General features: G+C 40.4%; 5 protein-coding genes across 17 annotated transcripts in view; 3 read left to right on the top strand and 2 right to left on the bottom strand.

Annotated features, from left to right (window-relative positions):
- The window catches only part of CAP2 (cyclase associated actin cytoskeleton regulatory protein 2), a 76,372-nt gene extending 23,089 nt beyond the window's left edge, over window positions 1-53,283 (top strand). For 2 of the 3 annotated variants that reach the window (XM_072853295.1, XM_072853296.1), the window contains exons 4-13: window positions 9,829-9,906; window positions 22,495-22,638; window positions 22,872-22,957; window positions 24,696-24,801; window positions 37,628-37,820; window positions 38,673-38,848; window positions 40,089-40,212; window positions 40,437-40,519; window positions 44,906-45,046; window positions 46,597-48,695. In XM_072853295.1, coding sequence (XP_072709396.1) covers window positions 9,829-9,906; window positions 22,495-22,638; window positions 22,872-22,957; window positions 24,696-24,801; window positions 37,628-37,820; window positions 38,673-38,848; window positions 40,089-40,212; window positions 40,437-40,519; window positions 44,906-45,046; window positions 46,597-46,680 — 1,215 coding nt within the window. In that variant the 3' untranslated portion in view covers window positions 46,681-48,695. Of the gene's footprint in view, window positions 1-9,828; window positions 9,907-22,494; window positions 22,639-22,871; window positions 22,958-24,695; window positions 24,802-37,627; window positions 37,821-38,672; window positions 38,849-40,088; window positions 40,213-40,436; window positions 40,520-44,905; window positions 45,047-46,596; window positions 48,696-53,252 lie in introns of those variants that run through there. The other variant, XR_012041050.1, reaches the window with a different exon arrangement.
- Window positions 53,284-62,956: 9,673 nt separating this feature from the next.
- FAM8A1 (family with sequence similarity 8 member A1) lies at window positions 62,957-73,236 on the top strand. Its single transcript, XM_072853298.1, has 5 exons — window positions 62,957-63,550; window positions 67,176-67,296; window positions 69,576-69,699; window positions 69,919-70,058; window positions 70,393-73,236. Exons 1-5 carry the CDS (start codon window positions 62,977-62,979, stop codon window positions 70,535-70,537), a joined length of 1,104 nt encoding a protein of 367 aa, XP_072709399.1. The 5' UTR covers window positions 62,957-62,976; the 3' UTR covers window positions 70,538-73,236.
- A 134-nt stretch (window positions 73,237-73,370) lies between these two features.
- On the bottom strand, window positions 73,371-119,986 carry NUP153 (nucleoporin 153). 6 transcript variants are annotated; one of them, XM_072853290.1, is made up of 23 exons: window positions 119,839-119,985; window positions 103,980-104,196; window positions 101,510-101,758; window positions 100,087-100,226; window positions 99,876-100,004; window positions 97,950-98,066; window positions 97,778-97,822; window positions 97,630-97,683; window positions 93,002-93,148; window positions 92,643-92,687; window positions 92,200-92,252; window positions 89,620-89,752; window positions 87,893-88,030; window positions 87,013-87,105; window positions 86,684-86,771; window positions 86,264-86,383; window positions 84,043-84,657; window positions 81,933-82,127; window positions 80,560-81,402; window positions 78,476-78,844; window positions 76,438-76,710; window positions 74,946-75,105; window positions 73,371-74,479 (listed from the first exon to the last, which is right to left on the bottom strand). In XM_072853290.1, exons 1-23 carry the CDS (start codon window positions 119,938-119,940, stop codon window positions 74,395-74,397), a joined length of 4,410 nt encoding a protein of 1,469 aa, XP_072709391.1. In that variant the 5' UTR covers window positions 119,941-119,985; the 3' UTR covers window positions 73,371-74,394. The 6 variants fall into 6 exon arrangements, with proteins under 6 accessions (XP_072709391.1, XP_072709392.1, XP_072709390.1 ...); XM_072853291.1 differs by having other exon boundaries at window positions 86,684-86,774; window positions 99,876-99,977; XM_072853289.1 differs by having other exon boundaries at window positions 73,372-74,479; window positions 86,684-86,774; window positions 103,980-104,193; window positions 119,839-119,986.
- A 1,557-nt stretch (window positions 119,987-121,543) lies between these two features.
- On the bottom strand, window positions 121,544-136,349 carry LOC140648004 (tRNA selenocysteine 1-associated protein 1-like). Of its 6 annotated transcripts, none has more exons than XM_072853301.1 (11): window positions 136,154-136,349; window positions 134,552-134,730; window positions 133,055-133,135; window positions 131,979-132,055; window positions 131,750-131,880; window positions 130,984-131,115; window positions 129,966-130,085; window positions 127,616-127,811; window positions 126,959-127,004; window positions 125,979-126,147; window positions 121,544-122,706 (listed from the first exon to the last, which is right to left on the bottom strand). In XM_072853301.1, the coding sequence occupies exons 4-10, from the start codon at window positions 132,006-132,008 to the stop codon at window positions 126,011-126,013; spliced, it is 792 nt and encodes a 263-aa protein (XP_072709402.1). In that variant the 5' UTR covers window positions 132,009-132,055; window positions 133,055-133,135; window positions 134,552-134,730; window positions 136,154-136,349; the 3' UTR covers window positions 121,544-122,706; window positions 125,979-126,010. The 6 variants fall into 6 exon arrangements, with proteins under 6 accessions (XP_072709402.1, XP_072709400.1, XP_072709403.1 ...); XM_072853299.1 differs by lacking the exon at window positions 136,154-136,349 and adding an exon at window positions 135,650-135,790; XM_072853302.1 differs by lacking the exon at window positions 136,154-136,349 and adding an exon at window positions 135,002-135,213.
- On the top strand, window positions 135,889-143,472 carry PAK1IP1 (PAK1 interacting protein 1). The gene is made up of 10 exons (XM_072853297.1): window positions 135,889-136,020; window positions 136,835-136,997; window positions 138,046-138,166; window positions 138,262-138,336; window positions 138,989-139,041; window positions 139,513-139,658; window positions 139,749-139,846; window positions 140,653-140,752; window positions 142,344-142,470; window positions 143,091-143,472. Exons 1-10 carry the CDS (start codon window positions 135,958-135,960, stop codon window positions 143,249-143,251), a joined length of 1,107 nt encoding a protein of 368 aa, XP_072709398.1. The 5' UTR covers window positions 135,889-135,957; the 3' UTR covers window positions 143,252-143,472.
- Window positions 143,473-144,179: the final 707 nt, after the last annotated feature.

Genomic DNA, 144,179 nt, shown 5'->3' with positions numbered 1-144,179 from the left:
GAAGTTACAAGGGGACAGATTCTGGCACTTCTAGCCTTGGAGTTGCTTTCAGGGAGCTCAGTGTGACTACTTGCAGAATGAGGTGGGCAATGTCAACAGTTGTCCTGAAGTGCGTGAGAGACAGAACATACACAAAGCCATTTCAATATAAGAACCTATTTATCCAAGCTTTCTCTCTAAAAACTGCAATTTCTTAGAAATGGATGGTTCTCCAATCTTTTTATCGGGGAATTTGGTATTTGTCAGACACAGAAAGTGAAGAAATCAGCTCCTCAGTAGGGTGCCCAGTGAACAGTGCCAAAAGAGTATTTATGAAGTGATACCTCAACAAGTGCTGCAACCTTTTTAATTTACAGAGATAAGCATCTGAAGTTCCTAGAACTTCTATTTGTTAAATCGGGGACACATGAATGACATCCTAGACCTGTGAAATCATAAAGCCTTTTCTGAAATTTCCTCAGCATGGATTGGGACCTTCACTGAGAAGGGCTTCTGAGAGAATAGCTGGGGATAGAGAGTGGGACTGCTTAGCAGCAGACCTCAGGGGCAAAACAGCCCATCAGAGAAATAACCAGAGTGCCTGCAGCCAGTGCAGGCAAAAGCGCATTTGTACAGATGAAAATGACACCTGCAGATCCCCAAGATCTCTGTGGTTGTCTGATGTGCTGGTTTACAGCGTCTGTCCATGTAGGAAATGTAGGTTTGCCTTTCCTCAGGGAAATGAGGTCTCTCCACAAATAATTCCTCAACACAGGCAACTGCACCCTCCAAAGAATTCTGAACTCAGACGTCCATGGGGAAAAAAAAGGAACTTGAATTTTAAAAATGGTTGACCTTGATAATAACCAAAGTTTGCACTTCATCTATTCAGTACATTGTATGTGGTTCCTATTTATTTAAGGAACTAATGCACACTTTCAGAGATACACAATGTAGCTCCAAGTAATAGCAGAAACTAGAAGCTTTGGAAGTCTGTGAAACTTTAATGTACCGCAGTTTCTGTTCCTTAATGAAATCCTGAAGTGGGCTGGTTTTCCTTTCCCATCTCTCTTGGAGAAACCTGCTTGCTTTTGCAGGCTAGTCAGGATAAAGAGCTGTAAGAGCTCTCTCAGGAAGATTGTGGCTAACTTCCATAAATGCCTGTGCAGGTTGGGGTGCGTTCTATCTACTCTCCCCAATACTAATTCCAAAAAAATTACAACTTTGTCATGGAATAACCTTTGACATGTGATACAAAGGATATTCTCGTAATATCATTAGTTAAATTAATCCCCTGGGAAAATTGCATACTTTTCTGAGTTGTCATTCTTTTACAGTGTTAGCCTTTCACCTCAGGAGTCCTGGGGACAAACTGGAGGCTGGTCAAAACCAACTGATCAATATTAGCTGTTACTCATACTCTAAAGCTCATAAAATATAGTATGACAGTCTTTGGTTATTAGAAGCTCCAACCAACAATGGTGGCCTAGTATAGATTTTAGTGGTGTATCCTCTGCACTGTAGAGAAGCCATTTGTTCTCATGATGTTTTTATGTTTGTTCTTAAAATGTTTGGCTGTTTTTATCAGCTGTTTGTTTCTATGATTATCACTAATTACATAGTATAAAGGCAGAACACGACAGCACAAATTCCAGACAGCTGACAATCAGTTTTGGAGATGTCCAGTCTATAGATAAGCACCAGGGACTGGAAGATCAGGTGTTGCAATGTGCCAATAGCATCTTTGCCTTCTACTGATGTGGAATCCTTTAAATGTAGATCCATGACTATATGCTGTGCAGTGAGGCGGCTGTGAAATCTCCAGCAGGTGACTGACTCTTGCAGAAGACAGCAGTCTGCAATGTAAATGGCAAACTTGAATTCTTGAACATCTTCAAAACTGTTCAGAAAAGAAAAGTATTGAAAACAAAAAAACCCCTTAGTCTGTAAATAGACCATGTCTTCAGTAATGTGTGGACTATTTATTTTTGCACATAATTCTCAGTATTTTTCTATGGTGAATCTTCTGGAATCCCTAATTATCAATACACTACATCTGTTTTTGGAACTTCCGTGTAGAAGTTGAAATGAACAGAGGTCAGGAGAGTTGCAGTTTTTTGGCTGTTGTAAAACAGATTCGTGAAGAATTTGTGAATCTGGAAGACACAAAAGCAGCCTGAGCTTTAGGAGAGCATCAGCTAGTCAGGAGCTTTAGTCTGGACTTGCTCTTCTTCTCTGGTGGGCTGAGGTTATTGGAGATCTTTTCGGAGAATATGATCTCCTACTGCTTCACTTGGCAGCAGTCAGTAGCCGCAATGGCCCTGCAGCCAAATATTTATATCTGTTTGAAACAGTGACAGACAAACAAGATAACTGACTGCTTCTGCTACCAAGATTAATAATTAATTATTTAACAAAGCTGACATATAAATAGCATTCATTAGGTTTTAAAGTTAGCAATCCCTTGAGGTCAATCAGAACAGTTCATGTCACTCAAAACTGGGAGATCTTAGAGGAAATTCTGGAACACTGGGGCAAATTTTATTGGTGCAAAAGATGCAGAACCTGTATATTCTTTATCCAAGGCAATAATTTTGCAATTAATGTAAAAGCAACTGTCGTGGCTTTGAATACCCCTTTACTCCAGTACATGTGTACAGTTCGTGTTTCATACGGAGAAATGAAATGGCAGATAGATGAGCAATGATTTACCCCAAACAATTCTATCCATCTGTCTTATGTCATTAGCACTGAAAGATCTTTAAGACCAATATTGTTTGAGCTCTTCCAGAGGTAAGAGCTGTAAGAGCTCTGAGTGGTTTAAGTCACAGTCAAGCTTACTAAAAGGTAAAGTTAATGAACCTAGTTACAGATGCTACTCTGAAACAACAAATAAGTAATATTGGCTAGCATTGTGCAGTTACATGACCCAGTGTTTAATACACTGGCAGATATAAACAGCTAGAGAGACTAGCACTGATATAACCTTAGATTGGTACTGGACAGGCAGTAGCAATGCTGAGAAACTTTAGCTAAAATTCCCTAATATAGACATAGCCATGAAGGCTGAAAAACACTAAAAAAACCCACTAATAGAGGACAGCTGATTGGTGGTAGTCAAATGTATCTATCTGAAAATAGAACAGAAAATATCTGGGGTGGTGTCTGGCTCCATCAAAATCAATGGCAAATCTCCCATTGACTTCAATTTTGACTAGAATTTCAACCCTGTTTGCTGCATGGACCAGTAAGAGAAAGGTGACAGTTTCTTTCTCTCTTTCCTTTTCCTTTTCCAGTATAAATTGCTCTCTTTGGAGAACTGCCATTGACTCTTCAGCATTTGGCCCAGTTTTAAAAAATCTCTATCAGCCAATTAGCTGTACAAAATAAATACTGTCTCTTCAGCTGGCCTGGACAGTTTCTATGGCAGCCCCATACTTAATCTAAACTTCATTCTTTTTCCATTTCTTAGTTCTCCCTTCAAGCCACCAGCCACTTCACCACTTCACTTTGAAGAGGCTCTTGAAAGCAGAATGTAAAAGACAAACTGTTTCTCTTCCTCTGGCAGTACTGTCCCTTTTAGAGAAAGACTGGGGTCTTCGCTCATAACAGTGAAGCTCCAGCTGTAGTTGTCATTTGCTGTCAGTCATTGTATCTTTTGCTAAATCCAAAGGACCCAAAATTGTTTCTGCAGAAACTACGTTAGAACTTTGGACCACTAAATCCCAATTCTTTTCCCTCACGTCTTCTTTACTATTTTGTTTCAGAATAAAGTCATTAAGTATATTTTAGAAATCCAAAATGTACATAGATCTGTATTTTGATTTGCAAATTATCACTGTTAAAGTTTGCATATATATATATGCAGATGTGTAGTATTCTCTAACAACAGAAGTCCAGTGGATTCTGATATTTACATTATGCTTTTCAGTGCTATGACTCTGAGGAAATACATTATTAAATATAATAACATTTGACAAATTTAATATTATCAGGTCAATAGAGTAATTTTCTTGACTAAATTTCATTAGGAAATCCTTTGTTTGTTTCTCTTACTTCTATTTAGTTTTATTATTTTTTTCAAAGACTAAATTTACTTGTAACTTGAGATCTGAATGCATGTGCCTGTTTCTTCTTGTCATTTGCCAAACTGTGGTCACATAAATATTTATATTTATTAGTGCTTGGATACCAGAGTGATGGGCAACTTAGACTGAATAAAACATTTAAAATGAGAAAGAGATAGATCCTAAAATCACATCTGCTCTGGAGAACTGAACTTTGCTAAAGCAAACTGGTAGTTTAAGCTTCACGTTCAGTGCATCCATGTCTACTCAGTCTGAAACAGTGCAAGTTTGGGTGGAATCCATACTCACTCTACTTCAGACAGGTCAGAAGCATTGTCACCATTAGACATCTCTCACAGAGCCTCTGGCAATTTTTCAAGCAGTGGCTTCTGGGAAATATCAACAGTTGGCATTGTATTGTGACAGAGAAGGTTAAACCAGTTGCTATTAAAAAGATTACTTCTAAATATGTATGATTCCTCCATTAACTTCTGCAGGCTTAATTGTGAAGAGGCCCGTCTATGCTGTTACTGCTATGGTGACAGAGAGGTCACTCACTGTAGTCAGCCACCAGTTTCAACAGACATGGAACTGGGCTGACATTGCATACATGTCAGACTTTGGCTCTTCCAACCATATCTATCACCTCAGTCAGCTATCAAATACACCTGGGGTAAAGGACTAAGACACCTTATTCCACGCTTTACTGATGGGGAAGCTGAAGTGGTGAATGGAACGCCACATGGTCCTGGCATTCAAGTCCACAGTCACAGCCGTCTCCTCCAGCCTCTAGAACAAACTGCTAAAAGCAAAGTAGGAAATGCTTTGAGGAACTTGCTTCCTTCAAAATACTCACCTCAGCTGAGGAATCTGTCTGATGATTGCTGTCTCCATGCATAATCCCAAGAATGCCAAAAGGATTACCCAAAGTTTTTAGATGTCAATTATCTGTTGCTCCAAAATATGCCCATTTCTATCTGCAGATAGATGTGTGCAAGTTTGTGTTCTAGTCTACTCTGATAAATTTACTCATGATTCCCGTGCATTTTCGACACTCAGGCTCCGTTACTATCGTTCATTATAACTGAAGGAGTTTCAGACGATTTGTTCTGTGGCAATCTTTCAGCTGAGCCACACAAGTTGTTCAGAAAAATCCCCCCGGTTCCATTTTCACTCATTAGTCTTCACTGGATATGGGGGTCTAATGAAAGAGTCATCTCCCTATAAAAAATAGTGCTGTCTGCTTAGTTAACGCAGCCTGCCTGCTAAATAGAAGGAGGTAGCAATGAAGTGTCACATTTCAAAGACTACAAGAAAGAACTGGAGTGGTGATAGACTGAACTAATGCATTCTTAATGAGAAGAAGCTCTTCTATTACTTTGATGGGATGCGTGGAAAGAAGTACCGCATGCTCGGCAATAGTAAAACTCAGAAAGCCATTTTTTAATGCTGTTGGAGAAAGAAGGAAGTAACTGTGGCAGAAGTCTTATAAAATTCTGCTTGCAAAATGCAAAAACTGTGTTAGCACGATCCTTTGATTAAGATTTAAATTCAAAGGTGAGAGATCTGAGTGCTCTGATCCCTACACAACTAAAAGCTTTTGGGGCTGGATAAATTTTGGGCATACAGCACAAGCCTTGCAATCAATATCTAGTCCACTGACCACTGAGCATTTCCAACATTGTATAATAAATTTAGGATAATAAGAAAATGCAAAAAGCCACACTTCTAATGCACCAGAGGTAACTCAAAGGGTGTTAGCAATGGCTTGGGTGCCCTCAATAGCAGAAGATTTGTTAAAGACGGCTCCCAGACATTTTGAGAAAGTGGCCTTGGCCACATTCTGCAGTAGAGGAGGAGTAGTAATAAACATGAAAGAGTAATATATGTCTGGAGGAGAAGTACATCCTGATTCCACATCCAACGATAGTTTCAACATTGGTCAGATGAGCAAGACACAGGTATGAGCCATACTCAAGGAATGTCAGTCTTTTAGGAACATCAGTGTACGTCATCTTACAGTCTGTCTCCAGCTCTGACCAAATTCCAGTGCTTCAGCAGAAGGAGGTGAAAAATCAGACAAGAAACCATTTGTTACTTTGAGTGGAGAAAAAAGTCCTCCTCAGCCTCCATAAGTGACCAGTGGGAACCCAAAAGCATGGATTTAATGCAGTGTAAACAAAGTGCCAAACAGACACATTTTTCAAACCTCATTGATGTTATCAGCTCAGTGTATGTTCAAGAACTCACAAAACAATCTTAATTTTCTGTATCTAAGAACACTTTGCTCATGTTTTATGATCCATTTGATCAGCATTTAAAGCTCTACCTTAAAATAATGCTGGTTCTTTGTAGGAATTTGGAAGATCCATTCTGAACTTCACTTTTTGGATAGTTGGAAATCTTTTAAATTTGAGATTATGATTACTCATGACCCAGTTGACAGACCTGTGATCATGTGCTGACACTACCATTTTCTTCCTTCTCTGTTATTTACATTCTGTATGAGAAAGAATCATCATATTCCTCAGCCACTGTGTTGCTGAGCAAAACAAGTCAAACTTAAAATTTATCTGTGTATGACAGATACTGCTCTAGACATCCAAATAGGTTTTCTCTGCATCAATTCTGATTTAAGCTCATCTTTATTTAACACAGATGACTAGTGCTTTACACAGAATTCCAGAGGAGGTCCTCTTCAATGGTACTAACACTTTTATAGCTCTACTAAAAATATTTTGCCACATCCACTGTAGAACTGCATAAGCTCTTTTCACAAAGCCACCTTCCTGGCTTTTATACTTGCATTTTCCAGTCTTCAGGATTTCCAATTAATCACTTCCGTGTTTACACTCAAAATCATGCATTGTTTTAAAGGGGCGGAGGGGAGGACTGCTAAATTTTATCCTATTCATATGACCTGTGTCAAAAAATTGTCTTACTCTTCTCAAGTGATGAGTGAGTCCTTGACAATATTAAAACCTCCTAACTTTGTGTTGCCCACAAATTTTATGAGTGCACACCTAATTCTTGCTCTTAGGACACTAATAAACATATTGATGGTTCCTAAAACTAATCCCTGAGAAACACAACTAGCAACTTTCCTCCACCCAAATAAAACCACCTGTAATATACCCTATTGTTGTCTCCGTTTATCCAGCTTCTTATCCAATTTAAGAGTTTTTATACTAATTTCCATCATTGCTGCTTAAAGTATGAGTTTCCTATGGGGACCCTCAATAAGCATTTTATATAATATCTAAATATACGAGATCTGACACATTATCCTTGTCTAAGAAACTGAAAACTCCAAACCATCCCCAAAAGTAATTATTTTAATCACAGATAATCTAATTGTAATTTCTCCCATTTTTAATTTTCATATGTGTTTTTAATCACTCGTTTCAAATCCGTTACAAATGTGCATGGTGCTGAAGTCAAACTAATAGCCATGAAATCACTTGACATGCTTTTTCCCCCTCTTCTTGGGCATATTTTCCCAATCCATCATTGCATACTTCTGTCATCTGGTACTATCTCCAAATGATATATATTTAAAATCTTTTCTACTTGTTCTTCCATCTGCCAGTGTCTTCAGTACGCTAGAATGAATATAATATGGACCCAATGATTTTGTCACACTAAGCTACATGTATTTGACTTCCCCTTCAAATGATGTAATTCCCATTGATTTATCATCATTCTCCTTAGCTATCCTTTCAATATATTAATGTACATCAACTTCCTTGAAACTGGGGAAGAGCATTTATTCAACAACAGGTAAGCTATACATCAAGAATAATGTAGGCATGCCCATCTTACCCTTCAGGTCACTGCCATGGCCTCACTTCATCGCTTTATTTCTTTATTGTTCCAGTAGCTAAAAAAATATGGCTTTGTTTTACTTTTCTGTGCAAGGTACAGTTCAACAAGGCCTTTATTGATCATTCCTTTGCTTCTATATTTTATGATGCCTGAAAAAAAGTTCTCCTTGATAATCAAGGCTTATTCTCACCCTTTGGGGGTTTTGTACCTATTCTTAGTATCTTGCTTTAGTTAGTTACTCATTCAGAGACTCTAGCCTTTTCTATAATTTCTTCCTCCTGCCCAGCACGCATAGATTATTTCCATTCTTAATGTAAATCCATCCTTTCCTGCACTCAAATCACTAAGTTCCTCAGGCCAGTCATCTTCACTCACTGGTTTTTCTATTTTCTAAAAGTTTGCCATTCTAAAATACCAAGCCTTAGCTATAGATTTATTTTTGTCCATCTTGCAATTTAAGAAGAACCAAATCCATTCATAATCACTTCCTCGTAGAACATTAGTTTTTGGTCAGCTGTTTTGCAAGATCCTCCTCACACAAAAAAACTAAGCTTAAAATAGCACACACTTTGTTGTTTTATGAATTTCTGTACCAAAAAGTCAGTCTTCTGAAATGTCTAAGAATATCTAAACCTTGCTATTATTGATGGTATTTATGTCTATGTCTGGAAAATTTAAGTCTCCTATGCTCATACAATTTCCCTTATTTATTTCTTTATCTACTTATAGAGATGATTACCCTCTTCCAAATCTCAGCCTGTCAGACCATAATATCCCCTTCTTCCCAAATACTGTCCAGGTTGGGCCGCTTTTGCCGTCTTCCTTGCAGTGATCTTCATCCTAACAGATTATGTTTTATTCATGTCATCACATTTTAAGATGAATAAGCACAATTTGGCTGTTTTACTTTGCTACAGCTTCAAATTTCCTGACTTCTGTGTATTTTAAGTTGCATTCACATAGGCCTGTATATAAAATTTCCTTGTTTTCTTTTTAGATTGAAGAAACCCCAGGGAAAAACAGCATGAGCTTCCCCACCCTTTCACAAAGTGATTATAAATGTACCTATTCATATTAGATTAACTTAACAGCATTTGGTTTGGTTTGGGTTTTATTTAGCAATATACACTAGTTATGAATAGTTCTTTTCTATATCAATAATGCTTTCTCCTAGTCACTACTCATCCACTTGAATGAGGTATAGGTGATACTGAAATAGCGATTAGATTCTAACTGATGTACATCATTCATAATGTACAGAAAATGTGTAGTGTTCAAAAAAACCAAAAAGACCAGAAAATTGAACAATAGGGAACACTGGGGAGTGTAGAGATTTACCTCCCATTCACACTGTTAGCATGTAAACATGCTGTCAGATGCAGCTTTAAGCCAAATTCTAAAGTTCTGTGGGGGAAAATTGCCCCAAAATCTTCAGCCACCATCTCTCATAGCCACTGACCTTAGGGTCTGCTCACATAGAACAGGCAAGGAATGAACTCCAGCACAGTCCCTCAGCAAATATGCCAAGCTCAACTCTTCTTAAACATCACTACAGCCTAAGTTACAGTTCAACAGAAAGTTTGCAGGTTGCCGTTTTCAGTGGTAATAAGCTGTTATCATGCACTCAAGTACAAACATTACCATGAAAATGCCTAGACATTGTCTGAAGTGTTAAAATTAAGTCCTCCTGTGACTAATCTTATAAATGATAACCAAAAGACTGCATATCAACTCGTTTTATTTCCTATCTGAAGAAGACAGGGAACTTAACCTTAGATTTCAACAAAAGTTATAGCTAAGCCAGTACTGTAATACATTTCTTCCAGTCAGTGTTGCTGTGATTTAGATGAGAAGCAGCAAGAAAGATTTGAGCTGTCACACTTGGCTTTGAGCTGCCAAGAAGAGGTATTGGAAGTTACAGGCTAAGGTTTAATTTATATTCCTCCTTTTGTTACAGGCAGAGATGGTACGTGCTGCTTTCCAAGCGCAGAGATCTTTCCTGGTGTTAGCATCTCAATGTCAAGAGCCTCAAGAGGTAAGAAAAGTGACCTAGCGTTTCAAGAGGCAGTGTATTAAAAAGGCTGTGTTCCCGTATGTTTAATATCAATCCCTGCATTTGCTTTTATTTGTTACTTTATTTATACAGTGCGCTTAGAGGCTTGCTTTCAGTGTTATTAGCATGGCACTGTAATAATCAGAAAGTCATGGTTCAGAGTTAAGAACCTTTTCTGCACCAATACGTATTGGATCATTGAAGAAGCCAAAGGAGATTTCCACTTTACGGCTGTGAGTGGGATCAGTGTTTCTCTGGAAGCTGGAAATGCCATGGAATAGAATGGCTTTTTGATAGCCCCCCAGGGATGCTGTAAGACAGACTTTGAAGTCAGGGGATAAGCTAGTGAGAGAAAAATCAATACTGGCCTGTAGACTCAGTATTCTCCAAGCTGAGGTCCAGGTTAGGCCAATTCTGGAAGGAAGGCAAAGCATTTTGTCAGAAAATGAAAAAACAATTTATATCAAGTTGATTTATATCCTTATTTTGGTGGCAACTGTTTAAATCCTCCCCTCACAACTAGAAAGCTCAGGGAAGCTGTGGAGTTGTTATGAAATCTCATTTGTAGTTTCTAGAGGGCACAAGGTTTTGGCCAATAGCACTGTATCATTCCTGGGAATAGCGATCATGTAGCCCTTCTGTGGAACCACCCTCGAACCTTCCTTCTTGGAGTGTGCAGAGAATGAAGACTTCACTTGCACAGTCTCTCCACGGCCTTCAGTTCTGTCTTTTTCCACTAGCTCCCCGCTCCATAGTTCATTAAACTCCATATTTTCAAATCAGAACTCTCTGCAACTGGTGTAAATTACTGAAATTTTGCTGTCACTATTGTTCTCAGAGACACAAATTAAAGGTTTTCTAATCGGTATGTTTTAATGGCAAGGGTACTCAAGGAAAAAAAAAAGCACAGATATTCCAGGCGAGACTTCAGATTTATAGAGTTCCAAGCAAGAAGGGATCAGTTGTTTTTCCAGCTGTCCCTGATCTCAGAGAGTAAAAGTGGGTCATGACTCACAGAGAACAGGCAAAATTCCCATTGGTACAGGCCTCAAGCAGTCATTTATATTGGCTGTGAATACAATTGCACCCAGTGGCCCACAAAACTCCTCATGCTCATAGGTAAAATATTCCCCAATGAACAGTTTCCGATGGCCTATAATGTAATGCATTGTTCTGAAGTGTTGGTATTGTCGCAGCTCTGCTGAGAGTAAAAGCTATGGCTCACTGCTTGGCCTCCTGTGCTGATGTGCTATCGGTATGATTTTCTCTGCTTTTCAAGTGAGAATGGCAATAGCTTCTCCCCACTTTTACCCTTACAACTTTCTGACATCAAGTCAAGGCTTTGAGATTTTTTCAACTGTAAAGTTTAGAAACTTTCATTTAAAAAATAGCAACAAAACAAGCAAAAGAAAAAAAATATGTGTAAAAAGAGATTCTCCAGCAATCCAGAATGACAGTTACAGAAGCATTAAGAAAAGCAACAAATAAGAAAAACCTTGTCATAAACATCACCAGAGCTGGCCACGTGTATCCATATGTCTTAATTGCATGTTACCAGGCTTGCATAGATTTCTGCAACTTGTTGAAAGCAAGAAAGTATACTTTTATCATTTAACTATCTTTTAGCACTGAGGAAATGCCACATGATATGTGTGTACACATCATTCCAAAGTTAAAATACCAGGAATATTACAGACTAAAGTTTTTTTCTCAGTGACAACAAACGCAGTCCAGTTACTTAAGTTTTTTTAACATAAAGACTGTTAGGTACACATTTTTCATAGGAATCCAAACACATGTTGTTGTTCATTCTTTTTCTCTTTTTTGCACATATTTTTTGCACAGATACATTCAGCTATACTATGACAGACCTGAAGATAATTGAAGGCTGCCTATTCTGTGCAACTTGAACAGTATTTTCCATTGCAGAGAGTGGTGGTTCCAGGCACTAGGCTTTTTATATCTCCATCTTAATGGAGAAAAAAAATCCTATTGTAAAGCCACATTGCTTAACCATTTTGAAAAAGCTGGTTATCACCAGCTAACCCAGGAGAAGGAAAGAAGCAGGGGTCCTCCCCCCCTGCCCCCCAGGACCTTATTGATGTGATGTCATCTGGGCTCTGGTTGTATTTATAGCCTAGAGCCATGGAGTCAGTGTGGAATCCAAACAGGAAAGCTAATCATTAGTGTATCAGAATGCACAGAGTAGAGAAAAGCAAATGAAGATGACAGCATATCTATAAATGCAACAGAAAAGAGAGTAATTCTGTCATTCAGCTGTCTAGACTGTTTGCTTTATAATGTAAAGCTGTGAATGAGCCAGCGAGTTGCGATTATGGCATAGTAGCTTTGTAGACATTCAGAGACAGCGGTGTGGAGACTGAGGGGATTTACTGAGTTCCTGTCATGTTGGGATGTCATAGGTGGTGCCTTTAAAAAAAAAAGAGGGAGGGGAAAATGCCCTGGAAAAATAAATTAGCTCAGCTCTTGCAGCTTACAAACGAATGAATAAAGAATTCAAACAAAAAGAAAGCTCCTATATGTATAATAATCCTTAGATATTTTTGTGCTCAGCAAAGAGAGAAAAGTATATCGTACAAAAAGTAGTATTTTTTCCCCTGTCTGAAAATGTTGAAGCCCTAGTATTCATTTAGCTCTTTAACTCCTGCTATGAGTCACTAGCAAAGATTTTCAAACAGTTAAGCTTGCTGAAGTTGCTTTTGCAGAGTTTTGCTTCTTGTTAATAATGTTGGTATTTTTTCATTTGGAATCTGTTGCAGTGCACAGCCTTTATTATCTGTATATGTGAAAATAGTAGGAGCCGAGAAGGTAATTCCAGCTGGCATACCAATCTCACATCAACTGCAATAAATTACTTCGCAGAGAGCATGTTCTGTTACTTTTTATGGTCATGTTCTATATTTGTATGTGCAGTGGAAGAGATCACATGACAAAACCACCGGTTGATATTCCTGTTTGTGTATGTCCCAGCTAATGGCTGCTGGAAACAGGCTCATTCAGCACGATAGGATTCTTCAGTTCATCCACTTACTAGAAATTATCTTCTGATGCCAAACTTCAAACATTAAAGCACAAAAAGTCTATTATAAATTGTTTACTATATACAAGATAGTAAAGAGAGACAATGGAGAAGGGAAAATAAATTAGAATATTGCTATATTCTGTGAGAAGTTGTTTAAAAAAGTGTTTTGAGACTCTACGTTTACATGTTGCTTGGGCAATTCAGAAGATAGATTTTAACATAAACCTTCACAAAACATTATGAAATAGTTTGGATCCGAATTTTCTATTCCCCATATTCTAAGCCAAGTACAATTCTGATTGAAACATTATTATTTTATTGTATAATAATTTTAAAAGTTATTAGTGTTCCTGAGCAAGTTTATCTGTTTAACTTTTTTTTTTTGTTTATGATAATGAATACTAACATACGAGATCACTGCTCAAAGTCACTGCGCTGAATTCTTTGTGAATGGTAACGTACATACTGTCTTCTCTTTATGAGTTGTTTCATTTCACTTTAAGACTTCAAACAATTTTAAGAGTTGCTTTGAGGGCATGAATGATCCATTGTTCCCATACTGGGAACTAGTTAATGAGATAAGTTTTTCTGTGAATCAATATAAACATACCCAGGCTGAGCATGCTCATGGTAAGAAGTACTACAAACAGATTTAAATGACAGATGCAGTTCAGAATATAAATTATTACATAATTTCTCATTAAAAAAAAATGCAGAGTTCATATCACTGCCAGAGCTCATGGATTTAATTACTAACATTGTGCAGACAAACATTCCAATTAAATACGTAGCTTAAATATCCAGATTCTGCACACAGGTGGGAGGAGAGAGGTGAAAGAAAGTGAGAGGTAAAGGACAGCTTTTCGTTTTTTTCCTAGAAAAGGGAATAAAAGCCCTGAAACCCAAGAAACTGTATTTGAAATTAGACTTAGAGCCATGAGAACAAATCCTGAGGTTTTTAATTTTTTATAGTTAAGCAAAAAATTTATTGTAGGAGTAGAAGAGTTGTGGCAATTTCTTTGAATAAAGGACTCATTCTCAGAATTTTTATATAGAAATCAAAGATGAAGATTTACAGTTCCCTACTCTTTGTCAGTGTAGGATTGCTCATTTTTTTCTCTCTTCTATTTTTAACGTACTTCAGTAACAGGACTCCTGGGACGACTTCTTCTGCATCCTAGCAGGATTTGTTTTCTAATTACCTTGACTTGCTTATGTCATTCCATTTCCCACTACTTTTCCTCATACTTACTGGGATCACCCTTACTGTTTTCCAAAAATATGAAGAGCAGGATACTCCTCACCTCATTAATTTATTACTTTCTTATGCAAAAGAGTTTGAGACAAGTTTTGCTGCCATTCTGCTCGGTTGACTGCTGCAAACTTGTTCCTCTCTTTCTAGAAATAGCTTAAGGAAGAATTTGGTTCAGTCCTTTTAAGGTCCTCAGGTCCCAAACTTACAGAAGGTGCCAAGAGTGACATGGACACAGCCTGAGAGTTCTGAGCTCCAAAGGGAACCCCTTCCCCCCTCTGTTCTCTGAAATCTTGCCAAACTGTTGACATATTTCTGTTATCAGCAAGCCTACAACTGCATGTGACATGTGGTCACAGCCAGAGTGATGAACCAACTGACAGTTTTCAGTCTCTAGCCTGCTGCCTTACAGTGTTCACAGGCTCATTTTTGGGTATTGTTGCAAACTCTTACTCAGCTTAGGTCCAGATAGCCCCCTGACACCTGTTATCTCATAATTTTGTCTCAAAGGCGCTCGACTGCATTTAACCAGCCTCCGGCTCATTATATTTTCTGATCATAGAATCATAAAATCATTTAGGTTGGAAAAGACCCTTAAGATCATCAAGTCCAACTGTTAACCTAGCACTGCCAAGTCCACCACTAAACCATGTCCCTAAGCACCACATCTACACATCTTTTAAATACCTCCAGGGATGGTGACTCAACCACTTCCCTGGGCAGCCTCTTCCAATGCTTGACCACCCTTTCAGTAAATAAATTTTTCCTAATATCCAATCTAAACCTCCCCTGGTGCAACTTGAGGCAGTTTCTTCTTGTCCTTTCAGTTGTTACCTGGGAGAAGAGACCAACACCCCCTCGCTACAACCTCCTTTGAGGTAGTTGTAGAGAGCAATAAGGTCTCCCCTCAGCCTCCTTTTCTCCAGGCTAAACAACGCCAGTTCCCTCAGCCGCTCCTCATAAGACTTGTGCTCTAGACCCTTCACCAGCTTCATTGCTCTTCTTTGGATGCGCTCCAGCACCTCAATGTCTTTCTTGTAGTTAACTTCTGTAGGTGTCCTTGTACCGTTTCTCTTCCCTCACTTGTGTTTGCCGAAACTCCCAGGTCAGTAGCCCCTGCAATGAAAAGATGGATGCATTCGAGATTCAGTTCTGCCCCAGGGGCAGTGCACTCAGCTGTAAGAAGGCCCAGAGACACCTAGGGATCCAGGGAATACAGAAGGGCCATGATCAGTGCTACATCTCCCAGCCTGTACCGAAGAGAAATAGAACCAGAGATGCACATTATTGCACACCTCTAGACTGGCTCACATCAACACCACCAGGCACAGACTCTCCAGCAGTTCACATTCTGTGCAAGAACCAGGCTCCAGTAAGCCAAGGCTCCTTGCACTTGTTTATTCCAGTACGTCTATACTTGGACTAAGAACAGCTTCACCCCATAAGGAAGACATTATTGAAGATGATACTCTGTATCTTGTCTAGCTCCTCATCTGACATACCTGCTAAGCAATTCTGGGGATCCTACAGACTCTTATGGGAATTCTGCTGTGTCCTAAAATAATGTCCTAAAATCACCAGGCAATGGTGATTTCAATCCCTGTAGCAATGCTCATATTCAAGCTGCGCCATGTGAGATCCCACTGAGCTATACTGATGGGACACTCCCTTTCCCATTAAGTACGTTATTCTTTATTTCTGCTAAACACAAATCCAAACAAGTACACTTCTTTCTCTGTGCTACCCAATTGTTTCCCTGGATTTCTGGACTGTGCATGATCTTCTAAAAGGGAAAGCACTGGGGATACAGCTGACTGCAAAGCAGGGCTTTTCAGTTCACAGGTTATTTAAATTTTTTTCTACTTTTACTTTGGTCTAAATCAGACCACAGCCAATGATTTTTGAATTCTGAAAGTTATGCAGACTCCAGGACTGCTCATTGAACTTGGCAGTCTTACAGTTTGTCTCTGGAAAGATCTCAGGTGAAACACATGAATGTCCAAGGCTGGAAGTCTGCACCATCTAACATCCCTGTCCTGGGACATACCCCATGTGAAACCTAATTGGCCTTAGCAAAGGCTTGTCAGATCTCAGATGTTGTGAACAAAGCAATTGTGGCTCAACAGAACACCATTTTCTGACAGAATGTTGCTACCTGGAATGTCCTAGGCACCACTGACATGGACTACGATCACAACAGCAAAGATTGAGGAGTAGTAAATCAAAAGGTTGAAAACAGTTAATTTGTGTAATTGTTCTTGTTGATTAGGTGTGAGATGTTGCCTGTGTGCCTAAAGCAGAAGGACCCTTCCTTGTTGAATATACTGCCCACGGAGAGTGGTAGTGGACAGGAAAACAATATCTAGCGCGTTCAAGTCCATTTAAAAAACAGCCAGGGTCCTGGCCAAAAGCGTTGGGTGTGATTCCACACTGCTGTAAACTGATGCATGCAGTTTGTATCAGGCCCTGGATTTCTCCACTGGTTAGAAGCTATTTGTCTTTCATGTTCCTCTCCATTTGCCCTCCCTCAGAGTTCACCTTTCAAAACAAATCCAGAAATGACCAAACTAGTAATTTGTCATGTGGGGTTATGGTTTGGTCTTCCCTTTTTTTTCCCACAAAGCACAAAATTGCTACAGCTAATATTGGCTGTTAGATTGAGAATTTATGTGCTATCTAAGAGGAATAAAAGCCAAATACCAATTAAGTCACTTTGGAAGCACACAAATGTGTCTAAGCTTCTGTGCTGATGAAGCTGACCAAACATTTCTGCAGATTTGTCTCTCTGTGTCATGGTCCTACTGTTGCACAGCAGTGAGTGGAAGTGGCAAAACCTGTACTATTGACAAACAAACGAAACACTTGTTACACCACTATGTTGAAGATTTACAGTCTAAGAAAACAAGACCAGAATAAATTAATGTCTCTCTGTAGTTAGTTAGGAGGAGACCTTTGAACCCTGAAAATATCAGAATACTAAATCTGATATTTCTCACTGATAGTCTCTACTGCCAATCAGAAAATGCTTGCACAGAAAGTATTGGATTAAGGTGCAGTAGGTTATGCTACAATTTTAAGAGCAAAACTGTGGTACCAAATGTGAAACACCGTCTGCAAGGAGAGATGGAGATCAGCAGTGCTAAAAAAACAGTTTGCCAGCCACCAACAAAAGCTGTTAATATTCACTATGGAAGTAGTAATGAAAATAAAAAAAAAAAAGTAAGCATTTGAGGAATCTGGATGCAGCACTGGGAGGCTCAAAGTTACCAACTAGCTTAGATTCACCTCTGGGAAAAAAAAAAATTTCTGTATACTTAAAGAAAGAGGTTATTCCTCAGCCTAATCTGAACACTGATTCCATTCAGACTGTTGATATCCAGCTACAACAAAAAAGACAGGCCTTTCTTAAACCACATACATACAAAAAAGGGACTAATTTAAATTTTAAAGTCTCCTTTACAGATTGCCTTTACAAAATACAAAATATGGGAAATTACAGTTAATCTAAAACTATTTTAGTTCTAGAAACATAGCCACTCATAGCAGAAATGCATCTCACTGGTGATCACTGAAGCTACCAGAATCTCATTCCTATAGACACTGGATGGGATTCTGCTCATCAGCTTTAACTGTCAAGGTAGGCATGTTGTGTAAGGTGTCTTTCTAGGCTCTCTTTACAGTAAATGGCAGCACCTCCAGAGCGCAGTCTTCACATCTATTTATGTCTTCTAATATATAGTCTTCAAACATCTATTATTAGGTGGAAATAACTCCTCAGGGACATCTCTTTCTTCATTTACAATAGAGGGAATCAAGTCTCAGCTGAGAGCAGATGCTCACTTTTTAAATTGTTAGCACTGAGTGTGGCAGACGCTATCCATGACATCTTTCATCCCTTGAAAGGATGAAAGGTGGGATGGGACCATACTAGGCTGTTTGCAGAGATAATGGCTGTGTCTACATTAGTGCTTTAGTTCACAGTGGGACTATATTTTTCCTTCAAATCAGCCCTATTTACTATGCTGTGATTCACGCTGTAGAGCAGTCTTAGGGTGTACAAAATGGTTATCTTTCTGATGATGGAAGATACACTCCCAGGCAGCACCTAAACCACAATTTACAGCTAGTCCAAAATAGCCCCCCACCCCAACACATATAGTGTGAATGTCAGGTCCTCAGCACCAACTGTTTTGCTCTACAGAACCATTCCTATTAGGCTGCACTACTTGCCAACATATACAAAGACAGCTGATTCAAATCAACTCTGTGTTTCAAACTTGCCTGTGAAAAATACAATGTAAGTATGATGGAGATTTTGAACTGACGGAAGAAAATAACAGAACTGTAGACCATGGAATAAAGGTTGTAGTCATGCTGTTCTGGTTGCAGCTGAGTAAAATGAAGGGGCTGCTGATCCCAAATGCTCTCAGCTTTCTTTTACTGCTCCTACGCCAAATGTTGCCACCCCCTCAGTTAGCATAACTTAAAAGGGTATTTGTTCCCTCACCATGTTTTTTTCATAATAGGTCAGGTTGATTTATACACTATAATAGTGAGGTCTGAATTGTGTTGCCACCCATCAACATAAAAATTCTTCAGTAAACAATCTCAGCCCTCAAAACCATGTAAGATTAGCTTAAAAATACATAAGATCTTTAAAAACTCTATTTTTATTTACCTGCTGGGTTTTGCGCCTTTGTGATTCATGCTGGCAGGTTTCTGGACAACAATGGTCCTGAGAAAATACCAGTTTTCTCAAATGAAAGCTGAGATTTTCAAGTAATCACTGGCTCAAGCAGCCAAAGTTTAAGCAAGCCACTCAGTTTAGTGTGACTTCACAGGCAAATCACAAAACCCAAAAGTTTGGCTATTCCTCTGAACTGAATCCATGTACCCAAGTCCTGTTAAACCTGTCATCTGGGGGACTCCTCGTGTGAGTATTACAAAAATGTGAAGGAGAGGGAAGTCTGTTTGGTGTGGTCTGTTGGAATACTGGTATGCCAGGCCATTTTATGAGATTGGGCTGAGACTGTTAAGTCTCTGAAGCCAAAGCCTAAGGCAGTTCTTGTTGCATGCTCAGACTTTTTGGAGTGTTTTGGCTAATCACTGCAGTAGTCTTACTACTCTTGATTTTCTAGTAAGAATTATAAGACATGGATCAAAGCTGGCTGGTTGTTTAGGTATTAATATTTAAAAAGACTGGTTGGTTTTAATAATTATTCAAAAAGGACAAAGGCATACTGGGAATTACTTTCGATATTTCTAAGTTGTGCCACTTGCATTTTTAAACATTTCAGCAAAACTGATATTGTAATAGGAATGGTGTTTATACAAAGACTCTTAAATTTCTGTTAAACAACTGTGCTGTGTCTTAAATGACAAGAAATTTTATCTAGCACATGTCAAAGGCATGCTGAAGATTTTTCCAACAGCTCTGATTCATCTCCTTGAATTCATTTTTTCTTAGAGATACAGTATAGACAATCATTTTATTAACAACCAGCTGTTTTAATATTCATTGCAATAAAGAGATTATTCTTCTAGAACCCTCAGCACAACTGGTTCTGCATTGTAGAGCCAAACAAGACTGATTACTGCCAGAATTAATGAGCCTTTCTGTACCCGTATGCCACATACACTATAATTCATCTGCAGTTTAATCACTAACTAAAAATTTAGAACTGACTGCGGGGAGACAGGACTCAATTAAGTGATTCCTTGCAGGCTTGTATTCCTTTGTGTCCAACCCTTACACAGAAATTTGGATCGCGACAAGCTTGCACAAACACACACACACATTTTGTGCAGCCAGCCAGCAGCCATTGCAGAACAGGACAAGTGCAGAGTGAAGGGAAGGCAGGCTGTACTGTTCTCCCAGCACATCTCACACAGGACACAGCTGAGCAAAGCCTCAAGCCCTTTGTGGCTCTTCCTGGTGTCAATGCAGTGCCAAGTGAATGATTACTTGGAGCTACCTTCCGTGGCAATATATATTTCACCTTTAAAACTCCCACAGGGCACTTTTTCTGTGAAATTACATAAATCCACTACATTTTTATAAACAGTTGATTCACTGGACAGGTTAAGTTCTGTGTACTGAGGGACAGGAATTCTGTCTGTACCACTGGCAGAAAACCCTCACAAAAGTGGTTGGGAGTTTTCCTAGTACGAGTAGGAGGAGGTGTGGGCCTTATGGTACCATTCAGGAAAATGTTTGGCCCTGATTTTGCCTTCTTATCTGTAGATATCGAAGTGTTCTACAAAACAGAACAGCTATATTAGCATCATTTCATATATAGGAAGTTGAAGCACAGAAAGGTAACACAGCTTTCCTGAAACCCGATGATAATTTGGTGGGAGAGCTGCAAAGAGAATCCCCATTTACGGACTCCCACTTCTGTGCCCTATCCACAGAAACGTGCTGCCTCCCAGTGCTGTCTAGATACACCAGGCATCAGTGGAGCTGTATTTTTAGCCCTGATATTCTCTTTGGCTGGAACTGGGCCATGAAGATTCACAGTAAGCTAAGGACTGTAAATATCCCTTAGACTTTATGGGAGGAAAACTGGCATAATATCAAAGCAGAACAAGCACTTTCTTAAATTTCAGTTTTGTTAACTACTGTCACACTCGAAAGATTTCCCTGCAAAATAAGAAAGAACCAACCAGCTGCAGCATGTTGTAAACAAGCAAAAATTAGAAAGAAGAATTCCTGCAGTCTTTATCATGTTATGGCAACAAAATCATTTTTTAAGAACTACAAATCATGGAGGTTTCAGGGCTTTTTAAGACTTAATGACTTATGCTGGTCATTAAGCCATCAACAAAACATCTTTTCATCTCCTAGTAATACTGTAAATATTTGTTTTCTCCCAACCCACTTTGTTGTAGGAGAAGACCAAATATCCCCATGCATTTCAGATGCATAGGCCTTTCTCAAAATTACATTACCACTAAAATATTAAGGCTCCATAGTTGGATCAAAATTCTTTTAAAAATGCAGAACCTCTTTTTGTCATGTTTATTGGAGTGTCTTTTGATCTATGTTGATCCATAGCAGAGATGCTTATTTTAAGGTGACATAAAATCCTGTAAAGCCGAGGTCTTGTGTAAGGGTGAAAAGAAATATCTTACAGATGACAGAGATCAAGCAGGACATATGCACACATCGTCTTGTGTCATGACAGCATTAGTCCTCAAGAATACGATGATTAGTTGTCTCCAGCAAGCACTTAATTCCATTAAACAAGTAGTCCCAAGAAAAGGTGAGAAAAAATACAGTGTTCTGCTACATGCTGAGTGATTTCTGAGTGAAGTGCCAGGGAAAAATCAGAATGGTGCGCTCTCTTTGGTGGGATGTAGTATGGGTTCTGTGGGCATACCTTTGCAATAAAGAATGGGACTGTTTTTATAGAAACATTTTATATGGTTGCAAGGTACAGCAGTTGTTTTGCTTGTAAACTAATGACTCCTTGTCCCTCAATGTGCTGCTTCTGAGTGGAAGAATTTTTCCCTGTAAGTTAGTGCTCTAAATTAGTTTTTCTGAGACACTGGGCCAGTGTGATTAGCATTCACTTTGCATAGGAAAGAGCTCAGATGATAGCTTCTACATTCATTCTGCTTTTCTCTTCACTCCAGACACTGTTCCTTCCGCTCAACAGTCATTCCCCTGGATACCATTCGTTTCTGATTAACACAGGAGAATTTCCCCAAACCATGGCTTGCAGGCAGTATGTTTCCCATGAAATCCTCGCACATTACTTGCAGCCAAAGGAAATTAAAACATACCAATACAGAAAGCTAAAATTGATATTGCCTTCAGTGTATTACTTTCTCAGTCTTGTTGCCAGCTGATAAGAAGCTACTAACCTAGTAGCTAGTTTCTGTTTCTTATAGAAAGAACAATTTGGTTAATAACTTGAAAAACTCAAGCCAGTATAAAGACTCACAAAAAGTTCAGGGATATCAGATGAAAAATACAAGCATTCTGCTAACTCTGAGCTGTAGGGTCTCTATGGGCCTTAACCTGGGCAGCATGTAAAAATGCTGCCAGTGCTGAGAACAGTTTCTGCTGCAACACATTATTAATACCTAATGTCTGTGCATTTTGCCGCTGCAACCAGAGGAGGGTAATTAAATTGCTACTTTAATGTAGAGAATATGCTGACCTTTCTTTCCAACTATTAAATCAATGGGCAGGGAGGACAATGTTAAATCACAGGGTGGTTTTGGACCACCCATTGTAACAGCAGTGTCATCTTTTTTTTTTCCCCAGAATGAGGTGGCAATGCTTCTCAAGCCAATATCAGAGAAGATTCAGGAAATCCAGAACTTCAGAGAAAGGAACAGAGGAAGTAAAATGTTCAACCACCTCTCAGCCGTCAGTGAAAGCATACCTGCCCTTGGGTGGATAGCAGTGGTGAGTGACACACGGGATGGTTGGGAGGGCTGTAAATGTGCTTCTGGATGGTGTGGCCCAGAATAGTTCCAAATCTTGCAGAACTCTGCAGTCTCATCTGCATAGTTCTTCAGTCTACTACACCCAAGAAGGTGTTTTATAATATACCTAATACATCAGGGAAGGTGTCTGACTAATGTTTTACTTCCTTTCTCCTTCTGTTGTTTCCTGCTACCATGGGTTGATGGTCCTAGTCTCCTAAACCAGGCCCTTATGTCAAGGAAATGAATGACGCTGCTACCTTTTATACTAACAGGGTATTAAAGGACTACAAGCACAGGTATGTTGCCAAGCCCCAGTATCTACTAGTCAGAGAACAGAGCATTAACCATATCAATAGGGTTCACAATGCCATCACAGAAAGCATTTTGTAAACTAAAAAGGATTTGATAAAATCTGCTTGCAGTACTATATTTTCCCCTCCTCACCTTTGACCTGCAGCATGTTGCAGTGAGAATGGCAGCAGCACTAGCAGTGCTGGTTTTTCACTCTGCAAATTATAGGATTATATTTAATTTTCTGGCATTCCAGCATCATAAGCTTATATGCAAATGCATGTTTACATATCAACGTGTGGCTAGCTAGCTGCTACGCGTCCTTGTTTCATTTGTGCACTCATACTGTTGCTGTTCTTGCTTGTCACTTGAAAATGTGCATTTAGGTGGTAGATGTACACAACTGAGCATCTAATTCCGTAGCTCTCAATTTGTTTTTTTTTCCTGTACTACTGCATTGTTCTTAAAGAGCACAAGGAATTCACAAAAAACTTCCATGAATGAGATCTGTGAGCTGACAGAGGAAGAGGAAAAATACAGGTCCTTCCCATGCCCTCTTAAAAAAGTCACATATAAATCCTGTTGATTTGGTACTTTTGGAGGCCAGATTTTGGCTCTTGATTTTTATATCCCAGTGAAGAACAGTATTTGCTATTGAGTTTTTCCTCTTTAGTGGGAAAACTTTATATATATAAAAACATTTTGTATATATTTCTTCTTATTGTATATGTATAAATATATATTATATACTATATATAATATTTTATATTCTATATATTATGTATTATTCCTGAAGCTTTAGTTTACCTACTGAAGGTAGCACCTACTGGGGTAACTGAAGATTTTTACAATATAGCTTTAGTATTTATTCTGGAGAATAAAATGTCTCACATAACGGTATAAGCAGGGTACATTATTTACGTATTTAGTTCTTCCCCTAATAAGGAATTATTTTCCTGTTTTTCACTGAATCAGCTCACATCTTCCAAAGTAGTGGAAGGCTCTCCCTTGACTTCAGTAGGCTTTGGATTAAACCTGTTGACCCAGATCCTCAGCAGTACTCCAAAGGAAATAAATAGGAGGTAGACAGCCAAATCCTTGTAAGCATCCAGTCCATAGCCATCGCTATTCAGTAATAATTCTTCATAACTACAGACTCCCATCTTACAAGCAGTTTCTCTCTCTACATATTTCTTGTTTTCACTTAACTGTCCCATTGGAAGACTAAGCCTTCCAAATAATTATTCCAGAGCCAACTTGTGACTTGTACTTTAAAAATTCTTGATGTATAAATATTTCAGTCTGATGACTATAACATGATCTAGTATTACCATGGCTACATTTGAACTTGGAAGCTAGAATATCTTAGAGAACCCATGGATATTTAATTTTCTAAAATTCCGCACCCTGAGTCTGCGTCTGGGTAGCTGCTGCTACCCAGCAGCACCTTTAGTGCTTCTTCAGTTGACTTTAAACCTGAACAGAATGATGACACACCCTTCCAGCAGGAAGCACTCTGTGCCAGAGGCATCCTTTGCCCTTGTTAGTTGTCTGGAAGGATCAAAAAGCTTTCCAGTGTAGTAGGCCTCAGTATTTTCAGCACTGGGCTGGCTGGCTGCCTGCTAACTGATTTGTCCATGGCTTTAAGACAGCCATTGGGTTTTACCTGCTTTAAGCAAGAGTAGCAATGCTTTCTGGTTTTCAGTACATGCACAGATATAAATATTGTCTCTGTTTTTACAGTGATGCACGCCATGTTGACTGGGTGAAGTCATATCTGAACATCTGGTCTGAGCTTCAAGCTTACATCAAAGAGCATCATACCACAGGTCTTACCTGGAGTAAAACTGTAAGTACTCTTTCTTTCTTCATGAAGAACTATAAAATGCCAGTAACCAGTTTGACTTTTAATGTAGGTCATTAGCTCAGGAAAAATAAATGTCTAGGTTAGGAACAGAAGTCATGGTCCGTGGACTTCCCAACCAAGCCAATAAAAGTTTGAAAGACAGGTGGAGAAGATGTGTCAGGCCATTGGTGCTACAGATTTGGAGGAAGAGGGAAGAATTATTTGGGATGATTATAGCCATAACGCTGAGCTGCAGATGGTGAGGAGAGGCAGACACAATTCTCCAGGCCTGCTACAGTAGAAGGCAGGAACAAAAACAAACCCCAAAAATTTGAAGGATGTCAGACTAAAGGAAAATTGGGGGAACATAACAGGGAAAGGAGAAGAATGGTGGAAAGAATCTGAACAAAGACTGGTATTTAATAACAGGAAAAATAAACACAAGGGATACATACCAATTTATTATTTCATAGATAGCTATCTTTATAAAACTGTTATTTTGTACATACAGAAATAATTTCTGAAATACATATATAGAGAGAGTAAATATAACTGAGGCACAGTATAGAGATATAACTGAGTATATCTCTATACTCATACGTATATCTGAGTATATATAGAGATATAACACAGTATAGAGTATAACTGAGGCACATAGAGAGAGTAAATATAACTAACTATTTATGCTCTCTCTGTATTTATATAAACATCTTCTGTGTGTTACATCTGAGATGCATGGAAAGATGATGGCAATGAATATTGTTCTCTAGGAAAGGTATAAACATGAAGAATTAATTTTCTGTTGGGCATAAATGTAAGAGTTTATGTCCACTGTCTACATTGATGCAATGTTCTATATTATTCTAATAATGTGCTCATGTTTATTATCAGGCTAGGAGAATTGCTGAAATATATTAAAAATATAATCAGTCAGCTCGTTGCTGTTGTTATCTCCTAAACTTACCAGTGCATTCACATACTTGCAGTCTTTCACACCAAGTTTATAATTCCTTCTGTATAGGCAAATAATTTTTTTTTAAAAGTTGAATGACTATTCAGAGGACTGATGTTGGCCACCAGATGATAATTTAATTCCCAGACCAAACCACTGTAAGAAGTCTGGAATATAGGGAAGTGAAGCAGGGCTTTCAGATGGAATGTATTTTAACATGGAATAAGGGCTGGAACACCTCTCCTATGAAGAAAGGCTGAGAAAGTTGGCATTGTTCAGCGTGGAGAGGAGAAGGCTTCAGCGAGACCTTATTGCAGCTTTTCAATATATAAAGGGGGCTTATAAGAAAGATGGAGAAAGACTTTACCAGGCCTGTAGTGACAAGACAAGGGGCAGCAGTTTTAAACTGAAAGAGGGTAGATTTAGATTGAATATAAGAAAGAAACTTTTTATGATGAGGGTGGTGAGATACTGGAGCAGGTTGCCCAGAGAGGTTGTGGATGCCCCGTCATTGGAAGTGTTCAAGGCCCAGGTTGGACGGGGCTTTGAGCAACCTGATCTAGTGAAAGATGTCCCTGCCTGTGGCAGGGGGGTTGGACTAGCTGATCTGTAAAGGTTCCTTCCAACACAAACCATTCTGTGATTCTACGGTACCTGGAAAAGTTACTTTATCTCCCCCTGTATGGAGGTGATAACCATGTAAGAGAATGTATGTTACTTGTGCTCAGCAACAGACTATGTAACTTTCTCTTCACACCCTTCATTAGACATTGTACAAGGCCTTCAGGACTCAAGTATTCAAGTAAAAGTTCAAACACAGGAGAGACCATGATCTGTGTGTACTTCTTCATTTGAAGCAATGCAAAAATGTTTAAACATGATAAACTAGAAAACTGGAATTATCTGCTGCCTTGTAGGTTTCTGTAGCAAAAATTTAAAATATTAAACATGATTCTCTTCCTTAATTTAGTACAAAATTTCACACTTGCTACACCCTACTCTATTCTAATCAGTGAATGTGAGAAGAGCTAATGATTTTAAAATTATAACTAGATAAGGAAAAGAAATTGTAGTACCCTGTTAGCAGAATTAGCCTGAGAATCTGGGACAAGTTTAGTTTTGTTAATACAGGGAAAGAATCATCTTCACCTTTAATGGAACTTTACAAGTATGGAAATAGTGTTATAAGATAAAAATTTGTTACAGCCATTTGATCAAACAGGAGGAACTCTCAGTGCTGTTGAGTACTGGTAATGTTATTCAGAAGTGTAGCTGTTGCGGATTATATTTGACTGGTCTTAAAACCAGCATCTCAGCCATCACGTCTTTCTATTTCCCTCTCTTCAGTTGTGCAGGAATTTGCTGAATACAAATCTAGGTGTGACTTGTTTATTCATATTAAGCACAGTTTCTTGCCAACAGTGCTCATTCCATCATGAGTGATGAGCCCATTACTGCATCTGAAGTATTGATTTCACTCACTTTGGATATCACTCAGATCTGAAAGTTGTCTTGGAAGTATGGCTCATTTAAATTATCATTCATGTAATGTGTGTCAGAAAGATTAAATTACAAACACATTTTTATGGATGTATAAGTTTTTAAAGTTTTACGTCATGTGAGTGTAAGGAAATTAGAATCCAGTAAGTTAGCAGGTTGTTTAAATAGCTTGTGGTTTAAATGTTCTTTAAATATTTCTGTGAAGCTTGGTAACAAACACATTCAAGAAAGCAATGAGTTAGTCAAGTGATAATTTCATTTTTGTTGTACATTTTAAAGTCAGAGTGAAAGTCACAGATTCATGCTGTGTGAAGTTAAGCATAAAGGTCTGCAGAATCAGGGCCTAGGCAGAAATACGATATATATAAAAGCTGTAGATATGTTCCAGACACAGTTGTAAATCATTGCATGCAGCAGCTTCCACTTATATGCGTAAAAGGAAAAAAGGAAAAAGCAGTAGTTTTGCAAGGCATTAAGAAAGTAGCACTTTCATGAAAGGGAGACGTTGATGCAGAAATCCTATTTTATTATAGGTGAGAGAAAGAGAGAAAGTTTTTGGCCTGTATAAGTACAGATTTAAAAGTACATTATACTGATAATTTACCCTTCATATCTGCAGAAGTCAACAAAGCAATGCTTGAAGCTTTATATAAAAAGCTGTTAAGTAATACATTTGGGTATTTCTAAATAGTCCAAAGAGTCAGGGAGAACATTAACTACTGCTTCTCTCAGAGCTGTATTCTCATAGCTTGAACTGCAACAAAACCCCAGGAGCATCAGCCTAGATCAGACTATGCTTGGGTTTCCAAAAGGGAGGGGACAGGATTTTTTAGTGGGCAATTGGCCCCTTTACCTATAGGTGCTGTATACCATGGTGTGCACATTTCTGGCCACACTCCGTGACAGTATCACAAAGCTGTGCCATTTCCAGCTCCTCATACCCTTCCATCAAGCTGCCACAGGGCAGCTGCAGCCAACCTTGGAACAGATCACTAGTGCATATAGTAAAGCGTTCCTAGCTCTGGCAGTAAGCACACAGGCAGACACTTTAGAGGAAAGAGAAAGAAATGTCTTAATAAATTACAAGACAGACACTAAAACAGGTGCAAAAGGTTGAAATAATGGCTAAGCAGTTGGCTCTGACAATAACAGTTACCTCTATCAGCTTTATAATAAATTTGTGATAAAACCAGATGCTTACAGATTTTTGGATCTAACACAATTCTCTCTCCTTATTCACTTCGGCTCTGGTTCTGCCAAGATGTGTGACAATATTATACTCCTTGAGGGCATCCTATTGAAGTGTGTGGGACTGTGTGAGGAGAAAGCCAAGAAATCAGTGGAATTAAGGACCTTGAGACCTTTGTGTATCTGAGCCTGTTTTGCTACCCATGTGGAGTGGTGGTACAAAACTAGACCCTACGTAAATCGCAGGCATTTCAAGACATGATGGATACAGTTAAAATATTCGTTGGTACTGTGCTCACAGAAGAAAACCACATATTTAAAGTATGTATGTTTGTGAGCAGTATTGTCCCAGAGAGTAAAATGTTCCACTCTGTATTTTCACCATGATCTGAAGTATTCATTTTCATTAATTGAGTGTGCATATGTCAGAGAAAATAGGCTTGTCAGTGGAAATCAGATGGATCTACAGTATTTCCTTAAACGTGTAATTTTGTAGTTCATTATTTTGAATGTAAAGTGTGAGCTGCCTTCTGCCACACATACCCTGTGGTGAGTAGCAGTTCACTATACTCACTACATCTTGATTTAGCCATCTTGACAATGGGAACAATAGCAATTACCAACCTAATGGAGATTTGCAAGTTTTAATTTGCTACCAGATATGACATTCTCAGATGTCAGTGAGTCTTGTGCAAAAGCTGTTATTATAATGAAATGTTTCAAATGCCCAGTGTAGCATTTTACCCATGCAGCAACTGTCATTTTTGCTTGCTACAACTTTCTGACTTTAACATGAAATCTACAGCTGTAACAGTAACCTATGTCTTTTTTCAGTTCTTACTGATAAACAGCAAATGCCCTTTTTTCTTTTTTTTTTTGCCTAACGAAGGGATTCTGTTGAAGCATGGCTCTTTCTTCCCTCTCTGCTTTTTCTTGGTGGTGCAAAGAAATGAACAGCTGTAATATAAGCACACAAAGAATGCCTAATAAAAGTTTGTTTGCTACAAGGACTGCATGAGTAAGCTGGGGGAAGTGAAACTTCTGCTCCTATTTCTACAGGTTAACTTTGCAGCAAGAAAACAACCAGTAATAATGAGAGATTGCTGTAGTTTCCTGTGCATCAAATAAGTGTTAAGAAACAAATCTTGCTCAAGGATAATTGTCTCGAATGTTTCTCTCAGTTGCAGGTGGATCTGCAGTTAAGTTTTTGTTCTTTGTATACAACAGTCATTTAGGACAAATTTTGGTAGCAGGATTATTTACAAACAGGAAATATTTACAAACTAGCAGTGAATTTCATTACAGTGTTTAGTTTCTAATACAGAATTTCACTCAAGTGATGAATGTTCCCAGCCCCCTTTACAAATCAAAACAAATTCTTAAGAGGAAGACTGCATCTTTACAAGCAGTTGAGATTTATTTATATCCTGTTCCCACTGAAGCCGATACAGTATCTTCAAGTCTTTTTTTCCTGAAATATCATTTTAAAAAACATTTATCACTCATTAGATAGTACTCTAAAAACACTCTTTTAAAAGTTGAAATTCTCCACAGGTTCCACACCAAGAACCATTGTAATTCCTACATTAGCCTGATTGAATGCAATGATACTAGTCTCAGTACAGACTTTGGCCATTTCATTCTTGTCTAAAATAATCAGCTCCAGACATTTTCTTATTAAATGGCCCTGCCTCTCTCCTGTACTATCAAAACATTTTCCTGTAATGTATCATCTGTCTACATATTGAGGTGAACAAGCTGCAAAAGACCAACTTCTGCAGGCAAAAGCCTCCTACTATCCTTCCAGTATCTCTTCTATGCTGTGTTTAGTTTGACCCACTTATCAAGAAGCCATCGTCTGAGCCATTTCACCAAAGCTAAAGGTCAAAGCTGTAGTGCCAAATTCCAGCCACAGCCACAAATGCAATCCCAGAGGTCTCATTTAGGTAGAAGTAAGGGCAGCATAGATACACTGATTTAAATGCCTGTATCTTGGATAAGATGTAGACATTTTCAGAGTGCTCAATTTTTCTCAGTCATAGCCTTTCCTTTTCTGTCCCCTTCCATTCCTTTCTCTTCCCTTCCCTTTCCCTATTTCCTTATACTTTTTTGTTGAAAAATTTGCATCCTTGAATCTCAACTGTTTCTTTGTCAGAGAATAGGCAATGTTCAGTTTTTGGTACACTGTCAATTTAGAAACTGGCCATCCTGGCAACTCTACAAAGTTGCCTCTTTAGTGGAGACTGCCTCAATTACATCCACGTCCCTTTGAAAGAAAGTAGTTTTACTCCCTTGTTCCAACAACGACTGACAATATTTGTCTTTACTGGGTATCAACGGTGTCCTTTTAACATCAGTGACCAAACACCATTCAGACATGTTAAGGGAGACCCTGGGAGAGACTTGTTTGACAACAGCTGTCAAATGCAACCTGGTAACATAATGCAACCCAGTTGCAGTGGAAAAGGGAAAGGAAAAAGAAAATTGGAAGTATGTAAAATGGAGAGAAAAGGAAAAGGCACATCTATTAAAACTTTACTATATTGCTAAAGGGATTGGTCTTCTTTTTAACTGAATATTATATAAGTAAAAGATGGTTTAATGTGCCTGTGGGAGCACATTACTTTTTGACAATTACATTAGCATATAGTTCTCAATTTTTTTTTTATTTAGATTAGATTTAGATTTAGAAGACCTTGGCTGTGTAAAACATTTCTGGTTCGGTAACTATGAAGATGTAAGCACCATTTTAAATCCTGCACAGGTGATAAATAACAGAAGTGTATTAAAAGGGGCTTCAAAGTTTGAAAACTCAACAGATAAATAATTCTGCTGAGACCTGGTAACAAGAAAAGAGCCTGGTCTGGTTTTTGTTGTTTTGTGTTTTAACTCACAAAGATTACAGGCCCTGTAAGTCAGCTGTTTCATCTAGTAAATTGCGGATCTTAGGGCAGCATAACCCCTTGCAGACAGATGGCTTAAATACGGTAGGTAATAGAACTGTTGTGCTAAGCTACTTTTACACAAAAAACACCTTAACAAGAGCTCTGTGCTCCTACGTCACAGTCCACCTGTTCCCAGAGGTTGATACATGATATTTTGAGCTTCATGATTCTTGTCTTTGGCTGTGCATATGTACGGAAAGAACAATACAGAATGCTGTAATCATTTTAGGTGTGAAACTAGGATTACTATAAAGGGGGAGGGGGAGAAAACAGCGATATCTCTCTTTTTTTGAGAAGAATGTAGTCCCCATCAGGATTCCTGTTTATCTGCTCCCACGAAAAGAAGGCTTTTCAATAAATTACGGAAGGGATTTTATGCCTCTATCTAAGCCACCTGTTGCCTCAGCCGCAAATAGATACTTACCTCTTAATATGAATGACTAATAAAATAGGTACTATATATTATACACATGCATATATAATTTATTTATATGTATTATATAGATGTTTATAATCTGTTTGTCCTGAGTAAAAATGACCATTGCAGCTACAAGAAATGTATGTTCATTCAAATGCTCCACAGCAGTTTCCCACCACAAGAACTTTGCTCCCCCCAGTTTCTGTGCTGCACTGTGTCAGCCTAAAGCTGGATAAACACAGAGTAACACCGCAGGTGTTTGTACAGGGCCTGGCACGTAAGCCCCTCATATCCCCAGAGATACGAGCCTCTGACTAGGGCTCCTTGCTGCTACAATACTACAAATATAGTAACAGTGACATGGAAGGCTAACCCAGGGAATTGTTCAGCAAGAATGGCTCAGGAAACAGAAACATCTGTGATAAGACATAAAAAGAAATTCTTACTGTCTCTCAGTAGCTGGGTTTAGACCTAAAGACATGTCAAGCTGCATATGGCCACCAAAAATTACTGACAGTGTGGCATCCACAGCACTTGTATTACGTACGAACAGCATTTTATTTCTCTAACAAGACTGTCTGTTGCCCTGTGCTCCAGGGGAAGCCTTTAGGAGAAATGTCCTGTAACAAGGCCCAGCTTCTGAGAAGCAAAGGGTTTCATTCATCTCTACTGTAATTTTAAGGGAATTAAACGAGATTCAACATAGATGAATTTTAACCAGCCAGCTGCCTCAACATAAACAGTCATTTCTTCCAGTGAGCCAGCTAGGTAGCCAGCAAGGAGAAAAAGAAGAGTACCTCACCCTTCTGCCAGTCATACAATATAAAGGTAGAAATACAACATGCTTTGAGGCTGTACTGCAATCTTGCAAACCCTTGCACAGTGATAATACGCATTTATCAGACCGAGCTCCGCGAGCAGCTTCAGACGCTGTCACTAGAGGAAGCTACTGAGCCACAGTCAATGGGAGGCCCTTGGCCTTTCTGCAGATGGCTCTGGGCTATCCAGCAAGGGGCAAACCCTGACCCATTCCTGTCACCCCATTCAGAGCGTGGTTTAGTTGGAGGCTGAAGACATTTTTTTTCCCTGGGAGGCAATTTCTGGAATGTTCCATCCCCTACAGAGCTGCTACTACATGGCTGCAGGGCCCGCATCTCCTGTTCTTCATAGGACCATACTCGGAGAATTACATTTTCCCCCATTTCAGAAAGCTCCAGGAGCAAGGTTTAAAGCACATCAAGTTCACTGTGATACAAAGCTAGCAGGTTAAAAGTTAATGGCTTATTTTTGCGTTACATTTTCACAAAGTAAGGCTGAAGCTATCTATTCCCCTGATAATTCTTACAAGGGGCATATTTGCAAATGATGGAAAAATTACCACACCAACATGGGAACATGTTAATGGGAACAGTCAGCTATCAGCATAACTTGACGTGATGTCTATGGACACCACAGCACTGAGAACAGCAGCTGTTACCGAGGCAAACAGCTGAAATAAAAGAGGAAGAAAGGCGGCTTGCAAATAACTGCCTTTGCTAGTCCAAATGGCTCTTAATACTCTTTGTGTAAAGATACACTGTTGTTAACATCTGCTTGAAGTTAATTTGAAGAGTTGTTTGCAAATAGCAAAACTGGTAAGCACCTGCTGCTTCAGGATAGATGAACTTAAGCGGGCATATAATATGCTATTTTATTCCCAGCAGCTCTCACAAACACCACCCTATACAGAACAGAAATGAATGGACTTTGTGAAGGGCACTTTAGTTGAAATTGGATAGGACTATACACAAGTGTTGCCAGATACCAGAGCAGTTTAAGAGTCTGGTTCAGAAATATTCTAGAGCCTGAGGGTCTAAGTGGTCTTAGAAGGGTGACTAAGGAAAGCAAACCAATTGCCAGTGACTTAGGTTGGTAACTTGCAGGTCTATGTATTAATACAGCTCAAAACTAATCAAAAAAGAAAGTTCCTGGAACTACTTCACTAGGCTGATTTTAAAACTGCTCTTTGTGCCAGCGTGTTTGAGTGCAGCACGGATCCCATCTTCCTGGCATGCAGGGAATGCAAGAAGTGCAATGTGTTTTCTGCATTTCCAGATCACTTTTGTGCTTTCTGTCCCCTTAGTTTCCCTGAGCCACTCTTCCCATAAAGAATTTCACCTCACTTGAATGTTTGTTTGATTTCAGTCAGGTAAATCAAAATGGCAAAGAAAAGAAGACAAAAGCCAGAGTGAGACTGAACCCCTCTTTACAGCAAGTCTCTGTATGCCTCCTCATTAGTGAGACTCGTCTGTCTCTTCCATGCTGTTCTATTTCAATGGGGGATTGTCCTACTGGATGTGTCCATGCCGTAAGATGGTAGATCTACAGTGGAGCAGTTAGTCCCTCCCTGTACTTTAGCAACCTTTTTTCCTTCAATTTTGCTTGGACTAATTTATGATTGAAATTGTTTGCAGTGTCCAGGATGGCCATAGATGTTCAGACATAATTGAAAATATCATGATACAATATCTGTTAGCTTGTGTAGCTGTAACCCAGGTCATAACTAGACAAGAATTGGTCATGCAGGAGAAAAATTAACAACAAAGGTTCAGTCCATCTCATTTCTGTGACTGCACAAAATTAAGAGAAAAAGTAGGAAGGGTGACTGAACCCCAGGTGTCTTCTGAGACATTGTGACAGCTCCTGTGTTCTTAATTAGAACTAACTCATAATCTTTTGAGCTCAGTGGAGATAGCCACTGACTTTGGTGCAGGGACCAGGCTTGTAAAGAAAAGAGGAGGTAGATGGGCCGCATGAGTGTAAGGGATACATTTTTTTTCCTACTCTTGAAACCCACTCGGAGGACCAGAATGTCATCACTCCTCAGGTCAAGGGTTGAGATTTGACTAGACTTGTCTTTTCATCAGTACTGCTCTCGAAGGGAAAGATGCTGCTAGTTTCCCAGATCCTTTCCTACCTCACCTCTTTCTTGAAAAGTAAATATGATGTTCTCTAGTCATACAAAAACACATCCAGACTTGATGGATGTATTTTAAATCTTTCCTTTTTGTCTGTACTTTCACAAGATAGTTCTTTCAGAGTTCTAGGAGAGAGATCATCCACTTCCACAGATAAATCCCTCTGAGTTTTGCTTCCACCTCGGTTACACAGACATTCCCATACTTTTGTTGCCATTTGGGAAACTGCCTTTGATGCACTACTCAGCAGCATCATTGGAGCCTGGAGTCTCCTGCATGACCTGTGATGGCCTTCAGTTTGACACTTTAAGCAAAGAGACTGGCAGAGTGACCCACCACTCTTGTGTTGTATGCAGAATATCCAAATAACTTCTACATCTTTTTTTCTCTAATGCATCTTTGCAGCCTTTGCAGAATTTAATTGGTGTTAATTCCAAATGAACATGTGAGTCTTACATGCACAAGTTTCTGGAAAATCACAGCACTGTATTTATGTAGGTGGAAGCAATAAGGTATGTTTGGGAAATCAGATTTTTATCTCAGACTACAAGTTATTAACTACCACTACTACTATTAATCTCCTCCAATAAAGCATACATAATTCATAACTGCATGTTCACACTACACTGTGAACAGTGAGTACCGTTTCTGGGTATCTGAGTATTTTAAAAAGCCCTGCAAATGCAATGTTCATAATTCTGGATAACCAGGACATAGTGGATTCAGTTGCTATGGTTGCAGGCAACAGATAGGGAAGATCGCTATTGCACCTCAGGCAGCAACAACTGATTGTGCCACTAAATCCGCTTACATTCTTTTTTTTTGTTACAATAATTCACAGTTGTGCTGACTCTGCTGCAGGTAACATTGCTGGCATTAGCAGAGGCAGGAAGACAAGCACTGTAAATTAAGGGCCCAGTGAAGAAGTTGTCCCCAGCCTAAAACAATAACCTATAACTACTAAGTGTATAAGCAGGAGCGCTCTGAGTTAAATGTATCCATGCAACAATGAAATGTCTCTAAAAGCAGTCCACATCAGTTCTGGTATATCTTGACAATAAATGATAATCAATTCCAAAAGGGGATTCTTCTCATTTGTTTACATTTGATCAAAAAGATGTAATAGCATAGAAGAGAGCTCATTCGCTTAAGAGATCTTGGATCCTTTCAGAAACAAGCAAACTGTACCACTACATCAGTTTCATTATTCACCCAAGTACCGGGGATTCAACAGTCTTTTTTGTGCAATGCAGTTTTAATGTCACTAATGTGACAAAGAATCTTGCTATGTATTAATCACTAATATATTCCATAAACAGCTCCTTCAAATGCAACAGTACTTATATGCTGAAGATGCATGTGCCAATAGAGGGTGTACATTATGAAGTTAACTAACATTGTGCCCTTTCCGTGCTACTCTAATTAGGGTCATAATGACTAAGAGGTTTGAATGCAGTTACTTACTCAAATGTGCCAAGCTGCTTTTTTTTTTAAAAAAAGTATGTCTGAAGAGTAAAAAAAAAAAGAACATATGCATCTCAGCTCCTTTGCCATTATCAGTTTGGGATTACAGGCCAGAACAATACTTTTTTAAGAAATAGCTACAGTTTTCACTCATGTGAGATGCATGAACCAGATGGATACTTTGCTGTTTCAGTTTAGTGGAAAGCAGAAAGGAGTGGCATCATAAATGGTTAAAAATATCCTCTGAATCCAGCTAAGCAATATCTATTTCCAGTATTGATTACCAGGGATGCACTTTTAACAACCTGTATCTCTTAACAAACGTAGCCAATTAGAGGAGCTGTGACTCTGTAAGTCCCTGTCATTTTCCCATTGTATCTACCCACCTAATAAATATGTACTGGTGCAATGCACAACGTCTGTATAGCTAGCTAAATTTATCAGAACCAATGTAATTTTTCACAGTGGTTCTTTTAAAACAGTCTTGGCTCTGCTGCAGAGAGGTGGGATCAGAGTGACACTCAGTGGCAAGACAGAAAAAGTAATTCTCAGTTTTTCAGATTCTATCTAATGTCTATTATTAGGATGCATAAAATTTTAATTAGATCATTATTAGTATTTTCTGTTTGATAATATTCTATGTAAGCATTATCATTTGGACCAAAACATGTACTTTTGATTATGCAAACTGAAAGAAAGATTGGATTACTTACTTTACTGAGGCCCCCCTCACTCATAAATTGTGTGCTGTGATCTACTGGAATTGAAAAAAAGAAAAAAGAATTTGAGAAATTGAACTAAAAACTCAAATACTAATTTCAGAAATAAGAGACTTGAATCACCATAGTTTTACATTCTGCTGTATTTGAATCTTTGCAGATTACTTGAACAGTCTGAAGAATAGCATTTTACATCTTGCATACGATTTAGCATGTTGCATATGTATAACAGACAGTTCGTGACCCTCCCAGTTATTTGTGTTAGAGCAAAACATTTTCTGTATGTTTCTGAATGCACACCAATCTATAGCTAACTGAATTTGGTATCTGAAAAAAAAAATGAGATATTTTCCCTTTTATGTAAGTAAACACTGGAATAAATTATGGAATCTTTACTATTAAAGATTTTTAACATCAGTCTTGACAAGCATTTGAGAGAAATATTTTAGGTGGAGTAGTTCTGCAGTAAGGTAGCGCTGCGGACAATCAGTCTTTCCAGCCTTGCCTTTCCAGCCAGGGAAAGATTCATAGCATTATGTTTGATTATGGTGCCAGAAATTCTTCTGAGCCTGTGGCTGCCTAGAGTCACTCAAACTCACAGCATTCAAGGATGTTAATAAGAGTTATCATAATACAATGTTCCTTGAAACACTGTGTGTAAAATAATTTCCATCTATCTCAAACAGGGTCCTGTTGCATCACCCATGTCTATGCGATCTGTTCTAACAAGTGGGTCATGCCTCTCCCCACCACTGCCACCGCCACCACCACCACCTGGACCTCCCCCCATCTTTGATACAGAAACCACAAAGGATGAAGGAACTGCATCTCGCTCAGCCCTATTTGCACAGCTTAACCAGGGAGAGGCAATTACCAAAGGTCAGGAGAAAAGAAATCAAATTTTGGTCCATGAGTCAAACTACATCAAGAGCTGCTGTATGTAGTAACCTAACTTCCCCTGCATTTTTAAGTTACATTTAAGCAACTTGGATCTTTCTGAGGCTTGCAGTGAGTCTGACGGATGAGACTGCATACCAAAACCTCCTTTAGAAGCAACAGCACCCAAGTATGTTCAGCATACCTGAAATTCACACCATTTATTTAGAGGTATCCTTTTAATTTTAAGGCAGCCAAGCTGGACATCTTCAATCCCCGGTAGCTGGTGAACCTCTAAGTTGCAACTGGAGTAAAAATGTATTCCCCTTTCTGATTCACGTTCAGTGTACCAAGCTGTGTCGAAATGTATTCCATGTTAGGTGAAAAGGTATGGCTCACAGATCAGCGTGGAGAACAATAATAAAGCTTTTGTATTAATACGGACAGCTGTAATTAAAGTGGATGGCTGTGAGTTTAAATACATACGATTGATATATCTGCCTTTAATGCTGCAGGGATAGGTCAAATGTTGTCGTAAATTAGAAAAAGAATCTTATTTTTATTGATGGAAAAATATAACAAGCTCGCTACAGAGAAGGACTAGAAGATATTGCAACATTTCCTGTTAAAGATACTAAGATAGCCCATCCACAGTAAAAGAGGTTTTATATGAACTGCTAAAAATATGTAGGCAGTTACACTTTAAGTAGTTACCCAGGCAAACCTTGAGGAAATAAAAAATGTAAATTCACAGAATAATTTAACACAATTACAAATGAACCTTTCCTGCTTAAATATGAACACCCGTAGGTCTGGAAAACAGACTCTTTCATAAACACCCTTTTTTTTTTTCAGGGCTTCGACATGTCTCTGATGACCAGAAGACTCACAAGAACCCCAGCCTACGTGCCCAATGTCCATCTGTTCGTTCTCCGACAAAATGCCATACTCCGAGTCCCACCTCTCCCAAGAATTCCCCACAGCAGAGCCATGCCCCTGTCTTAGAGCTAGAGGGAAAGAAGTGGAGAGTGGTGAGTTCCAGTCATACCTCTGAATTGCACCCTGCACATTGCAAACCAGCTTGAGCACTGAATGTCTTGCAAAAGGCTGTCCATGATCAAGGTGCAACAAATCAAAGCTGCAGCTAAAACGGGCTGATTCTTGCATTGCTCTGCCTTACTACAGTTTAGTTCTTACTGTTCTGTTAGCGTCTAAAGTTAATTCGTTTGCCTCTGAGAATCATACACTAATTTGTCTGAACTGGAAAATGTCAGAACCAGCATATAAATTCCATGCAAAATCAGACAATCCCCCAGAAACAAGTCCAGTGGAGGACTCTAGTTAAAATCCCTTCTTGCAGGCCATTCATGCGAGTGAGAGATAACAGTATTATCACAGAGCACTTTCTCCAGGTTTGTTAACCAATGGAATTATACATCTATTTTTCATCACCATGCAAGCACGTCTCCCATGCTTAAAAGTAGAGAAGTGTTTTCCTTTTGCTCAATCTACAGATGGAAAAGATAGATTTGTTTGACGTTTGAGAGATAATTTATGTAGGCGTATACCAAAGAATCTGTGAGTGAAAATTCACTTGACTGTGTTGGTTAAAAGAGGGAGGAAACAATATGCAGTTTAGTCATGCAGAAGGTTATATACACAGTCATTACTGTGGAGTTGAGTTTGCATAAAGTGCAAACCTTAAGTTTGCCTGTGTTACGTTGACTTAGGGTTATAGTACCTGGAACTTTCCTTGTGGATCCCTCGTCTTTCCTTGACATCCACGGAGTGTAAAAGTCCCTTCAGGCTTCATAATGAAAGGAAATTTCTTCACCTATTACTCCTTATTGTATACAGTAACACCTGCACCTGTTCATCACACACTGTGTAGACCATTATATAACATGTGGGGGGAACAAAAACTTGCTCTGTTCTTCAAGGTGCCAGTCTAAATTGGATGGGAGCCATGCAACACTTTGTGAGTGCATTTTTAAATTGCTGTGAGCATAATGTCTTTGCTACAAAATTAAAGGGTTTTGTCATGGTCTATGCTAAGTTCTTCAGTTCTGCAGCTCTAAAATATACATGTGTCATCTAAGGGTGAACTAGGTGAAATATCCAATCACCAGGCAGATTAGATTTTTAAGCCACAGGAAGGATTTGCTCTGTTGTAACTGAAGATGCAATGACTCGAGGATAAGTTGTACTAAACTCTGTCTGACTGTTAGCTAGTTAAAGACAACCGATTAAATAAACTTTCTTTTGAAATAGGAATATCAAGAGGATAAGAATGACCTGGTCATTAACAACACTGAACTCAAGCAAGTGGCCTACATTTTTAAGTGTAACAAATCTACACTTCAGATAAAAGGAAAAATCAATTCAATTACTATTGGTGAGTGGATAGCTCAGCTGGGCTTTAAATGCCAAGCTTGAAAAAACTGACTTGTGTGATTAATAATGCATCTGAATCATTCCATTCACTTTGATGGATTGATCGCATGAGTAAAGCCACTCAGGCATGCAGTGCAACACGGGGAATTTTCATAGTTTATGTAGCAGGTGTGCATATATTTGCTTTTATCTTGCCTTTCTTATTTATGATTGCTTTTATTTTAGACAACTGTAAAAAGTTTGGCCTTGTGTTTGACAACGTTGTGGGAATCGTGGAAGTAATCAATTCCAGGGATATTCAGATTCAGGTAAATATCTATTTGAAAAACAAAGACAGACAGAGAACAAGCAGGGGAAAAAAGCCCAACATGTAGCTACAAGAGATTTTAAAAACTCACAGGAGCACAACAAAAATAAGAGATTGATGCATCCAAATGTATCTTCATATGCACTAAATTCTGCTGGTGAATTTAGAAAATGCCTATGAAAACTATTGAGCATCACTGAACAAACCTCCCCTAGCCCAGTCCCTTCTGGTTCCAGTGAAGCTGAGAGATCTATACACTGTAAGAACTATTACTTCTGGCCCTAATTTTCTCGCTTTCATGGTAAACAGCTCCTAGGACTTGAAAGTTCAGTGGTGCGTATGGAACAAATTCTGGCAGTTAGCTAATTGATTTCTAAGCCCAGAAGATGGCTATTTCTTTTTTTCTTATTTTCTCAATGGAAGTGTTCAAATAGACTGTCAAAGGACAACTAAATGACATAAAGTGAAAGTAGGCACCGGGACTTCGAAAATGTCCCCTGCCAGCAACGTGACACATTACATAAGTAATGTAGTCACTTGCCTACAAATGGGCTATGAGCCTCTACTGGTTCTGTCTTTGATAACGAGTAAGCAAAGCTTCATCAGAGATCACCTTCCTTGTGGTTCTCATGAAAATAAAATAGATGTATTTTAAATCCATATATTGCCCTCTTTATTGGGAACACTTGCCCTCTTCAAAATACAGACAGTCTGCCTGACATGTACAACACTTCATTCATTTCATTCATCCCATTTCAAAGAGGTCTAACTATACATGCTCTGGTACTGGGTTGTGTCCAACATGCACAACCTCATCTCAAGAAAGGACTTTAAGATGTATTATTTTAAGTGAAAAATAAATGGAATGTTAATTAAATTATATCAAACTGCCAGTCTTCAAGAAAAGTGAGGTCATCTGTTTAAAAGGCTGTGCCTGCTGTATGACATTAGACAATCCTGCTCCATGCTTCAGAAACACTGGTCACAGCAACCACAGGGAATAATAGCAAGATGTTTTTTATATTCTGAACCTCATGCAAGTGATTGACATTGCTACCAGCTGTGCATCATCTTCTGAACTGTAACAACCAGTTTTATTCATGATGACTACATCTCTTCTTATGGCAGAGATAGTTTGTTAAAGAAAAAGATCCCAGGCATTTATTTGAGTGGGGTTTTTTTAATAACTAGATTTTTATCATTACCTGTAGAACTATTCATAAAAGCTGAAAAATTAATATGTAATGAATAGTGAAACCACAGCTTGTTAATACTCAAATAAAGGGGAAATACCTTTTCTAAGAATCAAAATTCTTTTGATTAAGCAGGTTCTATGAATATTGCATACGGCTTCTATGCCATGGAGCAGAGTGGAGTTCTACTTAAGAAGGTAGAGTCTGGCTATATGCTATATGGTGCTTGAATCGGGCAGCTTCTCCAGGGTTTGAGTATGCCAAGTGCTGAGCACCTCAATTTTCTCAGTATTTTGAAGACCTGAGCTTATAATTTGCAAATAAATGATTTGTTAATGCAACAAATATCAGTAAATTCATCCTACAGATTTTCATAGAATCATTAAGGTTGGAAAAGACCTCTAGGATCATATAGTCCAAGCATCAACCCAACACCTTCATGCCTACTAAACCATGTCCTGAAGTGCCACTCTGCATGTTTTTTGAACTCCTCCAGGGATGGTGACTCCACCACCTCTCTGGACAGCCTGTTCCAATGCTTGGCCACCCTTTCGGTGAAGAAATTTTTCCTAATATCCAATCTAAACCTCTCCTGATGCAACTTGAGGCCATTTCCTCTCGTCCTATCACTTGTTACTTGGGAGAAGAGACCAACACCCACCTCACTACAACCTCCTTTCAGGGAGTTGTAGAGAGCGATAAGGTCTCCCCTCAGCCTCTGCTTCTCCAGGCTAAACAACCCCAGTTCCCTCAGCCGCTCCTCACAAGACTTGTGCTCCAGACCCTTCACCAGCTTCCTTGCCCTTCTCTGGACACGCTCCAGCACCTCAATGTCTCTCTTGTAGTGAGGGGCCCAAAACTGAACACAGTATTCGACTGCAGCCTCACCAGTGCCGAGTACAGGGGAACAATCACTTCCCTACTCCTGCTGGCCACACTATTCCTGATACAAGCCAGGATGCCATTGGCTTTCTTGGCCACCTGGGCACACTGCTGGCTCATATTCAGCCGGCTGTCAACCAGCACCCCCAGGTCCTTTTCCACCAGGCAGCTTTCCAGCCACTCTTCCCCAAGCCTGTAGTGTTGCATGGGGTTGTTGTGACCCAAGTGCAGGACCCAGCACTTGGCCTTGTTAAACCTCATACAACTGACCTCAGCCCATTGATCCAGCCTGTCCAGGTCCCTCTGCAGAGCCTTCCTACCCTCAAGCAGATCAACATTCCCGCACAAGTTGGTGTCATCTGCAGACTTACTGAGGGTGCACTCGATCTCCTCATCCAGATCATTGATAAAGATATTAAACAGAACTGGCCCCAACACAGAGCCCTGGGGAACACCACTTGTGACTGGCCGCCAACTGGATTTAACTCCATTCACCACAACTCTTTGGGCCCGGCCATCCAGCCAGTTCTTTACCCAGCAAAGAGTACACCCACCTAAGCCTATTTTGCTATAGTTACTTCATTGCCATATTGCTTGGCTCTCATTTCTCTTAGTACTATCTTTTTTCTTGCCAGATGTTTACAAAATTTATTAAACACACCCTCCTTTCGTTCTCTATTGTGTAAGAACCTATTAAAGAAAAGAAAGATCAGTTTAAGATGCATTGATCCAGTACATACACCAGACTTCAGGATCAGGGTGGGATGCAAGAGGACAGGCCACTTGTTCTTTGTTTGCTGTCACATTTAAGGAACTGAAGGTGAAAATATATTCTTAACTTGAATGATGGGAGACACTCTTTCATTAACAATATCTATCACTCTTTCATTAACAATATCTATCACATTGTCATGGTTTAACCCCAGTGGGCAACTAAGCACCACACAGACACTCGCTCACCCTCCCCCTTCCTGGTGGGATGGGGGAGAGAATCTGAAGAACACAAGTAAGAAAACTCGTGGGCTGAGATAAGAACAGTTTAATAATGGATAATAATAATAATAATAATAAATTGTAATGAAAAGGAAAATAACAAAAGAGGGAGAGGGAGAGGGAGAGGGAGAGGGAGAGGGAGAGGGAGAGGGAGAGGGAGAGGGACAAAACCCAGGGAAAAACAAAAAAAACGCAAGTGATGCAACCGCTCACCACCCGCCAGCCAACGCCCAGCCAATCCCCCAGCAGCGATCGCTGCCTCCCCGGCCAACTCCCCCAGTTTATATACTGAGCATGACATCATATGGTATGGAATAGCCCTTTGGTCAGCTTGGATCAACTGTCTTGGCTGTGCCCCCTCCCAGCTTCTGGCAGAGCATGGGAAGCTGCAAAGTCCTTGACTAGTGTAAACATTACTTAGCAACAACTAAAACATCAGTGTATTATCAATATTATCTCATAGTAAAATCCAAAACACAGCACTATACCAGCTACTAGGAAGAAAATTAACTCTATCCCAGCCGAAACCAGGACAGACATGCTGTTACTGGTTTATGGCTCAGAATAACCTCTGCCCTTTTGATGCATTGTCCAGAGTATATTGCTGTCCCTGCTAGAGAGGGCAGGAGACGAAGGAGTAATTTTCACTGACAACCAGCAAGTCAGCCAGTTAGCCATAAAGAAATGTTTAAATCTGTAGAATTGGAAACAAGAGAAGATTACCTTTTCTCTCCTCAAGTAAATCTTGTGCTTGCTTTTAAAGTGACATAAGAAATACCTTTAGAGATTGAATTAAATTGATCTCAGTACTTTTTTAGAACTGTAGCTTGCCTGAAGGGGATAAAAACCCTTTCCTATTGTATGCTGTAAAACCTGGAAGAGCTTTGAAGTCTTCAGAACATATTACAAATCACTTGTTGAGTATTACTGTATGCTGGGATCTTTCATTTGCCCTTACTGGGTTGGAGTTGACATGTTTGATTTCTTAACCAGTTCTCACTGACGAACAAGGTGAACACTGCCTAAATATCAGCACAAAAGTGTCACTGAAATTAGAGAGAATCAGGGAAGCACTTTCATAAAACTGTATATTAAAAGTTTGCTGTATATTGTAAGTTCGCTGTTGTGTACAGATCTTTGTTACCACCACCAAGAATTTTCACAGTGTCTCACAAATCAAATATAAGCATCATGCAGGCAGCTGACACACAGATCAGATGTTGGTGGCCAAAATTAGACCTGGCACGCAATGAGGATTTTATTAAGAGTATATTTGTGTGCATTTTAAGATTTGATATTAAGTAGATTTTATTTTGCAGGTGATGGGGAAAGTGCCAACCATTTCTATTAACAAAACAGAAGGCTGCCACATCTACCTCAGCGAGGAATCATTAGATTGTGAAATTGTGAGTGCCAAGTCATCCGAGATGAACATCCTCATCCCCCAAGATGGTGATTATGTGAGTGAGATATTTTTAAAGCTTTCCTCCCCCTTCCCCACTAGTCTTGGTAGCTAACAGCATTTAAACTGCTAGGAAAGAAACTAATATACCACACGTACTACATCACCAAAAAATGATCCAAACCAATTGAATTTCTAGGTACCAATATCTCAGCTATCAGTGCAGGAAGAACTCCTTATTTTCTGGGGCACAAAGTAATTTCAAAGATCAGACATGGCATTATTTCTTTCCATTTTGATAGATAATGGCTTCGTCTCCTGTCCATTTAATTTTCTTTTTTGATATCTAAGCATAATCTCCCAAAGAAACTCACTTCACACAAGAGCACTCAAGCCTGAAGATGATGATGCTAAAACTAAGATAAATATAATACCACTACAGATGAAATAATACAGTATAATATACTTGTTTTTTTCTAAAGCTGTTAATGCATGGGTAGCATCTGTAGCACTTTCTAGTATTTTCAACATATGTCCTTAAAAGCCACTTGAACGTGTGCATTTTCCTGGCTCCCTTTCTGTTCTAGTAAGATTTTCATACTCTGCCCACCAGCATTTCTAGTAAAGTCATGCTCTGTCGCTTAACACACTAGCCAGGGATCATGCAGGCAAAGCATACTCATAATAGTTTCCTAGTTTCCTCAACAGAGCAGTGTTGAAATCGCACTGAATGGCCGTAGACAGAACTTAAATTTCTCATAAAACTTTCAGGCTGGAATTTTGTAGGGTAGGAGGGTTTAGGCTTTATAAAAGAAAATATGTAACAAGAGAATTCTCATGCTCCACATTTCCAAAAGTGACTGCTGGATGAATGATTTTCAGTGGGTGCATATTCACCTATTTCTTAAAAAAAAAAAAAAAAAGGTCCTTTTGATCAGTCTCACCTCAGATCACTGTATCATCTGAAATTACTGGCTATCAAAACACCTCTGTGAGGTCTGAACGAAAAAACCCTTCTCTTCACATATTTTTTTTTTTTACTGGGAACAGAGAAAGACCCAACAACATCTCCCATCCTTTCACTGAATATATGGAATGTAAGGAGACTTTCTTTGATGTTCTGCTCCATTTTGTGTACCCCATAAGGGATGCTGAGTCTTTTGAAGTGTATCACACTTAAAATGATAGGGTTTTTTTTAAATTTTATTCTTCCATATTATAATATTGCTTTCATCCTTAAAATTAATCTGCTCACTAAATCTCCACATCTAAATCCCTTCTACTGTCTTCCAACCCAGACACTGATGGAATCTAAAGTCATTTCTGACATGAGGCTTATTTACTTAGTTGTTCCAAATAATGGTGTGAGAGGGATTATTGCAAAGTAGTACCATACCAAGGCTATTTGAAACTGGGTAGCAGTAAGACTTTTTCCTGTGTGGCATTGTCAAATAGCTTCCTAGGGTAATGAAGAAGGCTTCTCTCTAATCCTGGCATGTCTGAGCTATCAATGCTTTCTCAGTCATGTAGCACTAATAGTATTCCACCAGTTTTCATGAGGTATCCACTGTTTATTTAACCATCATTGTTGCTTTTGTTTCTTACCAGAAAGAATTTCCGGTTCCTGAACAGTTCAAGACAGCATGGGATGGATCTAAGTTGGTCACTGAACCTGCAGAGATTGTGGGTTAACTTCCTAACGCCATACAGCACTTGCTGGCCGTGACCAGACCGCAGCCAGCATAAACAAAGCAGTAATGTAAAGAACTAGAAGTAGCAGTAGTTCATACTGCTGATAGGCCTTCAAGCATTAGCTCTGCATGCTAGAAACAATAACACATCTGGCACGCTTTTGTTAGGCATCCCAGTATTTTTCATGTTTCCACACAGTTTGCCTTCACATACAATTTTAATTCTAAATTATGTCATGTGAATGTAATGGATTAAACCCCCCACCCTCCAGTCACATTGGTTTGAAATACTGTATACATTAAGCCAAAATACTGCATGATACACTTACCATCTTGCTTCAGTGCATTCCTTCTTCTGTTTCTGCTAATCAAAAACAGCTTTAAGACTTTAAGATGTTTATTTTTACCTATTAAGCAATTCCTGTATGATGCAGTAAAAAGGTACCCCTAGAAAGTATGCAGTTCCTCGTAGTTCTGTGGCAATCATAATGGGTTTTGTTTTAAACAAGCAAAAAAGGACAACTTTCAGCAATACATTTTGCTAACAGAAGATTAAAAAAATCTGGTATTTTAATCAAACACTTTTCTAATATGTATATTTAGAAGATCCCTATGTTTTCTGTGAGGTAAGATTTTATTATGGTCTACAGACTTGCTGTTGCCCTCTCATTTCTTGCAAATTAGTAATTCTTTCTAAGCTAAAGCCTCATCTAAGCTAAAACCTTGCAGCAAATCACTTGAAGGTTTTTGCTCCTTGGATTTCTTTTTTTCTTTTTTTTTTTTTTTGGTAGACAATCTCTTATTCTTTAAAATTTCACATTGTATCTTGCATCCTATTCAGAAAACCAAGGGAGGCATGTATGTCAGATACCAGCTAGTTTCCTTACTAATAACGTTCCTTTAAAATATTGCTATTGTAGCTCATATTCATTAAAAATATCTTCCTGTTTCTTCCCCACATTTGTAGGACTTACTCTATTTCAAATATATCCACAAAGCAAAGCCATAGGTTTATGTGATACTAATTCTGAGCCCAAATAAAGGGGTAATTTCCTGTTTAGCCCTTTGATTCTACTTTATAGTCCCTGTTGTACATGCTTTTTTAACAAAGGTGGAGTGTTGTATACATTTGTACTATTTCAGTATAGATCAGCACGCCGATGACCTTGACTTAATAAACACGTCTCTGAACTAAGGTCATGGGCGAGGGATCAAGAGGAAAAAAAGGGAACAAGGAAAGCAGAAGAAGGAACAAAAGATTGCAAAAGAAGGAACAACAAGAAAACTATAAGCCAATGAAATGCTGCGTGATAAAAGTTACAGAGCCAATCAGATGGATAGAATAAGCGCGTGCATTGCGTGTGCTTTGTGTGAACCGGTCGGGATAAGTATAAAAGGAGTGTTGTCAGGAAAATAAAGGGTCTCCCCCTACCACCAGCACCGGAGTCCGTGTCTCATTCCCTTCAAATGGTGACCCCGACTTGATTTGGAGAAAGCAACGCTGCAAGTAGCGTCCAGAGGGAACCCAGCTGAACGAATCAAGCCGGCGGCAGGACTGCGGCTTTAATCCCGGGACACACCTTAAGAAACAGGTGAGCGGCTGGGCAGTGACCATGGGAGCTAATATATCAGCCAAGGAAGAGGCCATACTTAAGCTATTAATGCAGCTCCTAATAAAAAGAGGGGTGAAGTATGACCCCTATAAGATAAAGTTATTATTGAAGTTTTTGCAAAAGCAAGGGGCTCCCTCTACAGTATCTGCGGTGTTTGACGTGAAAACGTGGTAACAGGCGGGGGAGAAGATTTGGGAGGCAGCGTCCAGGGGGGACACCACCGCCACTGAAGTTATGACCACGTGGCGTTTAGTAACCGAGACACTGCGATCATGGCAAGCAGAAAAGAAAGTGCAGAATGCAGTCGCTCAGGCAGCACAAGCAGGTGATAGTGAGCCGATCGTGAGCAAGCCCCAGGGAAAAGATGTTCTTATAGACTTGGGGGAAGAAGACGGGGGCTCGAGCGAAGCGAGCAGGGAAGTGGGTTTGAAGCCGCCTCCCCCGAACTCCATTCCCATGAAGCCAATGTCACCCCCCACGCGTCCGATACATGCATCAGAAGCATAACCCACGCCAATAGCAGAACAGGCTTTCGACCCCCGAGATCAGTGGGAGCGACTCTGTAGGGAGGCACTGAAGGATGGGGAAGCTGCGGGGTTTGTGTTTCCGGTGCGTGTACAAGACAATAGGCCGAATGAGTGGACCCCCTTCCAGTGGGACCTAATTAAGGAATTGAGAAAGACTGTCACTGTGTACGGCTTAAACGCACCATTCACTCAGTCATTGTTAGAGAATGTTATGACAGGACATTTGCTAACCCCATTTGACTTGCGGCAAGTGGCTGCAATGATTTTAACGCCAGCCCAGCGATTGCTTTGGGAGCAAAAATGGAGAGAATCCTGCGAGGTGGCAGCCCTGAGTAATCTTGGGCGGCAAGATGGCGATCCCCTTGCCGGGGCGGGAATTCCCTAGTTGATGGGCACCGACCCTTTGCTGGATCCTCAACTGCAAGCTAGATTGGATCCGAATGTTCTCCGACAGTCCGCGGCATTAGCTTTGCAGGCTATGCTGCGGTTGCCCAAAGTTGGAAAGCCAGAACAATCATTTACTAGTATACCACAGGGGCTCCAAGAACCGTATATGCAATTCATTGATAGACTGAGGGATGCGCTAGATAAACAAATTGAGAATTGTGAGGCAAAGGAAGCCCTAATGCTGAAACTGGCAGTGGAAAATGCAAATACGGACTGGAAAAAGTTATTGCAAGCACTGCCTGTTAACTCTACATTAGTACAGATGATTGAAGCGTGCAATCGAGTTGGATCTATTAAACATCACACTGCTGCATTGGCTGGAGCGTTTGCCGCTGCCCTCAATATCGGGCGGGGTGCTGTTGGAGACAAGCGATGCTATCGGTGCCATGCCATAGGTCATCTAGCTGCTAACTGCCCGCAGCGAGGGTCAGCTGTTGACCGGGGCGCTGGTTCTAATCCTCCTACCTTATGTCCACGATGCAGAAAGGGATGGCACTGGGCCAACCAGTGTCGTTCAAAATACAATGCGGAAGGACAACCTCTGCCAACGCGGCAGGGAAACGGGAGGTGGAGTGCAGGGCGGGGACATGCGATGACACAAGTTCCACCACCCCTCGGGCCGGGAAGGTGGTCCCCGCCGGACTTCCGACCAAAGGCAATGATGGCTGGAAGTTCGACACCAGCTGCAGCGACAACAACGCCACAGACGTCGTCACCGTGGACACCCTCTCCGCCAAGACCAGAGGGAGCGCAGGACTGGATGTCGCCACGGTAACGGATTTTACCCTTTGGGGACCCCATGTTCAAAAGATTTCACTGAATGTAAAGGGGCCCTTAGGGCAAGGGTATAGCGCACTTTTGTTGGGCAGATCTAGCACCACCTTGATGGGCCTGTTCATTTTGCCAGGAGTTATTGACGCTGATTTTAAAGGACAGATTCAAGCCATGGTCTGGACCCCCTCTCCTCCAGTGTTTATACCCAGAAAAACTAGAATTGCCCAGATCATCCTGTTTAAGGCCATAGTTCCAAGGGCTGAGAACTGCGAACGATGTGACGCAGGGTTTGGATCAACCGGTCCTCCTGCAATTTTTTGGGCCATGCAGACTGCCGCCACTAGGCCTATGCTTACCGTGATGCTGTATAATCCCCACACAAGCCCTGCTTGTATTCAACTGCTGGTTCTCATAGACACAGGGGCAGATGTTACCGTGCTAGCCTTGAAAGATTGGCCGCACAGTTGGCCATTGGCCACCCCCACAGAAGGATTAGTTGGCATTGGTGGCACTTCACATACCCTTCAAAGTATTAACTCGCTTAGCATTAAAACTCAAGAAGGATCCACATTCACTGTACACCCGTACGTAACTAATTTACCCATGAGTCTATTGGGGAGGGACATGATGGCACAAGGCGGCTTTACCCTGAATTGCCCTGAAAATTTTCAGTAGCGGCCATTGATGAGCGACCGACAATGAAACTAACCTGGAAAAAGGAGACACCCATTTGGGTAGATCAATGGCCGCTCCCCAGAGAAAAGGTTGCTGCACTTCAAGAGTTAGTCGCAGAGCAACTCCAACAGGGGCACATCACACCTATGACCAGTCCCTGGAATTCTCCGGTATTTGTTATCAAAAAGAAAAGCGGAAAATAGCGACTGTTGCATGATTTGAGACAAATAAACGAAGTAATGGCAGAAATGGGGTCACTCCAGCCCGGATTACCTTCACCGACCATGATACCCCGAAATTGGGACATAGTAGTTATAGACTTGAAAGACTGCTTTTTTACAATCCCCTTGCACCCTGCAGATGCACCTCATTTTGCATTTTCAGTGCCTAAAGTAAATTGAGGTGAACCAATGGATAGGTATCATTGGACTGTCCTACCTCAAGGTATGAAAAATTCTCCAACAATCTGTCAGGCATATGTGGCCGAAGCCATACACCCTGTGCGACTCAGATTGCCAGGAATGTATATTTATCACTATATGGATGATATTTTGCTTGCTAGCCCTACGAACAACCAAGTGCAAGAGGCGTTACCTGTTTTGAGGAGCGCGTTGCAAAACCGAGGCCTCCAGATTGCGCCCGAAAAGATCCAAATGGAGGCACCCTGGAAATATCTTGGGTGGAAAATATTATAACAAACCATTCAACCTCAGAATGTGGCCATTTCTACAGACATCAAAACATTGAATGACGTACAAAAACTATTGGGCAATATAAATTGGATCAGAACACAATGTGGTATAGACAATGAAACATTAGCACCGTTGTTCGAGTTATTAAAAGGGGACACTGATCTTAATGCTCCACGACAATGGACCACAGCGGCGAAAGATGCACTGACAACAGTGAATGAAAGACTTTCCCTGCAGCAATGTCACCGACGAGTTGAAAATCTACCCGTGCAGTTATACATTTGTAATCAAGAACAACAACCTTTAGCAATTATTGGACAATGGGAGACCCAGGAAAGAGACCCCTTATAGTGTTAGAATGGGTGTTTTTGCCGTATCAACCTACAAAGACTCTTGTTACTCGCACTGAGCTGTTTGCTGCCCTAATCAAAAGAGGCAGAGAACGAATTGTCGAAATGACTGGGGAAGAACCTGGACTTATTGTCCTTCCGGTTGCAAAAAATTACCTAAATTGGTGTTTGCAAAATAGCCTGGAACTTCAAATGGCTTTAGCAGGGTCTGATGGGCAAATGGATACTCATCACCCCCCTCATAAAATGTTTACCTTTTATAATAATGTAAAAATCGAAAATAGGCCACTATATCAGTGGCAACCCGTTACGGGCACCACAGTATTTACTGATGGGTCAGGGAAGACAGGAAAAGTGGTCATTACATGGAAAGAAAAAGGTCAATGGCAACATCAAATAGAACGAATTGAGGGTTCACCTCAGTTAGTTGAGTTGCACGCCATTACTATGGCCTTTAAAAAATGGCCTTTGACTCCTTTAAATATTGTATCAGACTCGCAGTATGCTGTAGGAGTAGTCCAGCGCATTGAAAGAGTGCAGTTAAAACATGTACCAAAAGAAGCTCTGTTTTTGAAATTTAAGGAATTATTATTTTTAATAGAGCAGAGAAGACATCCCTATTCTGTGTTTCACATTAAAAGCCACACAAACTTACCAGGGTTTTTGACAGAAGGAAATGCACAAGCTGACTACCTAACAAATATGGCATTACACACTCCTGTACCACACACACTTACCCAAGCTCAGTTGTCACACCAATTTTTCCACCAATCTGCCAAAGTTTTAGCAAAGCAATTCGCGATATCTGTGGGGGATGCAAAACTCATAGTTCAAACGTGCTCAGACTGTCAACAACAACCATCTGGACCATCTTTTATGACAAACCCTAGAGGGTTTTTTTCCCTTCAACTCTGGCAGACTGATGTGACACATATACCTGAGTTTGGTCGACATAAATATGTTCACGTGTCCATCGATACCTACTCCCATGCGGTATGGGCTATCGCAATGACAGGCAAAAACAGTCGACATGTCCAAGGCCACTTCCGTGCTGCTTTTGCGGCGCTCGGTATTCCGAGGGAGATAAAAACAGACAATGGCCCTGCATACGTTAGTCACGCGACGCACAGGTTTTTCCACACATGGGGCATCAACCATAAGACAGGCATACCCCATTCCCCCACAGGACAAGCTATTATAGAGCGCACACACCGCACCTTGAAAACTCTTCTACAAAAACAAAAAAAGGGGGAAGCTCAGGAATCGCCGCAAAACAGGTTGGGGAAAGCTCTGTATGTAATGAACCATCTATCGTTACCTTTTCAACATGAAGATATTCCACCTATAGTTAAGCATTATAAGGCAATGGAATCAGGGTTAACACCAATATCGCGGGAAAAAGCAATGGTGATGATGAAAAATCTAAATACAGGGTGCTGGGAGGGACCATATCAACTAATAACCTGGGGTCGAGGATACGCTTGTGTCTCCACAGGTCAAGGGCCCCAATGGGTACCAGCATGGGGAGTTCGACCTTGGCTAGAAGCATCATCCTCCTCAGCATCATCATCGGACTCAGCGAGCCATGGGTCTCCGTCCAACCCCGAAACAACATATGGGTAACGCTCACCAACATGACAGGGCAGGAGCACATGTGCCTATCCATGGCGAGTGCTGGAAACCACCTGTTTAGTTGGCATCCCATTGTGTAGTCTAGAATACGAAGGATTGGTCAACCGTACTGCTCCAAGTGTCAGTAGTTTTTTACAGATAAAGAATGGAACCGGAGCAATGGACCAATGGGATGGGTGGATGTCGCACGGGCTGCAGACCGACTTAGAACTGCAAGAATTAGATATCTTGGGGTGTGTCACTGCCACTGCATGCTTGCAGTTCAATTATACAGGAACAAATAAAACCTTAAAGAGGGACGTTACAGCAAGTTTAGCTGTTTATCAGAATGGGTCAATGTGGTGCAATTATACTTCACCGAACATTTCCAAATCCACCAATGCTCCGCTCCTGCTGCCTGCAGGATTTTTTTTTATTTGTGGCAATAGAGCATGGCAAGGTATCCCTTCTCATATATCTGGAGGGCCTTGTACCCTAGGACGCCTTACCTTGCTAACACCAAATGCATCCATGATATCCAATATATCCCGTATCTTAAGAAGACAGAAACGTGAAATTCACAAATATCAAGATGGGTGCAATGACGAACTTGATTTTTGGCAGGCTGACTAAACCATGTTGACTTCCTTTTTAGCACCTGGTGTTGCCGCAGCACAAGCATTAACCACTTTAAATAAGTTAGGTTGTTGGCTTGCAAAACAAAATAATGCTATGTCTGCAGCGCTTAGCGCACTTTTAACAGATGTGGATTCTATAAGACATGGCACTCTACAGAATAGAGCCGCCATCGATTTTCTACTTTTAGCCCAAGGCCACGGGTGTGAAGAGTTTGAAGGCATGTGTTGTATGAATCTGTCTGACCACTCCCAAACTATCTATCAGCAAATTAAGTCTCTACAAGACCTCACAGACAAGCTAAAGACCAGTTCAATTGGGTTGAATCATGGTTGACCGGCTTAGGTATAGAAGGTTGGCTGAAGGAATTAATCAAAGTAGCTATCATCATATTGATTGTAATTTTTGTTTTGTTAATTATTTTGCTGTGTTTGTTGCAATGCCTGCAAAAAATGATAAGTAAATCAATGCAATCAGTCTGGCTCATAGAAACAAAAAAAGGGGGAAATATAGGAGATCAGCACACCGATGACCTTGACTTAATAAACACGTCTCTGAACTAAGGTCATGGGTGAGGGACCAAGAGGAAAAAAGGGAACAAGGAAAGCAGAAGAAGGAACAAAAGATTGCAAAAGAAGGAACAACAAGATAACTATAAGCCAATGAAATGCTGCGTGATAAAAGTTACAAAGCCAATCAGATGGATAGAATAAGCGTGTGCATTGTGCGTGCTTCGCGTGAACCGGTTGGGATAAGTATAAAAGGAGTGTTGTCAGGAAAATAAAGGGTCTCCCCCTACCACCAGCACCGGAGTCCGTGTCTCATTCCCTTCATTTCAGCACATAGTACGAATTTAATTTTAAAAATTTTAAAAGTCAGCTTATGTTTTTGATCACTTGTAATACTTTGTAACAGTGAAATCACAGTGAGATGCTTGCAGAGCTAGTTATAAACTAAATTTTGTGCCTAATTTAACTTGAAAGTACATTAATTTTTGAGGGTTTTTAAGTATATCTTTGATTGTAAACCCTATACAATACAATCAGTAGTGCTCATTCCATAAGGTTTTGCTATCTGATGTTTAATCTATGTGTATAATGTGTTTGCTTTAATACATACCATTTTTTCAACAGTAAAATTCTTATGAAATAAAAAGGAAAATGTACTTGTTTAAATACAAAGTTGTTCAGAGCTTGCTCCATTGCAGTGTTTGTCCTATATGCTTTCTCCTTCTTAAATGCTGTTTCAAAAGCTTGATTGAGAAAAAGTAGCTCCTCCTCCCATTTCATTAAATATTATCACTTTTGCTGCCATAATCCACCTGACAGTGAATAGTGGGTGTTCTGCATGTTAGCAGATAAACCTGAAGTTTCTTGCATATAACTTTGGTGACAGCCAGAGAATTGAGCTTTTCATGATTCTCACTTCTAGGTACACCTGTATCTTCCAGAGATTATGTCTAGGGAGATGATCATGACCTGGTGCAAGTTTATAAGGTTTGCCTTCTATTTTTAGCTTTTCCCATTGTTTCCCTATATGGCTTTGGATGTGTCCCTCCTGTGTTAACAAACCACAAGCGGTCCACTCCATATTTCACCTAGATGTGCTCCGTATCTGCAAAATGGGCATCGCATACTTGTCATGATAAAAGGATTGTTGAAGGATTGTTTAATCCTTAAATCATAATCATAATTTATTCCATAAAATAATCTCATTCTGGAGCATTCTGACCTGAAATACTGACTCTTTGTTTTCATCCAGCATCAAATAGGGATCAAGCCATTATGCAGCAACAGGAAGCCACTTAATCCTTTGGAGGTATGACACAAAACAAATATCAAATGCTTGATGATAAACAGAAAGCAGTGAGACAGCTCTGAATCACTACACAGGCAAATTATTTTAGTTCCTCCTAGTGATTTAACTCCCCCCTCAAAAACAAACTGTGTGAAGGCTGGTCTAATTCTTCTTTTAAACGTTTGAAAGCAAACTCCCTTGTGGCTAGACCTTCTCCATAACATTCATGTTCCTGCAACATGCAAGACCCAAGTACATTTTTTTGACTGGTTTCTTAACAGGAAGAAGTCTTATGCAGTTAACAGTGCGTGCCTGACTGAACACACCTGAGAACTTTGGCAGAGGTTTAAAAGATAAGGAAGAAGGCCTTGCATGGACAGACCCAAGGTAATGGCTTCAACTGGAGAAAAGGCTAACAAGTCCATGCATTAATGGACACCAGAAAAATAGGAGACAGACTTTTTAAATATGCAAATAGCTTTTATCCAGTACTCTTAGTCAGCCACATGACAAAAAAATCTATAACCAGCTTTTGTCAGTTCTGGTCCTCATAAAAAATACTTGTCATACATTTCCAGTAGGTTGGACTGTTCTTTCCCTGCAACCTGTCTTTAACTTCAAAAATACAAAGGAGTGCTAAATAAACAAAATAAATCCAAGGTTCTGATTCTACCCTACATGAATTTGTGTACGATTAAAGGTGAAAAACTCATTTTCTGAAAAATCAAGTATATCTTGAGATAGAAATAGTCAACAAGCTGCAGAATGCTGATTTGATGAATCATCCCAACCACGATCAGTTGTGTCCACCAAGTCTTCAGCAGCAAGCTTGATCTGTGTTTAATGATTGACTCCAGCAAGGAGGGAACTGCTAAATGCTGAGCATCCCTAAGGTCCTATTGATCATTTCTTTTTACTGCATGCTATCACACAAGATATGCCCCTTGATTCCAGCTCTACACTGCACTAAAATTGTGGTTATGCTCTAAATCAGTGCAACTGTCAAAACAGAAAGCTGCATTTGGTGTGTATATTTATATGGAACAAATGTGTATGGTGTAATTAGCCAGTTCATTTTTATAAACCTGCATGGGTCAAATATTCACCAGTATAGATGCTGTCAGTCAGCCAGTAAAATACATGTAAAAGAGAAGGAGATTTTTTACTAAGTGTCCAAATGTAAAAAGCTTTTTTCCTATGAAAAGCTTCAACGGGTCTCATACTTTCTTAAATAGAACCTCTGTAAAAGTACTCATGAAGTACTCTGTACAAGTACCTCATGAAGTTCAACAAGGGGAACTGCAGAGTCCTGCACCTGGGGAACAACCACCCCTTGCACCAACATATGCTGGGGGCTGCCCAACTGGAGAGCAGCTTGGCAGAACAGGACCGAGGGGTCCTGATGGACACCAAGTTGAACATGAGCCAGTGATGTGCCTCTGCGGCAAAGAAGGCTGATGGTATCCTGCGCTGCATAAGGAGAAGCATTGCCAGCAGGCTGAGGGAGGTGATCTTTCCCCTCTACTCAGCACTAGTGAGGCCATGCCTGGAGTGCTGTGTCCAGTTCTGGGCTCCTCAGTACAAAAGATGCATAGACATACTGGAGAGAGTCTAGCGAAGGGCCACGAAGATGATGGACTGGAGCAGCTCTCCCAGGAGGAAAGGCTGAGAGAGCTGGGACTGTTCAGCCTGGAGAAGAGAAGTCTCAGGGGAGATTTGTTAATGTCTATAAATACCTGAAGGGAGGGTACAAAGAGGACGGAGCCAGGCTCTCCTCAGTGGTGCCTGGTGACATGACAAGAGGCAACCGGCACAAACTGTAACACAGGAAGTTCCCTCTGAAGATCAGGAAACACTTTTTCATTGTGCAAGTGACTGAGCACTGGCACAGGTTGCCCAGAGAGGTGGTGGAGCCTCCATCCTTGGAGACGTTCAAAAACCATCTGGACATGGTCCTGGGCAGTCGGCTCTAGGTGGTCCTGTTGAGCAGGGGTTGGACCAGATGACCTCAGGAGGTCCCTGCCAACCTTAACCCTTCTGTGATTCTGATACTTGCTTAGTTATTTAGAATATTGGTTACTAAGAATTAGTGGAAATTAGAAGTATTGCAGTAGTGACCCCATGTATCCACCAGATGGCAGAAACCAGCTGAGGCGCAGGCCCTCACAAGCTCTTGCTGTTAATGAAAAAATGCTGGACAACGCTGTTTGTGAAGGACGCGTATACTGTTTGTCACAGAACTGGGAAACTCTACTCTCTAAAAGTCACTGCAAAAAAATTAGAAGATTACTTGGATTTTGAAATTATCATATTGGTAAAAAGAGAAGGTTTGAGTGAGATGAACAAGGAAGAAGAAAAAACATCTACCTGTTACCAATGATTAATTTGTTCTTCTGTTCTTTTGAACACCGCTAACCATATCTCCATTAAAAGAACTTTTCAAAAAAATACCCAATTGAACTCAAAAGTAATATTTAACAGAGCTATTGAAAATAAAGTGGTAAGTAATTTCAAGTCTGCATTTGAAAACCAGAAATCTTTTCAACGTCCTAGGGAATTAGGCACCTGCTAAGGCTTCCCAGTGCCACAGTTATTATCCAGACAAACCATTCTTGTTCTTACTGTTTTCTGAGTCCTCAATGTATCTGTATCTGCATGAGTTCCTTCAATGTTACTGTACTATATTAATGTTCATAAATCTGTGCATCACATTTCTTTCCCAGAGATCAAGATTTGTCTGTTTGAAATCCTTCAGGGGCTCAACTCAGTATGCACCCTTAGCGCACTCTCCTGATGTGCTAGTTGATTGGGCTCCCCTAAAATGTGGAAGCAGCTGCCACTTTTTTCACAGACAAATGGAGGTAATGTTCACTTGATTAAACAATATGCTAGCAAGCAGAGCAGTTATCAAGAACATACAAGACAGATTCAGTTCCCCTGCTGGAGGTGATTTGCACCCACTGCTGTGAAAATACTGCCCAGCAGTAGCTACTGCCCTCAGAAGGTGCCTATGAACAGGCCCCTGACATATGAAGCAGTCATTAGATAACAATCATAAATAACACTCCACAAGGAACATTCTGACTACCAGGAAACAACACCTGCCCCCCTCTTTATGGTTTAAATAATCCTGAAAAATCTTTTTGGGTGCCAAAGTTTTGTAGAAGAACAGAGAACACTCTCTACTCCACCACCCAAAACTCAGTGGTGACCTTCTAGGCTTAACCCTGCTTCCCTAAGTCTTGCTGCATGCCAAGGACCCTACGTGATCACCACTGACCACCAAAGACTCTTCTCCAAAGCCCTAGTTCCAGTGCTCCTTCAATGGAGGCACACTCATATTTCCTCTCTGGGAACACTAAAGAATGTGATAGGGAATTAGGTAATTGGTAAGGCTTCCGAGTGCCACACTCCTAAGTAAAGCTGTTTTCTGGTTACTCTTCATTCAAACCAGGTCAAGGTAAAAGGCAAATAAAAGCATTTACACACAACTCCCAAAACAGACAGTACCGGTAAACAGGCAACCACACTAAAAATCTATGTACCCTAAGATAAAAGTGGAAAAGTTCCTTTTTTTTCTCCAGCTGATTTGATATGGCCTTTTTATCAACTGTGACCACTAGGATTCTGTTTTCTGTCTGTATTACACCTGAAGTTGCATCTATTAGAAAGAAAATGCCTCTCAGTGGACTGTGATAGCTTTTAGAGCCAATCTCTCCTTCAAAATCCTCAGATGGATGAGACAGATCAGTTTCAGAGTGAAAGGCTAAATTGATTTAATTTGGGAGACAGTTGTGCCATTTTTCTACACTGAAATATATAATGTTTTACTTTATACTTATGTAAATGCATACATTTGTTTTTTGGCTCAGGTTTCATGTTCTGTGCCTGGCTGCTTGCCCCAACAAGGGGTAAAGTTCTCACTCTTTGGTGCCTCAGTCTGTGTGTTTCAGTAATGAAGAATCTTTTTAACCACCATTTGCATTTAATTTCACTCTGTACATGAACATACATACTTGATACAAATAGCATGAATATATGTAGGCTGCTGGGCACAACAATAATTAACCACTTTGGAATGACAAGAGGTTGCTGTTGATTAATGTCCAACAACTCTCATCCAAGGACTCCTATTATTAGAACACTTCAGCATGATGCAGGAGATGTGATGTGCATCCTCAGAGCAAAGGAAGGAATCAAACTTTAGTTTCATATATCCAGATGAATGCTTCAGCAATTCCTTGGTTTAAAAAATTGTTTAAAACCCTCCCTTTGATATGCTAGAATGCGTATCAGAAATGTGCAAAGATACATCTCTGAACAACAGCTAGATTTACAGCAGACCAGTGCTCTACTACTTCCTACTGACTATAAAAAGATTCCCCACTCAAGAGTGACAGATCAGCCTTTTCAGCATTACCTAAAGAGCTTAAGATGGCATTCCAGATTCCCCTTAAACCTTAACTATTGCAATAACAGCTTTTAGGTGCTTACCTCCCTCTTTTGATCTAGTTCAAAACATTTCCTCTTGCCTAAATCTCATTTCTAGAGAAGAGGATATTTAACTGCCAAGGCATTCAACCACTTATTTTCATCAACTGGTACAATGAACTACCCAAGATTATCTCCCTTTCTGACTCTGCTCACAAGAGAAAGCAAAGTAAAGTAGGGAGAAATCGGTGCTGCAGAAGATTGTAAGTACTCCCGCAACACGTGTGGTAACCTGACACAGCAACGAAACAAGACCCTTCGTCACCAAAAGCCTAAGCTGCAAGTTCCCCACCACTGGCAAGCGCTGTTGTTACAGCATCTCTTTATCATATGCATCACAGAATAGAACAATGTGAATGCTTGCAGAATTTGTGGTTATTTTTGTACGTTATTTTTTTAAGGCAGAAGAATGAAAAACTGACTGAAAAATCTGGGAATTAAGAAATGTTACATTGTGTCCATTACCTGTTACTCCCCTTCTCTCTGCTGTCAGTGGTTCTGGGTCACCTTGCGTACCCAGCATAATCGCATAGTGAGCTCTAACTGGTTATGCCTGTGTAGTGCTGCTGGTGACCCTAAAATTTACATGTGACTGGCAGCATTATATGAAGCCTGTGAGATCTTGTAATTGTACCTTAAGGTCTGACCCGGCTTGCAAAACCTGTGGCCGCACATACACACACACAAAAAAAAGACCTGACACCATTTGGTCCTGAAGGGTTTGTGGTGAAAATCCAATTAAAAAAAATGACATAGACGATAGCTGATGAAGGAAGAGTGAAACATCATAAAGGAAGAAGCTCTTTTATGCTACTTTTACTGTCAGTTTTCCAAGCTAGTTTTTCTATTAGGAATCAATAGCTGGTTTAAGACCATGTTTTCTTCTATACAATTGTCTACCTTCCTTCCTTCCTTTCTTTGATTCTTCATTGTCCTTCCTAATCATGCTAAAACTTGCTATTTTCCCAAATCATTTACCCATATTGATTTCACCCAGGTCTACATTACAAAACACATGCCAGTGTAATTAGAACCATATCTACATAATGAGTGCCAGCACCTAATGTAACTGCATTTAATTAAGGTGGTACGGGTTATTTGCCAAGCACTTTGTCAATTCACCTCAGCTTGTCTATATGAGAGACTCACACTGCAGAAACTACCTCAGTTTTTAAATGAGTTAGGGTTACATGGGAAAATAATGTATTTGTTTTAGTCTAACAGAGAGGGAGAAATTTCTGGTTTTTTCTGCTGTGCTATTTGCTGTGTTAAAAATGGAAACACTCCGTGTTCACAGTATATATTACTAGTTCATTCAGTATGGAGCTGTGTTACCATCTGTGCTACACAGAACTTGTGGTCTGGTTGAGATGCTTAATAGTGCACAGGAACCTTAAATATTAAAAAGTAATTTGGAGAACTGTGTTTAAATTTGCTGTAGGGCTCCTGGTTCTTTTGTTCAGCGTTTTTGCACAGGAAAAACATGAATGTGATGGGGAAAAGACGAAAAAGGGGAGATGGAAAGAAAGCAGTATTTAGATAACAAAACCAAATTGCAGAAGTACCCAAGAGAGAGCAGTTTAACAACTTTTCTCTCTCCGAACAATTTCAACCCACTTCCTATTAGCAAAGAGAAAGTGTTTAGAAAGTTGCTAGAGGTCAGAAACAACAGCTGTAATCACAGGTGGCAGTAAGCAAAAGGACAGACAGACAACTTTGTCTAGCTGCAGCTGCTCAGAAGCAAGGCAATGCCTTACTCCTCACTTGGGTTTACGACCTCATCTACCACAGCCTATTCAGAGTAATGTATCTGTGATCTGGGCCAAATTCAGAAGTCAGCTGAAGGGATAGCGAAGGAACCTGCGAGAGAGAAGTTCACACTCTGCCCCCCCGCAGGCCCTGCTACGCACATTCGGAGAGAAGCCTTATGGAAAGGAAGATCCGCACGGAAGATGGACGCTCCCTTTCCACACTATAGTACAATGTGCTGGAGCAAGTAACCCCACGGTCGGAGGCCAGCTTTCACAGCTGCTGTCCGGCTACGAAACCAGGGCTGGGGCTTTGGCTGAGAAGGACGACTTATTCCCAGGAGGCGCCTGGCCGCCGGCCGGGAGGGGCGCGGGCCCGGGCCGGGCCGAGCCGAGCGCCGCCGCTCCCGCTGAGGGGATCGCCGCTCCCGGTGCTGCCTCTGGGCGGCGCGACACCGCCGCGGCGGCTGCGGGAGGAACCGGGGGCGGGGAACCCTGCTGTTTATGCTAAGGAAAAATTACGTGCCTTCAGCGTACGCTGCTGCCGGGAGGCCTCTCAGGAGCGCGGCCTGTACCGCGCACCCCGCATTCGGGGCGTTAGCTCCTTCCTACCGTGGGGGCTTTCCTTTTACCTCGAGAGTGCTTGGAACCGCCCCGAGCAGACCGCGTCCCTGCCTCGGCGCTAGGCGACACCATCTCTCGGGGGGGGGGGGAGGAGGGGGGGAGAGAGAGGAAGCCTGTTTTTTTCCTGGCGCAACGGCAGAAAGGGGTTTGCTGGAGAGTGGTACGCTCCTCATCAGGTTGGGTGCCCGAGGATCTCCGCCTAGTGCTTGCCCTCTTTCTCTCCTTCCCCCCCCCTGCTCCGCGGTAAGTGGGAGAGGCGAGGCGTCTCCCCAGCGCGTGCGCGGTGAGGGAAGGCACTCAGTGTCAGAGGGGATGGAGGAGATGGCGGAGCCCGGCGCGGAGCCGGGCGCGGGCCGGAGCGGCGCTGGGGCGGCAGCGGCGGGCGACAGCGAGAGGAGCGACAGCGTCGCCGGAGGGGAGGCCGCCGCTGCGTCGTCACCGCCGTGCTCCCCTCCGGCGGCCGTCGGGGGCGAGGGCGGCGGGGCGAAGCCGCTGAGCGCGGCGGAGTACGCGCGGCGCGTGCACCAGTGGCTCTGGGACTCGTACTGCGGGTACCTCAGCTGGCAGGGCTGCCTGCCCGCCCTCCTCGCCGCCTCCGCCGCCGCCTCCGCCGCGCCCGCCTGCGCCGCCGGCCCCCCTCGCGTCGCCGCGCCGCCGCCCCCTCCTTCCCCGCCGCCGGGGGCGGCCGCCGCCGCCTACTACAGCCCGTTCTACCTCTTCGCTCCGGCGCCAGCCCAGACGGCTACCGCCGGGCCGGGGCCCCGCGCTGCTGCCGCCGCCGCCCCCGCTTGGCCGGGAGCTGCGGGCAGGTTGGCCCCCCTGCCCAGGGCGGCCTCCAGCAGCACCGGCGGCAGCGGGGCCCCCAGGGAGACGGGGCGGCCGGCAGGTGAGTGGGGGCGGGCGGGGGGCGGGGGCCGGTCTCGGTCGCTTCGCGTGGGGAGAAAGGGGGCGGCCGGCCCGGCCCTTGCTGCCCGTGGGCAGGCGGTTGGCATCGCCCGAGTCCCTGGTTAGCCGTCGCCTGCCGTGCGGGATGGGCAGGGGGCTGGGGCGGAGGCATCGCCCCCGCCGGTGCCGCTGGATGGCTGCCCGCTGCGCCTTCGGTCTCCGCGGGCCCCTCCGCCGCAGTTCTGGGAAACGGGTATCTCGAGAAGGAAGCTGGGGGTTTTGCAACGTTGGGGGTCGCTGCACTTCTGTGGGCTGCAGACCCGGGCGTGTAGCCGTGCCTTGTGAAAGGTGACAGCCCAAATAGCACGTGTGTAAATCCAGAACTTAATCCATAAGCAGGTTTGAGAGGCTTGACTTGTTTGTACAGCTTATAACTTTATGCTTGTAAGATGATTTCACGGATAGGAAGGAGTTTTTCTCTAGTGAAACTTACTCTTGTGGTAACAGGCTTGTAATGCGTCTAGCTTTACAAGTAGCCCATTTGGATGATGAAATCTAAAGTAACTTTATCAGTTTTAGTGAACTCTTGGTGCTCAAGTAACAGCATTTAATGAAATTGAAGCAGAGAAGTAAAAACAGGCTTACATTCAACAAGCCAGCAGCAGGACCCGAGATAAACAAAAGTCTGTTAGGGCTATAAATGTTGAAGATACTGCATAGCAGTGCTTCTGTTTATATTTGTTTGAGAGGAAGACAAACTTGCTCTGATCACATTGGAGTTAAAACATGGAGCACACAAATATTTCTTAACAAGTTGAGGAGCGCCTAGATGTCATTCCCTGAATGTTTGGTAGCACCTTGAGTAATGGTAGAAAACCGTGGAGCAGAACACTGCTAAAGGACTTTGGAGAAAAGCCAGATTTCTGTTCTTTCTGCAGGGCAAAGTACAGCATTACTGATCTGTAATATTATTTATAAGCTTAGTGGCTGGGTGTGAGGGGAGAGTGTTTTTAGCTGCTTTTTCTTCATTTTGAAGGGAAGGGAATGTAGCCTCTGAACTTGCTGCTTTGTTGTGGTTTTGAGCAGATGTTGTTTAAACAAGGTTGTAACACAAAGTAGTGTTTCCTTTAATTGTGCCCTGATTCTGAGTTATGGATTGCTTATAAACAGATACTGCCAGTCATTGAAAAAGAGGATATGGACAAAGGCTAGACTGAAATGATTCTTGGATTTTTACCTAGCTCTTCAGGAACTAATTCCCTATGTTACAGGTAATTTATGGCACGAATAGCACTTGATACCGCTGAACACGGTTATTCTGAGTGCTAAATACTGTTGCAACACCTGGCCTTCTTAAGGGAACTCTGTATGTGATACAGTACAATTACAAAGACAGACCGTTGTGCCGGTGCTTTGGCTCCAGATTGCAAATGGATTTATTTGGAACAGCTAAAGCGATTGCGGCTCCTTCTTTTCTGCTGCAGATTATTGCCCACGCAGCAGGCTTGGCAGGGCAGGTCATGTATCCATCCCTACGCCACTGCAGTTTACAGCCCAGTGTGCTTACGTAAGCTGAAATAAGTGACAGCTTATGTTAATGTTGCAGATTTTAAACGGGGATGTCAAAAAGTGGAATTGGTAACTGCCTCTTCCAGTTCAATCTGCCTGCAGGTGTGTGCCGGAGCACCAGTATTAACAGCACTCTGGGTAGTAGCAGGCTTTTTGTGGATGGTCATCATGATTTAAGATACTTCTCCCCCTCGCCCCTCCCTGCCTTACTGCAGGAGATTACTGCTCTTCTGCTGGGAACAGTAGAGCAAAAAGTATGTCCAAGCCTCAGCTGCTCTGCCTGGCTGACTGGTGCAAACCCATCTTTATTACTAGCTTAATGTAAGATCCGAGACTTTGAGCTGAGATGGACGCATGCATGTTACATTTGGCTGTCCCTGACATACAAATAGGAACCCCTGGCAAAATAGTGGATTTCTGATATGAAGAACATCTCAAATCACTGCAATAGAAAACTGTCAGTCTAAGGGTTGCCAAGGTTTCTTAATATAAAGGGGTTTAACATAACTTGAATACTTATTTTCTTAGCCCCACTTAGCTTCTTCCTTTTTCAGTCATTGAGTCTAATATATTCAAATGAAACTGTGCCACTAAATTCAGCTAATGCGTTCCTTTTAACAGAGCAAATGAATGCTTTTATCTGGCACTGTATGCACAAGCCAGGATTGGGGAGACTGGCTATGGTCCCTTCTGCCTTAGTTGAAGAATCTTTAATTAGAATTTAGTTGACAACTTGGACATGCTTTGACAATGAGAATTGCATCCATTTTCATATTATTTACATAACAGTCATGCTACTCAATAGTATCAATGCAGAGTTATCAGTGAAACAGGTATGAAATAAATATAAACTGAGGTATGTTAAATAAGAACTTGCTCTTACCTAATCGCTGCTTAATTATACTTATCCCATTTAAAAAGCGCCCAAGTGCCGTGGGCTTTCAGCTTCGCTTGCATAGCTTGTGAAGCCAGGCCTGGCACTGTCAGTCTCAGCAGTTGAACTGTGGAGGCTTATTCTAAGTGAAATTTGATGATATTTTTTTGAGATTGGAGAGAAGAATGGTTCTCTTTCCCCTTTCTTTTTCTCCTTTCCCTGTGCGTGGGGGTTGGCATTCTCAGAAACACTAACAAAAGCAGTCACTATTTTCCACAAGTTACATCTAGTAGTACTTGGGTATTTCTAAATGAAGTTTTGATGTGTTGCTGGTTTCATGTGAGTTTTGAGTCCTTGCTGGTTTCATGTGAGTAGTCATGTTTGTCGTTTGGGAAATACAGAGCGCTAGATGGGTTCAGATGAAATTATCTTGTAACACTATTCTATGGAAACGTTCTAAGATACTCTTTTGTATTTTCTTTGCTTTAATCATCTGAGGTAGTGTTAGCAACAAAAGCTTGTAACTGTGACTACTTATTTTGCCCCCATTGCACTTGGCCAAATGAAATAGAAGCAATGTGTTACATTTTCTGGCTCCTGGTAGGGCAGCATGCTGTGTTTTGTTACAATAAGATGTCTATGGGACCGTTTATGCCAGGTATGACTAGTATTTTCATCCCCTCCTGTTTCTGGGTCTGACTTGAGACAAAATAGGCTGTGTTTTACTTTTAGAGAGCTGGTACATATAGAAGCCTTGCTGCTGAGCGATAGAAAAGTCACAGTAGTTCTAAGATCTAATTTTCATTTTATCTAAACTCTCAGATTTACTGAAATCTGTCTCTATGAAGCTGTTCAAAACAAAAGAAAACAAAAATTGATGCATCTTCAATGTTCTCTGGTTCTTTAGTGGGGTGAGATTTTGTCTGTAATCCTAAGTATGAGGGGACTTAGAGTTCTAAAAGAATTTGATTTAATTTAAGAATGTTCTTTAATTCAATTTAAACAGTTCGATCATTTTTTACTTGTACACTTTTAGAAGTTTTCTCGAAGAAGATGTGAGCTGAGATCAAGGTCTTGATAATGTTTTTGCAGTGAGGTTAACATGAAAAAGTTCTTTAGATGATAGCGTTAACTTTGTGTTAGTGCAGTAAAATCTGGGTAATGTTAACTGTTTCTGTTACAGGTCAGGAGTTCATCATCCCTTCGCTGGCACACAGGTTCATAGCAGAGATGGTGGATTTTTTTATTCTGTTCTTCATAAAGGCAACCATTGTTCTAAGTATTATGCACCTCAGTGGAATAAAGTAAGTTGAACAATGTAAAGCCTTATTACATACAGCTTTAAGCTCTTCATGCTCTTTGAGGTGTCATGACCTATATATGGTACGCTTATACATATGATGGCACTTAGTAACTGTCAAAAGTTGAGGAAGAAGCACCACTCGGTTAACCTCCTTTTAAACACTTTCTGATTTTGGGTCAGCTGATGGAAACAAAGAATTTGTACAGGTGTCTTCACAGGCTCACAAACTCCTTACTAAGGATAGATTAGACTTGCAGTCTTATTTTTGGGAGGCAATAGCAAGATTTTTAAAAAGTCCTCTAAAAATGTCAAAGAAAAAACATTGACAGATAAATTTGTTTTTCAAACAGCCCTTAAAAATGCACTGGATCTGGCTGGGATGGAGTTAATTTTCTTCCTAGTGTCTCCTATGGTGCTGTTTTAGATTTGTGACCAAAACAACGCTAACCCACAACAAAAAAAAAATCAGATCCTGCATGTCAGATATGTATGTACTTTTAAAATACAGCCTGATTGCTAGGAATGCTACCATGCTGCAGTTTTTACTGGGCATGAGTTAGGTTTCTAAAAAAGTATAATTAAGCATTGTGTGTATCAACTATACACTAGACTGAAAGATCCTTCATTTCACATTCTTGTACTTAGGTGTAATAATTTACGTCAAAGACTGTTTCTTTTTTATCTGCCTCTTTAACTGTAGATATCTTATTCTGTAGCTCATTTAGGTCCTCTGCTTTGGGTTGGTGTAATCAAATATTTCGGTCTGATTAGGCAATGAGAGCTTGCTGTAGTCAGTAATTCCATTACTGTACAAACACACTTCAGAATCCAAGTTTTCTGCTAAAGCACCTTCCAAATGTTGACTGACTGTAAACTGGTGCTATACAGATAACATCTTTCAGACACCTTAAACTGCTGCTTGAAAGGTGTGTGGAAGAGAGTCAAATCCAAAACAATAAATATGTCAATGTAAATGATCAGTGGTTTTTGTTCAGAGAAGCATGCAATTAAAATGCTGATCTCAGTTCTGTTTAGTTGCCAAAACCTCCAACTCTAATCTGACAGCTTGTATTTCCATCTTGTTTTTAGTAGGCTGAGAATGCTACAAAATGAAGTACTGGAAAGATGGGGAACAACTATATGTATATTGCTTTGGTAAAATAGTGAAGGTGATGGAAAGAGAGGGAATCTTTTTTAATTAATTTACAGTATATTCAATATTACTACTTTTGCAAGCGCCAAGAAGTTGCTTACAAGTAACTTCAGATAAACATTCTGGGTTGGTTTTTTTTGCGTGTGAGATGTGGTGTGCTTGAGGTTAGGATGAGGAGTTGTCATGAAAAAAATACACCCTTGCAGGCTCAGGATAGAGACTTCAGGCCAAGGTTGTATTGAAGGGGAATGCAGGTTGTGCCACGCTGTTTTCTTAATTCCTTATGTTTTTCAATCCTTAAGTCTGAATAAAGAGGAGGGCAAGTAGTACAAATATAGATGGACTGTTTTGAAGTGGGCCTGCACATTTCTACGTGAGTAGTAATTCTCAGTTAGATGCGCGAGTGAAAAGTCCTTGCCTAAATACATGTTGCAAGTATGCCCATTCCAAGTATCAAATAAGAGTGTTAAATCTGTAGAGTTTAGCTTGTTAAAATATGCAATGGACTCCAAATTGATGCTTTGCGTAGCTTTGTTAGGGTAAACAACTGAAGGTTTCAGTTGCTTTAAGCTAAAAACTTCCTCTGGCATGCCAAGGTGCCTGCCTCTAGAAGACTATGGTGAGCAGTAAAGACTACCGAGAGTGAGGAGCCCTGATCATGCAAAGGATAGGTCTCCCTTGCTTGCTTAGGGAGACTTGCAACTTCTCCCTTGCATTTATAGAGGAGAGTGCCGCCTATTCTTCTTCCTTGAGTTTCTGTAAGGAAAAGACTTGGATGCCTTCCATTTATACAGAGTCAGATGATCACATGCAGAATCTCTTGTCTGCCTCCCAAGAAGTCTGAGAATTTTCAGAACAATTCTGCGGCTCACTACCCAGGGACACCATTGTGCAAAAGTGGTAATAAAGAATGATCTTTTCTTAATGAAAAAGACAAAACAAGCTAGGCAGCAACTCAGAAGGAAACCTAGTGTTCTGAATTTTAATGGTGTGTTCAGTATCAGAGAAGCCAAGGAGCTTTTGTTCTTTTACTAACACCAGAACTGAAGGAATGAATTCTGGTATTAAAGGGGTAACACTGGTATTGGGAGAAAGATGGTTTTAAAGGTCAGTCTTGTTTTGTACAGGGACATCTCCAAATTTGCCATGCATTACATAATAGAAGAAATAGATGAAGATACGTCCATGGAAGATTTGCAGAAAATGATGATAGTAGCTCTCATCTACAGGTTGTTAGTCTGCTTCTATGAGGTAACTACTCCTAAACATTAACTTCTATAATTAATAGTTGTCAGTTGTTGAATAAATGTTGAAAAAAATTCCATCACTATTGGCTTACAAAGTAAAACCTCTTTACTGTATTTTGGATTATGTTGAAGCTTATGACATTCACACAGTTTGATGAAAACCAAGTTTGCTAGACCAGGCAACAACATGGTGTGCAGAATTGAAACAACTTTTCTTTTACAGATAATCTGTATTTGGGGAGCAGGTGGAGCAACCCCAGGGAAATTCTTGCTTGGACTGCGAGTTGTGACGTGCGATACATCTGTACTTATTGCACCCAGCCGTGTGTTAGTCATTCCATCTTCTAATGTCAGTATGACAACGTAAGTGCTCTTAGCTCAGTCACGTTGCTTTCAGGTTAATAGTGTGGAAGGCATGCGATTTGGAAGGAGATACCATTTCTTTATTAGTGGCCTTTGCAATAATTAGATTGCAAGAGCTATTGTTAGATTCTGTGATCTAAGAATAAAATAGCAATTACTCAATCGTGAATATTTTTCAGGTTAGCTGATAAAATAATCTCTGAACCCTGGAGATTGATTTTTTTTTTTTTTTTTGTGCTGTGCAAAACTGAGGCACTAAACTTGAAAATAAACTACTTCCTGATAGAAGCAGAAAAGTGAAAATAAGGCACTGCGTGTTTTATTCTCATTTCAGGTCCACAATACGAGCTTTGATCAAGAATTTTTCTATTGCTTCATTTTTTCCTGCATTCATTACACTGCTGTTTTTCCAGCATAACAGAACAGCCTATGATATTGTAGCAGGGACTATTGTGGTAAGAAGAAATGGAGTCAGATGATACTAAAAGATGAGATTTCCAGACTGGTTTTAACATCCCCTCCCACCCCCAGTGAACAAAGACCTACCCCAAAACTGAAATTGAGGTGTCTAGCAGAATCTTTTGCCCAAATGAAGTGGGAACTGATTCAGAAGCTAAAGAAAATGTTTTACTCCAGTGTGATGCCAGCAGCTACCTTCAAAGTATTGGAGTTTTCACAAATGCCAAAGAAGTTTGGGAGAAACAATACATATTGAATCTGGAAGTATTAACCTCCGATGGATGAGAAAGGAAGTGGCTGTGGATTAGCTGCAGAAAGGAGCTGCTCTGTTTGTCCGTCTGTGGAAAGCAGACACCTAGAAATACTCCACCTTAAAAGAAATGTTGCTCCTACAGTTTTGGATGTTGGCAGGTAACTAGAAAATCAAGTTGTTTTCCAAGCAGTTGCCTAAGTCGTATGATACTCTGCAGGGAAGAGAACTGCAGTATTAGACAGTAAGGCAAATCATGTTAATTAAATTGCCGTGTGTGTAGAAAGAGACGAGCAGTGTTCATCATGGCCCTTATTATTGCTTCACAGGTCATATTCCCTCACCTCTTTACGTATTTTATCAGAACATTGATGTGAAAAGTTTTTTGCATGACTGTCTTGAGCATTGTCACTTATTCCACGTCAAAGCTAATAAAGAGGTGAAATAATAGCTGCTTTTTCTCTGGGAAGGGTATGTTACACTGCAGTGTCAGTGAGTTGGCGTGTGTAAATAATTTTGGAGCTGTGAACAGTACAGATCATGCTAATGAAAGGTAACTTTTTTGCTTCTGTTTGGAGTGAAAGCACTTGTCTATTTCTTGCATACAATACCAAGCAAAACAACTGAATGTGTTTCAGGAGCATGCAGAAAACAGTAACTGAAATGTGTTATGGGTGTAAATCTACAGGAGTAAAAATACTGGTTATTTTCACTTTATAATTCTGGCTAATTGTTTGTATATTCAGAATAACTTAAATACTGAATAAAGAAGCCTAATATTTTGCATGATTACATAGCTTTGATAATCTGTTTATTCTCATGTTGTTAGTATCTTGGGAAAGGAATATAAGCAACAATGTTAATGTTTTATTAAAATTTGAGTAAGAGTTTGGAATTCTTCTAGAGCCTTGTTTTTGTGTGTTCTTCCCTTAGGCGTTAACTATACCACTCCGTGGCTGAAGTTCTTACCCTACCTTCAGTTTTAGAGGTTGACAATAGAAAAGTTTGAGAGCTTGGTTATCTCTCGTCTTCAGGTGAAATAACTTAATCAGTAATGCATTACTATTCTGCAGTATTTTAGTTTGACAAGTGGTGCTCTTCTGTTTATTAACAGCATGTTCTGTGTATGCGCTCTGATCTTCATTTACAATGATGTTTTGGGAGGTCTGAATAAGGCACCCTTTTGAGGTTGTTAGGCCACTTGATGTTTAGCTGAAACAGAACTTCAGAGATAGATACCACTTCACTGTTCTTTCCAAGAATTGTACTGTTGACTTAGGCATTGAAGTTAAAAGTTGAGGCATGACAATCAGCCTGACAGAGGCTAAAGCTGTCAGAACTTAACTGAAGTCCCTTCTAGGGTGAGTACAATTTCAGTATGCATACAAAAACAATTTTTGCTCTATTTACTGTAGCAGTGACCTGGAAACTAGGATTCAGGATGGGGGGGAGCAGGGGGAAGGGAAAAGTAACACTGTTGTAATCACTTTATTGCTACTAATTCAGGTGTAAGGGAAAGTATCTTTTACTCTGTAGAAAAATACCATGCCTTCCACAGCAGGTAAAGAAAAAAATTACAATTCAAGAACACAGAGCCGATCCATGGAAATATGTACACATTATGCTGTTGTAAACACTAGCTTTTAGTTTGTCTCTTACACAAGTTGCATTGAAGATGCAGCTTTTTCCTGTTTGTAGGATGAGTCCTTGGCAGGTGATAGAGCTAAGAAAAAGAAGTGAAATTTGTGGCATTTGTCAGATTTAGACATTGGGAAATACATAATTGCATACAATCCCTCCACAGCTATAGTGGGAGGATATGACTGTCTGCATCACAGCTTATGTGTGTGGTTTTAAAGTCTAGTTGCTGAATATTTTCTATTCATAGAAATAGCAATTGGGGTTCTACCCCTGTAAGACTCCCATGAATACAAAAGTTAGCCTTTGTCCTGTGAAGGCTAGCTTATGGTTAGAAAAGTATCTCCCTTTGTACTACTGGCACCTGTATACAACAAGAGGTGCCAAGCAGTATTGGGGTGAATGGCAGAAGCGCTAGCAAACAACCCCAGCAATGCAGCTGAAGACATTTAAAGCTTATGCAAGTCTTGTCAGCTCTAGCTGGGGCAAGCAATCAGATCTCAATCATAAACTGAATGCTGTGGCTTAGGAAAAGTTCAGCTGTAGTCTTCAAACAAGTATTATTTCCTCTCATTTTATGAGAATAATGTCTGTTCTCTAAGAAGCTCCTCTAACTACTGCAGAAGTGGAAAACCCCCAAATTACTCATTTACAATTGGGTGTACTTTTTCCTCTTCAGTTAGAATGGTGGTGAATGTTTGTAACATTAATTTTTTATAGAGCTATTTAAAAAAAAGCTAACTGCAACCATTGCAGTGAGACAGCTGACACACTGATGTATGGCTCCAAGCTTAAGCCTACAATAAAAGTCTCCTTCCTACCTACCAGGCACCCTCTAACATCAGCATTGGTGTCACTGTCAAAAAGCAGAGGTTGGAGGAAGCGCGTGGCATCGCTCAGGCTGAGTGCATCACCTTGTACAGCTGCAGCTGCCTTCATGGAGAGTTAAAAGTGCCAGACAACGTTTCATAGTTTTTATTGATGGCATTTATCCCATGGTTTAACATGTTAATTATACTGTAATAAACATGGCTTTAATATTAAACTTTTCCTTATTATCCAAAGTCACCACAGTCCATTTCAGTAAATATAAAAATATATACTTAATACTTTGTACAATACTGGTTTTTGGTCCAAACAAAAATGGATCAGAAAAGCCAATAAACTTACTTTAAGAATTCCCAATTTTAAAGATTTTCTAAATGGATTTAGGCAACTTTGAATAATGGGATTTACATAAAATCTGAGACAATACTAAACAAAAATGGCTGTAACACACAAAATTAAAATTTCAATTTCACAGATTTGTTATGCCAAAAAAGTACATAGAGAAACAAAATTGTATTTACACATGTTTCATAATAAAATAACAAAGGCGAGACACGTGATAAAGGGCTGTAAGAATGAAAATATAGAAATAGCATATAATTATTAAATGAAGAACTACAGATCTAACAAGTCCTTAGCATGGATCATCCTTTAATCAGTCTTCCTCTATCAGAAAATTTTAGTGCACGATACACCCAAACTCACTCACTTCACACATACACCAGCACAAACTCAGCATAGAAATCATTCGTTATCAACATTCTCTACTCTATACAGCATCCCTCACTGATATAATTACAATTTCGAGGCGTCAGTAAACGCAGATGAGTGCACATAGTGGTGCAGATGAAGAGGTATTGTACAAGCCATTCACTGTGCAGGCTCTACTCACGGCTACAGCCAGACCATGCCGAGTCAGTGAAAGAAGTAACTTGCTGGAGTCTAAAATAGGTTTGCTTGAGAACGGCCCTGTTGCCAACTCTATTTGTTACCAAAAAGATCTAACCGGGGAGAGGGAAGGGAAGGAAAGGAAAGGGCAGCAGAGTTTTATTTTCCTTTAGGCAGATCTGACTTCAGCTAACCCAGGAAGAGGTACGATCCCAACAACTGAACAATGCAGGGTAGCAGCTGCTTCGAAAGTTGCTTTTACCAATCAGGCGATTATTTTCTACGTCTAACTGCAGTCTTTATCTTCCGACCAGAAACTGAAGATCCAGAGGCAGAGAAAACATTTTTCCCATTAGTCCTATCAAAAGAAATTAGTAGTTCAGAGTTTAGGACAGTGTAGCTGAAAATTCAGTAGCAGCACTGAGTAGATACTCCAGCACAACTGTTTCATAGTCTTGTCTTGCTAGTTATCAGCTGGCAACAAATGGCATATGATGAACAGGAGGAAGAGAGTTCCAGAAACCAAAAGCAATTAAATCTCTCTTATTCAGAAGGTAAGTAGTGGCATAATGGCTAGATACGGATTCTACCTTTCAAGAACAAGACAATTCACATATGTTGATGTGGGATATTTCTGACAACTAGGCTCCTTTAAAGATACCGTTGCTTAGTTAGCCAGTCAGGCTACTACAAGGAAGGGTGCCCCATTTAGTTTCAAACTCCAAGGTTCATCTGAACACCTCACGATTTAACAGCAGCAGAGGCTGAACACTGTCCACTGATATTACCCAAAGCTCAAGTGAAATTCTGATACGGTCTCTTACCCCACTGTAAATGCTGGAGGCTGGCTGAACGAAAATCCTGAAGAGCCAGAAGGCTGTGCCGGTGCTGTGGGTGCAGGAGGATTTGCACCAAAAGTAAATACTCCAGGGTTATTTGGAAAGTTGAAATTAGAAGTATTACTTCCAAACTGGAATACAGAACCTGGGAAGATGGGGTGAAAGCAGAAGGGAGTAAGAAAGTTGAAATTTGAGTTCATCCTTTCCAGCAAAATCCTCATGTTCTTCCCACTATCTTGAAAGAATTGTTTTTACAGGTCACTCAAGATGACAAGGGGTGGGGTGGGGCGGGGTGTGTGTGTGCGCGCGCGCGGAGCCAGGTTACTGCAGGAACAGTACACAGAAGAATTCGTTCACTCTAACAGAGAATCAAGAAGGGGTTCTTAAAGTAACACTGCTGGCACACTGATAATGAATTGTTTGCTAACTTCTGTACCGCCATTAAGTTTGTACCTGTGCATACTGAAGTTTATTAATAAAGTCTTAAATTATAGCATTGAATCATGTAGATTTATATTTAAGTAAACTTTCTTGTGTTTGTGCAGTCAATCTGGGGACTCCCTTTCATTTAATGTGCTAACACAGCACCTCATCTTTAAAAAGAAAATAAATTCCTACCATCAAAGTCACTGATAAGCAACACAGACAATCCAGGGAGCTTATTATCATCTTTAAACTGCTACCTGATTAATGAAGGACTGACTGAGTAACATGGTATGCCAACTCATCTACCCATTAGTACAAAAATGTCGGTTACTTTTAATGGAGGCTATTTTGTAAAACAACTGAGAGGAAAAAAGGAGGCTTTTCCCTTTAAGTACTTGACATGATATCAAATACGTACGTTCTGGCAGTGTGGGTTTCTTTTTTAATAATTACTAGTGTGGAACAGGTCTTCCTTACGCTTAAATTACAAGGATCATTCTCTGCCCCCTTCCCACTGTATTTTATACTTCATTAGTAAAAAGAACCCATAAATGCTTAAAAATAATTCTGACCATATTCTTACGCAACAAAGCCCCCAATCCAAATAAATTGCCAAAGCCTGTTAACGAAGTCAGATAACTAAGAACTACTCTAAGAAATCCAAAAATAATAATTTTGCAGTGCTGCTGCCATTCTGGTTTGTACAATCTTACCAGTGAATACTCCCTGGTTTTCAACGCTTCCTTTTAATCACTAGATTTCTCAAGAAAATAAACCCCAATATTTAGCGGTAGGGTTGCCACCTCCATGGCTGCTACGTCTCTTGTGGAGCAGGCTTACTGTGAAGCTGGCATACCTATGGCACATCCTCCACAGTCAGGAGCGAGACACAAATGACTTAACTCTGTACCCATTATTTTTATGGAGGGTAATTCTTAAATACGTGCGCAAGGCAGAAGTCTTCCTTCTGCATATAATTTAAGGTGCACTTCACGAAAAATAAAATACATAATCTTTGAGACCAAAAGGGAAGAGGATGGTCAGCACTCACCAGCACTGGGGGTACCAGAGCCAAAACCTGGCTGTTGGGTCGCTTGCTGTCCGAACACAGAGGGCTGAGTACTGCTTGTCACCGAGCCGAAGGCAGGAGGAGCAGACTGAGTGCCAGCTGAAAACAACGTTGTTGACAGCGATCCAAAACTTGGAGCGCTTGGCTGGCTGGACCCTTGGCTCTGGCCAAATGCTGGTGGCTGGCTGGCGCCAAATGCTGGGCCGGCAGCAGGCGCTGGAGGCCCAGAGCCAAACAGAAACGAAGAGGACGACCCTCAGGGAACAGAAGAGAAATGTCAGTATATGCCAGGTCTTTCTCCCCCCACAAGAATGAATCTAGAAACAAAGGTTCTAAAAGCCCATGTTTCCCAAGTCTGGTAGCTGAATACTCATCTTAATTTCAAACTAATTGTGTGAGTATATAAAACAAACGCTACATCAGCCACAACAGGAATTGCACCTTTTCTTGTAAGTAATGTGAGAAACACCAAGTTTACCGGAGTCAGACAAAATTAAATCTCAAACACACTGGTTGTCGATTCAAATTACTGTGTTAACATTCATGTTCTAGGAACAGATTCCCCACAAATAGTACGTTTTAATTTGTGTTTACTAAAAGCCATTTATATCACATACAGAATATTCATTCAAATTGTATTTTTCAAACATGCAAAATACAGCTCCCAATTTATTAGGATCAGAAGAACATGAATCTTTCTTGTCAGCAACTGCACACCCCTCCCTGCCCAAGCATTTACCATTATCAACTTCTGGAGGCCAAATCAAGCTTGTAGTGATCTCTCCGTACTCAAAAACTCGGTTTAGCAGAGTAATTCTCTATGTAATATCAAGAGGCAACCAGCTTATTTGTTTAGCTGCTTCAGTTCTGCATGGCCAGCAGAAATAACGAAACGAAAATACGTGGCTCAACAGTGACTCTGAACTTACACAGCAGATCTGCTACGTAGAAGGGGCCAGTTTAAACAGCACTATTAATGCAATTTAAGCAGCCTTCATGCAACAGAAAATACCCTCTATTGCACCATAACTTGGAATGGCTGACTGCTTTTCGTTCCAAGAAGATGAACAGATATACAGTAAAAGTTAATACAGGCTTCTGCATCAAAAAAGAAATCCTTTGTGAAGATGTTTGAAATATGGCATTGCCTACTAACGAAATGACACTGAAAGTTACCGATTTGTGAGCAGGTTAAATTGATCTGCTGGTTGTTGTAATTTAGGACTGTTTTATCTCTGTTTCTGATACACAAAAAAGTGTGCAAATCTAATTTCTGTGAATGACAAGGTTAAGCAATCAGATCAAACTAGATGAAGTCTTTTCCCCACAGGTTCAATCTTCTTTCCAACATACTGCTAGGCTAGCAGGAATGCAGATGATTTGGCAGATTTAGTCTTGTATCATACTGCTAAATTCATGCAGTGGGGTAGCAAATATAAAACATAAAGAAACTTTAGATTCTTATCTTTATCTTCTCTAAATTGCTAGAAAATTAACACACGCTGGCCATAATCCTTATTAGAAACCAATCCTCAAGCAGCAGCAACTGCATGTAGAGGTACTGTGTTTATATATACTTGTGAAGGAAGAATTTTGCAAATCTTGACATTGTTTACAACACTTGAGAGTTTTAGGTATGGGAGAGAAAAATCAGGAAAGTTGTAATTCATTGACATCTAACCGTAAGCACTGGACTGATAGTGAGAAGAAATAAACTATCGTTCTCATGGTGAAAGTTCCTATACAAATGGAAGTCCTTTACTGGATTTATTTAGGTTTTATGCAAAGGATTCCTTTGCATAAAACAGCGCCACTGCCAGTTTATTCCTAAACTGTATTTCCCAGACTGTCTGTGAAAAACTAAGCCCCAATTTATATTGTTGAAATAAATACTCAATATTTTTCTCTACTTCCATGCATTCGGCCTACACATTCTCCAAAGGAAAATATTCCTGAAACAGTATTTCCTTGGTCTGCTATGTAATGGCAAAACCAAGAAGAGCATCTATTTAAAATGTACCTGTTGAACTTGATGTAGTTGTGGCTCCAAAGGTAAAGCCTGAATTTGCTGCATTGGTACTGCTGGCTCCCGAACCAAAGAGGAATGAAGCAACAGCCGAGCCGGTGCTGGAAGATGTGGTTGCTGGTTTGTTTTCTTGAGAGAAGCCAAATGACTGAGATGCTGCAGATTCTGCAGAATTGCCAAAAACAGAGCTGCTCACAGTGTTGCTGGGTTGTCCAAACACGAAGGGAGTGGGAACTGGCTGAGGATTTGAAGAAGAGATGGCACTGCCAAACACACTGCTGCTGTTGGTTGAAGTGGCGGGTATGACTGTGCTGGAGGAACTTGAGCTCAAGAAGCTGAAGGATGGCTTTGCTGCTCCTTGATCTGAAAGGAAGAAAGTACATAAACCACTGCAGAAATGCCAAACAAAGTACATAGAGGAAGTACATAGAGAAGATTGAAACCCTCCTGTTTCAATCACCGTACAAAGAGCAGTCCTGAATGGCACCTCAACCACTACCCCAGCTACTGTCGCTTACATAAGATCTGGATTTAATGTGCTGATTTGCTGCCATCCACAATTAAAGGAATGGAAGAATTGTGAAGAACAAGGACACCACTGCAGTCTAGGCGTCATTGGTTACAAACACTAAGCATTGGCTGTCATTACCTGAACCAGTATTACCCAGCACTTCTGAATTCTTCAAAGAAAAATGTATTTCAGATGTTCTTAGAAGAACATTGATCACCTGTAACAGTTTTATGGCTTTGCTCAATGGACTATTGAAAATCGCAGAGCAACAGTTGCATCTATAGCTTGTTCAAAAATACAGCCCTGTGCCTACAGCTTTAAGTCAAGCAAAGCTTACCATCCTCCAGCCTAACTCTTCCAAGCTTAAGTTCATTATACTTAAGCACCTGCAAGACCTGCTTTTAGGAGCAACAGAGAACAACCCTCCATTAAGACCATTCTTATAGAGTACTGAGTGCAGTTTTACACACTTAGAATAGAGCTGTCTTTTAAAGTCAGTCATTCTTCAGCTTTCCCTATGCTGCTGGTCTAATTCTCATTATTAATTTGTGATCTTGTTTTCAATTTCCCACTATCTTTTTCCCCAGCACTTATGGCCCCTTTTCATCTATGCCATTTTTAAGGGACTACACCATTCTTCAGAACGCTTCTTAAAATTTCCTTTTTGCACAAGGTGCTTCATCAAATTTCCATGACTAAACCAAACTCTAGAACTTTACCTGGCAGGTAAAAAAAACCCAAACAAACCAAACCCAACCTCAACACCCTCCCCCCCCAACCATCTCCCCTCCCCCAAAGCCCACAATCCTCCAAAAACCTGCCTGTTCAGTAGAAGTTCAACCCAAGAATACTGTGATTAAAACCACTATAACCCTATGTATTGCTTTTATTCAGGGTTACTTACTGATGTCCTTTTCCGTATCACTTCAGAAAGTTAGAAACTAATTCCGTTCTCTAAAACACAGTTGCTAAGTCATACAAATGGAATTTAACAACCAGTATTTTTCCACCCAGTGATCATCACTGAAGAACTTTAATCCTTCACTGCAGACTTTCAACAATTTAAAGGAATACAAAACTGTGTAATATCTATGAAGTGATTTTCATACCTTTGTAGCAGTAGGGAAATAGCTGTACACCCTGCAGCACAGCTGCAAGTACATAGGAATAAGATACTCCCTCTCTCATTCCCCTTCACTATGAAAAACACTAGTATGAGGCCTCTCTACTGCACCATGCTATGGAGTTTATCACCAGCTGAGCTGCTACTACTGAGACAATACAACTTCTGTGCTCATACAAGAAGTGATACAGGTTCCTTAAGGCGTGGCAATTTTTTTGTCTAAACCTAGCGTTAAAACTCATTGACACCTAAAAAGGAATTGCTACATGTTGTCTACACATCAAGAACCAGAACTAAAGACAGGCTGCAGGTAGTAATTAAGCCTTTTCTAAAGCTCTAATGCATGATATGTATTAAATCCCACAGATTTTGCCCAGTATGGCCTCAGAGGTATTATTTGAGGGACATAAGCAGACAAGTGAAGACAAAAGATGTTCTGTTTACCTGAAGTACTGGTTTGTACCCCAAATGCAAAAGATGGCTTTGCCTGCTCACTTTCCTTCTCTGATGGTTTAACGAAACTAAAATTGAATATAGGTTTTGCTGTGCTCTCCTCTTTGGTATGCTCAGCTGTCCCAGCTGAAAAGATGGGTTGTGCCTTTAACTCTTCATTGTCAGCTTTCTTTCCAAATGCTAATGGAGCAGCAGAAGTGACAGAGTCCTGTTTCTCTTCTGTCCTTCCCAAAACAAACTGTGAGGCAGGTGCAGACTCCACACTGCCAAAAGAGAAGCCTCCCTTTGTTGGAAGAGTTTCATCCTTTTTCTCATCTGACTTCTTAAATGCAAGAGCAGGTGATGCTACCTCCTTTTCTGCCACAGTTCCAAAAGTGAAGCCACTGACTCCAGTTTTATTCTCACTGGTAGCTATGGAAGAAGTAGAACTTGTGCCAAAACCAAAGCCTCCCAAAACTGGTTCCTCTTTCTTTTCCTGCTGTCCCAGGCTCGCTGTCTGAAACTGAAATGTTGAAGGAGCCTGACTGCTTGTAGATGGAAGTCCAAAGGCAAAACTGTTACTTTTACTTTCTTTTTTACTGTCTTCTGATTTAGAGTCTGAGGAAGAAACTCCAAATTTGAAGTCCCCTGAACTAGTAGGAAACTTAAATCCCCCAGTCACAGTGTTGGAGGATGCAGATTCAGATGCAATGCCGAACTTGAAGCTCCCTTGTTCTCCAAATTTAAAATTTCCTGTGCTACCTAAAGTATGAGAAGATTCAGAGGAGGACGACTGGACACCAAATGTAAATGATGGCATTGCATCATTTGTGGACACAGTAGCAGTCCCAAAACCTGCAGAAATAAATAATAATGTTAAGTTTGCACTATATGATGTAATACATGCAGGCTTTAGCTACATGGCTGGAATTCTAGTCCTGAACTTCCCAGAGTCAAAACTGTTCAAAAAAAAAAAAACAAAACCAAAACACCAAACCACAAAACAAATAAGAAAACTCCCCACAACCTCTCTACATACACCTTTTCACAATGGTACTCTTCTGTCCACCACCTGGCTTTGAAAAGTATACTGCTAGCTTCTTTGAAAGATCATGCTTTTAGTCTAAACTCTAAATGAACAACACATAAGGCTTGTAAAGAACAATTATGTCATTAATACAAGCTTTTCTCTAAAAAGCATAATCTTTTTCTGGGGAAAGAGTGTGGAAACATAGGCACATTACCTTACTTAAGCAATATTCCTAGAGGAAAAATGAACAATGTTGCCATACCTCACAGAAAAAATAATTGTACTTAAAAAAAAAAAAACTGAGGAAAAAATAAATTGCAGAATGCACACCTTTGTTTTTCTCATTAAGTATTACCTTTGAGCTCTGCTTTGGTGCCTGGCTTTGCACTTTCACAGGCTATACATTTTGTGGCTTCTGCTTTGTTTTGGACCAAGCAGACCTCACAATCCCAGCTTCCCTCAGGCTTCTTGAATTTGTCTAAATCCAGAAATCCTCCAGAAGAGGCAGAAAATGTAGGAACACTGCTACTAGTCACAGGCACTGAACTCCCTGAGAAATAAGCAAGACAGTTAATCATACTACTTACATGATAAAGTGAACATGAACTTTTTAAGAAACTCTTAAAGGCTCAATAAATTACAAAGCAGACAAGCGTAACAGTAAAAAACAATCAAACTACAAGTTAATTTCAGTCAAACTCAATCCAAGAATGTTAACAATAGAAACACCCAGCTTCTTCTTTATAATCTATACATGATTTTAAGCACAAATTGAACCAATTACATTTAAACAGCAACTGCAGTTCATACAATACAGCAACATAGCCTATTTCAGATGTAAATTAAAAGGTACTGTACTCAAGTAAAACTACTAAAAGAATTTCTTGTGACACAAGTAACCCATAGTCAAAGTTAGCACCGCTCAAGTTAACGATCACTGTCAGGTGATGCGAGGCTGAGAATTTACCAGAATGATTCATTACCAAATCCCAAAGACAGACCTCTTCAAAACTACATCGTGATAAAACAGAGAGGAACTCAAAGCTTCCAAACCCAACTCTGTATTCACTACACAAGCTACACTGTCTTCAACAGCAGCAGAAACCTCCATAAAGAGGCCCAAAAGACAATGCTTCCCTTCTGATTTTTCTCCCTGTAAAGGAAGAGATGTCACTTGACGCAGCATCCCAACAGAAAACTTCAGCTCCGTAAGCATGAGGACTGAAGTGGACATCCAGAAGGCACAAAAGCATCATGTAATTGTCATGTTCACCTACAGTTTTAAACCCCTGAGGGTGGCATTTAAGACAGAGGCAGAAGACAATGTCTCAAATTCAAAACAGTAAAAGACAGGAATGGGTCTTCTCTTCCACAGCACATCCAGAGAATTTTTATCCTCCCATTTCACTTGCCTCACTCTTCCCCTTGACAGATGTAACGTAAGTGCACAATTCTCTGTACCATGATGGTCATGGCAAACTCCTCACATTTCCAAAATTCCTCCTTGCAATGGCTAGAGTCTCAGACAAAAGTGCCAGCTGATCACCCTGAGGCTGAAAGTCCATGAGAATAAGCTCCCTCTGAAATGCATTATCTTATCTGAAGAAATTTCACTCTTACTATACAGGATGATTACAAAAGCCCAATCTAGTCCATCTTGGATTACCTACCCCCCCCCCACCCCGATATATTCCTGAAGCTGTTTTTTGACATAATGGTGTATTAAATGATGTTAAGAGCCAATGAAAATTAACACTAAAGTAATTATTTGTGCTTTAAAAACAATACATTCATCACACTCAAAATCAACTACAATCACATGTGATGGGAAACAACCCAGCGCTGCACTGAAGAAGATGCCCATCTGGAAGGACCTTGACCTTCCAGAACAAGGTCACCCAAGTTCTGGAAGGCTACCACTGGCCTTCAGAGGCATAGCTGAACATACGGTTTTGTTTTAGCTTAAGACGACTAGTTAAAGACTACACTGTCTTGAAATCGGGCTTCATACCTCTGCTCAATTACACACAAATGCTGAGTGGAGACATTTTTGGCCATATTCTGTAAATACCATTTCTACTTATGTTTTGAAACAGAAAAAACCAGTAATTTTTAACTCTTTCTATGGAGTTCACATTTTTCCCCAATGGAAATGAGTAAATTGGTTTTAAGTTAATTAAGGCATCCAGTTTAGTCATCTTTCCTCACCAGCTGCAAAGCAGCATATATTTGCTTCAATTCAGCTCTGCACTAATATATCTCACAATCAGTTCAATTCAAGTGACAGGCTGGAATCTGGGCTGAGACCTCTAAAGTGCCTGTAACCGTTCCTGCAGACAGGCACTAATCCATCCTGTCTGGCATACAGCCATGCTGTTGAAAATATTTTTTATACGCAACATATTTTGTTCTGTAAAGAATGCACAGAGGCTGAGATTGAAACAACGGAAAAGAGAAAAACACACCTGGTTTCTCGGACTGACAAGCTACACATTTGCTGTCTTCTGCCTTATTTGATACAAGGCACACCGCACAGTCCCAAGAGCCTTTTGGCTTCTTAAATTTGTCTCCAAACCCCAGAGTGACTGTTGTGTCAGTGCTGCTGGAGGAGGATGTCACTGTCACCGAGTTGTCTGTGACCACTGGCAATGTCAGAGCAGGCATTACTCCTGTTCCAGGCTTTGGTGTCTCACATGCTATACATTTTGTAGCTTCAGGTTTGTTCTGGACCAGACAGGTATCACAATCCCATGTGTTGGGTGTTGTTTTAAATTTGTCTTCAAAGCCCACTGTCCCTGCTGTAGGGTCTGCTGCCTTAGAGGCAACACATTGACTTGAGCTTATCGTCTGTTTCGTACTCTCAAGTGTTGACACTTTAGCAGCTTGACATGTTACACATTTGCCATCTGTGGTTTTATTTTGCAGACATGGGTCATATGTGTCAGACTGCCAAAATGAGGATGCTTGTTTAGAGGTGTCTTTACCTGCAGAAAAACTACTTATCGCAGGCCTTGTATAGACCACTGTGCTTGTAACAGGCTGTGCAGACGCAGAGGAGTGTGTTTTCACAGACGTAAAGCCTAGAAAAAAAATAAACAGGAAGAGATCTTACTGATGAAGCAGTACCCTCACTACATGTAAGTTACTTATAATACTAGAAGGCATAAATTTAAACCAAGTGGCAATGGTTACAACTACACATTCTGACTAACTGCAAGAGGAAGTCCCTGGAAATCTTATCTGAAGGGATGAAATTTCATATGCTGCACTGGGACACAACAGAACATTTATTTAAAGCTTGATTTAACTCTTGATTTCCAAGAAAGTTTTAAATACAAATCTTCACTGGTAGATACAAGTGTGAACAAACAGTACCGAAAGCTGACTGTCCGTCATGGACTAGAAATAATCCAATTTCATTTTAAGACACCATGCCCAATCGAATCAAATTTCTAAAGCTATTTCTTCCATAGCAGATGACTCACATTTACTTTAGGAGCTGTACAACAGTTGGTACTTGGAGCAGCAATCCACATGGTATTTCCCCACAGATATTGAGTATTAATTAAGTAATAGAAATTAAGACAACAGAACAATTGTTATCTATAATCTTTGTACAAAATGCACTGGACACAGGCCAACTCCTTATTTAAGGGTGCCAATTTTAACAGAAAGCAAGAACCACCAATATGGAAATACTTAAGAAAATGCTACGGCAATGCATCTGAAATAGCACCACAAATTACCTGTAAAGCTAAAATGAACAGTTGAATTTTTTATTACATTGTTGTTGTTTTGGGGTTGGTTTTTTTTATATCAGAAGTGGAGTCTTTGAACAGTGTGGATTTAGAACCTGCTTCTCTTAAACTGATAAAGAAAATTCACTCATACGTATATTTCCTCAAAAAAAACTCACAGTGTGTTTTCTCTCACTTAGCTCTTTCCAATATAAAAAGGCGCTGTCTTCTTAAGTAGTATATAGATTTGTCACTTGATAAAAAAAAAGGCCTGATGCAACTGAAGGCTTATGGGAAAACATCAAATTCAATGAAGTCCTTTTTCTTAAAACAAAAAACATCATCTACACACACACACTTCATTAAACAGTTGAAAACAATTGCAAGTACTTAAAAATTAGAAAAGGGTTTTTTAAGTGAAACAGCCCATTTCTACTTAAAATTTACATTTGAATCCATAGTAACTGTTATCCTTTAAGGCCAAAAGATTGGCAGCTTTTGAAACATCTTTAGAAATGAAACTGTCTTTACCATTCTTAATTTCCAGAGATGGTGAAGGTGGGAGAGGAATGTTTGTAAAGCATTCTACAAACATTTCCTTTCCAATTCCATAAATTTTATTTATTTAAAATGAAACATTGATTATTTGACTAATTCTCTTTATACTCTGTTTACAATTACATCCTAACACATAAAGGAGAACCAATGCATCTGGTTTAAGTTGCAGTTTTCATTTCAGCAATAAAAGCCACTTAGAATAGAAGATCAACCCTAACAGATGCAGCATTTAACGTAATGCTCTCCTATGTTTGTATTTATAGCTAATATTGCGTTAACTGTGACAAAGTGGGCTTTCTGTTGTTGTTGTGGTGGGTTTTTTAAAAATCAATGCAGTAATATGCTAGCATATTTTTTGCAATATCTTTTTAAAAGGAGTTCATTATCTCACCAGGACTTTTTAGAATGTCTAACACACTTCCTTCCTTTAAGACCTTTGCAGGTTTGGAGGAGCCATCATATTCTTCTTCTTTTTCCTTCTTATTGCTGGTGCTGTTTACAGTGGTGGTATCTTTAAAAACACAACAAAAAACACCCTTCACAAAGAAATCCACTTAAAATATATTCACATTTGCTAGAAACAAGAATTTCCAAGTTTCATGCTTCTTATATAAGAATCTTCAAAATTCTACCTTGTTTAGAAGAGCTTATAATTACAGTTTGGTTAAAAGCAGATCTCTGGTTAAAAGATGTCACTGAAAACACACTTTCCCTGGAATTGCTAATATGCTCAGAACGGATAGGTTTACTATTTAATATACAAAAAAAGAAAACCAGCACTTCAGATCTGAAATGCTAAAAGTTCTGTTACCTAGAGTAAGTAAGGACGTCACTGGTGTACCACTGGATCCAGAAAGCTCTGCTGATTTTACAACAGGAACACTAAATGTAAACCCAATCTGCTGTGAAAGAGAGAGATTTTTCAGATTCTGAAACTAAAGAAACTTTAATCAAGTTTCACACACAAATAATAATCTGAAATCCAGTCTTCAAACTTTTGGTATACATGCTGGATGACAAATTATAAACCAGAAACCTATATATTTGTTTTCCCCATTATCAGGGCCAATTCTGCTTTATTGTTCTGCAATATTCTACTAAAGCCTTGAGAAAAGGTTGAGCTTTATTTATTTTACTTACAGACAACGGAGGTAGCACTTCCGCCTCAGTAGATTTCACAATTGGAGATGAAAATCTGAACACAGGACTGCCAACATTACTTGCTGGTTGTACCTGTATTTTCAAAAGAATTAAGGTTTGTATCTAAAAGAAAAACACCCTGGCAAAACAATAGCAACTACCTGAATTCACTATCTAACAGACATTCTGCAGGGAAGTTGGGAAATCTGATGTTTGATATTTATTTCTAATCCACAGGTAAGAGTTATAATAAAAAGAAATGCAGCTTGCAAGTGAGCATATAGTACAGTATCATCAAAACCAAATCCCACAAACCAAGAGAAAAAACTGAGATGCTACTTAGATCTAAATATATTAAATATATGGAAAAGCAGACTAGGCAGCTTAAGAACCTTAAACTAACTCAGCTCAATTGTAGTCAGAGCTTCAGCAAATACCTCAACATGTTAAAGCAGATATCTGCTTCAAAACACACAAAAATATTTCAAGTACTCTGGAACAGATGAATGTTTATTTTACTGCAATAATATTCCAATTATTGCACCCTAGGGTCATATTCTACACGAGGCTTATATGACCATTAATGCTACCTCTAATTTAATAATTTAACTTGGCATAAAATCCCAACAAAAGCTCCATAGCATTTGAAGCTGTTATACAATTATGTTAAATAAAAGTTTGCAAAGTATCAGATGGACAGAGGCTGAATCAAAAACTTTATGCTTCCCCCCCACCTCCAAATCAGAATACAACCCTGATTTATTCAACAGGATATAAACTAATGTTGGTTAGCTTCATGAGCACCATGGAAGAAGTTAACATGCAAAGCACATGTATACTCATCCTAAAAAAGTATTCACGATATACAACAAAGATTTACCTTGTTCATCACTGTGGTTGAAACAGTGCTTGGTGACGATGAGACAGTACTACTGGTAAGAAAACTAAAGTTGAACGAAGGCAGCGATGCACTACTGATGGGTAGAGGTACTTTCGGTAGTACTGGTTCCTCCACTTCCTAGGTGTAAATTTTAATTGTTGTAAATTTTAATTTTTCTCTTTCTTTAATAAAGTTGTACATTTTTTCTTTGTTTAAAAAACTAGTTGTAAATTTTAGTTTTTCTCTTTTACAAGACATATTACCTTCCTGCCCTGTCCCACCCTTAATTTCTTAACAAAGTTAAATATAACAGAGAGATCTACAGATTAAGACAAAGCAAGTTTTCAAAAGGAATCCTAACCTCCCCACCTCAGTCTGCCACGTCATTTTAATTTATGGCAGGCCTGTTTCCATGCGGTACTACATTCATCACCTGTCCAATAAGAATACTGAAAGTTAGCTCAAAATCGTTACCTGTGCAGAACAGAGGGGCACAGATCAGATTTATTTTTGTTTTCTGTACTTTACTTGTTAAAGATCTAGAGAAACATCATCCTTTCTAATTATCCTCTCATCTCTTCAATTAAGAGTACACTCTCAAGACAAACGAGAAAGTGTTCCTCTTGCAAAATTAGACAGGACAGCTGCCAAAGTTTCAGAAGTCACTACTGCACTGAACTTGGAAAAAGATAATGTTTAAAGAAGTACATGGGTTCCTTAGAGTACCAAAAACCCCAAACCAAACCAAAGCACAAAACGCCAAAAAAGCAAGCCTGACTAGCAGCATAGAAGATCACACTCTGGTAAATCTAGTCTATATCACATATCAGGATGCAAATTTAAAATTCAGAAACCAGTGTACCTTAAAAACTTCTGGTCTTATCCTTGCCTCTTAAACTATTTGACTACCAAGATTAGATTAGTTAGGGTTTAAATGGGAATAGCCAATGTAATCAGAATTTGCACAGTAGTACCAAGATCTACCCAGCAGTGACTAAGCAGAGAGGTAAGTTGCTACTACAGAAATTTAATGCATCCTCCAGCTTACATCTTTCACAGCTTTGATTTGAAGAGTCTATTGGACCTCAATATTCAGACCATTTGTATTATAGAAACATTCTCCAGCATTTACTATTTCTTCATTTTGCATCAGCCAGTGCACTGATTTAAATTTTTAGTTAAGATCCAGTAGCAGGCAGCTTACATAACATCCAATCAGAAAAATAATCTTTGGGATAGTCATGACCATAGTTTTATTAAATGGACTTTTCCCATTAAAACAAGAAAAAAACCCTCTCACAATGAGTTTGATTAAGTGCCAAAACTTGTGAATGATCATTAGCAGACATGCAGAACATTGTCTTCTGCTTCAGACTCTTGGCCTGTATCTTTCTACATGACTTAAATATGAAATAACAAATTAAATAAACTTTGTTTACTTACTTGGCACTTGTTTCAAACTCTACAAAATTTGTTCATTCAACTGTTAATGAGAAGCTTTATAGTATGAAGCATCTCCAAGATAACATGACTAAAGATTTCAAAAATATAAAACCAAAGTTGAGGCACTTAAACAAATAAATTGGAGCCTGCCCTGAAACCCACAGCAAAAAACCCACAAAACTTGAGTGGCATTATTAGAAGTTACTATGAGGCAATAAAACTGGCATACTTAGCTAGTTACTTCAGTAATCTCAGTGAGAGCAATTAACTTAGGAGTCCCTTACCTGTTGTTCTTGTCCAGGTTTTGATATATAGTGTACTCCTCTTTCCCTTCTCATCTTGCCACCACCACCCACTCCTCCTCCTGAAGACAGACCATTGGATGCAGGAGTATCGAATCTGGGGTAGGTCAAATTGCTGGCACAGAATATCAATACATAGGTTGGGGGGCAGGGGGAGAAAAGGAAAAATTTAAAAATCCACTTATCAACTAATTGTTTCAAGCTATTATAGCCACTATTAGTCCTAGAACTGACACCTTCTAATCAGAATCAGAAAAAACTGTTCCACAAGTTGCTAAATGCTGGTAAATATCTGATGTTCTAAACAGCAAAAGCTGCAGTAATAAGAGCAGCAATGAGGACATACATAAGAAACAGTCACAACATCCATAAAGAAATGATGACTAAGCCAGAAGACCTGAAATAGAAGAACTGATTTAGACTGTTATTTTCTAATGTTTTCTTTTAATAGTCCAGACAGTGGAAATTTTGACTGCCAGTTCTCTGATTCTGTGATGAGCATGTATCTTTGCAGGGATATAAAAGAACAACTAAAAATATATGGGGGGGGGGCGCACATGAAATGCTGCCAACAGCTCTTATGGAATAGAGAGGCTTAAACTTGTGTGGCAAGATAATACGGCAAAAGCTTCAGAAGCAGCTCTGGCTTTCCTGGGGCCATCAGCAGAAGCAGCAGAGGTGTTTGGGTGCGCCAACATTCCAGAAGTCTTTTCAGACATGAATACAGATCCCTTTTGTAAGGCATACAAAGGCATTTCTCTGTTCATTACAAAAGCCTAGATCCAAACCAGAAAGATTTCCTAATCCAAGTGGGAAAGGAAAAGAAAAAGAAAAACTAAAAAAACCCCCTCAAAACAAACAAACAAACAAAAAACCCAAAACCCACACCACACCCCGAAACAGAAGTGAACTAGGGAACAACAACAATAAAAAGCAGTATGGCATCAAAATGAAGTATCCCTGAAAAAAATTACCATATCAAAGCTTATCCTGCAGCCAAGCAGTCAGTCATTACAAAAGTACATTTGATCACACTGGAAGACACTAGGTCAAGCTTCCAGAAGACTGAAGAAGAGAATTGGTCTAAACTTGTCAGATACTTGCAAACAGTCTGCTTAGCACTGTAACCAATGAGAGGAAGCTAGATCCTTAAGGCCATATGCTCAAACTTTTCTCTAATCCAAACTGACAATCAATTCAAATTCTGAAAAAAAATCTTATGTCAAAACAGAGCTTTATTCAGACAATCATAGACTGTCTATAATAGCCCACATTCCTCTTTTCTGTTAACACCTGTCAGTGTGTAAGGGGAAAAGACAGTTTTCTGTCTTCAAGCAAGTAAGTCCAATCTACAATTCTGACCCAGGTTTAAAAACTAAATAGCTTTTGGTAGGCTGAACAGAGATGTACCAAAGTACTGCAGGTCAGCTGCACAAAGGGACTCTGGCCAGCTGCCCCTTATCAGTGTTGAGTTCCTGCTCCAGAACATGACACCCAATAGAGGCTGGCTTTATAAAATAATTTTTAAAAAAGGACCATCTACAGACAAAAGTAGGACATAGCAGTAAAACTTGTGAACCAAATAAAAAGCAGTATCAGTTTTCTGCATCTCCCTCCTACATGGAGGAGAAGAAAGGAGTTCTACCAAAGAAAATTTAGAACAGTTTGAAAACCCACAATTAAAACCTAATATCTGTTTGCACCTTGCCAAAACCTTAGAGCCAATCTCTTACACCCCTGGAAAGGCAGTTGCTGTGAAGTCAAACTATTAGATGCCAAAACAAAGGGTTGGTTTGAGGTTTTTTTGCAAGGCAGAGAATGCCCAAGGCAACATAAGAATTGCTTGGAAGATGAACACAGAGACAACAAAATACGATCCCCTGCTACTGCTCTTTGAAAGGGATGAATCCTCCACAAAAGGTATTCACTGAATGCAAAGTGTCTTAATTCAAGCATTACCCAAAAGACTAGTTGCCCAGAAGGGAGAGCCATCAGTATTATCTGGAGGTGAAGTCATTCTACCTAAACCAAGCAAGCAGTGTAATGCAAGATAATTTCCTCAAGAAGAAATACAATTAACCCTCCTGGAATTTTGTGTTTTAGAGACAAGTTGGCATTTGGCCTCAGATGATTTTAAAGGGCTCCTGGTTCTTCACGTAAACTCACAAAGCAGACAAGTGACTTCGCCATGAAAGAAGCATTAAAAAACAATCTTCCTCCAGGTTTTTGCTCTTTTAAAAAAACCTAAAAATTAAATATAGTCCTGAACTGTAAGCCACTTCACCTTATAAAGAATCTTTCAGAAATAATAATTCCTTTAGGACAAAGCTTTCAGGCTCCAAGCAATTAAATAATTAGCTGAAACTAACAGCTGCCCCCTAATGAACATCAAGATGCACAAATGGTTAAACACCCTCATAATACAATTTTTTCACTGTATTTTCCACTCCCTTTACTGCGAACTGTTACTGCCCTTCCAACAGAAGACAGGCATGCAGACTGTAGTGACAAAGGAGAGAGCTTTCTTCCTCCAAGTGTTTTAAATTAATAGATTTGGCATACCTTTCAGATGGTTTTACTCGCTGTTCTGCAGGAAAACTCTTCTCTCTCATGCCCTGCAAGTTAAGTTCGATTTATTTCAAGATTTATCTGAGTGTATTTATAAACTATACACAAAGCAAAGACAAACAACCACACATATTTTGTATTGGGTTTTTTTATTTATACCACTAAATATACCTCACCTACTTAAGCTTGTTCCCTAACCACTATGACTATCCACTTTGATCTCCGGCCTAAAAAGACCACAGATTTAACACCTGGTCATTTTTACAATCAGATTGATACTGGAACCACGGGTGGGTTTTTTCTGAAAGAGATGCCAATCTTGTTTTAAGGAAAGTTTACCAGGGACTACATCTATACCAAAGTGATCCGAATGGGTAATTAACAAAGTGATCTGAATGGGTAACTGTCAGAAATCTCACTCAGAGCCCATAGCTCACCTGAAAGAGTTTAGACACAACATCAGCATTTTCCATCAGCGACAGCTTTGTGTACAGGAGCATATGAAAAGGAAAATGTTGTTTCTGTATTTTAACATTCTTTCACTGAGAACAGCCCGACCCCATAGCACATCACCATGTTCTGAAAATAACCACCAGCCACTTACTGTTCCAAAAATACAATTAAATGCATAAAACCTCAAAGTATCTCTTTCACAATGGTTCCCACTGTCTTAATGCTTACCTCAAACATACTATCAGTACTCTTTGCCAAGAAAGAGCACCTCAGTACAATAATTGGTTAGAGACATTCCAAGCTTGTAAAAAACAGACAGATAAGGACCAGAAAATTTACTTACTTTGTGCTTTGTATCTACCCTCTGGTGAATTTTACTGGAATCAGTAGCTGGAGTCAGAGATGGTTTAAAATAGTGGCTCCGACTCATTGACAGAGAGATTGCCTTTGGTGTCACGAGTTTCTGGACAGGTGGATGCTGCGAGTCCATCTTTGAAAGGGAAGCAGCAATCAATTTATCCTTGCACCCGCCCAAATTACCACAGCATTTACTGATTTTAAAAGTTACAGAACTATAAACCTCCCATCAGTCTCAGCACCCAGTGAAAATTATTTGGAAGTGTTGAAAGCATTCAGCTTGCAGAGAGAAATCACCAGAAAACCAGTTATGAAATCCAAAAAGCTACAGAAGTAGCTAAAGTCTGACTGAATCCTATTTCAAAATTTGGCAGTTAACTTTACAGACAAAATAATTCATGTTACTATAATCAAAATAACTCATGTTACTATAATATGCTCCCATCTTTTCCTCTCCTCTGCCCCCATTGTGATTTTTTTTTACTGGCTTAATCCATTAATTTAACACTCCAAGTGTTACACAGCTAATTATACAGGCTTCTGGGTTTCATTTTTCCTACATTTTCCTCCTTTGGAGTTACACTTTCAAAAAAAAAATAAAAAGAAAAAAGTTGTAAAATAATTTTAAAATAGTCTCATTCTTTAAAATATGTTCCAATGTTTCAGATTTGCATTAGATGCACTTAAAAGTACTGGTTTGACTTTCCTTGTCAAAGCATTTTCACAGACAAGAGTTAATTTTTAACAGAAAGCACTGTACATTCTGCAAAACTAACTTAACTGAATTGTGAAACAATAAAGACCCCAAAAGGCTACGAGATTTACCAAAGGCTCCACCTGCAGTCTTAAGGATCAGAAGAATCAGACTTAGGATGCATGCTATTATTTAAATTAGTATCAATGGAAAACTGTGTTTACAATGCAGCTTTAATTTCACAGGATCTCCCAACTCTTGGTAATAAAATTCATGCCGTACTATCTATAAAGTGAATAAAAGTACTTCTTTCTAAAAATTATTATACTCATTTTGAAACCTTGAGTAAAATGTGGTTTATTTAAGTTCACAAACCCGTTTTGAGTGAAGAATGGTCCATTGCTGTTTTTAAATGTAAGCAGAATAGAATTGGAATAGAATAGTTGAATTGGAAGGGACCTGCAACAATCATCTAGTCCTGACCACTTCAGGACTGACCAAAAGATAAAGCATGGTATTAAGGTCATTGTCCAAATGCCTCTTAAGCACTGACAGGCATGGGGCATCGACCACCTCTCCAGGAAGCCTGTTCCAGGGCTTGAGCACCCCCTTGGTACAGAAATGTTTCCTCATGTCAAGTCTGAACCTCCCGTGAGGGACACAGCTTTGAACCATTCCCACGCATCCCAGCACTGGATCCCAGGGAGAAGAGATCAGCACCTCCCTCTCCCCTTCCTCAAGAAGCTGTAGAGAGCAACAAGGTCACCCTTCAGCCTCCTTCTCTCCAAGCTAGACAAACCCAGTGTCCTCAGCCGCTCCTCACAGGACATGCCTTCCAGCCCTGTCACCAACTTTGGTGCTCTCATCTGGATGCATTCAAGGACCTTAACATCCGCTTTAAATTGTGGGGCCCAGAACTGCACACAGTACTCGAGGTGAGGCCGCACCAACGCTAAATACAGCAGGATAATCACCTCTTTTGACCGGCTGGTTATGCTGTGTTTGATGAACCCCAGGATACAGTTTGCCCTCTTGGCTGCCAGGGCACTCTGCTGACTCATATTGAGCCTGCTGTCAACCAGCACCCCCAGATCCCTTTCTGCAGGGCTGCTCTCCAGCCACTCCTCTCCCAATTTATACTTGTGCCTGGCGTTACTCCATCCCAAGTGCAGAATCATAGAATAGTTTGGGTTGGAAAGGGCCTTTAAAGGTCATCTAGTCCAACCCCCCTGCAATGAGCAGGGACATCTTCAACTAGATCAGGTTGCTCAGAGCTCCATCCAACCTGACCTTGAATGTTTCCAGCGATGGGGCATCTACCACCTCTCTGGGCAACCTGTTGCAGTGTTTCACCACCCTCATCGTAAAAAATTTCTTCCTTATATCTAGGCTAAATCTGCCCTCTTTTAGTTTAAAACCATAACCCCTTGTCCTATCACAACAGGCCGTGCTAAAAAGTTTGTCCCCATCTTTCTTATAAGCCCCCTTTAAGTATTGAAAAGCCACAATAAGATCTGCCTGGAGCCTTCTCTTTTCCAGGCTGAACAACCCCAACTCTCTCAGCCTTTCCTCATAGGAGAGGTGTTCCATCCCTCATGATGACTTTTGTGGCCCTCCTCTGGACCTGCTCCAACAGGTCCATGTCTTTCCTGTGCTGAGGACTCCAGAGCTGGACGCAGTACTCCAGGTGAGGTCTCGCCAGAGCAGAGGGGCAGAATCACCTCCCTCAACCTGCTGGCCACGCTGCTTTTGATGCAGCCCAGGATACAGATGGCTTTCTGGACTGCAAGCGCACACTGATGGCTCATATTCAGCTTCTCATCCACTAGTACCCCCAAGTCCTTCTCCACAGGGCTGCTCTCAATCCCTTCATCCCCCAGCCTGTACTGATACCAGGGGTTGCCCCAGCCCAGGTGCAGGACGTTGCACTTGGCCTTGTTGAACCTCATGAGGTTCACAAGGGCCCACTTCTAGAGCTTGTCCAGGTCCCTCTGGATGGCATCCCATTCCTCAGGCATGTCAATCGCACCACTCAGCTTGGTGTCATCTGCAAACTTGCTGAGGGTGCACCTGATCCCACTGTCTATGTCATTGATGAAGATCTGGCATTTGTTCTTGTTCAATTTCACGCCATTGATGATTGGCCAATGCTCCAATCTATCTAGATCCCCCTGCAAGGCCTCTTGTCCCTCGAGAGAGTCAACAGCACCTCCCAGTTTCATATCATCAGCAAACTTGCTAATGGTGCATTCAACTCCTGCCTCCAGATCATGGATAAAAATATTGAACAGAACTGGCCCTAGAATTGAGGAACACCGCTGGTGACGTGACCAGTCGCCAGCCAGCTGTAGCCCCATTCACAGCAACTCTTTGCACTCTGCTGTTCAGCCAGTTCTTCACCCAGCGCACCGTGTACCTGCTCATCCCACAGCTGGAAAACTTGTCCAGAAGGATGCTGTGAGGGACAGTATCAAAAGCCTTACTAAAATCCAGAAAACTGCATCTGCCGCCTTCCCTTCACCCACTAGACAGGTGACCTTATCGTAGAAGAATATCAAATTAGTTAGACAGGAATGTACAATGAAAAAATGAAAGTCACCCAGTTAGGTGTTTAATACACTAAGAGCTATTCTGTCTGGTGCAGATCCTTGAATAAGAAAAATATCACAAAAAATACCTGCAAAAGTTTTGCCTGAGTGCTCAAGTGTTCTGTCAACCATATGTTTGCTTTAGCAGGAAAACACACAACCCTCTCCTTGGCACACACAACCCTCTCTTCCCCTTGTCATCAAGGACTACCCTTCCCCTGCCAAACTGTATGAATAGACAATTTCTCTACTTTTACCCAGTGACAGCTGTGTGCAACATTCGCTTTCTGACTGATGTCAGGCTCTACGCTGCAAATCTGGTAGATCTTTCTTAATGCCTCATCACAGGTGTAGTTCCGCAATTTAACCGAGAATCCATACCAGCTTTGTTTTCAATTACTTGGATAATATTTATAGTAAAGAAATTATATGCTCTACTTTTCAACATTCTTGTAATTTAGCATATGGCAAAAGATGGCACAGGAAATCCAAGATGTTTGTAAACTCTGAAGTGCCCATAAAATTATACTTCTGATCAAGGGATTAGCATAGAAACTTCCTGAGACATTCTGTCCGTTTGCTCATTAAAACAGCAGATGAAAAGTTTGCATGGAAAAAAAACCACACTTCTGCTCCTTCGGTTGCCTGATCTTAAAGTGGCCTTTTGTGGGTTTTACAATTTAATAAACTCAATGATACCCCAAATTAAAGTGATTAAAAAACATTACTAGTTTTAATTTTTTTTAAAAAAACCAAAGGAAATAATGATTTACCACAGCATTATCACCAATTCAGCGCTACCTCCAAATAGGAATTTAGGAACATAAGGTTACAGAAGTGACAACATTTAACAATTTTCCTTCTCCTTACTTTGAGCAGTAATAAAAACATAAGTATTATTTTTCTGCTCAAAAAGAACATGGAAATCTGGACACTGTCTATATAATCACTCAATCAAGATTTTTCTATTTCTGATCACTTCTGCAAGAGAAAGCTTTCCTAAACAGAAAGATTAACATGCAACTTAACCCCAAGTTGCAGGACAAGATAAAACTACTTTGTGTATTCTAGAGAAGTTGTTCTTGACTGACATATGAAGACACCACCACATAAAGATCCTTAACCTGAGTAATCTTCACAGTCCTTCATCTAGTGTGGGTAGAAAAGACATTTTTAGCAATTTCCACACAGCCAAGACAGCTATAATTCACATAATGCTAATATTAACTTGAATTCATGTGTATGCTGTCATTGAGGTTTGTGACATTTCTTCTAATAGCTATAAAGCATAGAAAGTTATCTATCTCAGCTTAAGATGTTACTGGTTCTTACCTGTTTTCGTTTGGATTGGAAGCTAGTAATATTCAGCACACTCCTGTCCACAGGCTAAGGGGGAAAAAAAGCCTAAATATTAGAGGACGATTTTTTTCCTGAGAGGGTTCCATCCAACAAAAACGTGGGGGTTTTGTGATCAACTTACAGAAGACAGTGGACTAGAAACAGAAGACGGAATCCTTTTAGCATCCTGTTGAAAAAACGGTGTAATAAATTAAACTGGATGCTACATAAGGAAGATCTTCATCCTATACTGGCACATTTACTATGTTTTTCAAACACATGAAATAAAACAGATTAAAAGGAGTGCCATTTACCGCCAAAGGACTTGACATCTTCTCCAATGACTGCAAGATGCGCCGCGCTGTGGAACTTGTCACACCATAGGATTGCACACTTGCTTGTTTAGCTTTCATTTGTCTTCTTACTGGTGGCTGAAAAATTAGCATTGCAAATGTTATGATGCTTGGTTTTTAATTAAACGTGTGTATTTTACGCCCTATGGCTACACTGATGATATAAGCAATACTCTCGTGATGGCAGAGAAAAATGCACTCACTGGGCATTCAAGCCATAAAGAAGAAAATATACTCTACTGACTTTATAGAAATTTAAGTGGGGCCCCACACATCTTGCACATGGGATAAAGCAACAAAAGAAATACTTAAATGTAAAAGGTCATAAAGATGTTAGGCCTGTAGGGTCTCTGAAGCAGTAATCAGGAAAACAGAACTGAAGCGAAGGCTTGTGCTGCAGAAAGTACTTTCAGTAACAAAACAGATCTCAGAGTTTCATGATGGTGTAAGCATACCATCTTAAAACCAATCTATACTATCATCATCAGGAATTTCTAGTTTTACTTCTCTCATTCCCTCCCTTCCCCAAAGATTACAGTTGACTGCAGATCTTTTTACTCTGTTTAAAAAGATAAAGATCTGATTTGAACTGTAACAGATCTAAACATATTACACTGAAAAAGTAAACTGTTTTATTTGCACCACATAACTTTAAATATAATTTAAAAAAAACTTCTTTCAGTATGGCTTTTTTTTTTTAAATTATGTTAAACCCCTCATGTAACCACATCATGCTTACCACACTGCTATGTGAAGACAGGAAGCAGACAATACAGCATGTAAAAAACACAAGCGAGACTTGCCGTAATCTACAGCATGCAGCAACAAGCAAGCTAGCCCCTCCTTTAAAAGCCTAGTATTTTAGTTCCTCTTTTCAGCATAATCCACATTTATTTTATAAAAAATAAATATAGCTGACCAAAGAGGGCTCCTAGCTTACAGGAAGTTTTGAGTGTTCTGAAGTCTAATTTAACACCAAGTCAGAACAAACCACAAGTTTTCAAGGTTTCCCCTAAGTCAGGAACTTGTAGGTCCCCTTGTTCCATGGTAGAAATGGCCTGCCAGAATAGGTCCAGAAAACTCTTATTTCCAGTTCCTTAAATAAAGTTCCTTTTGACTTTTGATTTTTTTTTTTAAATAAAGTTCATTTTGATTTAAAGACATTCCAGGTTTTATTGACTTCCTTTTAGATTCAACTCTAGCTACTGAGAGTTGTCAGCATTTTTAACTTGCTGGTTCATTTTAGAACATGAAGAACTCTTAGGGGCAAGTAACTTTTTTCAAGAGCTATCTGAACAGTATTAAAATAGAAAGCATTTTTTTGTTTGACTTGAGATTGCATTTAGGACTGCATGCTTCCCTCTAGGTAACAGAAGAGCAAAGGATCAGCAAAGTTGCCTTTTAGATACTACTATAGTAAAGAGTGCACAGTTTTATACAATATATTCATAGCATGAGTGTAGGCATGCTTGTGTAAGGTCTACAGACAAGTATCAGGCAGATAGCTTTTGCTACTATGAACACAAGTTTTCAAAGTTATGCCATCGTTGGTTTTATTTACATGTTATTTTAACATAATACAGAGGCAGACAATGGCAGAAAATGGAATTTTTTTAAAGACTCAACAACAGTGGAAATCCCAACTACAAACAACTAGCCAGAACCTAAGATGCTACTGTCATTCTTGTGCATTATGACAAGTATTTCTACGTAAACTGTTAAAGAAGAATTTAAACAGAAATTGTTCTTTTATACTCTTGTAGGCTGAGAGGGCAAAATAGGAACTGTTGACACATTTTCAGCTCCCTGCTCACAGCTCTTTTGGCAGTGCTACCCCTTCTGTATTTCAATTACGTTTTCCCTCACACCACACTACTATTCTCATACCTGATAAGGAGCAATTCGCGCTTTCGTCTCCCTTGCTGCTGCAGCTGCACCACCATAAGTGGTCTTTCCAGGGTAAAATGGAGAATCCCCAAGCTGGCTTGTCTTAAAGACAGAAGTGTTTCCAAGTGACTACAGAAATGTATTATGATAAGTGGTTAGTAAAATGGCTACACATTCAAATTGATTAAAATTAATACTGTGCAGTACTTACAGGAGAGGGAGATCCAAAAGCAGATAAATTGAATGCAGGTTTTTTAGAGCTACCTGCAGGATGCTGTGAGAGGGAATGAGATCTTTCAGCCTCTGTGGTCCAGAGCAGTGGTGCTGAAGTATTTTTTGAAACAGTGATATCTGCCAAAATGACACATGCTATATGTAAATGCCTTGTGTACACAGAGAAATTTAATATTAAAGATCACACTAACTCCAGAGTTCTTTAATACAGAAAAATAAGTCTTACAGAATGAAAAAGTCCCCTAACACTCATTTCTCCAGCACTCTAACCTTCAGAGCTCTTCAAACAGATCAATTTCACATATGGTATGAAAACCAAGTATCAACTCTGAACTTGAAATCTGTTCACAAAACTGCAAATACGTTACCTTTCAGTAATCTTTCAAAAGCATGCACAACAAGTTAATAGTATGCTTCCAATGCAGAGCAATTTTATTTTTTCTTCTTGCATGGTAAAATAAAAGGAAACTGCATAAACACTGGTGCATCTATAACGATACAAAGTTCCTCCTATGTTGGTAAAGAGTTGGAGGCCAGCATAGGTCAGAATTGCACAGATTTTAAACCTGAAAAATTCCCCAAAGGCTGAACTAACAGAGTTAACGACCTATTTTCCATGTATGTTTTACGGAGACAAGATCAGAAAGCTCTAGTAAACTCAGGTTATAGTGCTAAACCCTGACAACACCTACTGTGAATTGTAAAAATATGTTCTCCAGAGAACTTGCTGAGCGTGCCTCAATCCCTGTTTATATGGGGGACTAGAAAAAGCTGCAAACCTGCTGTTAGCCCTTTCTCAGTGAGATTGCCTATATCCCCATCTACATCAATACAATGTTGGTTGTTTTTTTTTTTTACTTTAAAATGGTGTACATTCCTTACTGAATTCAGCCAAAGACATGGCAGTATTGACAACTGATGCCTTCTACCAAGAAAGGCCAAAAAAGCGGCCCAAAACTTATTCAGTCAGAATAGTTCCTTCATTGACTCCTGGCAAAAACACAGGAAAACGTCTTGTGTTTCTATTTGTCACCCATATTTATTCACATTTAACCAGCTGTCAGTTAGATATTCTGAGTCACTCTTCCTTCTAGGTAATCAACCTAACTGTCAAGCTACAGCGAGTCATCTTCAGTTCCTACTATCCCAGTTCAATATTTACAGATAACCTAGCTAAAAGTGTGTTTATCAGCACTGACTCTTGTAACAAATGTATTCCAAAGCATGGTTATATTAAAAAGGTGACAGGATTATATACTTCTAAAATACTAAAAATTAAATTTAATTCTAACATCCAAAGCTGACATTCACCTACTTTATTTCCTAAGGTGATGTGGAATATTAAAGAATGCAAACTACTTCATGTTATCAAAAAATCAGTTAGAGAACATGAAAGTTACCTTTATCAGACGCTCTAGAGGAGAAGCCACTGGTTGTTGAGATGTTATCATCATCATGCTGAGAGGTAGAATCTTTTATTTCTTTTACAAGAGACAGGCCAGGACTGCCAATGCCAAGTGAAGAAGATGTAGAGGGCTGACAATGCGGTACTGTGGAGTCCAACATGGTACAGTTCAAATGGCTCCGATGAAGAGAGGGCCTTGTTAACACATCTGAGAAGTTCAATGCAGATCTACTCGTGGATGGTTCTAAACAAGAACAAGGAAACAATTAGCTTTCCTATAGGCAAGATCACAGAAGCCAAAACCTGTTTTATATCAACAGTCACGTTAGCGCCAAGTTCTAAGCACAAAAATAGAGAAGCCAAATTTAACTTCTTCCTCACCCAGATAGAGTTTCATCTGACTGTCTGATTACAACAGCAACACTGCCTGCAATACTAAGTATTAATATCTCATTAAGAAGTAGTTAACGATGAGGTTTTACAACACCAAATTCTGACCCCATGCTCAAGTGCTCTAACACTGGGTCTTTCACTAAATCAAACATGTATAAATTCCTTCTTCTGCAGATAAAGCTTGCAATAAGCTTTCAAAAATTTGAGATTACATGCCAAGTTACAGACAACTCTGCAGTTTATATAATCTTGTAACAAAAATGATGTTAATCTGAATACATAACATGAAAATGTGTATTTGCAGAGATTTGGGGGGAGGGGGGGTTTGTCTGTTTTGGTGTCATCATCCCCCCTCCCACATTCTACCATATCAGGTCATGCTACAGGCAAAACTATCTCCTGTCCATTAACTTTTGAGATTTTGGCACAAAGGACAAGTAAGCATCATGGCCTCAGTTGCAAAGCGGGCTTTTTCCTCATGAACCAAAGGGTCTACAAACACTGCCACTGTCCTGCAAGAGGTGGTCTCACAGCTCCAACTTGCCACGTGAACGGAACAGCTATTAATGGATATCTTGCCTGATATCCATGTAAGTCCACTGTCTCTCCTGGGAATTCTGGGTATGAACATAATTTTGAGTCACTATCCTCCTGATATTTGCACTGAAGCTTAAACTAGCTAGTTCAATCTTCATAACCACCGCAGTACTAGTAATTAGTTCTCCAAAGCACTGGTAGATTTTTAGGACTCCCTTGTATGAGATAAAGAAAGTGTTATCAGGCTGAAGGCCAAGCAAAGGAATACAGGCTCTAGCACCTCAGAGCTGAAGAAACAGGCTTTCTAAAATTATAATAGTAATAATAATTTAAAAATCTTATTATTAACTATAGCAAGAAAGATTGGTCTACAACATCCACAGACTGCAACACAAGCTACTAAAGGTTCTATGATGTCCATCTGCTCCTGATTTCTTGGAGCTAGAAAGCTTGCTGTGCAGCTGTTCTTACTGAAAGGTCCTTTCACACTGTTCTTCAGAAAAGCCAACACGTGTTCCTCATTCATGAAGACGTTCTCTATTCCTTTATCCAAACTTACTCTCAAGCTACAGCTACATAGAAAGCAGTAAAGCTCCTTATTTACAATTAGATGACATTGGTGACAAAGGTATTTCCTCATTATTTTTCATTCTGCCAACAGAAGCAACTGACTTTCCACACAGATGGTTATGTACGTGTGCTCAGACAAAGCTTCTCTCCTTACTAGAAATTAAGTTCCACAAAACTGCTAATTTAAGAGAAACTCAAATGAGAGCATATGCAAATTTACAGAAGAGAACTACAGAAACAGTGAGAGACATAGATATAAAACAGAGTAATCTTTTAGACAGCAAAGGGGTTGCAAACTTCTTTGCCAAGGGTCCAAATAGGTTTTCAAAGACCCCGTGCTAGCCATGCACACACCTTAATGTTACCAAATATTTTGAAAAAAATAATGTCATAAACCAAGTTCCCCAGTTCTCCATTAAATTAAAAAGGAAGTTTACTAAATTGATTGAAGAAGCCCAAAGGAAAAAAAAAAAAATCAGGACATGAGAAGGAATTTTCCTCTGGCATTCTAGCATCTGGTCTTTTGTTTTGAGGACAACGAAACAAATTAATGTTTTTATTACCTTAGGCAATTAGATACGACTTTCATTCCAGACCTTTTAAAAAGAAAATGTAACCCAGCACACTTGCAAATTAATTATTATCAATATTTTGCACCTGGCTAATTGACCACCTGAAGTTAACTGATGACTTCCAAGAGCTGTAAGACAACCTCCAGTATGTTTCACAATTATGTTTACAGTTTAAAGCTAAGACAGTTTCACAAACAGTTGTTGGGGTTTTTTGTTTGTTTTTGGGGGTTTTGAGGCATTTTGTTTTGTGTGAGGTTTTTTTTTGTTGGGTTTGTTGTTTTTTTTAAATTCTGTCAAAACGCTCCTTCCAGCTTCCCTTAGAAATTTAGATTCAAAACTAGAAATCCACGAATAAATACAGATGGCCAGAATACTAAATGATTTTTCACATACCTTCTAAATTAATTCTTGCCGATTCAGGTGTGACTCTCCCATCAATCACTATGGTATCTTCATTTGCATAATCATGGTGATAGTTTACTGGATTCTCTTCCTGGTTTGTAGATTCATTTGTATCTACACATTCATCTTCACTTTTATTGAAATACTTCTGCAACCATCCTGGTACGATGTTTTTCACTGATTCTGTCACTCTGCTAATGATTCCCTGCTTGAAAGAAAAACCACTTGTTAATTACAGAAACACAGTCAACAGCATATGCTGGGATGCAACCTTGCACAGACCTTGAAGACAGACATTAGATAGCAAATATTCAGGACAACAGTAAGATAGAGGGGGTTGATCCTTGACATAGGATCTCTATGCTTCTGGGACACGCATGACAAAAATTCACCTAACATTGATTTACTACTAACCTATCAGTTCCTGCACTTCCCAGTGACCCTGGCAATGTTCAAAATTCTGAAATTTCATCCAAAGTTCACCAGAGGCTTGTCAAGTCACAATGACATCAGGAAATTCTATTTCTAAATAACTCCTGATATACGTACTTTTTTTGAGGAGGACTCTCCTCTTAATGCCTTCACTTGAAAAACCATCAGAAACAGAAGCTCAGCAATTATCTACAGTCATAGTGATGACCGTAACAGCTGCTAAAATCAGTGGACTTAAATATTTCTAATTTTTCTAATGCTGAACTGCAGTAACAACATGTATCAAAAAAACACTATTATGCTCTGAACTGTCAGGGTATCCTGAAAGAAATCCTAGAAGAAACAGCTATAGTTGAACAGGAGATGCCTCACTACAGGACTGTTAAATAGATCCATTTTGATCAAATTTCATTTCATGGTATGTTAAAATTTTGGATCTCCAAACCTTAATATTCTGCAATTACTGAATACATAAAAGCCACTTCCATTTTGACATTTGCCAATTATTTGCAATGCTTACATTCTATGTTTAAGAAATATTTATTTACCATTTTGTTTTAGGCAGTCACTTGTTCCCCATCATGCCCTCAAAACTTCAACACACCTTCCTGTCAAATCTCAACCCCACACAGCAGATCGCTTGCAGCATGGAGCTCCCTCCCTATTACACTGACCGCAGCCACAGAACCAGCTGCTAAATGCTGCAAGCTGCAAGCAAATGTGAAAGCTAACTCATCAATTTCAACATTTTGGAAACTGAAAAGTAACAAGAGTTAAACAGATTTTTGTTGAACTCCATTGTCAGTTGCTAACAAAGGCTCTGGCAAGATACTTTGATATTTTTCCAGGATTAGGCAACAAAATTTTCTAGTCAAAATTATTACTCAGGCCTAGAAAATTGAGAATATTCTTTGCACATGTAATAGTTACAGTCTAGTAAACAATTCTGAAACAAGAACTCTACTGAATTCAACTTTCTTAAAAAATTTAGCACACAAACGAAAAAAGAAGCCCATACCACTTATTCAAGTCTTTCATACACGATAATGCAAACACTGACTTACAGGAGTTGTGAACAAATTAGACACCCTTGAATCTGAAGTTAAGAGGGGGGTGGGGAAAGAGGAGGAAGGGAAGGTAGAAAACAAAAAGCCTTTTCACAGAAAGAAAGTCATCTTACTTTACAATTTGACATTTTTCATAATGATCCGTAATTTAATCTTGTACTTGCACAAAGACAGAATAAACATCCAGGGACAGTTTAAACCACACAGAATACAGCGTAATAAACACATCCATCACAATTACCACACTAAGATGCACACAAGTATGTCATGCTCAGGATGTTGCTGCTGTTCTACATAAATACTAAGCCTCAGCTTTCCAACAAAAACTACTAACTGCATGTAATACCAGAGCTCACAAACAGTTCAGTGCATGGTACCAGCAAAGAGGCAGCCCATACTCTATCCCCAGCCCCTTATTTCCACCTTTCCCTGTGACACACTGTCCCCCTTTTTTGGGGCAAATATTTTGCTGCTATGAATAAAAGCGTATTGGGAACACACAGGAGTTAAAATCTGCCAAAATGAGCAAATGGTCAGGACACAAACTGCATCCAAGGCAATGCTCTTTCCAAAAAGCTAAGCACTACTGCATTCAGTATTGCTAGCGAGTTTCTCCATTACAGAATAGGTATTATTGGCCATAAAATAGGCCTGTATGATTCTCTTGCTGAAGAAACCCTCCCAGGACTCAAAGCTACCTGAGACTCAAGATGGAAGAAGTCGTAGGCATCCAGAAGAGTAAACGCCCAATCATTATAATCCAAATGAGTAACTGGAGAATGTAGCTATACTAATAATTAACCAAGATGACATTTTACCATCCATATCTAAAACCAGACTGGTTTGACCCTTTCTTGCATATGGCAGCCTTGCTAGCATTCTCCACATCATCAGTACTTTAAGATTGAGCTGGGTAAGACAGGGTAACTTCCCAAACCAATCCAGGAGCTGGAACTTGCTCAGCGCAGCCATACTGTAGCAAGTACTAATAGCCTGCTCCATCTGGCTTAGGCACAGGGGAAGACAAGAAGCATAGTTTTATGCTCCAGAATACTGCTGGCTTAGTGACAAAGGAAGGAAAAGCAAAATACACGAAATGCACCTCCATTTTCTGTCTGCAAAATGAAAATATTGATTAAAGGCACAGTGAAAGAACTATGCAGGCATTACAAATGAGCACCATCAAGCACAGATCTTCCTAAAAAAAACACCTCCCCCCTAAAAGTAAGCCACACACCCCAGGTATGCCCATTCAAAAAAAAAAAAAAATCAAGAAAACGAAAATTTCTTATGGCATCTCCTACCTGCCCATCCCAGCTGAAAGCCAATCAATAAATCACCATGGTCAGATTCCTGTCCAAGTCAGGCAGTTAAGGTACCACTGACCAACTACACTTCTAAATGTGCACACTCCGTATTGCTGGAACATCCTGGCAAGAAAGTGTCACACCTTACACTGTCTTTAAAGCTGGCATTTTAATCTTACCCTAACTTTTAGTTTTCTTATTCTTCAACTTCAGCACATGTGTTCGAACACCCTTTCACTCTCCCTGGACATGTAACACAAGCCTACCCCGTCAGCAGCAGAGCACTCTCCCCCTACAGCCCCTGTGCCACCAGCTCTGTATTTTGTCCATCCCAGGTTCCCTGGCGCTACCATCTCCCCACACAGGCATCAGTAATCCTGCTAGAAGGCTGACAAGGATACTGCACACCTCATTGACGCAAACAGATCTTCGGAGGTCTCCAACAGGCTTATTCCTCCAGCAAAATCTGAGCAGACTGCTCAGATTCCAATCTCCTCATGCCACAATTACGCACCAGTCCCTTCCTGAACACCTTCATTCACTGCAGCTACACCAAACACGCTACTGCACAAAAACTCCTCTACTTCCCAAGCCCAGGCTGGGAGCGGAGGAAGTGGCACTGGCACACAGCTTTAACGCTCATAACTCCTTATTTCTACAGGCCACAAAGGCATCAAACTTCTTATCGTGAAAGGGCAGAAGATGCCACAGGGCAATCCTGCCTGCCCATAGCAGTGTTTTAGTCAGTAAATGTCTTTTAGTCCTTAACTGACTGATTTCAGCAGTTTGAGCGCTGCTGTCAGTACCAACAGTTGTCTGCTCATCTTAAATGCGCTCATACTCTATTTTCATCCTAAAAGATCAGAAGGAAAGCGGAACAAAACAAAACAAAAAAACCTATTGAAAAGATCCAGTAGCTTAGGAATAGATATTTACAACAGTTTTTCAAATTCTGTGCATCGTCCTAAGTGTCTGCAGCTCTGCTAGATATATCCAAGTCTATGTATACAAACACCACAGCAACAGTAACTACAGTTACTCAAGGCATATTGCCTTGAGATGCAACTCTAAGCAAAATATATGTGGATAGAAATACTAACCAGTAAACAAACAGGTGTCCTAGTTTACTACTTTAAAATAACATTTCTTCAAAGGATTTATATAAAGAAAAAATATCAATAGGTTATGGTCACAGTTAAACTTCCAAACTTAAAAGCAGGCCATTTCTTGGCCAAAAATATTTACAGAATAGGACAGTTTTCCCAGCTCGTAAGGGTCTTTCACATAGCATGGGGGGGCGGGGGGGAAGTGCTGGCAGGAGTACTCAGCAATGATGCATTACTGGAAAACATCTATTTTTGTAATTGAGTTGATTTCAGTCTGAGAGGCTTAAGTAAATCCCACTATACAACACAGGACATACTAAAAAAAATTGTATATAAATTATATAAAGGTCATACACTAACATGAATTTGTCAGAGATAAATGCACAACTGGATAAAAGAGCTAATTTCCAGTTCACTGTATGCCCACCTCTGAAAAGCATAAAGTTTTTACCTCCAGGCCTCTCAGAGATTTCTTTCCTTCCCATCTCAAAGTTCAAGTTATTAAACCATATGAATCAGTAAGTCCTCAAAAAGAAAACCTGCACCTAATGGTGAAGTTCACTGAGATAGAGCAGATCAATCTAACCATTTCCAACTATCACAAAGGAATTTTCATGCTCTCTCCATCCCCCACGGTTACCTCATGCCAGCTCTGGCGCATAGCAGGCTACTCTCCGTACTAGCTGAATTCATTAATCTGGCAAAAAGTACATGTTTCTCTGCTGGACTAAAGAGTTCAGCTGGCTCAGTGCACCAGAACTGGCCCAAGAGAGAGCAAGATCAGGCAGCCAGGACGAGAGGAAGAAGAAAGAAAACTTCTCCCTTCTTTTAACCATCCTGTGCCCGTACTGCCATTAAAGAGATTGTCCCTTCCTCCTCTTCACCTCACCCTTCCCTTGTCCTGCCACTAGAGCATACACGCAGCCAAGTGACAAACTGTATCAGGGCTCTATCAAACAGATCCAGCCAAAAATTTGTCTATAGACACTGACGGCAAGGACTACCCCTCAGGGGCATCAGGTCGCTGGTCCAGCTCACCATGCAGCTGCACAGGTGCTGATGCAAAAGCAGGAATAGAAATGGAAACATGGCATGACTGTCTCTTGCAGCGACACAGACAGACTGGCTTAAACTAACTCTGCTTTTGCTATTTAGGGAGTGGTTTCAATTTGGACGTAGGACAGCAGAGTTTGATATTTCATTTAGTAAAAAGGCAGTAAAACTTATGACTTAATATGAACAATATGTTACTGGAATGTCATTAATTATGTAACATTTGAAAAACAACAATTTTATTTAAGGCAAGTGGACTAGTTCAGATTTATTTCAAAAATCATGAAGAAGGGATTATGATTCCAGATGCCAGTGTATTTCCTTCTTATTGCTTGAAGTAAGCCTTATTTTCCTGACTCTAGTTAGCTTTAGGATAAACATCCCAGGGAAATTCAGGTGCTGTTTTACATTTTGGCACTGCTTGCACATCTGTACCCATCGTTATCACTTCCACCTGAGTACAAAAAGCCAGCATATGCTCTGATAAATTGGTGTCTACGCCACTAGGTTCAATACTTGTGACGCTGAATGGTTTTATCTCAAGTTTTGTCCACACCTTTAGTTGACACAGTGACAACATTACAAAAGAGAGCATGAAGTACAAGACACCTTTCTTCCTTCCTTGTAGGAAGCACTACATTAGGCTCTAGTTAATCCTCAGCCGCGACCAGCGACGGGTGCTGTAAATCACCGAGCATACATTCAGTGTTACACTTCAAGACAGAAATCTATCATCATCAAAACCAAAAAATGTAAGATTAAGGACACTACTTTCACTTACAACTTTGCAAGCAGTTTTAAAGGAGTTCATTCTTAATCTAAGGAGGGACTCTAAGTACTATTTTGTTATTGAAAGACTGCCGCACTTATGCAGTGTGCCTGCAGCTAAGTTTCATAGACAGTATGTAGAATTACACTAATTTGAAATGCTGCTCAGACTCTTTTTTTCTTTTGCTGTAAGGGAACCCTATAGTCTAAACCAATGATTCTTACTTAACAAGTACAACAATAGCTAAAACAACGTGGCATCAGGATAACAAACTGACATAACCACACGGACAAGAAGTTTAAAGTTTTCAAAATTAGAATGATCAAGAAATACATTTCCCATAGCACCAGATGGTCTTTACAAGGCCATTAGTACAAGTTATCAGATTTAGCAAAGTATGGTAACATACATTTTATATTTAGGATTTAAATACACAGTTTAGTAATAAAATTGTCTATCTTATTTACAGGTATTCTTTATACAGTAAGACCCAATTCATCACAGTATTTCAACATCACCAAACACAGAAACAGCAAGCTCTTCCTCTTTCCTGCGTTTACAGTAAATAAGAAGTTTATGCGTACAAAGGCTTTCAAAGTATCATACCCCATACTACAAATTTGCTACCTCCTATAATATACTAGACTTCCAGAAATGAATTACACATTTTCAGTGCCACTTTGCCTAAAAGCACTCACAAACATGGTATCACAGGCTAATCTATGGCACACAGTAGTGAGGACACGTTATGTATGCAAAACACAAGCAAGGGGAGGCCAAATTCTGCAACAGCTCCTGAAGCAATGGTTAAACGCCACTGAAGGGCAACTCACAGCTTGCTGATGTCTATCCCCATGTCCAGTGCTTTCTAGTGCAGAGTGGCACTCCAAAGTAAATCACAATCTTCAAACAAGAAGACTGGAATTTAAATTTTTAAATTAAATGTGGTGTTAGCGAAAAATAGCAAAGTACTCTCATGCTCCCTCTGAAATATCTTTTCTATTCATGCTGATCTACAAACTGAGCTGACAATACGACGTGCTAGTGGTTTTGCAAAATGTAATACGTCGATCCTGTTGCACATTCAGTATGTTATCTTATTCACAAACTTGAACATGTAAGTTAAAATGAAGTAACCAAAGAATCATCTTTAATTATTCTCTGTGATCATCTGATACTTTAGCAAAACTCAAAGCCTTCCTACTTTTTAAGTGTCATACATAGACATTGTCTAGCAAATAAAAGTTAAACCTCACAATTCATCTAAACCAGCAGAACCTGCAATTACTTTAACCAGGACACATTCAACCCTGCTGCATATGCTTCCTGACTAGATCTAAAAACATAAGAATTGGTGCCTAGGAGAAACTAAAACACGGACTCGGGCACAGCTGCTTTAGCTGCAGCGGCAGCTATTGTTATATTATTTGACATTTTAAGGTAGTATTCTGAAACTGTAAAGCCAAGATAGGCTCACCTCTGCTGCAGGGCAGTAATCTTCAGTCATAAGGGGCAGCAGTGTCTTTCTGGCCATAGTTTTTCATCACAGCTCAACTGACAGAACCAAGAGCACCTCACAAATATACAACCAATATCTCCAAATACTGTTCTCTTACCAGTAACAGGAAAAAATTGCCATTGCACATAGAGATTATTTTTTTAGTGACTGAAGGTAATGGCATCTACAAATCTGTATATATTCTGCAACTCTGTAAAGTAAGTTTAATAACAAATACTAAGGGCTGACATTAGAATAGGTGCACTGTTCTAGCTAAATTTAATATGTAACTAGTTGCACCACAGTAATTCCCTAATACAGCTACATTTAAACCAGTTTAAACCTTGTTTACATCTGCTTAGCTCAGGATGACTTAAACTACAAATGCACCTATATTACAGGCTTGCACATACTGGTACAGTTTTTAGTTGCCAATTTGACATTTTATTATTGTAAATATTTCAGTGCCTCACTAGACCTGTAATCCAGTCTCAAAGAAGACACCAGTTGAACAGTTTAACTCTTTGCTTGGCTTACTGTAGTCTTGGAGGTCACCAGACCCTGAGCTCTAATAGGGGAAAGAGTTGTGAGACTCATCTGCTTCAAAAAAGTTTGAGTCAAAATACAATCAAAACTAAAAGCAAAGTCAGACAGCTTTCCAGGACAGTCTCACACAACTCCTCCCAACAGCAGAGCTACGGAGACAATAATAAACAACCTCAGCAAGGAGAAAGAAAATTTTCTAGTGGCACAGGTATTCGCAAAGCTAGCGTGTGTGCTAAAACTGTACCTGTAGGACTTCAGTACATGTTGGTGTCCATGTGTTGGCGTACACATATTTTTCCCAGCAAAGGTGAATGTAAAGATGAACTTATGCTTACTTTAAAACACATGGTGGTCACAACCAAGCCAAAGACACACAAAGGCACTGTAATTAAATGCAACATGCAATTATGAGGTGAATTATAGAAACCCAAAGGAAACTCCCCCCTTGGAAATATTAGCACCGCTGCCCCAATGTGAAAGCTTTAGCGCTGTCGCATTTCCTAGACAAAGGGGAGAAAAACATTTAAAGTCTTTTCTTGTCAAAAGAAGGGGAATGTCTTTGTAAACTCTCCAACAAAAACAAAGAAAAGCAAATCTCATCCTTAAGAGAAGATCTTTTAATTAATAAGTACTTTTGTACAGTAATCTAAAATACCACAATGACAAATACTGTATCAGCAAGTTGCAAACCTACTTATGCTTCAGGCAAAGTCAAACAAGCTAGTTCATACTTGCCTTCACTCCATTTTAAGATGGTCCAACTGACTTGGCTTAAAGGTGTTTAGAGAGCACTTACCCTGTCCCTTCCACCAACAAGGTTGGGGGTATAACAATCTCCCACCAGAGGTGGTGATAAACAGCTGCAAATAACACTACCTTCAAGTGGCTCAACTGCTAGCAAAATTAACATTTCTTTGGCTTAAAACGTGTATTTAAATTGTACCTTCAATTAGCCAGTTATAACAGGCAGACAAGACCTGTTTAGCCATAAGCAGAAAGCAAGTCAAGACTTTTAAGCAGCATTATAAATAAAAATAAAATAAAATATGGAATGTAGTGGCAAGAAGGGAAGATACCTGGCACAAGAGATCTGTACAAGGGAAAATAAGAAATATGTCCAAATTTAGGGCAGTTGTTCATGAAACTGCACAGATAAGTAATTTAATACCCTAAAAAGTAATAAAAAATTCTGCCTAATGGCTAGAATTCTTCATTAAAAAAATATTGTGGGCACTTAATAATTCTTCAGCATTGAGGACTTCTATTGTACATTACAAACAGCACAGAGGAGAGTTTGCATTATATTGTCTTACTAGTACATACCAAGAAACGTATACTGAGGAACAACTCCCCCCCCCTTCTCTCACGACTGTATAAACATCACTACTCAACATATTGTACATGTACAATAGCTACACAATAACTACTGGATTGATTACACAGAACATTATGAAGATAGCAAAAACCCCACCGAGTTGTTTCAAAATGGAAAAGCATATCACATGACCTACCAATAAAAAAACCAGAAGACACCTTAAAAAGATGGTCTGGAAAACAGCAACCCTAGAGAAAAGCCTCTTAGCTATTCTCTTCTTGAGGGCAACCTTGCAATTTACTCTAGATAAAATGCAACAGTGAGATGGAGGCATTATTTCTTCCCTCAAAAAGCAGCATAGCCCTGAAAACAGAATTACAGGATGGACCAACAAAAAGGATTACAAACCTAGAGTAACACTGACATTTACGCTGAAACCACGTCTGTGTGTGCTCTGTGGTCCAACAGCAGCACTGACAGAACTGCGCACGCACACACAGAGGCTGTATGGCACCCCAGAGGTCACCTACTGCTCAGAGAAGGGCCAAGAACAGCAGGTCGCCCATGGCTGTGTCCACCTGGGTTCTGAGCACCTCCAGGGATGGAGACATCTCTGGGTAGTTCTTCCAACATGTTGGCTATCCTCACAGTTAAAAGATTTTTCCTAATATGAAATCAGAATTTCCATTTTTGCAACTTGAGTCCATCGTCTCTTCTCCTATTGCTATGAACCTCCTAGAAGAGCCTTGCTCCACCTTCTCTATATGCTTGTTAGGTATTTGCTCTTCTTAAGCTGAACACATCCAGCTCTCTCAGCCATGTGCCTCAGCCCCCTAATCATTTTGGTGGCCCTCAACTAGACTCACTCCAATATGTCAACATTTTTTTGTACTGGAGAGGCCAAAATTGGACACAATGCTCCAATGCAGTCCAGATGCAGTCCTGGAAGTTCCGAATAGAGCGGAAAAAACCACCTCCCTCAACATCCTTCCCGCATTCTTACTAATACCATCCAGTATGCAGTTGGCCTTCTTCACCTAAAGGGCATGCTGCTGACTCAGGTTCAACTTGCTGTCCAGCAGGTACGCAGGGTTGTTTTGTCCCAGATGAAGGACTTAGCATTTGCCTTTGTCAAACATCATAAGGTTCCTGGCAGCCCATTTCTTTCGAGATCCCTCAATGGCAGCTCTACCCTTCAGCATATGACGGGGCTGACGTTCCCCCAGGTTTGGTATCATCTGGGAAACTGTTGAGGATGCACGCCATTCCTTCATCTCAGGTTGTTAATAAAGACGTACAACAGTATCAGACCCAATACCAACCCCTGAGAGGCTCTATTAGCAATTGGCTACCACTGGAACTTTGTACTGCTGATCACAACCCTTTGAGGCCAATGGTCCCGCTAGTTTTCCAGCCACTTTACAGTCCACGTGACAAGTCCATATTTCACCGATTGGGCTACAGGGATATCATGGGAGACCATGCTGAGGGCCTTGCTGAAGTCCAGGTAAACAACATTCACTGCTCATCCCCCGTCCACTGAGCCAGTCATCCCACTGTTATGAATTTGTTACAGGATGCTATGGTAGCCCCCATCTGCACTGATCTGAAATAGCTCTGCCCAAACTTTTTTAGGCAAGCAAAAGAGATTTTGAACTCTGTCCTCTCGCAGTCCTTCGAATCAGCAGCAGCTCGGTTCCTTCATGGCAGGGGAGCAAGAACTGGTTCTAATTACTGACTGGCGGAATAAATAACTCAGAGGAAGTGATGTGCTGCCAGCAACCAAAGGCAATTTGCAGTGTCCCAGCTAACACAGTCAATTATTTCATCTGCTTTTTTCTTCTCCTAAGATACCGCTCACTAATATTGTTTTTCTCCGATACTTCACAGCCTCCATGGCTGTCGTGACAACACTTTGAAAGACAAAACTCAAAATATTAATAAAATGCTATAGCAATAATAATTTACAATTTGTTGTACTACTGACAGTACTGTTAGCCTAAATGGGAGAAAACTGTCAGTATCTCAGTTTAAAAAGTTCTTCCCAACTAGGATACATTTTTGTTTACGGTAGCAGTAGAAAGACACGTACCAGATTTAAACATCTGTTTTGCTAATGCAATTTGATATTGCTGGGACAGAGACAAAACCTCTGATGTTAACTACTATCCCATTCTTTTAAAACAAATCTTTAAATACACATTAAACATTTCCTCAAATCTATTCATATTTAGCTCAATGTGCTAACCTACTACTATACCAAAACAAGCAGAGAGATGCATACAAATATAAATCGAACCACCTAAGCATGCTTCAAGGTGCAATCCTATTGATAGGAGTTAAACCAATACAATTATACTTCTGTAGGTTCCTATGGACATTCTTAATAAAGATGTCTTTAATTAACATTTTCCTGCTTCAGGTTTATGAAACATTACCTAGTTTACATTACTCAATACGATAGTCTAGGAACTCTTTAGCATGAGGGTTTCAAAATTTCCTCCCAAAATAAAGCTGGTGGTTTATAAGATTCCTTCTGCCCATTGCCTGCAGTCACTGCCCGTCAAGAAAATCCCATGCATACATGAAAAAACAGTTTACAATTGGCCTACCTTCAAGACAGTAGCAGGTGATAATGTAATGATTTAGGCATTGCTGCTTACAGTTTAAGGTCCCGATCCGGTAGCTATTCTGTCTGGGAAGAATCTTACACGATGTCTCAGGTGACTTTGTGAAACTCACCAATCCAGAGCAGCTTTCATGACCAGGCCCAGCAAATGTGCCTTTCAATGGCCTTCTGGTCCCCTCTTTCAGGTAATATCCTAACTACATCAGCACAAGACCAACTATAAACATGCAGAAACTTATGCTGGTTTCATCAAGGAAAATATCTTTGGACTGTTTTGTACACTCTCAGTGTAGCACACCTACATTATAAATATGCACTGGCACGTACACATGTAAGAAAAAACAAAAGCGTATCACTCCCCAGCAGAAGTTTCAATCTACAAATATTATCTCTAATATCAAACAGCTGTAAGCTGAAGCTTAACATAAACATACAGGTTTATGGGAAGGTTATAAAGACTTTTCAGATAATTGTTTTTTCTCAAGCTTTAATCTGCTTGTATGAGCTTAAAAGTCCAGCAGAGTCAAAGTTCTCTGACACTTTCATTTGAATGGTTAATTATCACATTAAAAAATAACCAAAAAAGTTATTTTAGTCTCTTCTCCTGTAAGTCACATTCAGAATCTTTGAAATCTGTACGTTACCTGGATGAGAATGGCACTATTCCAGGCTAAACCAGCGCGCACGCACACAAAAGCACAAAACTAAACATAAAATTAACAATAGGAACGTACAGATACTATACTAGAAGATGTTTAGTAAGTCAACAATGTGAACACTCATCCCATTAACACATCCACACTAGTAATTCCAATCATCAGTCTACCTAAATGAGTAGGACAAACCAGCATTTAGAAGCACTGGGGCCACATCCAGAAGACAAAACCCAGATGCTGGACACAACAGCTCCCTCGCCTGCATGTCCTTAGCTCTCAGAGAAGCCACAATTTTAACCCAAGTGCCCAAGCTCCTTACACGGTACAGGAAGAGGCTGGATATTTCAGCATGAGATGGCTGAGTCAACAGGTAGCATGCTAAGCACAGCGTAATCTAAAATCAATGCATTCAGCGTGGAGCTGTCAACATTTAGCCACTAGGAAAGCACAGTTAATGGGGAGGAACTCCTTAATTCTACTCCCAGAACACCCAATGTAGAGATACAAAAAGGCTCTTTTCTTTCTGAAGATTTCCACCCCACAAACCTTCATCGTGGGTGAGTCTATACCATCTTTACTTAGCAGTGCTGCTACTTTTTGTTTGTTAGTTTGTTTAATAATATAGCTGCTGACTGCACTTTTTATAAGGCAGGATGGTAACTCAGAAGGGAAAAAACCCACAGTTTAGTTCCTTCACTACTGAGGGAATCTGTTACCCCTATCTCCATCTTCCCGGAGAATACGCAAGCTGCAAGTCAGTCTTCTCTTCCAGACAGCATCTGTTCACCTCTCCTATTTGAGGCTGGTTTAAAAAAAGGCTCTAAATTTAAAAAAACCACACACACAAACATAATGAAGCATGGCTCTGAAGTTTAATGATCAGGCACTTGGGGAGACAAGGGCAGGAAGTATTAGGCTTTGCCTGTTTGCTCCAAGGAACATCTAACATAAAACAAAAAACTTCTGAAACCAAGGATCAGAGCCTGCATGTCTCCAGTCTTTGAGGGCAACATCTTCTTACACATCCTCTTTCTAGCTCACTGAATCATGCATTCTTTTTCTGGATAGTAACACAGCTTCAGCCAGGAGAACCAAAGACAACACACAGCTTGGCAACTGGGATATTCGCCCGGAAAGTGGAAGATGTAGGTTGATCCCTCCAGGCAAAAAAGGAATCTGAAGCAGGGTCTACCATATTCTGAGCAAATGCTTTAGCTAATAGTCATTAAAAAGCAGCAGCACCTCCTCTTCCAACTGTCTTCTAAAGCTGTCGCTGTACTTTATAGAAGACTGACTCTGCAGCACATGTTGGGCGTCATTGGAGAATTCTCACCTGACTGAACTCCCCAGGAGACTACGGCAAAATAACAACATCCAGAAAGGAGACAATCATGAGCCAGGCATCATGCTAATCATCTTTCGTACAAGTGGAAAAAAATTCAGATATCCTAAGAACTTTAAAGCTATTAGCTATACTGTGTACAGTGCTTAGGCACCTTTGGAGCTTGATGACAAGAGACTGAGGGTTTTCAGGACCGCAGTCTTGACTGCAGGCACCTAGACCAGTTCTATCGAAGTATTTCTATGAACCTCCTTACTGATAATAGTTAGGGGAGAGGGGGATCAGAATCAGAGGTGTATCCTCATGTCAAGATTGCACTGAGCACTTTTATGTCTTCCAAAACTCATTACTGAGAGACAATTAATGCTAAACCACAGAATAGTTCTGCAAAGTGGCCGTTATATTGAAAATAGGAGCATTTGTCAATTAATTCCAATTTAAGTTAGCTATCTACCCAGAGCTCATCTTTTTGTGTAATGCAAGTTAGCGAGCTGCATAGGGTTAAAAAGCTATCCGTTATAACAAATGCACGTCTGACATCTATCAGTTTGTCTATTTACTTAATCATGACAACTTTTTCACCAATACATTACTGTTAATTTCATCTATGTATTCGATTTGCAGCATCAATTCTCTGGGCAGAATCCCACCAATATGCCCAAGCACGTGTTTGCTTTGGCACGTTGTTTAAATAAACCTACTGGAAAACGCACAGAGATAACAGACAATAGAAGAGTCAGAAAATAATCTACGCTAATTATTTTAAATTCATGTGCACGGTTTCAGTTATCTACATAGTATCAACACATGCAACATGGTAATTTCAACATTATTCTATCATTCATGTAAAAGCTTTCAACATTCGCTAAGTGCAGTGATCCTTTGTATGAAGCGTCACCATGCTAGCTTTACAAGGACAACACTGCTAATCAGTGTACTATACAAAAGACTAAATATAGTACTTCCCAAATAATAAAAACTAAGTGAGCAATAACTCGTGCGTAACACCCCCTCAATTTTGCATATAATATTCAGTCCCCTAGCTTATGTTACCGATTTAATAATGCAAAGGTTTTGGCTGAACAGTCAACTTGAGGTTCATTAAATACACGTGGAAGGCATTTCCAGAGCACTGTTTCTGGGCATCTTGAAATTTCTCAGCAAACAGTAATGGGAAAGATCTCTGCTTCTTTCCCTCCAGCCACTCTAAGCGGCACGAGATTTTTGTGTCACAATTGACACTGTTTTTTGTTATCCATCTACTCTATCTTGTAATACAAAGAACAAATGCCTCATGAATTACATTTCACTTTCACTGCATCAGCACGTTTAGTCACAGGCAAGAGACTGAAGAAACTACCGGATGCAGACCTGAGGGTGCTGCGTGCAGCACCCTACAAAAAAACAATCGAAGATGCCTAACTACATAGCACCCTCACAAACTCATTTGCAATTTGAAACTTGTCAAGAAAGGCAAATATTAGAAGCGATGCATTTAAATCTGAAGAGTAACTACGCTTAGTAACCCAGCATCAATTTAACCAGGGGGGCTCATTCTGAGACGGGTGCATGCAGACGGCAAGCACAGGTTCTTCTTTCTGGTGCTCGCCCCGGGCTCGTTAAGGAATCGGACAGCCCGGAGACAAAACGATCGCCCCGCGGAGCAGGAGCCAGCCCACCCCAGCCGCGGGGCCGCGAGGCGCACGGCGGGGGAAGGAGCACCTACCCCTTCCCAGCCGCCGCCGCCTCCTCCCGCCTTTGCTCCCTGCCGAGCAGGGGCATCTCCCCCAGCCCGGCGGGAGACAAAAGGGAGGCGAGGATCCCCCCCACTGGCCGGGGCTGCCGGCGGAGCGGGAGCTGGAGCGGGAGGGGGCGACCGCCCGGAAATCCCACAATCCCCGCGGCCCCGGCGGGAAACCCTTCCCCGCCCGCCCCCCCCCCCCCCGGGCCGTTTCACCGGGAAACCCCGGCGCCTCGCACGTGGGGGGGGGAAGGGGCGGCTCCGCCGCGCGGGGCCGCCTCCCGCCGCTGAGGGAGCGCCAAGGGAATGAGGGGGAATGAGGGGGACAGAGGGGAAGGGGCCTCCCGCCCGCCCGGGGTGACCCGCAGCCTCCCGCCGCCGCGCCTCACCTGCTTGCTCCTCGCATAGGGAGGCTTCGGGGCGCCCAGGTGGTACCGCCGGGTCCGGATCTTGCCGCCGCCGACCTCGCCGCCGCCGCCGCCCGAGGCCATGATGGGATCCGGCCCCTCTGCTGCCCCCTTCCCCCCCCACCGCTGCCCCGGCCCCGCCGCGCGCGCGCCGGGCCCGGCCCCCGCCGCCGGCCGCCTCGTGCGGCCGCGCTCCTCCGCTGCGGCCCGGCCGCGCTCCCCGCGCTGCGCTGTCACCGCCTCCACAGGGGGGCTCCCAGCCTGCCCCGGCCCGGCCTCCTCGCCGCTCCCGCCCGCCACGCGCCGCGCGGCCTGGCGCGGGGGCTCCGCGGCCTGCCCCTCCCCGCCGCGCCACCCCCCGCGCGGGCGCTCGCTCGCTCGTGCTCTCTCCCGGGCGCGCGCGCGCTCCCTCTCACGTCCCTCTGCGCTCCCGCGCGCGCCCTTCGTCCGCTCCTCGCTCGCGCTCTCCGGCGCCGGCCGGCCCTGTACTGCCCGCCCGCCCGCTCGCTCGCTCGCGGCCGAGCCGCTGCACCCCTCCCCCCTCCGGCCGACCAACCACACAGCGCCCGCCCGGGCGGCCGCGCGTCACTAAACCGCGCGGGCTGCGTCACAAGAGTGGGACCGCCCGGCAGCCCCCGCGCGCCTGGGCACCGCCCGCTCGAGGGTAAGCGGGAGGGGCCGGGCCGGGCCGGGCCGCAAGGCGGCGGCGTCCCCGTCCCATCCCATCGCCCCACGGGCCGGGCCGGCTGCGCGGGAAAAGCCCTCTCTGGGCTGCCGGGACCCGCGAAGGGAAGCGGGAGAAATTCCACCCGCGAGCCGCGAACGATCGCGGCCTCGAAGGCCGGGAGCTGAGGTTCGGACGGGGTTAGGCCGCGCTGGCGGCCGGAGGGTCGCGCCGGGCTGAGCCCCGCAGGCGGCGGCGCTGGCGGGGACGGCCTCCTCCGCCTTCTCCCCTCTGCCCGCGGCGCTCCGCCGGTCCTGGCGGTGTTCTGTCCCCGGGGACACAACCTACCTACCCTGCCCTGTGCCGGGCGTAACAAGAGCCTCCCCGAGGGGCGGGGGCTTCCCTTGTCCCCGGCAGGGAGCCGGCGAAGGGCAGCGCGGGGAACGCGGCAGGAAGGCTCGAGCAGCGGCACGGTAGGACAGGCGGCGTCACCTCGGGATGCCGCTGTGAATTGGGCTTCCATAAGCCACAGAAACGACAATCCGCAGGCTCACCATCACTCACTTCGGCAGACTGGAAGCAGGTGGGAAAAAAGCGTCAATGCAGCATTTTCTTCCTCAAAACAAGAGGAAGAATGCATTTCTATTACAAATTTTAAAAATGTAAACTATTCCGGTTTCTTTTGATTTTTTTTTTATTCTACTAAAAGTAAAGTTGAGAAAAACCTACAGCTCTATGTCTTCTTTAGAGCACTGATCTGCCCAGGGAACAATGGTGCAGAGCAGAAAATCACAACCGCTTTCCCTATGTAGAAGTCAATAAAACGTTTACCCTAAAAAACCCAGAACGTACTAAAAATTACTGATATAGAATGAGACACAGCTACTTAACAGTGAAAGACAGAGCTGTGATGTAGTGCACACCCCTTCCACCAGAAAAAAAAAGCACACTTCACAGCACACACCTGAAGAAAGAGTGTATCAAACTTGGGGGTTTAGGGGAACTCAAACCAGAAGGAACTGCTTTTAGAAGGAATTTTACTGGAGAGTTTCATACTGCCACATCTTTGCTTCTTGTTTCACAGTGGCTTTTTTTTAACCTCATTGGTATCTTCCCCGCTCTCCTACATGATTTGCTCCTTCTCAATTTCTTAGTCCCACTTTCATGGTTATCTAAAGGAGATACATATTTCTGAAGTCCCAGCAGAGTGGAATTATCTGGATATTTCTCCTCACGAACTGCACCTTCAGAACTCCACAGTCTCCTCCTCTCCTACCCTACCACCATAAACACAATTTTACAAGCAATGGAATGACTTGCTGTGATAGATAATCCCTTCCAGGATGTGGAACACTGCTTGAGAAGTCACCTGCAAGAACCACCTCATCTCATGTAAACTGCTGGTGTGTTAACATCTGCCAACTTATTTTAGGATGAGGTTCTATTTCTACAATATGCTTGTCAAAAAAGATCTACATAAATATAATCCTCAAAATACAAAAAAAAAAGTATTTTAGCCTGGATTTATTAATTCTCTTCATCCAGGAAACAATTATCATGCTAAATTCCAACTTAGAGAAGGGAAAGGAAGGGTATAATGATGCATTTCTATTACGGGAAGAGCAAGATTACAAAGGGATATAAACTGGACCCTTTGGTAACAGACAGTCATCAGCAATAATGCCAAGTTCTGAAATGGTACCTGCATGGGGAACTGACTAAAATCACTCCTGCACTGGACACACAAGAGCTGGGCAAATATAAAACAAGATTCCCTCCTTCTGATGCATGCTAAGTGTATTATGGTAACCTGTAAACACGATTTTCTCTTCCATGTACGTGTCAAAGGCAGCTACGCTATGTTTGCTCTGTAAATTCAAGTGCTGCTTTATTTACTTATTTTACTTCCATTTTACTTATTTAGAACAATTTCCATATGGTGACATGCCTTTAATGACACTCATGATTCAGAAATACTTGTGGATGTAGTCAAACAATGTCTATTGACATGAGTCACTGAAGTTAAATACATGTTATTAAAAGTGAGACAAAACAAAAGGCAAATATATATATATATCCAGCAGAACGATAGGGATCATCACCATTTGATCAATCTTCCCTGTGAGTTATATCTGCAAGTTACTTTGAGGTAGCGCTAGAAAGAAGCTGTTGGTCCAAGAGCATTCCTGCAAAAAGAAACATTATAGCTTAAGTACCTTTTAACCTTTTTGTACCCTTTTAAGTACTCTTTACCCTTTTTGGCCTGTTTCTTGTTCCCTGTTCATGGACTGCAGTGACAAACCACTGTACTAAAGCCTTTCTGTTCAGAGAAGTGACAGAAAACAAAACCACTACTCTTCTTGCAGAAATTAGCAGGTTTTCAGTAAAGGCACTATCTATTCCAGCTAGGTGCAATGAAAAGTTTATAAAACCAATACTAAATATTCTTGCAAAAACAACCTTCATCAAGCTTAAAAAAATTTCAGCTGGGTAAAACAGAGGAAAAAAACTGGAAGAAGTGAAATGTCATGGAGTTGAAAAAGTTGCTTCTAAGACTTTTTTTTTTTAAATGCTCCCACTGCAATCAGATCTTTGGCAGATCGTTCAGGTCTTTGCGTAAGCTAGCTAATGCAGGCTGGTAGTTGAACAGCTGTAAGTTTACTTGGTAAAGCGCCTCAGCAATGCATTCTAACAGTTCCGATGCACTCACTTTCTTCTGTATTTGGAGTTCATGGGTAACACACCAATACAGGAAGAAATTTTGCATTCAGTATGCCTTTACAAAGGATGTGCATTACACACACCACCTTGATCCCATGTACGCACTCCTAACTAGAAAGAGGAATACACTAGTAAGGCTCAGGAGACAGAAAAAGAGGTCAGAGAGCTATTTTAGAACAGTGTCACATGGGCTGCAACCAACACACTCTCTTCCTCACCTCATTTTTCTTCTGTGTTGGCTGGAAGAAAACACACCCCCAACATTTCTCAGGTTTGGAGAACTAATGGCCCAAACAACCTCTTCCACTGTGTTACATAAACAGTACTTCCACTATATGGGTACTTCACAGCCCAGAGCAGAGGAACATGCATGTCTGAAAACACTCTCTAATGCAGAGTGTAGAGACCTTGTTCAGAGGTAAAATTTGCATAAATAGGGTGGCTACAGACTGTGACTTTTTTGAGGTTTATGGACCACGGTGATACAGTGTCAGACTAAGTGAAATCACATGCCTACATGGGCCTTATTACATAGTTCACATATTGATCAACCTCCCAAATGCCAAAAATCAGCACAGATACTCCACAGTATTTCTGCTGAGCCAACACACATCCTTAGCATCACATTTTTAACTGATGACACAATAAAAGGTTTCCACAAATTACTTGCTGCAACTTAAGTACAGTGTTAGGTGATGCTATGAAAACCACTTCAAAGCAGGATATAACCCAGGCACAGACCTGGAAGCTGTCTTACTGCTCATCGTGATGGTACTTGCTAATACAAAATCCTTTGCCCAGCAGACCAGTCTGTACTACCAAGCTCAAGCACCACAGCCATGCACTGAAACTGAAGTGACATCAAATCCTATAGGGTTTTGAAGTTTTAACACTCCCATCCAAATTCAAGGAGCCTGCATCTACTATCTGGAGCTCCTCCCTACTGCAGTCCCCTGAAACAATTCTATACACACACACAAGCACCCCCTTTCCCACTCAGACTCTTTGCTTCATTTATTCTACTTCCTGTCACATTCCCATTAACAATCTCCCTACCATCACCCTTCAAAGACTCACCAGTTCACACAAGGGAAACATTCACCCAAGAAATCCATGTTCCCAGCTACCTTGCAACTAGTTCTCCTCAAAGCAGGGAAACAGCTGTTAAAACTGTGACGCTACTCCCCCCTGCCTTTGCTTTCTGACTCTTCCTACATGTACATCTGCACAAAATCCAGGAAGAATGAACTTCCTAGAGTACTTCAAAAGCCTTTTCTCTTTTAGAGCATCTGCATTTCGTGGGCAGGTCTTTGAAAAATATTCCTAGCTGAAATTAAACTGAAGAGGAAAGATGGAGATTCTGGTCAGCAGCTAGAAATGACCTGCCAGTGCTGAGTCACTCTGCAACACAGTATTTGTTTTGAATTTAAGAACAGCATATAGGTTATGACCACCACTTTAATTACATTAAATCACAAAAAAGCCAGAGAACTTTATTCCTATCTGCCATCATAGCAATTATGGTTTAGATTGCCCCCAAAACACACATGGCAGTACCAAAGTGTCTTGACTAGCTTCAGTAGCTTCCACAGCTATTAGCTATGATAATTTCTGCTACCTTTTTTCTTGGAAGGGTATTCTTCTGATTTTATCATTAAGTAGTAAATACTTTTGCATACACATGGGCTTAAATAGTCCCTATGACTGGAAAACACTTTATACCCTTCAAAATGAGAACAGTTTAGGAGGAAGCCACTCAGAAGTTGCTAGCTTAAAGCAGAACTTTCCTCATTGCTATCCCTCCCCTCATCTCCTTTGACTTGACTACTGAAAACTGTCATCCTACTAAAATTTTATAACCTCATCACTATAAAACACCCGAGCATGAAGACTGAATAAATTAGAGATGTTTAGAATAGGGTGCAACTTAGTTGTTACTAGGATAGTTTTTTATTCCCAATGGGTTATTTTTCCTTCTTTAAACCAGGAAGTTATTTTCTCCAAGGGTTTTTAGGCTTAAGAACATGTATTATGTTACACCAGTTTCTTTGCTGTAAAGTGTCAGTTGAGAAGACTAACAAAAAGAAGGGCAGGAATAAAACTGCCAGTAGGGATCATCCTTAGTCTTTGGAACGTTTGCAGCTATGGCAGCTGAAAGTTTGCCCTTCTGTATGTTTAAAATACTGTACTGATAAAGCAATTCTAACTGACCTAGCAGATCAACAGTAGTTCAGTTAGCGCCAGCAGATTGCAGGAGAAAGAGTGGGCCCAAGTATTCCCATAGCAAACCCTGGGAGCGTCTCCCAAATACACATATAATCTAAGCAAGCACGTTAAGAGCTTGTAAAAGATTGCCTAGGTAACTTGGAAGTACACGAGAGCTAGTTTTTGCTAGTGTCCTGATGCCCATATCAAAGACAGGTGAAATACCCCTACTGCCTCCAGCTAAATTCCACAAGCCAGAAGAGAATGTGCTTCACATATGTAAGTAAAATCCCTTGCTGGCAGGTTTGCAGAAACAAAATTTTATTTACACAGGCAAGTCTATCTTTAGACCCCATTGAACTCTTTACATTTCTAGAATATTTACATGATTTCAAGATGCTCCAAAAGTAGAGTGATGAACAAAAAAAAAAGATTACAGAAACTGTCAAAAGCATAGCAAAAAAACCCAACCTATCATTGTGCTTTAAAACTTATGATCTAGAGTAATGTAGAAGAAATGTAATTTTAGCACCTTGGTCATAACGGTCATGCTATATAAGACACTTAAATAGCAGGGGGGATGTCAGAAGTGACCGTATCCAGAGGTTGCCAGTGACAATTCATGAGGGAATCATAGAGTTCTTCACTTGTCTCCATAAATTGCCTGTTCATTTCATCAACATCCAAGTAAAGCTGTGGATCTGAAAACAAAAGCCTGGTAAGTACAAGTGTCAGATCTTGGGAGGCATGCACACAAAAACCTGCAGTAAATGCCTAATAAAATGTGTTTTAGCTAAATTTAATAATCTAATAGATTTAGTAGTAAGTGTCATAAAATTCTAGGTGAATAGACATCTTAACAAACCCGACAAGTCCAGCTTCTTCTGGAATTTGTGTATTAGAATGCTAGCACTATACTGGTATTACAAGGTAAAGAGCAGATTTAAGGATAATTAACCATGAAACCCTCCCAAAATCCATTTAATTAATTTCTACTATAATATGTGTTACACAGGATAAGGTTTCTGAACACTAACACAAGATGGTTCCTCTATGCAAGGAACCATCTGCAAACCTTCCAGGCCAAACAATTAAATTTTGTACCAAATCTTTAAGTGCAAGTTGAATCCTCCTTTTAGGACCCATAATGTAAGCTTTTACCTCAGGGTGTGGAAAACAAAGCTTGTATGTATTAATGAGTTTAACATAGAATATGCTTAGCACAATTAATACAAAGACAGGACAAATTCTGTATTAGCCCATTCTGGAAGGAGAATGAAGGCAAAGTTAGAAGAAACCTACTGTGAAGTGTTATTGACAATGTCCCATTCTACTTGACATGGTGTACACTATCAGCTTTAAAATCCTACCACATCTCAGCTATAACCCCCAGAGGATCCCACTACATCAGCTGAATTTCCAAGACATTCTTCATCCAATAGTCATTGGCTTGTATTGTTAAAGGGCACAAGTATGGCTAAATTCAAGATGCAGTGATAGAACCATCATTACCTTCAGTTATTAAGTCATCATTGATCTCAGTCATAGCTGAAGTTTCCTAAGAAAAAAAAGAAAAAATCTCCTAAATTTAATCATAATCCATTTCAGAAAGCATCACAAATCCAAAAATAATTTTGTACTCCCAAAGCATTCCCTCCTCCCACAACTACAAGAAGGGGGGAGACACAACTGTGTTCGTTGGGGAGGTGGGTTTTGGTTTTTTTGGGTTGTTTTTGTTTGGGGGGCATTGTGGGTTTTTGTTTTGTTTGTTTTTTAAGAAAACCATAATATAGTTCAGGTTGGAAGGGACTTCTGGAAGTTGTAATTGATAAATTGGCTGATCTAAGATAAGACCATCTTACAATAATTATTTAATTTGCTTTAAGCAAAGTACATAAAAACAGGAAGAGAGGAAGCCTACACAATTATGCTGTCACAACTGTTATTTGGCATACATGAACAAATAATGGTATATAAGTCTCTAGTTCTATAGATGCATTACTTAAGCACTTAAATCAAAGACACCTCTGAGGCCTGCTATTCTAACCTCCATACTAAGCAGAAAGCATGATTTCAGTTTTAGGACTTTTTTTGCTCTGACTTACACAATTCGTACAACTTATTATTTGTGGGGTTTTTTTCTTTAAAGCAAGTGTGTAGTATCTTTACCTCAAAAACAGCCGGAGCCATAACAGCATCTCCTAAAGAGCAATCTCCAACAGCTTGCATACTATCATAGGGAGCATAGGAGCTGTAGTTGTAGTCAGCGTAAGGATCATAACCCCACTGTGAGTAGTAGTTCTGATAATCTTGGTAATAATCATTATAGTTGTACGACTGGTACCGCTGGAATTCTGCTTTCAGTCTGAAAGATGAGAAGTTATATATAGTTAGAGTTTGAGAACAATAAACTGTAAACCCAGTTCTGAAGTTAAACAGTTTGCCAGCTTACGCATTTCAAAGTTTAAAAGAAAGCTTTTCTGAACAGTTGCCTAAGCAACAGTCTAAGTCACACCACAAGATCTCAGGTTTATACAGAAGCAAATGCTCTCACCTTCACCCATTATTTTCATGGATTAACTCAAGCCATGACACTTATCTGTATTCATTTTGAGTATTTTTAGTATCTGTATAAGCAAGCTGCTGAGAAATCTTTGTGCTCTGCTAAAAACTAATTTATTAAGACCAGAGACATTTAACAAGCACAGCTGCTTTAAAGATGCATTCAGTCTTAATTAGCCCTTTTATCTTTCTTTTGGTTAATACTAAATCTTATTATTTCCAGAAAAAAGGGGGTGAAGTCAAATTATGTTTCAGAGGAGCATCTGACACTGCCTGCCAGCCATGTCTACCTCAACCTGCTCAATTTTTAGTCCATGAACAGTTGCCAAAGTACAGCTGTCAGGTGAAGTCAGCACTGCCATTATCCAGAATGATGCCAAAGCAGCAGGAAAGTGACAGAACTCATTGGTTCTTAAGACCAAAGGGCCAGCTGATTAGTTTTCACTACTTTCCCTCTCCTGAGTACATTTTCTCAGGGACAACTTCACACTAATCACAAGAATCAATGCACAAGTGTTGTCTGTACTAAAACAGAGGTACACTACATGAAATACATTCAGATAACCCAGCTGCACATTCCAAGATATTCTCTATGCTTAGACATTTCTTCACTGATTACATACAGGAGGCCTCCTGTGTTTGCAGAGTCCAGTTTCTCTGCATCTCCACTTCATTACAGAAAAAATCAGGTCTAGGCTTTTTGTCAAGAATGCAAATTGAAGGAGCTCAGAAATAGAGTTGCCAATATAACTGACTTAGTTACAAACTACTCTGATGGCTGGATATTTTGATGCTAGGAGAGCTTAGTACTCAGCCATTCAGAAACAGATATAGATTAGTGACTTGTATGTTAATACCTATGTTACATTTGTTTCATTACTGTAAAGCTACACATACATTCTAATAAACAGGTATTCTATTGCCTCACTACTGTAGGAAACAAACAACTACATAATGTCTCAAAGTCTTCTGCTTCCAACCTCTCTCCTACATACACCTCTGTAGGAAAGAAAAATCTGAAAATACTGTTGACATTCTTCTGGATAGCAGAAGTGAGGAAACCTGTTTGTGACCTCTTCTTGTTTTCAAAATAATTTAGTCAGAGCAATTCTGGACAGTCCTCTCTTGGGTAAGAGCATTTCCATTCTAAAGCAAAGAGGCAACATTTGCAGAATTATCCAGGGTAAAGAGAAACAAAAGCTGTTATTTTTACTAATTAACAGAACATACAAGCTAACCTCATGAATATACTGAAATCGTTTTATAGAAAGTTCTATTTTTGTCTGTATCCTGGATCAAAGTTTATCAGATTTGGTATCAATTCTCTACCTGTTCAGAGACTTGAATTGCCTTAAATACTGACTGAGAGAACTGAGCCGGCAGAGTAAAAAACCCTCTAAAACCAATTAACTTTAAATTCCCTGCTGCCCCAATCACTTGAAAAGCAAAGAATAGTATTCTAAATAAACTGTTCCAATGCAACATCTCCTTTGGCTTCTTCCCCCCTATATTGTGTATTTTTCTACTTAAGAGTTCCTTCCTCTGCCAGCTTGCTGGAAAGCTAGCTACATGCTACCTTGCCTAGAGGGGAAGGTCTAGAAGAAAAGCTCCCTAGCATACAAAACCACTTGTGTCCCTTCCACCTTCTTCAGGCCCAAACCTGGAAAGTATTTAAGAATGCATTCAGCTTCGCTACTATAAGAATTAAGCCTGGTTACAACAGCAGCTAAGCCCAAGTTACCCAATCTGGCTACACTTAAGAGTTGGATTCCCCCAGCAATCCTGAAAGAGGTTGATAAATCTAGGGAGTCAAAACATAATGCTTCTGTATTTTTGGTTTTGTGGACTGCATCATGGGTGCAGCCATTATAGCAAGGGCCACAGACTTTACAAAGGCAGAGCTACAAGAATCTGATTATTTAGAATTACTGTTATCAATGCACAACTCATTTGTTACCTTTTAGAAATTCCTATGCTCAGCCGGATTCGTTTTCCCCCCAGACCTGGTGCATTCTGGCAGTCTTGCAGTGCCCTCATCTGATCACCTTGCTCACCAAATCTGACAAAGGCATACCCTCTACAATTTTCAAAAGGGAGAAAACAAATTCTAGTATGCATAACAGTTACAAAGCTAATGAATTCAATTTCTGTCTTCTACAAAAACAGAAGATAGTAGCTACTATAGCTTCCATTACCTAAGCAACCTCTCTGGCATGTGCACATGCACAGATGATGCTTTCACTAAATTAAAACCTTGGGCCAGAAGCAAAAAGCTTGTTCTTTGATAGCATTAAGATGAAAATTGCTGAGAGCCAGCAAAACAACACATTTTAATTGCTATCTGTGTAAGTAATCAGATTCCATATTTCTGCATTTACAGCAGGTAATTTGTCAGTTAGTATTAACCCACTCCTACCACTATACAGCACTAACATTCTTTTTTTACTTGCTTTCTCTTAAGTTTCATGAATTAGTCTATCACAGCCAGCATTGTCTGAACAGCAAACTCACTCATCCCTGCTTGACTCACTGCCTGGCCAGTATAACTTCTGCTAGGTTTTATTTACTAATATTAATAGGTTCAGTCTCCCATCCCCCTAAGATTTGCCAGGCCTTATGCTTTTCTCCCACATGTAAAAAGGGAATTATCTTTGTTTTCAGTACTGCAGATGACTAAGTGGACACGCTGTTGTATGTAAGCACAGCAGCACAGATCTCGGTGCACAGCTCTCCCTCTTCCCATCATCTAATTTCTTTCATGCAGATATGCATACAGCTAAATTGAAGCTTATCATGTTAACTGCTTAAACTAACCAGAAAGTTCTAGAAACACAAGGATCTATGCTGTTAAAAATAAAGTAAATCTAGAGACTATTCTCTCTTCCTGCCTCTGAAGAAAATGCAGAAACAGTTCCAATGCACATTCTTATAGAAGCAAACATATTGACAGCATTACACATTTTCACAGGCATTACCTGGAATATCCCAGCAGGTCTGTTGCTATTTTGCAGTCAATACATGAGGGGTACCTCTTTAGGAAATAGTCATAGAGCTGGAAATCATCCACTTCTGGAGTAAGCTCCCCAACAAATATCGAATAATCTGGTCTTTAAAAAAGATAAGAGAACAATTGTCAAGTTTGAGACTAAGGTAGCTGATTGCAGTATTAAGGTACCCAACATATAAGCAGGTAATTATCACTGGCCAAATAAGGAGACAATCTGAAGAGAGTATTAACTGCAAAACTCTGCTAAGCAACATACAGAACTGCAATGTCACCACTCCAGCATAAAGTTCTCAATTTCTCTGGGTCCATTCTACTGCTTTAACAAAAAAAGGCATTTCAAAGACCCATTTTATAAAAAAAAAACACAAAACCCACACAAAACAAAAAACAATAAACCCCCACACCTTTAGAAGTTGGTTTTAAAAAAACATGTATTGTCTGAATGGGGGCTGAGGAAGGAGGCACAAAAATGCCAAGAAAAACTACTACCTGAAGTTACAGCCATGATTCAAAGGAGCTATGGCTATTTTGCCACCACTTCTCAGGTATTATGGGAGAGATGAACTATAAAAAACTTAATTATTCTATTGGCAATACATTTCCATAAGCAATACTTAGCGTATAGGCACTAGATGTGCCATTTCAGGATTTTAAAGATAAGTCATGGCATTCACTTGTCACTATCAATTTAAACAGATAAGGGGTCAGAGCTGCTCATTTCAAAAGGTCTTTACCTGGCTGAACTACTACTAGGGACAAACTCTATTCTTCCTGGTTTTATTTTGTTCTTTTTCTTCCGTTTCTTCTGTGGTGTTCTCCACCAGCTGTAGGCCTGCAGACATTCTCTTTTTTTCGCCATTAAGTCCTGTTGGGAGAAAAAAAAAATCACCTTTATAGTATTTAGCCTTATTTACATTCCTCCCTCCCACTCCCCATCACCACAGGTGATTTCCCCATATTCACCTTGCCCTTGAAAGAAGCCTGGGGTCCCATTTCTCCCTCCGCCTCCCATGAGGGAAAGCAGCCTCTGGGGAAAACGCCTGGCAAAAATAACAGAGCCAAAGGATTGTATGAACAGCCATATTCCCCTGACTTGTCAAGCTGGCTAAAGGATTGACAGCTTCCTCTTGGAATTAGGGAAAAAGCAGATAGCCCTTCGATGTTGGCCAATCCTAAATATTAATTAGCTTCAGGACTGGACTGTGTTCCACTTGAGCTCCAGGACTCAAAAAACCCTGCAGCAGCACAGTCTGAGTGATGAAGAGGCAGGGAAATCATTGCTCTTGCCTAGAAGGGATCTCAGCTGTCCCTATCTCCCCTCATCTAGGAATTCTTCTTCTCTTATGTGAGATGCCTCTCCTCACTACCCAGCTGTGAGTCACTCTCCCAGGCCAGGAACAACAACAGGAGGCCGATTAATGGAACATAAGGAGAAAGCAGACCAGGAACAGGCACTAGCTTGGCTGAGGGACAACTCAAACCCAGACGTAAGGCCAGGAAGAGGCGTAAAAAGTGCCTCTTGGAAAAAAAAAAAAGGAAAGAAAAACCAAAAACCCAAAAACCACAGTTTAAAAAGGAAGTGGGGCAACTACACAAAAGAGGAGGGAAACAACAGCTGTGTTAACACAGGTTGCCTCCCTCGCTTAAGGTTCTGAAGAACGAGCATTTCCAAAAATAAGAATGGTGTTTCGCAGCATTTTTTTTTACTTACGCAGGCTTTAACGTTCTTCCTCTAGAACACCTCTACATATATCTTATATAGAGAGTGTTATGTGCAAGGTCCTTCAGAAGAACTCATGCTCAAATAATCCAAACTGGAAAGCTTAATGTTACGCCCCCAACCTGCTTCAGTTGATATCATTAAGTGTCCAGTGGACAGCCACCAATTACCAAATTACCAGAAGAAATTGTAGGACTAAAAGAACACCCAACTCAGAGCAAGCTAGCTATTTCAGCTTTACATTTACTAGAAATTCTGAGTATGGTTCTGGAATCGATTTAGGCACTGCAAGCCTGAATTTCTGACCAAATGATCTTACCTGGCTTGCCATGGTTCAAACTGTCTTCTGCCTTTCTCGAAGAGTACGGCTGCACAGGTTCAGTTTACTGCACTCCTTCAGCTGAAAAAGATGTGGTGGAGGAACAAGAATCTTAAACTTAAGATAAATTACTTTCAAAGATGTTCACCCCGCCTTACATTTAATGTTATTGTTTCAGAACTTAGAAATAAGTTCTGACTTGTCACTGCTAAAGCAGTGGAGATAAAAAGGATATATGGCCAATGGGATTATGATTAGAAGTCATCTTCACTTCCTTAAATTGTAATAATCCGCAAAGTTTTCCCATTGTTCAAAGCACTAGAAAATTACAGAGAGCTTTTAAGTTACCTATACCTTACCCTTATTTCTGAAATACCTACATATAATAATACAGTAATTCAGAAGATCCATGTTCTAAAATAGTTAAAAACAAGGCAACAAAGATAGAGGCTTCAGTGTTTTGTACAACCCCTCAGTTTTTTCCCCTTTTACTCAAATTAGAAGTTGATTTGCTTGTACCACAAATTATACAGCTGAAAACAAGCAGTGGTACTCCCTATGTGCTAAAGAACAAAAGGAATGAAACAGGGAGGAGGGCACAGTACAGGTAAATGTAATCTTTCTCTGCACCTTTTCTTAGGCATGTTCTCTCTCTTTTGCCTCTTCCATATAGACATTTCACTCACTACCAGTGAGTTAGCAACAACAAATTACCTTTTACTGCTATCACTAAACCAGTGGATACGCTTTCCTGAAAAGGTATGTACCTCTTTCTTGATTCCGATATCCTTTAAGCTTTTTTCCCTAGTCATCCAACCAATATAAATCAGTCCAGAAAACAATTTCATTTGCAAAAGATTTTGCATCTACTTCCACACACAGCTGTTCATTCACCCTGCTGATTTTTAACATCCAGTGTTGCTCCTTCTGTGTAGATACTTGATTGCTCAAGTTTTAATTCCCATTTCCATACAAGAATTTATGTAATGTTTTACGTACTGGCTGGTCAAATCTACATTCACATAATACCATAAATACAGAGTGTTTATAATGCCTTAAAGGCTTGCCCACACAGGGGAACAGTTCAGAGCACTACTTCTGAAAATGGATTAGGCTAACCCGACACAGGATAGTCATATACCGTAATTAGAGCATCCATGCATGGTGTTATTCAGGATAACCATGCATTTCATCCCCACACCCATTCTGAAACCACGAAAATAGTCAAGTACCAACAAGCCCTTAAATACAGGCATATACCAGTAACTTTAGGATATGCCCTCTTACTAAACCTAACTGCACTCATTATAAAGAATTATCAGCAGCAATTTTTTCCTGTTAAAGAAGGTCAATGTTAATAAAAATATCCACAGTCATATTCCTTTAACTCAAGTATAACTTTTATTCAAAGGAACCATAAACTCCTTCATGCTCTAAACACTGAAATACTAGTTATTGAATTCACAGCTGCATAATGTTTTTTTTTTTTAAACTTACCACTCTTTATTCGTGGGATTTAACAGAAGATGGCACGCAGTACAAAGCCGTTTTATTGCAAAAGACTATCAGAAGGCAAGTGATGCAATCACTTCTTGATCAGTTATCAGTTTTACGCAAAACTGCGGTTTTGTACTCTTTCGCTGTCTGATCTTGACTGTCGCCTCTTGATCTTTTCACTAGAAAACAAAAATATTTAAAAAGCAGTTAAAACAGCACGTATTAACATCATATTTTTTATATTTGCCTTAACTGTAGCTACAGTCACAGCTAGCTTACCATTTAAGAAGCGGGGCACCTTTAACCTCCACAATTCAAACACCTCCTTGACTGGATTACACACGCATTTTACCAGCCCATTTATTCCCCGTTTTTATTATTACGTTTGCACTAGCAAAAAGACAGATTCAGCTATTTACGAATAAAAATGACCTGAGCAGCAGTGCTCACCCGAGCTCGGAGGACAAGCCGAGCCTTTCTGCATTAATTTCGCTCACATGAGGAGCTGGGTCAGGGCGGCGGGCTGGGGGAATCTCCCAGAGCGCCTCAGGCCGGCGCGGTGACCCCAGCCGAGCCGCCCAACGAGCGCAGGCCCGAGCCGCACCGTGCCGTGACGCATTTTTATAAGCCACTCGGCACGACGGGAGGAACCACGGCGCCCGGCAAGAAGTGCGCCCCGCCCGGCCGCGGCCCTCCGCAGCGGCCACACTGGCGCCGAGGCCGCGCTTCCCCTTTATTGTGCTACGCGATAAGGAAAAAAAAAAAAACAACCCACAAACAAAAAACACCCACGACGAAATAAAAAAGCCCGCGGGGCCCTGAAGAAGGCCGCGGCGCTCCTCCGGCAGCGCCTGGCGCAGGGACGGGGGGGATTTACCGGCCTTCGGCCCAACGGCCGCCGGGCCTCCCCGCCCCGCACGCGCAGGCCCGCGGCCCAGGCGCCCGTGAGGCGGCGGCTCTGAGGCCCCGGGGAAAGGGAGGGGGCCGCCCCCTCCCATTGCGCAGTAGATCGATTCGCGCCCCCTTCCCCGCTGGCGGCCCCCACACCCCGGCCTCGGTCACGGCGCTCCCCCCCCCCCCCCCGATCCCTGCACTAACGTCTCTCATCCTCCGCGTCGCCATAAGCAGCAGCGCGAGTCCCGCTTCCGCCCCGCGAGGGCCTCCCGCGCAGGCTGCCCCGCGCGGAGCCTGACCCGCGGAGCCCGCGCCCTCGTCGCCTCCCCAGCGCTTCCCCCTTCCTAGTGGCTGGTGGGGACCGCAGGCTCCCTCCCGAGGGAGCGCTGACGGCCGCCAGCCGCGGGCCCAGCCCGGCGCGGCGTGCTCCGGAGCGGGCGCAGGCAGCGCAGAGGACGGACCGCGGCCGAGGGCGGCAGGGCCCCGAGCTGGCGCCGTGCGTGGCGGGGCGGATGGAGCTGGTAGCGGGCTGCTACGAGCAGGTCCTCTTTGGGTTCGACGCGCGGCCCGCCGAGGTAACGGCGGGGGGGGGGGGGGGGAGAAGGGGGGGAGGGAACGCGCGCGCGCGGCAGCCGTTAGCTGCGCCCTAACGGCCGTCCGCCACCCCCCTGACAGAAAAGTAGCGCGAGAGCGCACCCCGCCACTCACCGACTCGTCTCTCCGCGGCCGCAGGGTCAGGCGCCGGGTGGGCTTTTAAAGCGCCGCGGGGGCGGGGCAGCCTCGGCAGCCGCAGGCTCGGCCCCTCGCTGCTGGCGCGGGGTGTGGGAGCGGCCCGCCGACACCCCGCTGCCCGGCCCGGGAGGCGCGAAGGGCTCCCGGGAGCTGCGAATCCTTCGAGCTCCGTGGAAGCGGCCGGCCGCGTGGGTGCAGGGGGCTGTGGTGCAAGCTCGTTCCGCTCAGCCTTTCAGCGCAGAGCTGAGAATAAACAGCTGTGCAGGGGATGGATGCCACATTGTCTCGGGGGGCCGGTGCCAGGTGGAAGGCGTGTCTCCAGCCTGCAATGGTGGAAAAAGGGAGAATCTACCTCCGATGTCCATGAGATTTATCTCTGTGCAAATAGTTTTTCACATACAGCTTCATCTAAGCCCAACACTGATTACAAGAGGCAGTTCGCACGCTTAAATCGTTCGGACTAATCTCCTAACAGCACATTAACTCAGTAAGATCCCATTATACTTATAGCTAAGTATAATTCCTTTGCATTTTACACATATACTTTTTCAGGTTTTGCTTTCTAAAAAAAGAAAAAGAAAACTTACAGGATAATGAAGTTGAAGCTCGCTATGGTAAGCTTCAGAAAGGCTTCTTTATTTTGTATTCCGTTTACAGTCCTGGACGGTTGTCCCTGATTTTACACATCATGCCCACTCTGCCTCATTGTCAGCGGTAGCAGTGAATAAGAGATATGTGGTCACTGGGAGCAGAGATGAGACTATCCAAATCTATGACATGAAAAAGAAGATAGAACATGGGGCACTGCTGCAGCACAATGGTAAGGGAGCTTTTCTTCATAAAAAGCATTAACAATAGAAACTTAAAGCTGAAAAACTTGCCCTTGACAGGAGAAGAAAATTGAATTTTTTTTAATAAGTCTTTAATAGTGATGGTGTCGCAGCCATGATGGTCTGATGATACAAGCAAGGTAAGCTTTCAAGCATAAAAATCCAAAAATAATTTTGGGTATTAGCCCACAAATATAGCTGCTCCTTCCAATTATTTTTAGTTTTAACTGTTTAAGAAGTTATGGCCCACATATGGCTCGTGAGCCATTTTTGTTCTACCAGGACCATTTATCTAGACCATGCCTGCTCCCAACAGCCATCTTTCCCAGTGCCCTTGTCCTGTCACAGACGTACATGAGTGAGTATGTCTCAAGACAGTAAAGAGAGAGTTTGTGTGTGAGAGCAGGCTGCTGCTGCCAGAAGAGTTAACCTGGTACATTTCCCACTTTATGTGCCTCCTGACTTACAGCTGTGAAATACATCAGTTAATGGCTGTCCAAATAAACGTGTTTGGGTCATTTGTAGCTCAATCCTGATTGTCCTTTTTCTCCTGATAACCAAGAAGTACATGGAGCTAGACTGAATGTGGTACCTGCGTTCAACTCATGTATGATAAATCTGGTGCTGTGGGAAGCAGCATGTGCAGTAAATTCAACTGTGTCAAGAGCGGGGCTGTAACATAGGAGAATTCCTTATCACTGATAGAAGCTCTGAGCCACAGTGGTTGAGTACTGCTGTTTCAGGGAACGGACCAGATGGAGTTCAGATATGTATGGCTATAGGCGGGCTGATAGAGCACATCAGTGATGGAATATAACAAGATAGTTTGGGGGGTTTGTGAAGAAATACTTAGGAAATAATTCAGATTTTCCCAAGGGTAGGGTAGTAGCTGGCATGTTTTGATGGCCTGTTTGATGGCATGTTTGATGGCAGTAGCTGGCATGTTTAGAAGCTTCTCTGTTAATTCTTACGTTCTCTGTATGAACATAACTGTTCATTATGTACAACATTGTTAGTAGCTCTGGTTTGTATTTCTAGGCACAATAACTTGTTTGGAGTTCTATGGTACTGCACATCTACTGAGTGGGGCTGAAGATGGACTAATTTGTATCTGGAACACAAAGAGATGGGAATGCCTGAAATCCATTAAGGCACATAAGTGAGTTTCTTAAATCTGCATATTCACGTACGTTTTCATGTTTATTTTCCTTGTAAATAATATATGTCGCTAATATGTTGTTTTGTTTTTATCAGGGGGCATGTGACATCTCTTTCTATTCATCCTTCTGGGAAATTAGCTTTGTCAGTAGGAACAGATAAAACATTAAGGTGAGTCGAAACTGATGAAGGAATGCTGAGAATCGTAATTCAGTAACTCTTAGTAAATTGTTATAAGCCACAATTCTGTATTGGGAGTAGACCGTGAAACACTGATAAAACATATTTGGACATCAAATGGTTCAAAGATCTACTGATTTGTCTTTTTGAGTTCTAGGTACCAGCAATATTTTAAAGTCTTTTAAAAATAGTCCTTGCTGTTCCTAGCTTCTTGTTGTGCCCTGACTCTTTATAGTCACTTGTATAAATATGTTTGCATTTTGGAACACAATTTATTTAAACTTCTGAAAGCTGTCAGGTTTTATTTAGTGTGAGAACAGTAATTTTTCACTTAGAGTGTGTACATGTTGCTGTATATATGTGTTTTAAATACATAAAATGCTATTTTAACAGCGCAAATTGGTATTGGGCTCCTTTTGGGCTCTGCATTGCAAACAGTGGTTTAGAAAATAAGTATCACAAATTCAGCCTTATAGTGTGCAAGCAATATATGAAGTCATCATTTTCTCTTGCATTAAGAAGGCAGTAAAATGCATAGAGATGCTTAAAAGCTTCCTTTGGATGCCTCATGTCAGTAGATAGGACTTCAGTTTCACTGTGCTGTTTTTAACCAGAATACACATTATCTATTGTTGTCTTTCAGAACTTGGAATCTTGTAGAAGGACGATCAGCCTTTATCAAAAACCTGAAGCAAAGTGAGTTTATCACTGTAAATCCACTAAATAAGTTTTATTTCTTGTGTAGAGAAAAGGAGACTGAATTAATCAAGAAGTGAGTTAGTTGCAAGCAACTTTCACGATGTCTTTTTTTACACATGGGAGCAAGCATATGTAAGCTTGTATCCTTAACAATAATCATTTACCAAAAGGGAAACATAGTGACATGAAAGTAATTTTTTTTTTCCTTGAAATTTGATGTCAGGACATTTAAATAAATGTGTTTTGTTTTGTTTTTCTTTATACACTTCTGATAATCAGAAATAAACATTTAAGAGCATAGTTTTACTTTTTTATTCTAGGTTATTTGATTTTTTCCTGAATTTTTCTCAGGCTTAGGTAGAAAACAGTGTTTAGCAGCTTCTAAAGATTCTTACTTTTAGATTCTCATGCAATATAGAGTGAAAAAAACCTGTGTACATGTGTATACAAATGTATCAATGTGTACAGATGCCCACATCATTAAATGGTCCCCTGACGGAGAGAGGTACGTGACCGTGATAACAAATAAAGTGGATATCTACAAACTTGACACAGCTTCAATCACTGGCACTATCACAACAGAGAAGAGAATTTCTTCACTTAGATTTATTACAGTAAGTACAAAAAAGAAAGGTGCTGGGAAATTAACTGGTTTGAAACACATTAAATTAATCACACTTGCATTTCTCTTTTCCCATTCCAAGGATTCTATCCTTGCCATAGCTGGAGATGATGAAATTATAAGGTTCTACAGCTGTGACTCTCAAAAATGCCTGTGTGAATTTAAAGCTCATGAAAACAGGTATTCTGTATTTGTTTACTACTTAAATATTTATGGCAATGCTGAGTGCTCAGTAAAGTTCAATGGCTTATAATGTTCAGCATATTTTACTATTGTTTTTGTTTTAGTATAGAAAGTGAATTTATTTATGTGCTAAATTCCAAATCTAGGACAGACTTGTTTGCTTTTAGTATGAGCACAAGTACTGCATGGTACGTGCACGTTACAAAAACAACAGGGTATAGAATTAGAAATATTACGGTTCTAAATTTATGAGAGTGTGTGTGTGTGTGTCTATGTGTAAAAATACACACACACAGAGGTATGTACTTCTGTGTGTGTGGTCTATGCATTTATGAAATTGGGTACCAGTATTTTCCTGCAAGACCATCTAAGAATGTTTAACCAGTCTTTACAGAATCTGACTCTTTAGAATGCTTAAAAAACCCAAACCATTTGTACTCAGTCCAGACAATAGGAGGGTAATCACATATTCTCTGTTCTTGTCAAATACCAAATATTTGTCAAAATGCTGCTTTTAATTAATCAAAACACAAAAGCATTAGATAAAGTGTCATTGATGTGGTTAATAGTGTGTGCTTAGAAGTGTTCTGAATTGAATCCTAACAAGCCTAGCAAAGGCAAGTGTTCCTACTGTAAATGACAGCACTTAAAACAGATTACCATTCCAAGTTTTTGCCTGTCATTTGTGGGTTTTCTGTTCAAAATTATTTTTAGACTGTTGTCCATTCATCTTTAATTTCTGTCAGCTTACTGTTCTGAACTGCCATGCTATAAAGTAACAAAGTATTACATTTTCTTCACAGAATAAAAGATATCTATAGTTTTGAAAGAGAAGGGCAACATGTTATTGTTACTGCATCCAGTGATGGTTACATTAAAATGTGGAATCTGGATCTTAATAAGGTTGGTCTATTAAACTGCTTGTAACATTTATGGAAAAATATCAGACAACCAAAATTGCAGACAGTTCTGTTATGAAGATTAATTTTAAATCACTGAGGAAATTTTACTTGAAATCTGGATGTCTTGACCTTCCTCCATGTTATGTTCAGTAGAGATGTATATGTCTATGCACATATTTTTACGCACTTGTATATTTTTGTATCTTTGTATCTTTGTAATTTTTTTAAACAAACTATAAAATCTGATGATATTATGGAGATCTCATCTCCTCTTTATGTAAAGTCATGCTTCCCTTCAGACCTACCTGGCCAGACTTATGACTATCTAATCAGTTACATATGTTTTAAGGACTACTGTTAATTTTTGTAATGTTGATGACTTGCTACTCTTTTAAAAACACAAACTCTGTGGTTTGGGGTTGGGGGGGCGGTTGTTCATGTAGGGGGAAAAAGTCCTTTTGAAAAATTCAAACACATTAATGTACTGGGTACTTCTTTTTCCTGTATTTTCAAACAGTTCTGAGTAGCACAGTTCAACAAGGAATCATGTCATATCTTTAAAGTTTCCCATGCTTATTGTTTGCTCTGGGGTTTGTCTTTTAAAATCAGAATTAGATTTTTTTAAATTGAATGCCTAGTAATAAAGGATCTACTATATTCTACTATAAGTATCTCGAATAGTTCAAATAATTATCCCTCAACATTTAAACACTTTATATATCTCATCCAAATTTGCTTGTTTTTAATTTCACCCCCTCTGATTATTTTTATACTTCTAAGTGCAGTAGTGAAAATCCGTCTTTTCCCTTCACCTCAAATTTCTGTTCCCCTTGTACATAATTGACATAGTGATCAGGGAACACTTTACCTTCTCTGTAACATTGTCTTTATTTTGACCAAATGTGAGATTTTCTTCCTGTGCAGGCAAAATTTTGTAAAACTTTGTATAACTGTGTGGGCTGCTCTGTCCAGCTCTGTGAGGTAGAATATCCTAATACAAGTAGTTTCTGGTGGGTTGATGTTGTTATGCTGCACATGGGTTTGTGACACTTTATCCCCTGATACCTGTAATAGGATATTTGCTCAAGTATTCCCAGAGCTGACTGATACAATTGCAGTTAGGCAATTTGAAACACACTCTGAAGAGATTACTTTTAATCAGCAGTCTTTTCTTTGTGAATCTGATGCACTAACTTAAGTCAAATTATTTTAGCTGTACCAAAAAATACCTATTACTCTGGAGAAAATTCCGAAACCATTAACAATTTTTTTTGTGGGTCTATGATTCATCTAGTTATTCCCTGTGTTAAACTTACCCCCATGTGCCTGAAACCCACTGATCTTGCTTATCAAGATATGTTCTTAAAGCCATTGCGAGTTTTTTGTAGAACCACCACTGAGGAATGGTATCAGGAACAGGACTGTAACAATGTGACCATTAACCCGTGTACAGCCTCTAGTTCTAAACATTGTTAGGCACCAGAAATTAAGTGGAAGGTGGGCAGTAAGATACTTTCTCACTTCAAATACTTCAGTAAATTTAAACAGAAATAAAAAAATGTTTAATTAATCTTTTTCTATATTATCTTCAGATTAAAGATGTGCTGTCTTTACTGTGTGAAGTCAATACCAAAGCTAGGCTAACGTGTCTTGCAGTATGGCTTGACAGAGCTTCAGAAATGAAAGAAAATTCTGATAAAGCTGCAACATCATCTCAAGGTAATAGAACTCTGTGTATTTTCAGTTGTTAATGTGACTGTGAAATAGAATATACTAAGTGGGAGTTTTTTACTATATGCATTGGAAAAAGTTTTGGTATCTTGAAGAATTGGGGATATGACGCTGGCAAGTAAGTGATGTAGATATCCTAACCGATCTGATAGTGTCTCAAGCCAGCATGTATGTTGGAGGACATAAGCCTCTTTTCACTTCTATTATATGAAAGTTTTGTTTCTCTTTACTGGAATAACATACAGGGAGGCCATTGTGAAGCTTTTGAGACAGATAAGAAAAGAATAAACAGGTCGATAGAACTGCATGTCTTGTTTTCCTATAAATAAAATTAGGTCTGAGGCCAATGTAGTTGGACAAACTTAGGAAGTCTGGCTCAGTTTGGTTTTTTGGCTGTTGTTTTCCTGTATCGTAATCTATTTACATACTTGATCTTTAGATATTTTCGTATCACAGGCAAAACTACCATAAATGGCACATTCCACTGTAAATAAAAAATCATTTATAACCCCTTTTTAAAAATGATATGCAAATAAGTCTCTGTGCCGTTTTAGACTACAAAGACTGCACGTAAATATCAGTGTGAATAATTTCTTGCTTTTTTTCAGCAAATGAAGATGAAAAATCATCAACAGTCAGGAAAAGCAAAGTTTGTTGGACTGATAAAAGTGATAGAACAGCAAAAAGAAAGAGAAAAATTACTCCAGAGAAGCAAAAATTGGAAGCTCCACCGCAAAAGAAGAAAAAGAAACTGAATAGCTCAGCATGAAGGCAGCTACGTTCTCTCCTGAATAGAGAGTAAATACTGGTGTTGCTGTAGTTTTTATAAGAATGTAAACCTCTGACAGGAATATACCTCCGAATTGATCTGTTGTTTAAAAGCAATGAATGTTTTTACCCTAATAAATTGACTGATCATTCTGGAAAGTAGCAAAAGAGATGGCAATTTTTCCTAAGTGAATGCAGCAAAAATAAATCCAAAATATGTAATGTTTATATTTTTCTATTAACAAGAGCATACACTTTTTAACTGGCTCTAAAAAAGCCAGCTAAAATGATAAAAATAGCTGCATCTGTGTCAGTTACATTTTTGTCTCACTTAAATGCATATTGAAAATATGTACACTTTTTCATTTTAGTGTTGGAAAAGTTACTGTTCATTTGACTGCAAATATGATCTGCCTTTGTCATGCATTACTTTCCTACCGTAAGAAGGAACGTGCTAAAATTACTTAAAATGTGATGATCACATTCCATTCATACATTCACAGAAAATTGTACTTTCTAGGTCTTGACATGCAGCTATACATAGAGTTTATAAGCAAAATGTTTGGGTTTTTTACTGTGTCCATACTTCATCCATTTAATTTTTTTTAAAGTCTTTGCACCCATGGTTCACATGATTGAAATCTTTGGTTCAGAATATGATATATATTTTTAGGTGGAAGAGTTTATATCAATAAGGTTTTACCTTCTCTTCCACCTTCCCATAGTATTTTTTCAAGTCCTTGATCTGAGCTGTATTATTAAAAAAAAAAAATTAACATTTGAAATGTTTGTCATGCTGATAAAATGTCACCCATCTGTTTTGCACTTAAACAAAAAGTGAATTCCTGACCTTCTCAGTCAGTGGGAACAGGATTTTATCCTAAGTCTCATTACGCATATACAGTGGGAAAAACAAAGTTGAGCTGGAG

Source organism: Ciconia boyciana, chromosome 2, assembly GCF_034638445.1.
Source record: "Ciconia boyciana chromosome 2, ASM3463844v1, whole genome shotgun sequence".
Lineage (NCBI taxonomy): Eukaryota > Metazoa > Chordata > Aves > Ciconiiformes > Ciconiidae > Ciconia > Ciconia boyciana.
The sequence above is the reverse complement of the archived record's forward strand: the minus strand, read 5'-3'. Positions and strand labels throughout refer to the sequence as shown.

Excerpts from the sequence above, each read along its gene's own strand:
- PAK1IP1 (XM_072853297.1), top strand. The coding sequence starts at position 135,958 with ATGGAGCTGGTAGCGGGCTGCTACGAGCAGGTCCTCTTTGGGTTCGAC. Across the intron at positions 138,167-138,261 it reads AAATCCATTAAGGCACATAA|GGGGCATGTGACATCTCTTT; the intron begins GTGAGTTTCTTA and ends TGTTTTTATCAG. Across the intron at positions 138,337-138,988 it reads GGAACAGATAAAACATTAAG|AACTTGGAATCTTGTAGAAG; the intron begins GTGAGTCGAAAC and ends GTTGTCTTTCAG.
- NUP153 (XM_072853288.1), bottom strand. The coding sequence starts at position 119,940 with ATGGCCTCGGGCGGCGGCGGCGGCGAGGTCGGCGGCGGCAAGATCCGG. Across the intron at positions 101,759-103,979 it reads GGCAAGAATTAATTTAGAAG|AACCATCCACGAGTAGATCT; the intron begins GTATGTGAAAAA and ends GTTCTTGTTTAG. Across the intron at positions 100,227-101,509 it reads CTCTAGAGCGTCTGATAAAG|ATATCACTGTTTCAAAAAAT; the intron begins GTAACTTTCATG and ends TCATTTTGGCAG.
- FAM8A1 (XM_072853298.1), top strand. The coding sequence starts at position 62,977 with ATGGAGGAGATGGCGGAGCCCGGCGCGGAGCCGGGCGCGGGCCGGAGC. Across the intron at positions 67,297-69,575 it reads ATGCACCTCAGTGGAATAAA|GGACATCTCCAAATTTGCCA; the intron begins GTAAGTTGAACA and ends TGTTTTGTACAG. Across the intron at positions 69,700-69,918 it reads TGTTAGTCTGCTTCTATGAG|ATAATCTGTATTTGGGGAGC; the intron begins GTAACTACTCCT and ends TTTCTTTTACAG.
- LOC140648004 (XM_072853301.1), bottom strand. The coding sequence starts at position 132,008 with ATGGGACCCCAGGCTTCTTTCAAGGGCAAG. Across the intron at positions 130,086-130,983 it reads GACCTGCTGGGATATTCCAG|AGGGTATGCCTTTGTCAGAT; the intron begins GTAATGCCTGTG and ends TGAAAATTGTAG. Across the intron at positions 127,812-129,965 it reads AGCATAGGAATTTCTAAAAG|ACTGAAAGCAGAATTCCAGC; the intron begins GTAACAAATGAG and ends CTCATCTTTCAG.